The sequence below is a fragment of the Artemia sp. Qi Xiang Cuo genome, chromosome 9 (assembly GCF_049724085.1).
Source record: "Artemia sp. Qi Xiang Cuo chromosome 9, ASM4972408v1, whole genome shotgun sequence".
Classification (NCBI taxonomy): Eukaryota; Metazoa; Arthropoda; class Branchiopoda; order Anostraca; family Artemiidae; genus Artemia; species Artemia sp. Qi Xiang Cuo.
In genome coordinates, this window is record NC_142802.1 from 52,976,938 (window position 1) to 53,087,273 (window position 110,336).

A 110,336-nucleotide genomic window follows, 5' to 3' on the forward strand; every position below is an offset into this window, starting at 1 on the left:
TTGCCGCTCAGGAAAAATCTTTATTTTTGATTTTGGACATCATAATTCCAAAGCTATTAGACCCTTGAAACCTCACATCTAGACTGTTTACCCTCAGTTTTGGAATGCTTGCAGGCTCTCATGAAAGATTTGAAAAGCGTATACACGAGATTTCTACTGTTTGGTTTTACATGTCTGATTTTTAAAAGTTTTGTAAACCATCTAGTAGAAACAAAACGGATCTTGTTTGCAGGGTTGCCACACAATTTTTTTTTTTTTTTGTTCACACAAAAGTAAGGTAAACGGTTGCCATTCCGACAAGCTTTCTTGGTGTTTCAAAGTAAGTAGTTGAGCTTGGCGATTGAAGCTTTCAAAGATCTTTAGGACCTTAAATCTTATTCGCTTGACTCATTTACTTTCTTCAAAATGTCAAATTAAATTTATCCGGAAAGTCGTTTCTTACCCCGGATCACTGTTGTAGAAAATACCTTAAAGACATAAATAGCAAATATTCCACGAAAATATAATATTTATTCGCCCTTAAAAAGTATTTCAGTATTCAAATGCTCAAACGCTTCATATCAGTTATTGTCATCTTTGTTTCAAACGTACTTCGGATAAAGCATGCTTTTATATGGTTGACAATAAAAAATAAAATTTGATTATTAAACTATCTCAGGGTAATAGCGGTTGCTTCGAATTTGCTTTCACGTGCAGCAGCATTTAAAAGGTTTTGTCACTCAACAGATTTCTTTTCCAATGAAAATGTGCCCTCTTGTTTTGAAAAATATCTTCACTTATTTAGAAGATGGTGAAGTAGTGTTATACTCGTTGAAAAGGCCTTTCAGCGTGGAATATAAATGTAGGTTCCTCATCTTTGTGTTTCTATCATTGTAATAATCCAGCAACAGTTACATCAACTGTATGCAACATTAACAGTTGCATCACTGTCACGGACTTTTTCACCATTCCGACACAAGAGTCGCTGAAGAAGAAAAAAACATCTGAATTAGCAACAGAGAGTTCTAAGACAGCATCGCTATCATCCGTCAAACTAAGTTCATCAAGAAGGGGTCTGACCAGAAGAACATTGTCAGTAGTTCGCAAATTGGTATTTCGTTGTTGATCAATTCAATTTTCCCATCAAGGGTCACAGGTTTTTCCGACCTTTTAAGTCAAAGTATAAAAATATTTTAATATTTTTCAATCCCGTAGAAAATTTAATTTTCTAAGTATTTAATATCTTAATATTTTCTATCTCGCTCCCCTATTTTCTCTTCTTTTTGTTTCTTTTGGTACATGTTTTTAGTACGACCTTAATTTTTTTTTGCTGCATCTTTTCTTTCATCAGCATATTTTCTTTCATTAATTTTTTTTCTCTTGGTTTATTTTACCCTTTATAATATTTCTCTTAGAATTTAATATTTTCTTAATATTTTAATATTTTTCAATCCCGTAGAAAATTTAATTTTCTAAGTATTTAATATCTTAATATTTTCTATCTCGCTCCCCTATTTTCTCTTCTTTTTGTTTCTTTTGGTACATGTTTTTGGTACGACCTTAAGTTTTTTTTGCTGCTTCTTTTCTTTCATCAGTTTTTTTCTCTTGGTTTATTTTGCTCTTTACAATATTTCTCTTTAGTCGTTTTGATTGCTGTGTCTTGTGCGTGTATAAGTCTATCCCTGTCTTTTTCTTCCATATATTTTCTGGTCATATCGTTCTGTTTTTATTTCTATCATTTCGACTATTAGTACCTTTGGTAGAACAACCCATTGAACTTTACAAGAGGGGTTTTGTTAATTTTCTGATTTCTTGTTGTTTATGCGGAGTAGTGCATGTGGAGTAGTGTTATTGTTTATGTGGTCTAAGCCACGTCTGCTGCAGGACGGATGGAACTTTCAATTTCGTGTCAGCAACACGATGCTAAGTTTCATGAGCATACACATAGTTTATGCTCATGAAACTGTTTATGGTATATAGGATACATGGGATATGGGATTATGTTTATGGGATACAGTTTAAATCAGCAGTTTGTATCCCATAAACTGTTTAGTTTTCTAGGTATTATCTTAAGCAAAGATATTTGAAAAAGATTAAAAAAAGACTGAAAAACTATTTCAGGTTTCACTAAATAAATAAAAAATCCAGATAGTGATTCTCTGACAATCTAACTACTAAAAACCATTTGGTACGTTTTTTTCTTCTTTTTTACCACTTTGTTATACTGAATTTGAAGAAAATCCGTAAATCTGTAGATGGCTATCTTAAATTTTGATCGGATATCTTTGGGGAAAATGGGCGTGGAAGGGGGGGGCTAGGTGCCCTCCATTTTTTTGGTCATTTTAAAAGGACACTAGAACTTTAATTTCTGTTTGAATGAGTTCTCTCCCAATCTTCTAGGACTATGGGTTCGATATAATCACCCATGTGGAAAATAAAAATAAAACCTGCATCCGTGATCTTTCTTCTGATAAAAATATAAATTTCCACATTTTTCTAAATAGGAGCTAGAAACCTCTACATCAGGATTCTATGATATGCTAAATCTGATCGTGTAATTTCCGTCACGATCACTTTACTTTTTTGGAGTGTTTCCCCTTTTTTGAAAATCAGGAAAATTTTCTCAGGCTCGTAGCTTTTATTGGGTAACGTTAAACTTAATGATCTTTATTTATTTGGAATGAACATAAAAAAAAAATCTTTTTATGTATCTCTTGTTATCAGAATTCGTTATTTTTAGAGTTTCGGTTACTGTTGGACCCAGTCGCTCTTTACTTACAATTACATTTGGCTCTTGATAAATTTGGCTCTTGAAAAGAAATGAAAGAATTAAATAATTTCTAATAGTTCATTAGAACTGTATTAAAATTGAAAGTAATACTTATTGTTTGCTTATAAAATTGGGAATAATGTTTAATTCTATTGGATAAAATATAATCTAATAATATGTAATATTATCCACTACGTCTTAGTGGTTTCCTTCTGACTCCGATGTATGTTTTGCCAGTTTTGCTTAATCGCTCATGTAATGCGAGATTATTGAAATTCGGCCCTGAGCGTAATGAAGTTTGGCCATCCCTGCAGTGTATTGTTATAGAGTTTAATTGTCCATTCAAATGCATGGGGAAACCGATAAAAAAAACAGATCGGTACGGGAGGAAAAGTGTTCTAACGATAGGTGCAAATTTTTTTTTCAAGTACAGGGAAAATGCACTTGTACGTATCAAGTCTCTAGGTCAAGTATATTTCTTGCTGAGTATCTTCTTCTTTGTGTTAGTTTTGTACAAAACATTACTTATGTTGGATAAAAACTGATGATTCTGGATAAGAACCACCAAATCTCAAACATTAGCGCGGTCAACAGTTGACATACTTAACACTTTCAAAAATACTTGCTGGTTTTTACTCGACAACACGAAGATCCGATCGTTATCATAGGAAAAATAGAAAAAACTGCTAGCTCCAAAACCGATCGGTACAATGGGAAAAACCAATCAGTTTTCCCATGGTACCAATCGGTTTTTGAAAATTTCCCCATGCGTCTTAACGGGCTACAACTGAAGAAATCCGTCTCTTTTTCTTTTTTTGCTGCGAATAATACTGGTGCTATAAACAGTTTAACGGTTCAGTGAAAAATTAAAAACCATAGATAGACTTCAGATTTTACATAAAATATTAGATGGCGCTACAAAAGGTTTTCGATATCAGCTTTAAGTTTCCAGTCTTTTCAGCTGACCACATTCTCTGGACAATACTGGTGTGAATATTCTACTCAAAAGGCTAAATACAATATTTATTTTTTTGTATTTTTCTACTACAAAAAGCCTGCCCTTAGTTATCTTGATATTTAGATTCTCTCTTATGGATCAACACTTTGATATTTTATTTCTTTAATAAAATAAGCATCCAGGAGAGGTTATTTACCCAAAGCAGTCAAATTTAGTACAAGAAAGTGAAAAAAGTGTTAAAGTATCCCAGTAATGTTTTGCTTCACCACACCAACAGTTTTGAATTAAGTAAATGTTTCTTATTCTTCGCACTTAGGAATCACTTCTCGTACATATGCCGTATTTTGCCGTCATAAGGCGTACTCATGATTCGATCAATATTATTCCACCAATTAAACAAAAGTTCTCTTTTGACTAAAGAAAACCAAGGTGTGAATTTGATATCTCTGCTATCACAGTCCTTTTCAAAGTCTCTAAATTCAGCTTGAGATACATATTTTACATCTTTAACTTCATTAGGATTTGCCTTGATCTCAATATCTTTTTTAACAACGAAAAGATAAGCAAGCTCATGTTCGCCCCAAATGCTGTCACTTTTGGCTTCGTAAAGCATCCTTGTCATAAGATGAACATCTTCCGCCTTGAGTTGATCAGATCCGACTCCAAGCTCGGTTTCGATGCGCCGCAAAGCAGCACGTTTTACGCCAATTCCATTGTCGCTCATATCCATTTCATCTGGGATGTAAAGTGGGTGTGAACAGCACGTGTTTGTATAAGCAGCTAAACAAAGGAATTTGCTTAGGAGGTTTTAATGAAGAAATTGGGTACATATTTAATTTACTGTAACAACATGTATCAAACCCTCGTCAATCTATCACTACAAAAAACACAAAAAAAACATTTTCACCAATAAGAAAGAAAAAAGATTATTTAAATTATCCATTTTACGTTCGCAATTTTAAAGTTTTCTGTGCTAAAGAAATATAATACCTTCCATCACAATGAATGGCGAGCGGCCCTTGAAATAGAGAGTGGCCCTTGACAGGAGAAATCGAAACTTTAATAGAAGTTTCTAACAATAAAAACATTAAAATAATTTGCTTTTAAGCTCTTTCCAAATATTTAAAACATTATAAAACAGGGCCTAAATCCTATGAGCGAAAATTTTAAGATAGCCAATCGTCTAAGAACTATCGAAAATACACTTATGTAACCTCCAGGTTTCAGAGGCGAGACTTCAGTATGGTGACAAGGAAAGGGCTACATCCTGCAGCCTCTATCCCATTGGGATGGTTATCCTCATATATATCCCATCATATTCCTATAGGTATTCACATATATCTAAATAATCTCTTGTAATTTGCCCGTTTTTTAATGTTTTGACATCCCCTCCACCAAAAAAATAAATGATGATTTTCCACCCTAAGAAAAGTCTGCTAGTGTAGCTGACGAGACCCCGTGTGCATTTTTTATTATGTTCCGTATTAACATATACCTTATTCCTATACCCAAATAATATACAAATATATGCCAAATTTTTACATTATCCACAAACGTACTACCCTACCAGAACAAAGATAGGCTTAGGCCAAAGCGGATTGAGGTAATATGTTTGTCAAGAAACATATCTGCAATATATACTAAGTGAGCAATTATTACATTACAGGCCGTTTACGCAGTAATTACAAAGACTGCAACAGTGACCATTGTATTACGTACCAGCTATTATAGGGAAAAGATCAAAGAATTCTCGGACTAAATTTCCAAGCGTTATCATTTGGATCAAAATTAAGCATGGGCACTGTTTCTGTTTTCTGTTTCTGTTCTGTTTTTAAAGTACCTGTTTCTGTTCTGTTCTTACAAAAAACAGAAACAGAACAGAATTAGATGACCTGTTTTTTATTTACCTGTTCTGTTCTGTTTCTGTTTTTATAATAACTATTTTGTCCCGTTTCTGTTTTTTTCTAACTGTTTTTCTTGCATTCTTGATTTTACTTTATTGATTTGAGAATGAGATATTAAGAAATTTCGAACTTACAAATAGTGTTTCAAATCGTAATTTGAAATTTTGAAGAAGCATGGATACGCCCCATACAGTCTTTGGAATTGGAGCGTTAATATAAAGTAGAAGTAAGTAAAATGATGGCACTCAGTGTGTCTAACATATCAAACGTGCTGTTAGATTGTTTAAGCTAGGCAAAATTAGGGCTTAGGAGTCAGATGAGATTAGGTAGGCGTGTATATGGGAGAACGGTAAAGCTGCAGTTTTGTTCCACTAAAACAACTTATTTGTTAGTGTATATTATTCAGTCAATTGAGTAGAAAAGCTACACAGACACTGTCTAGGTGAAGTAGGAATAAAACAAATCACTAATTGGTAGGGCCTCTGTATCCTACATTATATGGGAAGTAATCTGCATCTTTGGCTAAGAAAAACTTCAATTCAGCGGTTTTTATGTAATTTATGGCGGTAGATAACAGTGACTTGCTATGATTACCATACTAGCCTATACATGATAAATACTAATTATTAATTGCAAATTTTCTTAAATGGTTATTCAGATTCTGGCCTAGCAGGCCAAAGTCTTATAAAATGCTGATACACTTTTCTCATTATGTAGAATAACAACTCTTCCGGTGAACATGGTAATTTTTGCCATACAGCACTTTACATTGAAAAAAATAGCATTAAGCTCTGTATTAATTCTTGTATCTGTTTTTTAAATACCTATTAATAGACGAGCAAATTCCCATAAAAATTAATATGATATAATATGAATTATTAACACTAAAAGCCCTATTCGGCCATGTTTAATACACAATATACTTCAAAAATAATAAATAAAAATAACCTTACAATACTGTATATTATTATATTGTGCTACAAATTGTTCGTGTTTTAGAAAACCGTAGTTAGGAGCTGTCGTTTTGCTTTTATTTGCCAACAGGTTTTCTTGGGTCATTGCGCAAATGAAACCACTCAAAGAAAATCTCGCCCCTTTCCCCCTAATTACGCTACTGAGGTGGAAGAGGTCAGATATTTGGCTGGGGGTGCAATTTTCAAAATGTGTAGGCTACTGGAAGGTGCTTCTAGTTTTGTGAAAAATCCTAAAATCAAACTTTGTTTTAAGACAAGCAGGATGTTATTTTGATGATGACTTGAATGTTTCAAGACATTTCTCTGGGTACCCTACGGAAAAAAGGAAGCAAAGAAAATATTAGGTGCAACTTCTGAAGAGTGTCTCTAAAGGCTTAGGGAGTCTCTGCCATAACATTCATATACTATCTTAAAAGGAAGCATACAATATTTTTCAAGAGGCATAAGCATTCTTATACAACTACTAACATCCTTTCAGCAATCCAAGTTTTAATCAGGAAGTTTTCAATGACGAATAAAATATTCCACGTTGTGACTGATTGTGGAAACAATATCACCAAAGCTAGTAGGATATGAGCCCTTTCCTTAAATTCATGTTTTTAACATTGTTTTTAGTTATCTGTTGTATGTTTTCTGGGATTCTGGTCTAATCGTAGCTTAGCAAATGACACCTCTGAAGAGGATTGCTTGGAATCGTTTGATGAAGTCGAAGATGTCGATCCAACTGTTGAAAACTATTCAGACGGTCTTTCTGTTCGTTGTTCTGAAAACTCCGAGAATGAAGATAAATTTACTGAAGAATGTGAATAAACTGATGCAGTGTCTAAAGAAGAGGGCGGTGAAAGTAATGGAGAAAAAGAGTGGGGATCTGGGAGTCTGTCAAAAAATGAGGTTGCATCACAGGCTATCCGATCCAAAGACACGTTACACTTGCTCAGACATTGATAGTCGAGGTTGTCACTACCACTTTTCCTTTGGGAATGGACCATGAAAACGTGCCTAAATAATCAAAAGTATGCCCATTCGTATTCTTAAAACAAAAGTTTGATAATGAAGCAAGTGTATGGGTTGGAGAAAGTATTTTCTGCCGCAAAGCGAAAGAAATTTTCAAAATAAGTTATCAAAAACTGCAAATGTTTTTATATTTGCATCCCTTTGAAAACTTTTAAGAGAAGAAAGAGAATGTTTAAGGAAAGAATTGTGTAGCAAAGGGTCTAAGTATCTTTGAAATTCAGAATTTGAGAAATTTCATTTTACTTATTTACTTAAGAATGAATTCGGTGTAGGGCCTAGAACGTTATTTTCTAGTGCAAAGCGCCGTAAAAATATGCGAAGTACTCTTAAACTATGAATGTTTCTTTTGATTTGTCTCTCACACAAATTGGCTAGGAAATAATTAATCTTAAACAGATGTTTTAAGCTGCGAGGCAACGAAAATTTTGACTTGGTGGTAAGAAGTGTCATTTTCCCGTGCATTTTTCTTCTTTCATACATTGTTTCCGATGGCTTCCAAACAACAGGATGGGGGAAGGGGAAAGCATAGTCTGGAGGAGGAGACTGTCCCCCGCCAAAGCAACTATGGACTCCGCTTAAACAAGGATGACTTTGAGCTGACGGTGCAATTTGACGACGAAAATTATTTTATTTTCAAAATGTATCAAATAATTAGTATGCATTTCCGGGAAATTCGAGGAGATTCTGTATAAACATAAAAGCCCATTTTTGGAAAAAGGGAACGGGAAAATGGAAGAAAATAACCATAAAAAAGGATGTCGATGTTGTGTGCATAGACAGTTTTTCGCCCCTTGATTGAAAAACTGTTCTTTTTGGCGGAAAATGCTGCAATAGTACTGATAATAAACCAAATCATTTACAAATTTTTTCTCCTTTAAGCTTTAGGTGTTCGAAAAACAGCTGTTTAAACAAATGTTTTTTGAACAAAAACAGCTGTTTTCTGTTTGTACCAAAAAACAGAACAGAAACAGGTCTTCTGTTTTTTTTTGTTGACCTGTTCTGTTTCTGTTCTGTCAAACAGTTCGTGGTAACGAACTGTAAGTAAGGAGTAACCCGGCTCAATGGTAACCAAAACTCTAAAAAACGGAATTTTGATACCAATAGATACATCAAAAGAATCAGATTTTAATTCTGATTTCAAACATATACTTTTCATCAAGTTTAATCTTACCTATCAAAAGTTACGCGCCTGAGAAAATTTGGATGATTTTCGAAAAAAGGGGGAAAGACCCCCTAAAAGTTATAAAACATTAATGAAAATCGCACCATCATATTCACCGTATCATAAGAACCCTGATGTAGAAATTTCAAGCTCCTATTTACGAAAATGTGGAATTTTGCATTTTTTGCCAGAAGAAAGACCACGGATGCGTGTTTATTTGTTTTTTTTTGTTTTTTTTTCTTTTCCCTAGAGGTGATCGTGTCGACCCAGTGGTCCTAGAATATCATGGGAGGGCTCATTCGAACGGAAATTAAAAGTTCTAGTGTCCTTTTTAAGTGACCAAAAAAATGGAGGGCAACTAGGCCCCCTCCTACGCTCATTATTTCCCAAAGTCACTCGATCAAAATTTTGAGATAGCCATTTTGTTCAGCATGGTCGAAAACATTATAACTATGTCTTTTAGGATGACTTAATCCCTCGAAGCCCCCAGGGGGAGGGCTGAAAGTTATGAACTTCACCCAATGTCTCAATTCACCCGGCTCAATGGTAACCGAAACTCTAGAAAACGGTATGTTGATACAACTAGATACATCGAAAGAATCGGATTTTAATGCTGATGTCAAATATATAAGTTTCATCAAAATTTAATCCAAAGTTACGTGCCTGAGAACATTTGGCTTACTTTCAAAGAAAGGGGGAAAGACCCCCTAAAAGTTATAGAACCTTAATGAAAATCACAACATCATATTCCGCGAATCAGAGAACCCTACTGTAGGAGCTCCTATCGTGAGGTTTCAATCTCTTATCTAAAAAAATGTGGAATTTTCCATTTTTTGCCAGAAGAAAGATCACGGGTGCGGGTTTATTTGTTTTTTTTCCCAAGGGCGATCGTATTGACCCAGTGGTTCTAGAATATAGTGGTAGGGCTCATTGGACTGGAAATTAAAAGTTCTAGTGCACTTTTCTAGTGACAAAAAAAATGGAGGGCAACTAGGTCCCCTCCCGCGCTCTTTTTTTTCCCAAAGTCACCTGATCAAAATTTAGAGATAGCCATTTTGTTCAGCATGTTCGAAAATATTATAAGTATGTCTTTTAGGATGACTTAATCCCCCGAAGTTCCCGGGAGGAGGGCTGAAAGCTATGAACTTTACCCAACGTTATCATATAGTATTGGTTATTGGGAAGTATACAGTACAGACGTTTTCAAGGGAGATTTTTCCTGGTAGTGGGGGGGGGGGTCGGGGGTTATGCGGGAGGATCTTTCCATGAAGGAAGTTTTCATGGGGGAATGGACATTGCTATGAAGGGGACGCCGGACTTCCCAGCATTATTTAAAAAAAAGATCAGAAATTAAATATAAAAAAACAAGTTTTTCAACTGCAACAGCAGCAACATCAAAACTTTAAACAAACAGAAAATAATACATATATGATTGGGTTCACCCCCTAGTCAATACCTCACTCTTTCAGCCAGAGATTTTTTAGTACTTTCATAAGAGCTATTTATTCTAATTAATGGCCTTTGTGATTAAGCGATTAGTTTTAAAGAATAGAAACAAAATTAGAACTTTCTCTTAAAGAGCAAGGTATTGACTAAGGGGCGAACCCCCTAATATACTTATTAAAAAAATATGAATATAGAAGTTCGTTACGTAATTTAATTCGTAAGTTACGTATATTTATTACTAATAAAAACGTTCGTAAATAAAATGAAACAAGTTTCGAGAAAGCCATTTAACCAAATAAAAGTAAATTAATATGAACATTTTGTTTCAATTATTCCTATACTGTGAGCCAGGGCTGTATCCAGGATTTTCATTCGGGGGGGGGGTTTACCCGATTTTTTCCCGTGGACTTTGTCTAACATCCTCGAGCAACATTACGTTAGCTCGAGACCGTTAGTCCGCCCCTTGCGAACGAGGACGCGTCCACTAGGCATACTTTCGTATATATAAGGGGCATTTTTTTTTTTTTTTTTTTTTTTTTTTTTTTAGTAACGCAAAAACAAGACAAAAAACTGTATTTACATACAGATAAATACTACTACTTTTTTTTGCGCAAAAAAAACTTTTTTTTTTTTTTTTTTAAAAGCTACTTTTTTTGTGCAAAAAGAAGCCAAATAGTAGGTTATAAGTAGTATATATACTTTTTAGTTTTTTTTTAGCTAAAACTAAGGGGGAGTATGGATAAAACGAAATCCAGAAGACGCTTTTTCTTCCCTGCGAAAATTTTGATGACCTTGTCAGGATAGATACCAACGTCTCTACTGACTGCAAGGAGGGCTAAGCCATTCAATCGTTCTTCTCCTGTTGAATTTCTCAGCCAGGTTTTGAGCCTTCTGAGCGTTGAGAAACTTCTTTCCGGAGTAGCAGTGCTAACAGGTAACGTCGCAAGAACAGCCAGAAGAAGAAAAACATTAGGAAAAAAGGTAGCGTCGCATGCCTGAAGCGAAGACACAGCACAAGTAGGCCTCACTGATACTGGAACATTCTCCCACTTGATGCGCCATAGCTCAATTTCTTGCTTCAGACAGTCTGGCTCGGGAAGAATATCGCCATACAATTCAATCAATGACTCCAGGTTTAATGCCTTCAGATCGACAGAAACAATTTTGGCAGGAGAAAGGATGCTGAGATTTGACAGCAGTTTCTGGTGAAGCACAAATCGTTGTTTCAAGTCGGAAGTTAAGTGGTCCAGGAAAGGAATAAAGAGCGAGGTTCTATAGTGGTTGAGAAGGTCTGTATCATGTGCATGCATACTCCGGCCACCTCTCGTCCTTGGACGAGTCATCTCCAGTCCTAAGTCACTGGCAAAACGCTGAGCTTCGTCGAAAATAGCCGTGAAAGCAGTAGCAGTATATCCTCGCATTTCATTTGTTTTTGAAAGGACAGTTTTCATGTGCCTGCATGCAGCTGCCAAATCACAGTCAACTGACTGAAGAGTCTTGCACAATGGAAGCGTAAGGCAGAAAAGCTCTTTGACCACATGGAGACACACACAACAAATTGCGACTGGTTCATGCTGTCCAACAACTGCGCCACTTTTGCCGTAGTTTTTGCCTGTCCGTTCTCTTCAAGAGCTTCCAGGGACCGCAGGAATGGTCGGTAAAGCTCAAGAAAACACACGACTGAATAGTGGCGCTCCACCCATCTTGTTTCGCGGAGTCCGGTTAAAGTATGTTTCCTCGAATCCAGTAGTATTTCGTTGATCTTCTCTTTTAAATTCTGTGTCCTGAGTGGGGAAGTATGGTAAAAACTGCAGACTTGTGACAATACACCGAAGAGATGCTTAAACGCCAGAATAGAGCATACAGAAGAGATGACCAAGTTGAGACTGTGCACACTACAATGGACGTAAAGCGCCTTCGGATACTTTTCACGTATAACAGCCTGGACACCCCTAAAATGCCCACTCATCGCTGCTGCACCGTCATATCCCTGACCAAGGAAGTACTCATGCAAGTTATCTTTGAAAGTGTAGCGGACGAAAAAAGACAGCAGCTCGGTATTCGAAGCGTCCACTGCTTCATCAGCAAGCACCAAAAAGCATGGAATTGTGTTTATTCTGTCGATAATAGACTGATAAAGAAGCTCCCCGGATGTAGTGATAAGACCAGTCAGGATGATGGGAGAAAGAAATATGATATTTCCAGTCGTAAAAAGAAGATGGTTCTTCAGAACGTCGGCACCGTGTCCTGGCCTCAGCCGCAGTAGTGCTCGGAAGTTGCCATAATTGTGAGAAGGTTCTGGATCCGAGACCGAAATGGGGCTGGAATCGTTGGTACCACGAAGGTTAAGTTGTTGCCGCCCACAAAATATCGCCGTATCAACAATTGGTCGCAACTTCTGGCAATTTTCTTGAACCTGCGCTTTCCTAGCCTTGTCTATTTGGTGCACGATATTGTCCTGCCTTTTCTCCGAGACAGAAATGAAGTTTTCAGCCGATACGATGCAGTTTCTATAAAACTGTGCTTTTTGGTTATCTGTGAAGCTCTCTATTGCATCTTTCCAGTTCTTGAATGGTTTGGTGACTAGATTCCCCAAGCGCTTGTGGCAGCCTTTGCCAGTTGTCTCTGACGAGAACCGAACGCAAAATCTGCAAAAAGCAGCGTCCTCAGGCGGAGAGTAGGACAACCAACTGAAACGAGCGAGTCAAGTTAACTGCAACTTCAGCTTCTGTTTTTCGGATACTGGAAAAATGTAGGAGACATCTGGAGTCCAAGGGCTCTTCAGCAAATGAAGTTTAGAATTTGAATAGAGACTGGATGATTTGTTGACAAAACGACTGATGTCATTTGCAAACAACGACAAAGACTGGGTTGGTGCAAGTGCGTGTTGCGTCGTGGTTGGTTCCAGTGTGCGTGATTCAGAAGCTTCAACAATGGCTCCAGTGCCCTTCAGATCCACAGGTGTAGATGAATGCTCCGCAGACGTCCCGCTAATGCCACTGTCAGAAACATCCCTGGTCCGCTTGGGCGCGAAAAACGACGTAATGTCACACTTCCTCTTCATGTTGAAAATCTCTCTTCTCTTAGCCAAGTCCGAAATTGAACTGAACTGAACTGACAATCTTGCACTCTCTTATACCATACCTCGAGCGCCCATTAATCCTAATTTACTATGCAAGGTCAGGTGAACATGGGGTTACCTAATTGCGTAAGCGGATCAGAGCGCATACTATTAACCCTAATTTACTACGCAAGGTCAGGTGAACATGGGCCTATCTAATTGCGTAGGCTGATCAGAGCGCATATTAATAACCCTAATTTACTATGCAAGGTCAGGTGAACATGGGGTTACCTACGGTTCCCTCATTGCGTAAGCTGATCAGAACCGTTAACTCACAAAATGCAATAGGATTTAGTGTGGGAGCATATTTTTTTTGGTAAGGTTTTGTCTTTACAGGTATTTTTTAGACTAATTTTCAACTCGGTCAAAAATTTTTGGGGGGGGGGGGGTTCAAACCGGGTAACCCCCCCCCCCCCCTGGATACGGCCCTGCTGTGATCCAAGATCAAAACCTGCATTTATTCAAAAACGTTCAAAAATTAAATAAAAAAAACAAGTTTTTTTAACTGAAAGTAAGGAGCGACATTAAAGCTTAAAACAAACAGAAATTATTCCGTATAATAAAGGGGCTGTCCCCTCCTCAACGCCTTGCTCTTTACGCTAAAGTTTGACTTTCTCACAACTCTATTTTTCAAACAATAAAAACTTTAGCGTAAAGAGCAAGGCGTTGAGGAGGGGACAGCCCCTTTAATATACGGAATAATTTCTGTTCGTTTTAAGCTTTAATGTCGCTCCTTACTTTCAGTTAAAAAAACTTGTTTTTTTTATTTAATTTCATTCAAGCCCTGTTTATTTTTTTCCTGTTTCTTCAGAAAAACAGAACAGTGCCCATGCTCAAAATATAGCATGATTTCAGTTTCTTTCAATTTTTAGCCTTGCCCTTTACGTTCACTTGCAGAAACTATTATTTATTTGACCATAAAATGTGACACAAATTTGTTCTTTGAAGCACATACGAATATATAAAACAGACGGGTTACCATCAGATGGCTAATTTGACAGTGTATATATACACAAATCTTTAAATTAGCCAACCGGCCAACCAACATTTTAAGCCTAAGAGTCCAGCTGGACATAAGGAAACATTAAGAAAACAATTCTTACTCCATAATATGCAGAATAATCCTAGTTAACACATTTTGCAGGGGCAGAGCCTTTGTCTTTACTTCTTTCCTTGTTTTTCTAAGAAATTCATGAATTTCTTAGAACCTATATATATTCACAGAATATATACCCCCACCCCCCTAATGGGCAAATTTATACCTAGAATTGCATCCTCAATCTAAATATAACATCCATTTGCATCACAAATGAACTTTACTCCCATATTAGCCATGTGGTGGATGTCCATTTTACCTTTTTCTTGTCTATTTTTTCGATAAAAGAGCGGAAAAAATTATTTTAATTAGTTTTTACTTTACCCAAAATGTTTTCTTTCGTAAAAAAAAAAAAAAAAAAAAACAATACAGACCGGAAGATATGATTCAAATAGGGTTGATTTTTATTCCATCTTTTCTTTACGTATCCCATCCCCCTAAAAAACTGAAATTTTTATTAAGAGAATCAGCAGAACATACAGAAAGGGGGGGGGGGTAGACTTTATGGGTAAGCAACAGAACTGAAACAAAATTATAAATATTAAGCAATTAACTTAAGTCCCATCCGTGCTTAAAGGTTGTTTTGGGGCCTCTTCATTCACCAGTCTCCAGTCCAGTATATTGACGAGAAACATTTCCCTTTAACCTAAATATTAAGGAACTCACAAATAAATTGATTAACATTTTCTGTTGGGCATGATTGCAGGTTCCATGGACCCTTGTATAGAGCCCATATACTGACAATTGATGGAAATTCTGGAAATCATCTTAAAAAAGTTATGTAGCTTCCAAAGAGCCAGACCCCATCCCTCACTACCGATGTGCCTGTTTTTCAGTGCCTTTCCTTAATTATATGGAATTGGGAACGTTTTTGCATTTTTGAGAAGGCTAACCAGGGATGGTGGAATCTAAATTCAAACACGTTAGTAATTTAACCAGACAGTGGCGGATCCAGGCGGACCATGGGCTCCCCCAAGATCTTTTCTGGCCCCGTCATTCCTTGTTTTTTTTCTGTTTTTCACTCGTTTTTAAAATAAACCCGTCAATTTGGTCAATTATTGGCGCCCTTGTCACATTACCCCCCCCCTCCCCAAGATTTTGATTATTGGCACCCTTGTCATACTGGAACCCCCAAGATTTTGCTTATTGGCACCCTTATCACATTGTCCCCCTCCAAAAAAAATGCTCTAGATCCAACCCTGTAACCAGATAAATCTTACCTGGAAATGTTATTTTAGTATCAGATCTCTGTTGCAGCAAAAACTCGCCCTTGGTGTTGAAAAGATAAATGCTGAAGGCTCTATGAAGTGGTAGACTTCCGTCAGCATGCACTAAATGACAGTAGCGTTTTGATGCTTTTCCTGTTACTTTATCTTCAGCGTCCACTAAGATTAAATTCTCATTGTGCATCAAAGATTCTTGAACCGGGTCATATCCTTTCCATAAACCTGCTGATGTCGCCAAACTTCTAGAGCTTAATGCAAAGATTGTCGAAAGAAGCTTTTGTACAACCTATAAGAAATATTATCGTTTGAAAATTCAATTTAATTCTTTATTATGGCAAAATTTCACTGATTACCTAATAGTTTATAATGTGCCTAAGTTATTGACCCTTCATTGATCCACCTCATATTATGATTTGGAATCAACAAAGTCCCCCCCCCCATAAAAATAATTAATTTTAGGAACTAGAAGTCAAAATCTTAAATTGAAAAAGATATAGAACTCAAATTTTTGATTTAAAATATATGCTATATTTACTAGGCATATACAGTGGGAGCTCGGGGTTGGCACCCCTTATATCACAGGGAAGGATTAGAGCCTGTTTCAGACTATAGATCCATTTTTATTATAATGTAAACAATCTTCGTCGTAGTAATGACTATATAGATATATTTTCCTTGGTCGGAGTCTCACCAAATTCTGGGGGCAAGACAGCATGCATTAGGAGTAGATAAAGACTTTTTTTACTGGATTAATATAATTGGTAATTAAACAATATTAGAAAAAAGAGAAACAAGGAATGCTAGAATCTGTCCAAGTCATGATCTCGATCAGGAAATATAACATTTCTACCAACATCAGAGGTGGTTTTAGGGGTACAGATGGGGGCGCTTACCCTGGGCACAGAAATTTTAGGGGCACAAAATTTCAATAAATAATCTAAGGGTTATAAACATTTTATAATTTGGAATTTTTTAAACAATGTAGAAGGCGCAGTTGGCAGCAAGTATAAGCAAATTGAATCTAACATTCTCATTTTCCCTATGTCTTCATCACAATTCCTTGAAAATAGAAGTAATTAGACCAAATTTGAGTAATTTTAAATAGAATTTTGAGCCGAAAGTAAGTAGACCAAATTAAAAAAAAAGAAGTAATCAATTGGGAAGAGGCAATTATTAATTTTGCAGAGGCTAAGGTAAAAAAAGTCAGATTTAAATAAATGGAAAAATGTTATTAATAATTTTAAACAAAATTTTGTTCAAATACGGCCTGAAAATTTTAGGGGTAAGGAATAATCAAGATTTTATCCCAGGCACAAGATAGGCCAGAATTTCCACTGACCAACAGAAAACAACTACAAAAATACATAAGCCGGTTGTTTGTGTAGAAAAATCGCTAAAAATTATAACCCAGAATAAGATTTTTTGCACCTTCTAAAAATGTTGCCTACTGACAACTCCGATTAGTTGTGCCTACATTACTTGTGATTTCCTTCGTGCACGAAAGAAGTCAGATGGCAACACCAGACTTATACCTTTGCAAAATCTAGGTTACACCCTACTGAGGTGGCAGAAAATCACGGTTTTTATACTCTGAAAAGTATTTCGACTTCCTATCGTCGTCGCTACTGTAGGGATCCTCTTGCTTAATTAGAGAACGTATTGTTACTGTCGTCAAATGAATTGGGATGGGTAACTGAATCGCTTTGACGCTACGTCAGTAGTCAAAGGTTTTTTTTCTGATTTCCTTCCATTTTTTGACACAAACAATCAGGTGCTGTGACAAGCAGATCAAGAATGATTGAATGTCTTTGGAAATATTGCTTTATGTATAGAGAGAGAGAGGAAAAAGTGTATTAGTTTGGACCAGATAGAAATGAAGATGAGAGTAGTTGCGACGTTAGCTTTAGTTTTTCTACTCTTCCATTTATGTGTTAGTGAATTTTGGTAATAACTGGCACTGCTAATTAACTTTATGTTTTACAATTATTATCTATTGGTGAAATCAAACTTGAAATTTTACATTAGTTTTTAACCAGAGAAGATTGGAAGGAGACGTCTAAACCTTCAAAGTCATTTCCTTGGCTACACCACCGTAATCATTCAACTTAAGAGAGTGCAAAATAAAATAATTGAAAAACCCGAATTCACTGATTAGACAAAAACAAAAACTATTTGAAAAATATATATTGCCTACCTAAAACGACGCCGTGCATCCCAGATGTGCGTACATTTTAATGAATTAAAAACTGCCTTTTTAAACCAGTGTCTGTTGAGTGGTACCTTTCCAGATGATTTAAAAAAAAAGCAGCCGTAACGCCAATACCTAAAGTTTCGAACCAAAAAAGGGGTGACTGACCTATGACCTATATCTTTAACCCCTATTGTATCTAAAGTTTTCGAACATTTTCTAAAGAAATGGTTACTAAAAGATTTCTGTGATAAAATAGCCCCTGTCAGTATGGATTTATCAAAGAATCTAGAACAGTACATTATCTCATCAAAATTGTGGAAGAAGCCCAGGAGCATCTAGAAAATAAAGATACATTTGTAAAAATATTGCAAGCAGACTTAGAAAAGGCTTACGACAAAACAAGCCATCCGGATATTTTTGAGTCAATGACAGATTTTAGAGTTTTTTAGTTCGGATAGTTTATAGTTTTTACACGGAAGGCAACAGTCTTTAACTGATGATGGGGTACAATCAGATTTCTTGAGCTGTTCTGTGGAATACCCCAAGGTACCAAAACGGGACCTGTTTTATTTTTAATACTGTGTAACAAAATTGCGACTTGGCATGGAAACAGAGCAAAGTTTGCAGATGATTTATCATTGCTGATACTTCAGAAGCTATCATCCATAATTTCTACGGACGGCATCATTCGCCGTTTGGAGGCTGACTGCGAAAAAAAACGGCTTTCATTTAATAGGTAAAAGTCAGTACTTACGAGAGTTTCGTATTTAAAAAAAAAGTTCGTAGTCAAAGTTACACAAATGTGCCAATTGTAAATAATATGACAATTTAAGGTGTGACTTTTAGCTCAAGAATGTCATGGATGGATCTTGTAAATAATAGTACTAAGAAGGCGAATATAGCGCTGCGTAATCTAGTTACAATTCGGCGATTCGATTTTAGTCATTCTTCACTGTTGAATCTTTATAAACTGTACATTCTGAGTATTTCAGAGTATGCTTGTCCTGTGTGGCATCAAGGGGCTAAGTAAAGAGCGAGAAATGACCTTGAGAATGCGCAGAAACGAGTTACCCGTGTGATATTAGGTCGGGAATTCACGAATTACGATGATAGCCTTAAAATCCTAGGTCTAAAAAGACTTGATGCCAGGCGATACCAGCTTACAACAGCCTTTGGACAGAAGCTTTTGGAGTGGAGCAATCATCAAGGCTTGCTCCCCGAGCCGGCACGAACAGGCTATAATACAAGGCACCAAAACAAACTGGAGCCTTGTAAGCCAGCGGTTACCGAGCGATAAAGTTTGTCTTTTCGACAATATTTTGTGTCTCATTTTAATAAGTAATTGACAAGGAAGTGTGAATAATTAAATTATATTTTGTGTCTCATTTAACTCATGTTATTTGACATAATAAATTCGTATCGTATCGTAAAGTAAAATGGGAAACGGGCCCATAGATCCCCTAAGAACGGGAATGATTATGATATTGCCTTACTCGTCATACTTTTCTATACTAAACATACCATACTTAGTAACTCTTGAAAAAATCCATCCGAGAAGGAGAAGAAGAAAGAAGCATTAGAAAAGGAATGATAGAAAGAACGTGTAAAGGAAAAGGGTGGCATTCAATGAAGCACTCAGCTGTTTGTGAACTTATGTTTTGAAGTATGGGGAATTTTTCAGTGTTTTGGTTTACGAAAGGATGTAAAAGATAGTCAGGCAGTGTTCAGAGTACACCAGGAAAGAGAAAACATGTTCAGTTATATACTGGTGCATAATATTTATGAATTGAATCCTTTTCAAAAATGAAGTCTCACTGCCGTAGATCAGACTCAGTGAAAGAATATTTAGTCACAACCCTGAACGTTTCAAAGTTTTATAAACTCTATCTAGAAGTCTGTAGTGATAAAGGAAGATTTCCAGTATTTATGAGAATTTATGGGAATATTTTCAACCAAAATTACAATCTGGGCTTCCAAGAGCTCGAGAAGGATTTAAGTGACACAAGAGAGGAGAAACGTGATGCCAAAAAGCATGGTATTGAGTTGCCAGAACCAAAAAAGAAGAGTATTAAACGAAATGATATTAGTAAAGCGGAGATAAGGGAGGAGAGAAAAAAAGCGATATGGCTAATAGTTCCGTATCAGTTCTATGCTTCGACCTTGAAAATGTATTAATTTAAGAAACAAAGTTTTTCTGAGCGAGGTAGAGAGCGAAGTTGAAACTTAAAACGAACAAAAATTAGTGTTTTACAGTCTATCATAGGCAGCGCAATCGCGCTGCCTAAGTACAGAACGATGTTGGAACAATGTATTATTTTTTTTCTTCCATACCAGGGCACTTCGGATCGAAGGAGTTGTCGTAGAAACTTCGAAAAGGGCTCATTCGATTGGAAATTGGAACGGCTAGTGACATTCCAATTCAAAAAAAAATTCTATATGATTTGGTTGGAGCAAAAAAAAATACAAAAAAACAAATTCTCCATAATAATGAATGGAAACTAAATAACGATCCTTGTCAATAACGAAAGTATAAGGGCCTAACTATTGATAAAATTCAATCAAAAAATCAGCTTTTTATAGTGATCCTAAATATGCATTTGTTTATTTGTAATTAGTGCAGTTATTAGTACAAAAGAAAGTTCGTATAATTATAGAAAACACAAGTAAAACAACTATATAAGAATGTTCGGTAAGAATGTGCCGTCAACTTTTGCTTGCATTTCAAGAGTGTCCATGAGCTGATATGTCAAGTCACTATCATCAGAAATGTTTCCCCTGAACGGAATGCTAAGAATTTCTGTATTTTCCCCTGAACGGATACGTTTTTTGTGTTTTATTATCATTTTTTCTGTTTCTAGGAGTGATTGTATTTATCTATTTTTCACTTTGAAAAAGATTTCATTTTTTACAGTTATGAAGTTTAAAGGTATCAAATATAGTGACTTTTGGCATTCAAAATTAAATTAAAAATATTGAATTAAAAATTTGTATTTGATTTTATTAATCTTAGTTTTGATGTTTTACTTTGAACAAACTACTTTGATAATGCGTTACTTTTTATAAACACTGAGTCTAGAGGAATTAAATAGTTTAATGTTTGATAATCAAATTCAAAACTGTCGATATTGTTAAAAAAAAATATTCGTCCAACGCCTCGGCATTGCTCAACAGAACTTAACGCTGCGAGTTTGTATCTTAGTTTCTGTAAGTAGGCTATTGTTTTCTGTATTTTTTGTAACTAGTTACTTTTTTATTTTTGAATACTTTTACTTTGATTGACATACTTCTTTTATTGCCTTTAGAAAATTGTTTGCCTCTAAGCTTTATTAAATGAAGAAAATAAAACAAGTTTTTTCAACTAAAAGTAAGGAGCAACATTAAAACTTAAAACGAACAGAAATTATTACGTAAATGAGGGCGATTGTCCCCCGCCTCAACACCTCGCTCTTCAAGCTACTGTTTTTGGCACTTTAAAAAAAGTTACTTATTGTTCTAATTAAACGACCCTGGTGTTTTAGGAATCGTTTTAAAGAATTGGGACAAAATTTAAACTTTAGTTCAAAGATAGAGATGTTGATTAGGGGGCAACCACCCTCATGTGCGTATTCTGTTTTAATTTTTAGTGTTGCTCCTGACTTTCAGTTGAATTTTTTTTTTCTGATCGTTACTTAATAACGCCAGGACACCTGGCTTCACCTCCACGGAAAATTCCCCTCCCCATAGAAATATCCCCTGGACAATTCAATCCTGGTGAAAATTTACATCGGACAATTACCCTTAACATCTCCACGCGTAAAATTAAATCGGTGCTGAGAAAGCAAGACATATAAATAAATTTCGCATATGAATTCTGGCAAATTCACCCGTCTTAAAATTTCTTCTTAAAATTTCACCCCCTGGAAACTATCCTCTCCATTGAAAATTCTTCAGGCAGAAAATTCTTCCTCCCCTCCCCACCTGGAAAATGTATGCATACTTCCAAATAAATAATAGAACAAAGGGCGATTTTATAACTTAGAAACTTTCCCCCAGGGACTGAAGGGGGTCATTTTATCTCCAAAAACATAGTTATTGGGCCTTTCAACTATGCTGAAGAAAAAAGCTATCTCAAAATTTTGATCAGACAATTGTGGGGAATAAGTGACGTGGGAGGGAGCCTAGTTGCCCTCCAATTTTTTTGGTAACTTAAAAAGGGCACAAGAACTTTTCATTTCCATGAAAATGAGTCCTATCCCGACGTTCTAGACCCAGTGGGTCGATACGATCACCCCTGGAAAAAAACAACAAAAAAACAAATTAACACGCATCCGTCATGTATCTTCTGGTAAAAATTACTAAATTCCACATTTTTGCAGATATGAGCTTGAAACATCTACAGTAGGGACATACGCTGAGTCTGATGGCGTTATTTTCATTAAAAAATATGACTTCAAGGGGGTTTTTCTAAAAGTAAGGAGCAACATTAAAACTTAAAACGAACATAAATTATTACGTAAATGAGGGCGATTGTCCCCCTCCTCAACACCTCGCTATTCAAGCTACAGTTTTTAGGCGACTTTAAAAAAAGTTACTGATTGTTCTAATTAAACGACCCTGGTGTCTTAGGAATCGTTTTAAAGAATTGGGACAAAATAAATACAATCACTCCTAGAAAAAAATGACAATAAAACACAAAAAACGTTCCGTTCAGGGGAAAAATACAGGAATTCTCAGCATTCCATCCAGGGGAACCATTTCTGATTATAGTGGCTTCATATATCAACTCATGGGTGCTCTTGCAGTGCAAGCAAAAGCTGGCATATTTTTTTACCGAAATTGCACCTTATTAAGTTGTTTTCCGTGTGTTTTCTAAAAGTAAGGAGCAACATTAAAACTTAAAACGAACAGAAATTATTCGTAAATGAGGGCGATTGTCCCCCTCCTCAACACCTCGCTCTTCAAGCTACTGTTTTTGGTACTTTAAAAAAAGTTACTTATTGTTCTAATTACACGACCCTGGTGTTTTAGGAATCGTTTGGTAAAGAATTGGGAAAAAATTTAAACTTTAGTTCAAAGATAGAGATGTTGATGAGGGGGCAACCACCCTCATGTGCGTATTCTGTTTTAATTTTTAGTGTTGCTCCTGACTTTCAGTTGAATTTTTTTTTCTGATCGTTATTTAAATAACGCCAGGATACCTGGCTTCACCTCCACGGAAAAATCCCCCTCCCCATAGAAATATCCCCTGGACAATTCAATCCTGGTGAAAATTTACATCGGACAATTACCCTTAACATCTCCACGCGTAAAATTAAATCGGTGCTGAGAAAGCAAGACATATAAATAAATTTCGCATATGAATTCTGGCAAATTCACCCAGTGTAAAATTTCTTCTTAAAATTTCACCCCCTGGAAACTATCCTCTCCATTGAAAATTCTTCAGGCAGAAAATTCTTCCTCCCCTCCCCACCTGGAAAATGTATGCATACTTCCAAATAAATAATAGAACAAAGGGTGATTTTATAACTTAGAAACTTTCCCCCAGGGGCTGAAGGGGGTCAGTTTATCTCCAAAAAAATAGTTATTGGGCCTTTCAACTATGCTGAAGAAAAAAGCTATCTCAAAATTTTGATCAGACAAGTGTGGGAAATAAGTGACGTGGGAGGGAGCCTAGTTGCCCTCCAATTTTTCGGTCACTTAAAAAGGGCACTAGAACTTTTCATTTCCATGAAAATAAGCCATATCCCGATGTTCTAGACCCACTGGGTCGATACGATCACCCCTGGAAAAAAACAACAAAAAAACAAATTAACACGCATCCGTCATGTATCTTCTGGTAAAAATTACTAAATTCCACATTTTTGCAGATATGAGCTTGAAACATTTTCATTAAAAAATATGACTTCAAGGGGGTCCCCCTTTATCCGAAAATCAGACAAATTTTCTCAGACTCGTAGCTTTTGATGGGTAAGACTAAACTTAATGAAACTTAATGTGTCGAAACACCTCCATCATATAAGTAATAATTCTGTTTGTTTTAAGTTTTAATGTTACTCCTTACTTTCAATTGAAAAAACTTGTTTTGTTTATTTAATGAACCTTAGAGACAATAATTTTTCTAAAGGTAATGGAAAAAGTATGTCAATTAAAGTAAAAGTAAATAAAAATGAAAAAAGTATGTAATTACAAAAAATACACAAAACAATAGCCTACTTACAAAAAATAAGATATAAACTCCATGCATTCAGTTCTGTTGAGCAATGCCGAAGCGTTGGACGGATATTTTTTAACAATATCGACAGTTTTGAACTTGGTTATCAAACACCAAAATATTTAATGCCTTTAGACTCAGTGTTTACAAAAGGTAACGCATTATCAAAGCAGTTTATTCAAAACAAAACATTGAAACTAAGATTAAGAAAATCAAATAAAAAATTTTGATCCAATATTTTTAATTTAATTTTGAATACAAGAAAACAATATATTTGACAACTTTGTACATCATAATTGTAAAAAAAAATTAAATCTTTTTCAAAATGACAACTAGATAAATACAATCACTCCTAGAAAAAAAATGATAATAAAACACAAAAAACGTTCCGTTCAGGGAAAAAATACAGGAATTCTCAGCATTCCGTCCAGGGGAACCATTTCTGATTATAGTGGCTTCATATATCAACTCATGGGTGCTCTTGCAGTGCAAGCAAAAGTTGGCATATTTTTACCGAAATTGCACCTTATTAAGTTGTTTTCCGTGTGTTTTCTATAATTATATTAACTTGCTTTTGTCTAATAACTGTACTAATTCCTAATAAACAAATACATGTTTAGGATCACCATAAAAAGCTGATTCTTTTATTGAATGATATCAAAAGTTAGGCTCTTATGCTTTCGTTATTGACAAGGATCCTTATTTACTTACCATTCATTACTACGAAGAATTTGATTTTTTTTGTTGCTCCGACCAAACCATATAGAAAAAAATATTTTTGGAAAACTGGGAAGGGGTCATTCCGTCACAAATTATAACTGAAATTTTTCTTATTAAAGGTCAAATTCTATTGGCAGGTAGCCAACATGGGGCAACGCAAATTTGTTCAATACTTTCCCCCTATTCTGCTCTCTTTTCTTTGGTTTCCTTATAATTAATTTATAGTTCCAAATTTCCAGGGGTTCATGGCCCCCCTCTGCCAGCACCCATGAATTAGTTTCACTGTAATTATACAAAAAAATTATTATAATGTCTGTAACTGTAGGAGGCCCTAGGATTCTGACTTCAAAAGTCGACTCTGCAAACCACGTTGAATTTAGTTATGTACAGGATTCATATTCAGCCAAATTAACACAAAATAGCACAAAATCCTTTTTACTACGACTCCCAGCCTTCCTAATAGAGTGGTTAGGTCGCTAGACTTAAAATCCTTTGTCCGTAAGGACGGGGGAGTCCTGGTGTCGCTGTTTATTTGGTTTGGGAGGGTGGTAAGTGGTGTGACCCTGTAAGCTCAGCCAGAGTTGACCTAGTTCTAAATGGGTATCTTGAGAAATCTGGGGGAGGTAAACAGAAAGGGTTTGTAAAAAAAGAGGATGGCTGGCCTCCAACCTGCCCCCCCCCCCTTACCATTGCACTTTCTAGGTGAAGGTCCATGAATCATTTTCGGCCAAATTAACACAAAATCCTGTTTACTACGACTCCCAGCCGTCCTAGCCGAGTGGTTAGGCTACTAGACTTGAAATCCTTTGTCCGTAAGGACAGGAGAGTCCTGGCGTCGCTGTTTATTTGGTTTGAGAGGGTGGTAAGTGGCGTGACTCTGTAAGTTCAGCCAGAGTTGACCTAGCTCTAAATGGGTACCTTGAGAAATCTGGGGGAGGTAAACAGAAATGGTGTGTGAAAACAGAGGATGGCTGGCCTCCAACCTGTCCCCTCACCATTGCACTTTCTAGGTGAAGGTCCATGAAACGGTGATCAGCACCAACGATAGGTACTGTAAAGGCCAATGCTCTGTTCTTTACCTTCTTTTTATCTTTTACTGGTTTGGAATCCATTCTGAAAATACTGTGTTTGAAAAAACTTAAATTCTAAAGGCAGGCTAAAGCTACAAATCCAAGCAGCCTGAATTTCTGAAGAATTATTTTTACGGACACTGATTGTTATGCTATTAGTGTAACATAATGATTTTTACTTACCATTTGAAGTGACATATTCCCTGATTAATGTGCTATTACGAACACTTGCACAAGAAAAATTTATATTTGCATACAAAGCAAATAGTGAAAAACCTGATCTTATCTGAGCCAAGGATTTGTAGGTTTCCCCGTCCTGAAATAAATAGATTTAATCAGATGTAATCTATGAAATTATGGTAATATTGTTATTACATTAAGCTAAAAAAAAGATAAAAAAAAAGGCTAAGCCTATTCCAACAAAAACTAAGCGAGTCGGAGTTATGATAACGATTTGACTGGAGTAGATGAACTACAGTCAAGGAAATTAGAGCAATGCATTTTGGGAACGGAGCGGATATGTTTCAAGAATAACTTTTGGGACATCTATGGGCCTTTCTGACGTGAGGTTCCAAGCGCCCGGTGCAATGGCCCCTTGAATCGTTTAGGTCTTCTTTGAGGAATGAATAACACCACTCCACCTGGTAATAAGGCAGATGAAATGATAGATCATTCTACCACTCCTCCTTTCATTACAAAGATCATATTAGGCGCAAAAACTAAAATAGCACATTAATGATTCAAGTTCTAACTTCCCATATAGTTTGGCTGGGATCTGACATCTTTTTCTAGAAGATGTGCTTATGGCAAGAATGTTGGGACTCCCTCTCAGCTTCCCCCTTCACTAGACATATTGAGCATGGGCACAATCATGAGGGGGGGGGGGGCAGAAGGGCCATGGTCCCCCCTGGAAATTTGGGACTATAAATTAATTATAAGGACACTAAAGGAAAGAGAGCAGAATAGGGAAAACCCAAGGAAAAAGGTTTATTGCCCCCTTGTTGGCGGCCTGCCAATAGGTTTTGACCCACAATAAGGAAAATACAAGTTTTAACTTGTGAATGAGTAACCCTTAACCAGTTTTCCACAAACATTTTTTCTATATGATTTGGCTGGAGCAAAAAAAAAATCAAGTTCTTCTAAGTAACGAATGGTAAGTAAATAACGATCCTTGTCAATAACGAAAGTATAAGAGTTCTAACTCTTGATATCAGTCAGTCAAAGAATCAGCTTTTTATGGTCATCCGAAATATTTATTTGTTCATTAGTAATTAATGCAGCTATTAGAACACAAGAAATTTCGTATAATTATAGAAACCACAAGGAAAACAACTTAATAAGGGGCAATTTCGGCAAGAACATGCCGTCAACTTTTGCTTGCATACCAAGAGTACCGATGAGCTAATAAATGAAGCAACTATAATCAGAAATGTTTATCCTGAACGGAACGCTGGGAATTTCTGTATTTTGCCCCTAAACGGATAGGTTGTTTTTATTCTATCATAATTTTTTTCCAAGAGTGATTGCACTTATCCAGTTGTCAATTTGAAAAAGACGAAATTTCTAACAATGATATAGCATGAAGGTGTCAAATATGGCCTTTGGTGTTCAAAATTAAATTAAAAATATTGAAGTAAGAATTTGTATTTATTTTCTTAATCTTAGTTTTAATGTTTCACTTTCAACAAACTACTTTGATAATGCGTTACTTATTATAAACACTGAGTCTAAAGGCATTAAATATTTGGGTGTTTGATAACCAAGTTCAAAACTGTCAATATCTTTAAAAAAAAAAACCGTCCAACGGTTTGGTATTGCTCAACAGAACTAAATGCTGGGAGTTTATATCTTAGTTTTTGTAAGTAGGCTTTGTTTTGTGTATTTTTTGTAATTACTTACTTTTTTCATTTTTATATACTTTTACTTTAATTGACATACTTTTTCATTGCCTTTAGAAAATTGTTTGTCTCTTAGCTTCATTAAATAAAAAAACAAGTTTTTCCTACTTAAAGTAAGGATCAACATTAAATTTTAAACGGAAAGAAATTATTACGTATACGACGGGGTTACCCCCCTCCTCAACACCTCACTCATCGCGCTACAGTTTTTGGCACTTTAAAAAAAGTTTCTTATTGTTCTAATTAAAAGACCCTTGTGTTTCACGAGTTATTTTTAAAGAATTGGGACAAAATAAACTTTAGCGTAAAGAGGTAGATGTTGAGGAGGGGACAACCCCCCTTATATAAGTGATAATTTCTGCTCGTTTTAAGTTTTAATATTGCTCCTTACTTCCAGTTAAAAAAAATCTTTTTTTTTACGATCGTTTTTTTTTAAATAGCGCCAGGATACCTGGCTCCACCTCCACGGAAAAATCCCCCTCCGCATAGAAATATCCTTTGGGCAATTCAATCCTGGCGAAAATTTGTCCCGGAAAATTACCCTTAACATCTCCACGCGTAAAATTGAATCGGTAAAGTGAAAGCAAGACATATAAAGAAATTTTGTATATGAATTCTGGCAAATTCTCCCAGTTTAGAATTTCCTCTGTAAATTTCACCCACCTGGAAACTATCCTCTCCATTGAAAATTCTCCCAGCAGAAAATTCGTCCTCCCCTCCCCACCCACAAAATGTAAGCATACTTCCGAATAAGAAATAAAACAATGGGCGATTTTTATAACTTAGAAACCTTCCCCCAGGGGCTGAAGGGGGTCATTTTATCTTAAAAAACATAGATTAGCTGTAAAAGCATATTAGCTGTATAGAGAAACATTCTAATTAATTCCTACCCCCTCCCCCTTTCTCTTTCAATGTTCATATGACGCCTCATGAAGAGCAAGCAGTTTGTCCCTTAAAATGTGCTTTTGTAGGAATCTACCCTATCCCGACCTAAACAATGACTCACTTCGCCCTCAATATAGCTGATACGTAATTACAGATCACCAAATGTAGGCTAATTTCGTTACAAATAAAGCGAATCAACTTGATTGAATCCAGCACTACCACCGTGTGGCATTACTTCTTTTGCCACTTGGAAGCCTAAAATACAGTTATTGATACTTTTAAATCAATTAGCTTCTCAGGATTTTAAATTGATTGCAAATTTGTCCTCTTCGGGGTAAAGTCGTAGTTTGATGCCCTAAACCACCTAAACTGTCACCCAACCACCATTGATATTTCGGCGTCTGCCCCCCCCCTGGAAAATTTTCTGCCGGTGCCCTGGATATTGAACGGGTAATGTACTCTGTAAAAGCACAAGTAAGGCTTTAGCTGTTATTTCTGACTGTTTTCAGGAGAGATTCAACTATTGTTTTTGGTAGATGCCCAGATAACCCAAAATACCCCCCCCCAATATAAGGTAAAAAAAGGGCCTAGAGCTCCAACAAGCAAAACTACAACGTCAGCCCGTACTTGCTATCCAGTTTAGTTGATTCTGAACAAGCCCTTTATGCAAATTTTCGAATGACAAGACTTCAGGGAGCTCGTCCCCCAAAAGAGGTAAGATCATGACCAGATCCAATAAAGAACAAAGGGTAAATCAGCTCTCCCCTCTCAGTTAGTTTTGTTGGCACTCTGTCAAACCAATATGGCAGATATTCCGATTACACAAATATAGAAGCTGGCGTCCCATTCTAGCACATGTGCAGATTACAAGAAACAAGAGGCCCTCCCCTGGTCCCCTTTTTGCTAAGTGGTTGGACCGGGCATGGGCTCCCAAACCCAAAACACAATTAGGGCATTATATCTTCATTCCTGTTGAGTTTCAACGACCATTTCTGAAAGATATATTGACGTCAACAAATCAGGGTCACCCTCCCCCCTTGAATCCAAGTAGTTTCCAGCATTGACCTTTCCAAAATCAATTCCAAGAACCCTATAACATATACATAATTTATATTTCAGGTCTCGACGAGATTTTTTCATGTTCTGATAGAGCCAAAAATTACAAGGTTTCAAAATTTTTTTTTTCTTGTTTATACTATTTTTGCGCTAGGATTAGATGATTCCTTTTTTTACTTTAAAATTATTCGCTATCTAGTGAATTTCAGAATAAGTTTTCTTCTCCCTTTCATGGTCTCTATACCGGGTAAAAAACTGTTACTACAGGACGGCTTGAACGTTGATCCTTCTTCTCCTGAATCTGTGATAAATTTGCCCAACTACTTCGAAGGTAAGACATTGAGACTATTGATGGTTCGATCATCACTTACGTTAAATGAAGCTAAAGCGAAACATGATTTTAAGTTTCTGATTTGTTAAATAGAGCATTGTAATAGAAACTTTGAAGGGCTAGTACATTTTTAACATTCAAAAGTGATTGGAGGAAAACTAACATCCCTCCTATGCCCACTATTTCCCTTAAAACGTCCAATAAAAATTTTGAGATAGCCATTTTGTTCAACGTAGTTAAAAAGTCCGGAAATTATGTCTTTGAGGATAACACTCCCCCCACAGCCCTCAGCGCAAAGGGTTGTAAGTTACGCCCTGGGGGCATATAAGGTTTTATAGAAAGCATTGTCGTAGAAACTTCGAAAAGGGCTCATTCGATTGGAAATTGAAAGCGCTAGTGCCCTATTTAATAGTCAAAAGTGATTGTAGGGCAACTATCGCCCCTCTCAAGCCTACCATTTCCCCAAACACATCCAATCAAAATTTTGAGATGGACATTTTGTTCAACATAGTTGAAAGTTCTGTAAATTAGGTCTTTGCCAGTGTTGTCATAGAAACTTCAAAAAGGACTCATTCAATTGGGAATTGAGAGGACCAGTACCCTCATTAATAGTCAAAAGCAATCGGAGGGCGAATACCCCCCCCCCATACCTATTATTTCCCTTTACTGAATTTGTACTTTACTGAAAAAATTCTTTTAAATGTTTTCACTTATAACTTTGAGAAAACAAAAATTAATTAAGATTTTAAGGAATAAATATCAGCATATGTATATTAAACTGACGATGCACATTGTTTTCAGTAAATTCATTTGGAATTTTTTCAGTAACGTACAAATTTTATTATGGCTTTTAGAAAGCATAGGGTTTAGAACCCTACTCAGACTAATTTCTGCTTGTTTTGAGTTTGACTTATTTTAATTGCTGTTTGTGTTGTGTTTCATTTATTTATTGATACTGATTTGTGGTAGTTGTATGCTTGGTAGATTATTTGATTCTATTTTGTTCATTTTTGATTTATTGGAGTTCTTTACTTTTTTTTGAAAAACTTATTTTATGCAAAGTTTGTTTTGATTAATATTCGGAAAGAGCATAACAAACCGCTTTGGGCGGTGTGCACACTTTATTTTTGGGTCGTTCATGTGGATTATTCAATATTTGCCAAATGGGTTTAGTTTAAATAAAGCAGGCTAGATATTAGTTTTACATCAGTCTTGCAAGCTAATGTTGAAGTGAATTAATTAATTAGGCTAGATATTAGTTTAACATTAGTTTTGCAAGCTTATATTGAAGAGAATCAATAGATTAGGCTAGAGATTAATTTTACATTAGTTTTGCAAGCTAATGTTGAAGTGAATTATTAAATTAGGCAAGATATTGGTTTTAAATTATTTTTGCAAGCTATTGTTGAAGTAAATCAATAAATTAGGCTAGATATTAGTTGGCCTCCCCCAGGCAATTCAGCGTGTCCCTGGGTGGCGATAGGGGAACGCCCTACAGATATGTAGGGTACCTCCACAGGAGGCACGGACCAAGGGGGGACCTTGTCCCTGGGGGTCCATAATAGAAACGGGGGCACCCTCGCCCGGGGTCATAAATACAAGTGGAGGAGGAAGAAGGCCGCTCAAATGTACACTCAAAAGGGCCCACTGGTTTGTCCACAAGTCCCAGGAGTTACAAGCCTTCTCCCAGTAATGGGTTAAATTACATGGTGATGCAGAACACCATCGCGGGAGGATCCTCTATAGGAGGACAACTGCGGCAGGGCGTAAGATCCAGGTCTATGGACAATGGCCTCTGCAAAGGGCTGTCTTGACCCTTTCGGGGTACCTTCAAGACTGGGGACCTTGCGGTCAACTCTATTCCTACTTGAGGAGTGGCGCCCATCGAGGAAATTATAGCCTAGTAAACGACAAAACATTCGCACGGGATTCTGACTAATTGATAATTTTCTGGGTTTGATATGTTTTAACGGGCGTCTTTGGGCTGAAAAACCTCCTAGCTAATTAATCTATTATGGCCTGCCTCCCCGTAGTAGCATAATTTTTGTAGGCATGAACATATAATGTGTCGGAGGTAATAGGTTTGAGATTGTCTGTGCAGGATTTCAACTCCTGTTTATAGAAGAGCATCACCAAGAGCTGAAAACCATGTTGTGACCAAGATGGGCCCAGGATTGCACAAAACCCCTATTCATTGAGGTCCCAGAGACTTCTTGCTGTCCAGTTCTAGGCCGGCTTAAGCACTTCGGTGTAGACTTGAGAAGATATGTGATCCCCGTCCTGCACTGGTATCGGGGATCATTGCTTTTCCTGAGGCGAAAATAACTTCAATGATTTAAAGAACATGAAAATTGGAACTTGGAATTTAACGACGTCAAAAAATGACTATCGTATCGACATTTTGACTGACGAATTCAGACGATTCGAACTGGATTTATTAGGAGTTTCAGAAATTCGTATCCCAGGGGGTAAGAAGTATGAAATTAGGCGATATAGAATTTGTTTACTCAGGCAGGAAGGATGGGGTACATAGACAGGGAGTAGGGCTCATGATGAATAAGGAAGCTGCCAAGTCTTGTCTTTGGCTGGGAAGGTATTAATAATAGAATACAAATTGCTCATTTTATGACTAAAAAGTTCAGGGTCTCAGTTATAGTAGTATATGCCCCAGTAGAACCGACTGACGGAGATACTAGTGACTCAGATGAATTTTGCTTACAGTTACAGGAACAAATAGACAGGGTTCCAGGTAGAAATATGATGTTTTATTAGTAGATTTTAATGCCCAGGTTGGTATAAATAGGGATAGATGGTATCCTAGCCTAGGTGAATTTGGTGTAGGAAAAGAAAATAGTAATGGATACAGACTTTTACAATTTTGTAGGTATAACAATCTAGTTATAACCAATACGGTGTTTGGTCATAAAATGGCTCATAAGATAACATGATATTCACGTGATGGTAAGACAGCAAACCTTATTGATTATGTTACTGTAAACCGAAGACTGGCCGGATCAATACAAGATGCTAGGGTATATAGGAGTGCCGTTATTGATGTTAAAAGTAAAGATCATCATCTAGTAGTGTCAAGGGTTAATTTAAAGCTGAAATATAGGAAGGGTAACTACCTCCCGGGAAGTTATGATGTTGGTAGACTCCAGGATAAGAATTTGAGAGACACTTTCCAGGAACAGTTGAATACTAAACTTGAGATTTTAGGTTGGAATAATTTTAGAAAATTAATTTGTGAAGTTGCTGAAGGTGTCTTAGGGAAGAAAGCTAGAACTGTAGCTAAGAATATTAGTGAAAAAGCTTTATATTTGATAGAAAGGAGAAAGGAATTGTACATAATTACCTTAGTGATAGATCATATGAAAACAAAAGGAATGTAAAGAAAGTGGAGAAAGCATTAAAATATAAACTAAGGAAGTGTGAAGTAGAGGCCATGGATAAAATTGCCGATGATCTGGAAGATACAGCTAGACGGCATAATAGTAAAATATTGTACTGGCATGTTAACAAATTGAGAGGGAGTAGTCAATCCGGACTTTGCCCAGTTAAAGATAGGAATGGGGCCGCAATTAGCAATAAGGAAAAAACTACACTAAAAATACACTAAAAAATACACTAAAGTGATTAGTGTTATGTACGAGAATAACTCTGCTGCGGTTAAGGTAGGAAATGAGGTTAGCAGCTGGTTTTGTATTAAATCAGGAGTTAAACAGGGTTGTGTTCTATCCCCCTTTATATGGATTATTTTGATGGACTTTGTCTTAAGGAGCACAGGAAAGGCAATGGGAGACCACGGAATCAAACGGGGAGGAAAAAGTCTCCTGAACTTAGATTATGCTGATGATTTAAGCATCCTAGAGGAAAGTGTGAGCAAAATGAATGACGTTTTAGAAGTTTTGTGAGTTCAGGGTGCTAGAATAGGGTTAAAAACTAATGTTAAGAAGACTACTTCACTAAGGCTAGGAATAAGTGAAGAAGAAAAGGTGAAGTTGGGTAATGAAAAGGTTGATCAGGTGGACAGTTTCACTTACCTTGGTAGTATTATTAGTAAAGATGGTGGGAGCAGTGAAGATATCAAAAGTAGAATAGCCAAGGCTCAGGGTGTTTTTTCACAGTTAAAAAAAGTTTTGAAGAATGGGAAGATAAGTCTGCAAACCTAGATTAGAATATTAGAAGCTACAGTGATGACAGTGGTCAAATATGGCTCTGAAGCATGGGCGCTCCGAAAAGTGGATGAAGATTTGCTAGATGTGCTAACTGACGGTATTTCAAACAATAGGCTATACGAAAAATGTGGTTCAATACCTCTCTCTAGGGCTATAATGAAAGAAAGGTTGAGGTGGCTAGGGCACGTTGTGCGGATGAAGGATGACAGATTGCCGTAGATTGTTCTTTTCAGCCAACCGTCTAGGGCTAAACGGAAAGCAGGTCGTCCTCGTCTGGGGTGGGAGGAAGTCATAAGGAAAGATTTAAAGCAAATTGGAAATCCTTGGGAGTGCGCAAAAAGGAAGGCATTGAATATATTGGGATGGAGGAGGAGCGTGCGTAGCTGTATTGGCCTCTGGCGGCTTGGTGCTGCGGTGAGTTGTTAGTAGTAGTAGTAGTAGTAGTAGTATTTGTTAAATATAGAAGCATGCCAAATGCTGAATGCTACGGCCTGAGGTTGAATTCACTTCACATTGTATATTATGTAGGCCATTCAGAATGCTTGAATTTGCAAGTGCTTCACTATCACGTGTAGTGTGCAACATGATTTGAAGATCTCCTTACTGTGAATGAGGCTCTTTGAGGGTTTTACAAACAAAAATTATTCAAATACAAACATAAGAATAAGCATGCCTAGCTCATGACCTCGCATTCGACAATATACAGTGGATAGACGGCCTAGAAAAATCAGCACATTCCATAATGCTTTTTGTAATACGACTACTCTCCACTCAGATTCTTATTTCCAGACATCTTGGTTAACTAAATCACAATGGAATGTGTTTAATTGACCTCTGCAATAGCTGTAACTTAACTGTTGTTGAATCGTGGTTCTGACACCACAATCCACACAAATATACATAACTTCACCAAATGGGACAACACGAGCTAGATTAATTAATCAGAATTGATCAGATCAATCAAATCAGATTGACCAGATTTGATCAGAAAGTGGTCTAGAAGATGTATGATCTTTTTTGTGGGCCCTATTCGTATCTTATAAACAACTAGCGATTGCTATTCTAAATAAAAACTAAAGACTGTCGACAAATGCAAAAAGACTCTGAAAAGTGATTGACGTTGAGAGGCTCCAGGAAAAAACAAAGAAAGCACATTGTTTTGCCCTTTCTAACAAGCCCAAGATGTGATGCAAAAACAAAGTAAACATCGGTTTCTAGAAACTCATGGAAGAAAGAAAAAACAAAACAAAAAAATATCCAACTGACTTGTTGTGACACGTTCCAGATTGGTTGATTCCTCACTGCTCAAACTTAACAATCTGAAATGAGAAGGAGCATTTTAAGTAATGCGATGGAATTATATTTCGAATTTATTGTTTAAAAAAAATTTAATTTGTCAATTTTCACAACTCGTAAGGTTGAGCTAACACACTAATTCTTTTCTTCCAACAAGGAGCACATATTTCGTTTCCATTTTACCTTGTATGCGTCAAAATCCACGATCTCAATATGATTTTTACATTGAGCTATAAAGTTCCTAAAGCCCTTGTATAATCTTACCGCACACACCACGAAATTTTGCTGATCGTATTTCATTTTTTTTTCTTAATTTTGTCGTAGTTGGCTTGCGAAGACAGATTTGTTGTTTCTTTTAGCATCAAGGAAGACTCAAACTGAAACTTAAAAGAAAAAATGTTGCATGATATAACACAATATTTATCAGGTTTGTTAAGAACCAAGCATAATGCATGGTGGTGAATAAAAAAATTGTTGTGTAGACAACAAGAAACGAAGAGCAATCGCAGAATAGAGGAAAAAATGGAGCTCATCAAGAACTTGACTCAAAATGGGATCCACTTTTATCAATAAATTAATCGTAAAACATACCCAAGGGATTCTTGCTCTTTAGTTAGTCTTGTATTTTAATTAATCTCTTTAAAACCTGTCATACAAAGAAGTAAAATGACAAAGTATAAACACAAGAAACAAAAACCACTAAATGCACAGAAAAGCGCTTTAATAAAATTCAGAGTCAGTAATAAGACCACGGATGGTTCCATTTCAACAATTGATTAAAGACAAACACTTAAAGTGCAACAAATAGCAACTGAATAAATAACTTGGTAAGTACAGAGGACCAAAGATGGTCAAGGCTCTTTAATCAAGTATTGTATTCAGAAACCTGGTCTTCAACTGAATAATAGGTTCAAAAATGCTGAATTTTCTAACAAGACAGGGATTACAGGTCCAAGGGAGGAAGTAAGGGAGGCATTCTGCTAAGCGGAAGAAACTTATTGAAGTGTTGAATCGTGAGAGTTTGTACAAATATTTTAAAACGATACTAAATATAAATGATGTGGTAGTGCAACAATGTTTCATAGTTTCAAAAGGAGAAAGCGTTCAAAACTTACTTATGACAAAGGATGCATAATATAGACCATCTTGATGTTCAATGTGAGTAAATAGGAATTACTGAGCATGTTTTATTGAGGAGCCAATGGCAAGATCAATGTATCAACTAGCTTGATTCTGCTGATTGAATTTATTTTTCTGGTGGAATTTGCTTCCAGCTGAAGAACCAACTTCAGGCAAATTTTAGCAACAAACTTAGATCAAACCATATCATACTATGATTGTACCGTTAAGAAAACCTCACTACTGCCCTGGATAGTGCAACTTGGCTTCAAAATATCCTCTGCATATAAAACTAGCAACAAATTAAGACCATCAAGGATAAAGGACGAAGGATAAGATAAGATAATATTTATTTTCAAAAGGCTATCACAAGCTCTAATAGAGCCGAATTCGCTTCATATGTCAAAAAAAAAAGAAAAAGCAAAATAAATAATACAGCAACAAAAGAAACACCAATCAAGCATAAAAACGGTCAATAAAAATTTAACGCAAAAAAAAAAAAATCCGAGTCAAAGAACTAAAATGAACTTTGTGCGGATAATGGAAAAAAAACAAACAAAAAGGGTGGGGGATAAAACAAAATCACAGGCAAGAAGAAAAACATTGCCGAATTCGTACTCAAATTCAAATACTGTAAAAAAAAAAAAAAAAAAAAAACCACTTAAAATCAGGCCAAATTAACTGTCAAAATTAAATATTTACAATTAAATAATGAAACACAGTTAAAGGTCAAAGGATTTGAAATTAAAGGTCGAAAATGAAATATAGCATAAATAAATATCACGAAAGGGCAAAATAAAAGTGACCAAAGATAAAGAGAAAAAAAGGACGCATGATTATTGTGAGCATATACCAACAACTAAAACAAGGGACAGAGGAGTTACTTTTGGTGCAGGATATACTTCAGGAATTATTTAGGCGCTCCAGAATAGAGGGGATAAAACTGTTCAGGAACCTTTCAGTACCGGTATGGATCGGTGAATACGTTGGAATTTCCAAGGAAGCTAAGCGGGGGAGTTGGGGTCAAATGGCGTCGCGTAAATCGGGAAAGATGTCCTCAGTACGAGGATTAGATATTGCGGATTTAGCAAAACGCAAACAAATTTGTTCTCTCCTTTCTTTGAACGTGGTGATACGTGCGGATTTAAGGAGAAAGTAGTTTAAAATTTTCTCTCTATGTACATGATTTTAAGCGAACGCTTTTAGACCGACTCAATTTTGTCGCTAAGTTCACTTGAAAGATTCGAATGCCAGACCGGACATGCATATTCTAATAGTGGCCTGATAAATGATAAATAAACACGGGGGAAAACCATCTTAGGGCAATTAAATTTGTTTAAACGTTTTAACGTAGATAATGAAACATTTGCTTGTTTAACGATATTTGAAACATGCATGTTCCACTTGATATTGTTTGAGATTGTGACACCAAGGAGTTTAACATGTTTCAAAAGCATTTCGGGTGGGATAGGGTTAAGGAAAGCGGAAATGGATTTCAAGAAATTTATCGTCATTATATTTGGTTTAGTGGAATATACTCTCATATTTAGGTTCGTAGCTATATCCGAAATATTGGTTAGTATTTCGAGGGGGTCACTTTTAATATTCCTGTGACATACTTCAAGGATCGACATGTCATCCACGTATTTCCACCTTTGGGGGAAATTCTTACCAATATCGTTAATCGTAACTAGAAATAAAAGTGGTCCCAATAAGGTCCCTTGAGGAATTCCACAATATATAGGGAGGGGGTTAGAGAAAATATTTTTTTTATTTTACAACTTGAGATCTATTTGAAAGAAACGATATACCAATATTTACTAACAGAGGATCAAGTTCAAAATTAACCAGTAGTGAACATATTAGGGTTCACTCAAACATTTGATTTATCAAGGTTACTTACGATGGTATGCATTAAGTGCACAAGATAATGGGCGGTGGAAGTTTTCCTTATGTTACCCAACTGCCGGGTGTCAATACGTGGGCAAATTTTAACTTTAAGTCAGTCATAGAAGAGACCTTTATAAAGTTTGGAAAAAAACTGAGGTGAGTGTAATAGGACGAATGTCGGCGGAAGTCAGACTGGTATATTTTTTGGGACAGGTGTTATAAAACCTTGTTTCCAGCAATTTGGAAATTTACCAAATTTTGTGATGTGGTTGAAAATATTTGATAAAGGCTCAGCAATCCTGAAGCCCTTGCTGATTCCAGGTGGGAATCAAAGGTCAAGCTAAGCTTGTATACCTCCATGGCAGTGATGGTAGCTACAGGCAATGAGGCTCGATCTTCCGTCCCTGGGCAGCAGAGGAAATCCGTCAGCGCACCTCAAAGCGGCGGAAGGGTGTAAACACCACTGAGCTCCACGCCGAGCAATTTGGTGGCCAACGCGCTCCGGGTGACCCGCAAGACTGGGGACCTTGCGGTCAACTCTATTCCCAAGAAACACCGATGGATCTGAGACCTAGAAGAAAAGTTGTAACGGCTACGGCGTCCCCGGCAAGCGATGCGGCCCCTGTATTGGCGCGGGTGTCGAGTAGTAAACAAGCCAACCATACTACGGCGTTCCCGGCAGGCGACGCGACTTCGAATATGGCGGCGAAGTCGAAAAATCCTTTTCATGCCATAAATCTAGGAAAACCCACTACAGTCATTAAACAGGCAAAATCTAGCATAAATGTGGGATGCTGGAATGTAAGATCCGTCAAACAAGAAGCCACGCAAGTTTTTCTTGTCCATGAGATGGAGAAGTACAACATAGACATACTTTGCATATTCGAGACCAGAATTTCAGGTTCTGGCTCCATAGTTATTACAGCTCCTGAAACGCTACATCAATTCCATTTATTCTACTCCGGAGTAGAGGATAATTCGGGACTCCACGGAGTTGGTTTCATCATGAACCAAAGAACCAGAAATGCTCTCCTAGAATGGGAACCAGTCTCCTGTAGACTTGCCAGAATCAGACTAAAAGGAAACCCCGCAAATGTGTCAATAATTTCTACCTATGCCCCCACCCGTGACGCTGCTGATACGACCAAGGATTATTTCTACGGCGAGCTACAGCAGCTGTCTTCTTCTGTTGCCGCACGTGATTACTTGAATGTTGCTGGAGACTTCAAAGCAAGAGTTGGTCCCTCTGACCAAACCACAAGACAAGTCCTGGGAAAATTTGGACAAGGTCACAGATGCAAGAATGGGCAAAGGTTGTTAAACTACGCCTTGATGAACCACGTTGTTGTCACCAATACCATATTTCAGCCTAAACCTAGCCACCTTTTAACTTGACATTCAAATGACGGTGTCACTAAGGCTCAAATAGACTTCATTCTCGTACACCAGCGCTGGAGAAGCTCCGTACAGGACTCTCGCTCTTACAACGGCGCGAACACAGGCTCGCAGTCTGGGTCTGACCACATGATTGTTGCTGCAAAAATTTTGCTACGTCTTGCAACTCGGAGGAAAAACAAACCCAAGGCCGGATTCGACATCGGTAAGCTCCAAGACAAAGAAGTTCGGTAGGCCCTCAATTTGGAACTGACTAACCGATTTGACGCCCTCAGTTCTGATTAAAACCCAACCCTCAGAAGAGATGGGAGACCTTTAAAACTGTGATGACAGCGACTGCTGATGAGATCCTAGGCCGCGAAAAAAACACACGACATCACTGGATTACCGCTAGGACCCTGTCAATAGTCGGTGAGCGAAGACAAAAGATGAGCGGCCCTAAAGAAGAAACAAAAGAGCTGCGCAGACAGGTAAAACGCTCTGTTCATCTGGACCGCCGCCAAATGTGGGAAGATGCTACCGTGTCAATAGAGAAAGCAACACGCTCACATGATACCCACAAGCTTTACCAGATCCTGAAAGAGTCCGCTGGTAAGAAGGCTGCTGTCTCAGAAATACTCAAAGACAGATCAGGAAAAAACATCAGTCGTCAGAAGGAGTATCTAGCAACGATCATTTTTAGATCCTCCTAAACCCAACCCCGTCATCTGTTACTGATTCTTTCCCACCTCCCATTTCTAAAGAAACCTGCGTTCTCGAGCAGGACTTACCGATCAGAGCCGAAATACTGAAAGCAATCCAGACCCTGAAGAACCACAAAGCCCCAGGTGAAGACGGCCTCCCCGGAAGTGTACAAACAATGCCCTGAGGTCACTGCTGAACAGCTCCATGGCATTCTCGAATAAGTGTGGAGGACCAATTCTTTCCCAAAAGATTGGAAGACATCAGTCATTCTCCCTTTCTATAAGAAAGGAGATAAAACCAAATGCAAAAATTACCGCGGAATAAGTCTTATAGACATTGCGGTCAAAATATTTGGGATCATACTCTTGAACCGCTTCAAAGGGGCAAGGGAGGAAAGAACCCGAGAAAATCAAGCCGGCTTTCGGCCAGGTAGAGGCTGTACTGATAATATCTTCGTTTTTCGCCTCATTATCCAGCAGTTTGAAAGGTACAATCTACCCCTGATCTTGATGTTCCTGGACTTCATTGCCGCCTTCGACTCTGTCACTCGCCAGAAACTTTGGAAGATCCTAGAGAATGACGGAATGCCGCTGAAGTTTGTTGAACTGATGAAGGCATACTATGACGCGTCAGTGAGCCAAGTTCGAGTCTATGGTGAAGAAACTGAAGAATTCCTTGTTGAGTTCGGAGTAAAACAAGGGTGTGTCCTCTCTCCGACTCTGTTCAATTATTGCGTCGATTGGGTGCTTGAAAACGCACTGTCGTCCTATCCAGTAGTTCAGATCGGACAGAATCTTTCACTGACTGACCTCGATTATCCGGATGATGTTGGCCTCCTGTCAGAACCCGTAGAAGCTCAAAACATGCTTGACAACGTGGTGGCCTGGGCAGACCTGATCGGCTTGAAAGTCAGCACAGAGAAAACGAAATTCATGGCTATTAACCACGACACAGAACCATTCACACTAACTGTCAATCAAGTTCAGTTGGAGAAAATCAACTGTTTTACATACTTAGGCTCCCAAATATGCATTGACGGATCCCCCGACACTGATATCCAACACAGAATACAGAAAGCGCAGACAGTCTTTGCCTCCCTTCGGAAACCCTAATGGAATCACCGCAAAGTCAGTGTCCGAACGAAAGTTCGAATCTACATGGCACTAGTCCGCACCGTTCTCCCTTACGGATGTGAAACATGGTCGGTAAAACTACAGCATGAGAATACCCTGAAGGTGTTTGAGCAGACTTGTCTGCGAAGAATTCTCAGAATACAGCTGCGTGACCGTATTTCTAGCGCGGATCTACGTCGAATGTGCAGTATTCAGGAGATGGTGCGCTCACTATTAAAGAACACCGTTTAGAGTGGTTAGGTCATGTATTAGGGAAGCCACCAGACTACTTGCCCCGCCAAATACTTCTACTCGAGCCTAATAGCTCCTGGAAGAGACGCCAAGGAGGAAAGAGTAAGAACTGGTGGAACCTGGCCAAATCAGACCTTGAACCTATCGGGGGATTAAGAAAATTCGGACACAGATGGTCAACTCAGTGGCTCGCTTTTGCAGAGCAGCTGGCAGAAGATTGCTCAACATGGTCCAAGAAGGTCTCCAAGATCATCGATGCCGGGCGAGGTGGAAACGCCTGATTCCCGCCACAAGTACAAGTAAGTAAGTGCTGGGATGTCCAGAGAGCAAGTACATGATTTTCTAAGCTTTAGGATTTTATTTACAACATCAGAGGGAAAAATGAAGGGGAAGGAGGTATTGGGAGCAATAGTTGGACTTTAGCCAGTAAAAGGGGGGAGACTTTGAAAGATGGAAGCAAGGTACAAGTTCAAATTGTTGGCAGTCTTATTAGGGGGTTCAGGGAGATGAAAATTAATTTCGGAAGGACTTTTTCCGCATATTTCTTTTATTTTTCTGTACCATTGCTTGGGCTTGTTAGAATATACATATTTAACTTTATTATTATGGTAATCAGAGGCTGCTTTTCTTATTTGTTTTTCTTTAGGAACTTCCTTAGACTATTAGCCTCAGTAATATGGCCTGCCTTGAAAACTTGTACTACAGAGCCTGCTAAATAAAAAGGCAAGAAAGGGAGGAGCGGACGGTTTGGATAATCGCTCATTTCATCCCTGTTTTGAAACTTATGAAATCCTTACAAAAAACTATACTTTTGCTGCAAATAATTATATGAAATTTAATTTACATAGGACAGTGACAATGCCGTGGAAAATGGAGAATAATTCCCGAATCATAATACAGTTACATAAAAAGCCAAGATATCTTGAGGACATGTGTTGTCTTTGATTTTTACGTCAAACTTGTACTACAGAGCCTGCCAAATGAAAAGGCAAGAAATTGTTCGAAAGTTTGTGTTAACACTAATTTGTTCTTAACTATTGCCCATTAATACTATGTCTTTGTACGTTTAGCCAAATTTACTTAAAAAAACAGGAAATGTGCTATTCCAAGCTTCCATCTAGTCTAATTTCCGAAACTTATGCCTTAAATCTGAACTAGTTGATCACAAACATCCTTGTTAAAAATTGAACATGGTTCAACTGTGGAAACTATGAATGAGATATATAATTGTCATTACAGTTATCCACATTTTTGAGTTTATTAATAATTATAAGCATAATACATTCTAGGGATGATTGGAATCGGTAAAATAGTGGCTATGAATTGGAGGCCTGTGCCACATCATAGTCACATCTATCAATAAAGAAAGCCAAATATCATGAATGACATGGCAATTTTCTTGATTTTAGCGTCACACTTGTATTTAAAAAGCACAAAATAAAAATTGCAAGAAATTAGTTTGAAGAGTTTACTCCAACAGTAATTTGTGTCCAATTGATATTTAGATTTTTTTATCGATAGATGGGACTACGATGTCGCAAGGGCATAAGTGTTCTTAACTTTTGCCAGATTCCTCTCCCAGATAGAAAAACCACTGTTCTAAGTTTCCATCTTTTCTAGTTTCAAAAAAGTATGCCTTAAGCGTTGCCTCTGATTGGTTAGTCAAGAAATTTATGCTTGAAAGTTGAACAAAATGTTCAGCTCGAGAAATTACGAACGGCGAATGTAATTGGCTCTGTAGTCGTGCATAATTTTGATTTTATCGACAAGCGTGACTATATTGTGGCATGGGCATAAGTTATAATGTGAAGGGGCCCTATGCATCTATCGATAGTACCTAGGAAAATAGTACTTTACAATAGATGGCAATAATAATATTCCATTTTGAGAATAAATACAAAAAGGCAGCAAATAGCCTAAATATCATACTCTTATGCTAAACTAGGCTAGCTTAAGGAGATGATCAAAGCGATTCTAGTATTTAACAATCATGGCAAGCCAAGGCTCTCAAAATTTTACCAATATTTTGTAAGTAAGCTGATTGACTATTATAGAGTTAGGCTATAGCCTAGCTTACATTTCCTAAATTTAAAAAAAAAAAATTGATAGCCTATGGCCTAAAATTTAGCAAATTTCTAGTGGGCCTTATAATTTAGCCAAGATGAAAGTAAAAAAGTCCTTTGATGCCTTTTTTATGTTCTTTCATAATTCAATAATTGGTTCTGGGGCTAATTGCATCCTGAGCCCACTAGAATTCTACTCAAATAACAGGAATTGTGTTTTCAGAACTAAAGCCAGAGAAAAAGAAACTGATAACTGAAAATGAAGGTGAAATGTTTTTTTGTCAAAATTTTAATAGGTAGGCTATATAATGTAAGCAAATTTCAGGACCATCTAAAGGGAGAAGGGGTGGAGGTAGGTACTTCAAAATACTTTCCCAGGACATACTATGGTAAATTTTACCATATCATATTATTGACTTACAAATAAAGTGAATATATTACTTGATGCCTTTTTTATGCTCTTTCAAAATATAAAATCATGTTTGTTGAAAATGAATTTTGGTAAAGTTCTATGAAATCATATTATTGAGTTAACAATAAAGTGAATACACCATTCAATGCCTTTTTTTATGCTGATTACAAATATAATAATCATTTCTATCAGAAAGGAATTTCAGCCCCCCTATATATACCTAACCAAACCCTGAATTGCCATATATAGGGGGGGGGGGCTGAAATTCATTTCCAATAAAAATGATTATTATATTTGTAATCAGCATTGTACATGTATATATATGTATATATATATATATATATATATATATATATATATATATATATATATATATATATATATATATATATATATATATATATATATATATATGTATATATATATATATATATATATATATATATATAATATATATATATATATATATATATATATATATATATATATATATATATATATATATATATATATATATTCAGGGTATATATTTGCACATTAGGGGGGGGGCAAATTTTATTTCTGATGTAAAGGGGAGGTAAGTTTAAACTTTACCCCACCCCTGTAATGTGCAAATACATACCCTGAATTGGTATATAGGGGTGGGGATAAAATTCATTTCCAACAAAAATGATTATTATACTTGGAAAGAGCATAAAAAAATGCATCAAGTGGTATATTCATAAGTCAATAATTTGATTTGGTAAAAATTTACCCATACTTCAGCCTGTAAACCCATCCCTGAAAGTTTCATTTTCCTAACCTACCCCATTTCCAAAATAGCCAAAAGTAGCTAAAGTAGAATGTTACCAGTGTCAGTGTTTAATTAGAAACACTAGCCTATTAATTTCCAAAGGAAATATATTTCCTCAACCTACTTGTACTTTAAGTCAGTTCCTGGTGAACTGGAAGTCACCAGATTAGGTCTAGGCTAGCCAAACTTATGTAATTGTGAAATTTTCTAAATAGCTCCAAAGCCAAGTTTATGGAGTAGGCTGTAGCAAGTGCTTGGTCTGAATTTATTGAACAGCCTAATTCCTTGGGCAAATCTGTCTCATAGCTAATGACATGCTTGTGAATTATATTTAGGTGTAGAACTTTGATGGATGTTTCACTTAAAATAGTGCAATGTTAAAGCAAGTCTACTCCATTATATTTATTTTTTAATATAGATGGCAGTAAAGTTTTACACAGAGTAGCCTATAACAATAAAATTATTAGCAGTAAAGCAGTTGTGCTACTTCTTAAAAACTAAGGAAATAAGGTAGGATACAATGATAATTATCATAGGGCTGTGTGTTCTTCTGTAGGTTGATCCTATTAAAATTAGGAAAAGTACTTTGTCTTCTCTTAATCTATCCATTCTTTATCAGAGCCTTGTTTTCAGGCTGAGCAGGTTCTATCAATGTTTGAAAAATGTAGAAAAAAAACATTCATACAACTTTTGGTGGTAAACCAGGAGATATATAGATTTTTGTTGGTATACAATTGGCCTACTTTAAAATTTCAGTCATTAATTTCCACACTTGTGGCTCATTTTTTAATCTGGATAACAATATATAATACATATCATTTAATTACATTCAAAAGCACATATTGAAACTTATTACCATCAAATAGGGTTACTTTGGACTAAAAGTATCTTTTTTTCTCCTTTATTTTGCAATAACTTTGTAAATGGTAGAATAACAATCTAGAAAACATTTTCATATGTATTTCTGACTCCTGAAGAGGGTCAGGGCTGCAGATTTTTCTGTCCCTTCCCAAGTGGCCATAATTTTTTTTTTTTTTTTTTTTTTTTTTTTTTTTTTTTTTTTTTTTTGCAAAATTGTGTTCAAAGTTACATACACTTCATCCAACTTCAAACAATGTTATTTTATTTTATGTATTATTCCTAATTTGTTCATAGTTGGTCACACTTTGGGTAAGTCTGAACAATCACTTATTTATAGTTTTTTTTTTTCTTAGATTCAATATAAAAAAGGTCACTTGTATTGAAAACAAAATAGAAAAAAAATATAGAAAATAAGCCTAAGATCCTGGCAGAAAAATTCAGGAAAACCAGAGGATATAACTTTTATTCTCTGCTAAATTTTTTGTATGACTAACTTCACAGTGCCCTGCAATTTGGAAGGGGCCGTGTCCTTTGTGAACAAGTGATATTTTTTTCTAACAACACTGACTGTTTTCTAACTGTTTCATAGAGTAATTACAATTGTGAATTTTAGTTTCAGCATTACAATATTACAAGGATACTTTTTTGTAAAAACTTCTCTTTTCTCACTAAATATATAGAAAATTGATGTCTGAAATAAGCTCTTAAAATTAAAATTGGGAATTTGTTACAGTCTATTTCATTTGCTGATGCAATATCTAAAGTATTTAAAAAATTACTGTATATTAGACTATTAAAACTAGAATGATTGTTAGAAATATTAATTCCTAGATTTTCCACTAATTTTTGATTTTGCACATGTATGATAATGAAAGAAAAATTGTTTAAAATGCAATTTGTTTTCAATAAAATGTAAATGATGCTCTGGTCTTTGGAGGGTTTAGGGAGCTTGCAGTCCTACGTTTTTTGTCTGATAATTTGTGTCAATTTTAAATTTGTCCTGATTGTTCATTTTAACTTGTGATTGTTTTAGGATTCACTTTAACTGTTGAAATATCTCTTCGTTTTAAGTAGGATTCATAGTATGAAATTATTTCTACTTATTTTAAGTTTAATATGGATCTTTATTTTTCTTTGAAAAGCTTATTTCCTTGAAAATACTTATTTGATTAATTTATGTCTTTTTAATTTACATAGTTTATTATTGGTTAACTGTAGGAATATATATAAAGTTTATTGAGTTTTTCTCCTTAAGCACAAAAATGTTGGGTTGTCAATCGTAACGTTTGATTAGCTGTAGATTTGTGTTTTAATCTTTTGGTAATATTTTTATCATAAAATTTATCATGTGCAGGGAGAGGGATCCTTATTTGAATCAATTAAAAATGTGCATAATCATGTTCTATTTTATCGTAACCAATAGTTTGTTTAAATAAATACATCTCAAGGGTATTTGTGAAAACTAGTTATGTTTTGTTTTATTAAAAATAAATGAAAAAAATTGGACATCATAAATCAATGCAACCAGATTTGTTTCTTCAATATTTTATCTCAATGGAGATGCCATTGGTCTTGTCTATATGTCCTGAAATTTTCATGTGGATGAGTGAAAATAAAGTCAATTATGGCAATAAGAATCAACTTAGCCGAATTTTTCTTTCAGAATTTGTTGTTCTGGTTAATGCTCTGTTGGTTCTGTTGGTTCACTTACCCTAAAAATTTCATGCTGATGAGATAAAATATTTCTAGCCCATTTTGTTGTATCAAGAATCAGTAGAATCCAATTTCTTTTCAAAAGATTCTCTCCACTTAAGATTGTTTTGACCTGTGTGCATGCACATCAAGTTCCAAGCCAATTGGAGACAAAAACAAATTGTTTAAAATCCAATTTGTTTTCAATAAAATGTAAATGATACTCTGGTCTTTAGAAGGTTTATGGAGGCTGCAGTCCTACGTTTTTTGTCTGATAATTTGTGTCAATTTTAAATTTGACCTGATTGTTCATTTTAACTTGTGATTGTTTTAGGATTCAAATTAGGGCTCTGTTCTTGGCATCACAAATTAATAGGCTTAAAACAAATTGATTTAAGGTTCTTTGTCTTCATTGAGGTCCTTTTGTTGCTGTCTACATTCCCTGTTAATTCAAACCAATTGGAGAAAACAAAATTTGTTGGCCCAGTTTTGGGGATTACATATCAATACAACCAAATTCCAAAATAATGTGCCTTCATTGAATTGTACCTGTCCCTGTCTTTATACATTGTAAGTTTCAAGTCTATCAGAAACAAAACAATTTAAGGCCCCATTCTTAGTTGTCACAAATCATAACAGCCAAAAGTAGTTTCAAATTTTTGTCTTTGTAAATTATCTTTGCTTTCTGTAAATAAAATTCTGTCTCAAGCACTTTCTGTTTTGCTTCTTTTTTTTAATTGTTAAGACTAATCTAGGAGTCAGGAATAAGTTCAGTTTTGAATATTTAACAAATTTAAATTGCTGCAGCTTGAACTTGTATTATTATAGTACTACTAGACAATTTTATACCTTTCTTTTAAGCAGAGCTAGACAAAGAATATTTCAAAAACAAGTAACATTTGACCATACATGCAATATACTAGGGCCGTTTTTCACTCGTCAATGCTAAGATCTTACATGTTTTGTCAGAAAACGCTTAAAAGTGAAATCTTTGAACAAAGATCTTACATTTTTGGTCGTTTTTGTGCAAACGTCTTTCATCATTCTGCTCTGATCAGCGGTCTGAGAACAATGATGAGTAGATCATCAAAGTTCTCTCACCATTGTTCTATATGGCAGAACAGTGGCAGTCTTCACACTTTTTGCTAACATCAGTGAGCTGTAGGATCTTAGAGAGTTAAAAAACGATAATCTTTGCAGAAAGATGTAAGATCTTAGATGTAAGATCTTAGTGCTAAAAAACGGGCCTAGGGGAGAACGGGGCGAAATTGGACAGGGGCAAACTTGGACGTTGAACCTGACATCTAGCCTATTGCTTCTATCGATCCACAAAAAATAGGGTAGATGGGGCTTATGTGTGTCTACATTGGCGGGAAGTTTGAAATCTAACGGAACTGTTGACACCAGGATAAGAGGTAAGAAAGTTTTTTGATGCTTAAAAAAAATCTGGGAGTTGCAACATCAGTTCGATTTGCGGTAACAAAAGGTGGTAGTTTTCCTGTGTTGTTGATGTTGTACAGTTGCTAGATACATCCTCTATCTATGCCCTGAGTTTGATTTGTCTATTCCGAGTACTTCTTTTTCAGGACGCCATTTTCTAAAATTGGTTTGATAGGGGTGAGATTGGACAGCAATTCGGGGGTGACTTTGGACACTGTCCAAGGTCGCTCCGTGTGTCCAGCTTCACCCCGTGCCAGTTTTGTTTATCATTTTAGAGAAGGTCTTTGCCTCTGTGGAGGCAATTTTTAGAGAATTTCTTATCTAATATTTGGAGTTTGATTGATGATGCTAGATGGCGTTGCTTGTGTGTAGATGTGTTTTTTTTTTGCACAATACAACGAGGTTAAGTTGGCTGTTTCATTAGCTTAATGAAAGGAGCAACATTAAGACTTAAAAAGAACAGAAATTATTCCGTATATCCCCTCCTCAACGCCTCACTCTTCACTACGCTAAAGTTTGACTCGTTCTCACAACTCTATTTTCTTAAACAAAAAAAATTTTATCGTAAAGAGCGAGGCGTTGAGGAGGGGACAACCCCTTTCATATACGGAATAAATTCTGTCCGTTTTAAGTTTTACTTACGCTCCTTACTTTCAGTTAAAAAAACTAGTCTTTTGTAATTTAATTTCAGGACGTTTTTGAATTAATGCAGCTTCAATTTTGGCTCATCGTACATGAATAATTCAAACAAAATTTATATATCAATTTTATTTATTTTTTGGCTAAATGGCTTTCTCGAAATTTTGTTCTGACGTAACTTATGAATTCACTCACGTAACAAACTATATTCGTATATTTTTATTACGTATTTTAGGAGGTTCACCCCCTAGTCAATACCTCACTCTACGCTAAAGTTCAAATTTTGTTCCAATGCTTTAAGAATGACCCCTTAATCACAAAAGCAGTTAATTAAAAAAAAAATTTTTTAATTTTTAATATAATTTTTTTTTAATTACATGATCAAACAACTCGTGGCAACGAACTGTAAGTAAGGAGGGACCCGGTTCATATCATTGCTTCTTAAAGCTATTTTCAGGTTATTTCCCATGCATTTACTGTTTGTTCTTTCTAGTTGGCCAATGGTTCGCAACTACATCAGGAAACACGATCTACCAGATGGCGAATCCATGGAGCAGGCAGTGAATGCAGTCTTAGAGCGTAGACTATCTATTAGAAATGCCGCAAAAACCTACGGACTGAAGAAATCAACCGTCGCCTATGCTCAGAAAAATCGACAAGGAGTTACTGAAGAACCTCGAGCGAATCCAGTTACACCCCCAGGTCGCCCAAGCCCATCGCCCAACCTGAAGAGAAAAACTGTTTTCTTTAACAAACAAGAAAAAGAGTTTGTAGAGTATCTCCTAAAATGTCAGCTGATGAATCACGGCCTCACTCCGAAAGAAGCGAGGAAACTTGCCTTTGAATGGGGCAAATTGATTGGCGTCGAAACGCCGGAGAGCTGGGTGCAAGACGACATAGCTGGGGTTGACTGGTTCTCAGGCTTTATGAAACGAAACCCAGAGCTATCTATTCGTAAGCCTGAAAATACCAGCCAGGCAAGGGCTGCTGGCTTCAATCAAGTGGTTGTGAATCTGTTCTTCGACAACCTGCAGAAACTCTATGAAAAATTCAAGTTCCCACCAAACCGTATCTGGAACTGTGATAAAACTGGGGTTCCTACTGAATTGCCAGCTCCAAAAGTAATCGCAAGGAAAGGATCGAAGCAAGTTTCCCAGACAGTGTCAGCAGAGAGAGGGGAAAATGTTACAATGCTTGGGTTTATTTCAGCCACTGGTCAAGCTCTTCCCCCCGTTTTTATATTCCCACAGGTGAAGGTGAACGACCGGCTTTTTCGAGAAGGCCCCACAGGATGTCTCGGGCTTTCTCACCCTAGTGGTTGGATGACTTCCATCAACTTTGTAGCTGCTATTGAGCACTTCATCAAGCTGGTGAAGCCATCGAGAGAAGACCCTCTGCTACTGCTACTTGACAACCACGATAGCCATGTTTTGGTGGAATTAGTGCGGCTGTGCAAAGACAATTGGGCCCACCTCCTGACCTTTCCTCCCCATTGTTCCCACCGCTTACAGCCATTGGACGTCTCTGTCTATAGACCATTCAAGTTTGCGATGAGTGAAGAACTGAACACCTGGTTGCAGATCCATCCAGGTCAACGAATTACGATTCACGAGACTGCCCAGCTCTGCAAAGAACCATTCCTTCGCAAGTTCAACCCGGAAAATATAACAGTTGGTTTCACGAAAGCTGGAATTTGGCCCTTCAACAGAAGTGTATTTTCTGAGGTAGACTTTCTACCTGCTGAGGTGACAAATCGTCCAGCCCCGGACGATTCATTACTCGATATGGAGCCAATACCCTCTCCCTCTCCTCCCCAAAGCGAGCTAGGAAAACAGACTCCTGAAGCAGTAAGACCCTTTCCAAGAGCAGATATGACAAAGCCCAGAAGGAATGCGAGAAAGCAAGGTCAAACTCGTATTCTTACCGATACACCTGAAAAAGATGCTTTAGAAGCCAAAGCACGAGCAAGAAAGGAAAAGCAGAGTAAAAAGCCTATGCCCAAGCAGGCCAAGCAGCCCACTGCCAAGAAAAGAAAGCAAATTGAATCTCCAGTGGAAAGTAGTGGTGATGACATTGAACTTGACGACAATTCATCTGACGATTCTCTGCACCTCCATGAGGCTGATAAGGATGACGTAGACAAGGACATTCAAGCCGGAGACTTTGTTCTTGTCAAGTTCGAGTATGGAAAGAAGAAAGCCCTTGTGTATTATGTTGGCAAAGTTCTTGATGTTGTAGAAAAGGAGTTTGCGAGGGTTAACTTTCTTCGGAAACAAGGGGACAAATTCATGTTTCCTCAGCTTCCCGATATTGCTGAGATAGACATTACTGACATAGAACTGAAGCTTCATGTCCCCTCTTCAGCTGGTGGAACCGGTCGTGCAGTTCAGGGGCTTGTCTTTGGTTGTGATCTTTTGATGTACGCTTTAAAATGACAATTCTAGTTGAAACCCGGATGCCCGTGCAATGTTCCTGGCTGATTTTTTTATGCAATTTTGAGTTTTCATATGATTTTGAGTGATTATGTATCATTTTACACGAATATTCTGTATTTGGATAAAGTTTAACTGCTTAAAACTGTCTTGTCCAAGGTTGCCCCATGCCTGTCCAATTTCACCCCATGAACAGGGCGAAACTGGACACTTGACAAGGTCCTACTCTCATGGTACTCACGCTTCAGGGTGATCTTTAAAAAATCTGAAAAAATTTTACCATTATTGGCCAGACGTTTACCTTTTTAACGACCCACACTAAGTTGTTTTATGTCAATCCAGTACCTAGTTATGCTTGGAAAACTAAAAAGTGTCCAAGTTCACCCCGTTCTCCCCTACTGTGTTAGGACTATAGGGGAGACATAGAAAAAATGTTACACCTATTTCCTGATGTCACAAATCAATACAACCACTGATTGCAAAATTTTTAATTCAGCTTGTTTAGGCCCTGTCTGCATATAACTTTAAAGTTTAAAGTCTGCATATAACTTTAAAGGTTTCTAAATCTGTATTTTGGAAAAACAAAAGTTCTTGGGCCCCTTTGTCTTCTTTTTTTTACATTACACTGTCCTTTGCCCCAGTTTCAAAGTGACCAAAGATAACAAGTTATTTTTGGTCTATTTCCAGGGCTTCCATCATCTTAACTGAAATAAAATGTCCTCTTTTGGCCAGTCGGCCAGAAACGGGTATAGGAGTCCTCACTTTGTAATGCCAATTCCTTTTCCTCCACCCCAAAAAGCATCAAAATGGTACTTATTCTCCTTTGTTTTATTGTGTGCTGTATTTTCCTGCTATGCGACGCCCACTGCTAGCTGTGTGCTAGTATACCAAAAATCAACATTGATGAATGATAGGTGATGATGAAAGCATATTGTCTTTTAGTTCAATACCTAGTGGTGGCTTGCATGATATACAAGCATGTCTTTTATGCAAAGTATATTTCTTCTTTAAGTTAAGATAAAACAGTGCCCTAAGGGAGGGGGACATGTGCAAACCTATGTACTCATGAATAATAATAATTTGTAACTTTACATTGGTCTCCAGTATTTTGCTGCTATTTCACAATGCAAAACACAAGGCTGTGCTAAGAAGGTGTGTCTACTGGCAATGTATGCCAACATGTGGGAGCATATTGCTGAAATTATGAAATATAACTTAATGTTTACTTAAGGTAAGACCTTTCTGGACAAATATTTCCATTCTATGGCACAGAGTGGCCAAGCATTGCTGAGGTGCCAATTTTTGTTGCTAAACATTAATACTGTATCTAAACATGTCCATTCCAATAAGGTATTAACCAATCTTCTACAACTATTGGTTTGATATGATCAGTCTCAGGAATAAATGAAAGTATCACATGTTCAAAAAATATAAATCCTGCTCCTTGGGACCCTGCCTCCTCGCCAGTACCTACTTAAAAATTGAGTTTTTGTGCATCTATGCTGGTACACATTGATCTTTTAATGAACATCACTTATTTTTACAGACGTTTTCTAATTATGCATTACGCTTAAGTACTTGTTTTGTTAAATAACCAAGATAAGCTCTGTAAAGCTTACTGCATTTCATATTAATAAATTAGGTTTGTAATAAAAATCTTTTTATGATATTCAAGGTATTTTTCAGTAAAATTGCTGATATATTCTAGTGCTTGCCAAAAGGGATATGAAAACAACTTTTATTATCCCAGATGGGGTGGGGGTTCTACCCCAAGAATTATGGCTGTGCTTATCTATCCTTACATGGAGTAATGTACATTTATTTTCTAATAATTTACTTGTTTTTTTTTCAGACAGAAGATATGCAACAGCAGATTATAAAAGAAACATTTCAATTGGTTTCTAAAAGAGATGATAATGTTTGCAATTTTTTAGAAGGTGGAAGGTAAATACTATTATCAACTTGAGCTTTTTTTTCTTTTTTGTAAAAATAATTACCCTATAAATTTTTCTCTACGTAAAACAAACCTTATTTAGGAAGATTAAGTACTCTTGTGCTCCCTTTTAGTAGTTTTAAAAGGACCCTAAGAAAGAGAGTAATAAAGAACCGAGTAGTCAAAATTGTAAAATAAATAAGTAGAAAAAGAATTGCTGAACTATATGCAATTAAACTTCTTTTTTTCTCTTTTTTTGCTAAGATCACAAAATATCAGTTCTAAATAGTTCTGGTGCAGGTCTAGCCAACTCAAATCATTCCAATAGCCTCTGTTTTATTAATTTTTTTGGCAGGTCACACGTAAAAAACATATGGTCAAGTGTTATTATTTTAATAGCACTTTAAATAATGTACTTAATAATTAATAATGTATTTAATAGTATAATATACTAAATAAATAACCAATATGTATTTATATTAATGATTCAAGATTTTATTTTTATAAGCAGTAATATAGAAAAAGCAACAAAAGTTAGATGAGGTTAGTTTATTTTTTAAAATAATTAAATCATTTCATGAAATTAAATGAAACATTTTATTTATGCATCATTTAGTTAAGTCCTTGGCTTGAGAACAATTTTCCCTTATGTCTTTAGGACTTTGGTGGTTGCAATTCTTGAAGCAGAAAAAAAACGTTTGAAATTCTAGGTTGCTGTAAAACTGTAGATTCAGTGCTGCATTTAATTCACACACATTGAAAAGTATATAATACAAACTGCAATGCTATCCAAGCTAATCAAAAGATATGCTATGTTTTTGGTCTCAATTTAATTTCTAGGTTTGAGTTAATGGAAGAAGTTAAATGTTTAATTTTCTGAAATTTCGTTTTCAAGAAGAAAGTTTTGCAGATATATATACTTCCAATGGTGCTTACTATTTTTTTTAAACAATCTTAAACAACGATCTTTTATGTCTTTGAAGCTCTGAGAAACATTGATCAAGTTTTTTTTGTGTAATTTGGCAGTATTTACCAAAAAGCTTCTTTGGTCGCCTTTTAAAGTGACAGTGTTAATTTGTAATTAATAACATTAATGCCATACAATGATAGGACCCTCATAAAACATTTTCTATCAGCTGGATCAAATGCCTCCTCATAATCTATAATGCTCAGGACTAACTCAGGTTTAAATGATTCTCACTTACAGCTTGTTCATGAATAACTTTACAACTGTGTCTTTTCACCTACCATAGCCAGTATCCCACCTGTTGATAAACAGAAAAGCAGGTCTTACTTAACCCATTTTACTATTACTATTAAAACGCATTGCAGTATTGTCTGCCTGAGCCCAACACCAGCTGCGCTCCTTCTCCATTCCAATCTATTCAAAGCATCAATGTTAACCCCCTCCCAAGAAGTTCCTTTTTTCTTTAAATCTTTCCTTACGACCTCTTCTCATTTCATTCAGGGATGACCTGCTTTTTGGCACTAGAGGGACGGCGGAAAAGAACCGTCTTTGGCGATCTTATCATCCTCATCTGCACAACCTGTGCTTGCCATGTCAATTGTTCTCCCATTATACCCTTGTGAATGGGATAGAACCATATTTTACATGCAGTTTGTTGTTTGATATATGTTCAGTTAAATGGGTACCCAAAATAATCCGTAGACAATTCCTCTGGAAAACAAATACTCCTCTGTCTTCATAAGTGCACAAGTTTCAGAACCATACTTGACAACTGTCATCAATGTTACTTCCAATATTCTAGTCTTGATTTGCAGACTTATCTTTTCTTTCAGCTGTTAAAAAATACCCTGGGCTAATCTACTTTTACAATCCATTTTAGTTTTATGAAAAATGTAATTTTTGTCATCAGAATTATAACTTATCTGTTAGAATAAGTTTCAGTCTACAAGCCAACTGTTACAGCTTTGGGGCAGGAGCAATCACCTGAAAAGTGGATGTCTAATACTTCATGTGATGCAAAGTTGCAGAGAAATTAGGTACCAAAGCTGCATTTGTTGAATTCCTTTAAAATGGGACGTGTGTAAACACTGTAATTCTATTTTTTTTTTTTTTTTTACAGATTTTAGGTGCCAAGAGGGGTAGGTCATCTTATATCTTATTCTCCCCCACCCTCTACATTTTTAATAGTTCTGGTCTTCTCCTATCCCTTTTGTTTCGTATTGGTTTTCTTATTCTGAAAAATTTGTGTTTCTTGCAGTCTAATTGGAGGATCAGATTATAAACTGATATATCGTCACTATGCAACCCTATATTTTGTTTTCTGTGTGGACTCGTCTGAATCAGAACTTGGAATCTTAGATCTCATACAGGTTTTCGTCGAAACACTGGATAGATGTTTTGAAAATGTTTGTGAATTGGATCTTATTTTTCATGTTGATAAGGTAAAGCTTTCTAATAATTTGAAAGGTTTCCGAAAAACATTTGGCCTTTTTTTGTCTGAATATTTCTTTCCTTTTTTTGTAACATGTTGTGATGTTATCGATGAAAAAATAACATAATTAAAGGTGACTTTGAAATTGCGTATTAAAAATGAAGTCTAACTCACTTTCGATGCTGAATGAATTTAAAACAATCTGTATAATTTCCTTTTTTTAATGTAAGTGGCGGTTTATATAATATATCATGCTGTTAACTTGATCGTACTCTGTATGAATATTTTGTTCATAACTTGTATGCATACCGCGTGGAATTATTTTTGCCATTTTTAGCTTTCAGCAAAAAGTGACATGAGTGATACCAGGGACAGGGTCAGATTTGCCACTTGCCAAAAAATAACCTGGCAAATCGCCGAAAAACTCTATGACGGTAGAGATGCTAAAGTTACATCTTAAATTTGCTTTTCTTCAAAATTGTCATGGCAGAAATCCTCGTTTATTTTTATGTTAGGATTTCAAATGCAACGTCTTTAGCTTTAAGCTTTAAATTTGATGTACAGACTAGAAACTCTAGAAAATACAACTAAGAAGTGAAAAATAGAAAGTGAAAAAGTTTTGTGCAAAAATAACTTGAAATTATAATGGGAACAAATTACAGGGGGAAAATAAATCACTAGAAGTAGGGATAAATTAAAATATGTTAGCTAACTCTAGACGTTGCCCTTTGTTGGTTAACAAGGGAATCCTGGAAATATCGGTAAAGAATTGTTTCGGTAATTCCCGGAAATCTTGGAAAAGAACCTTTTTTTTGCAAAAACAAATCATATATATTTCAGGAAATTATCTGGAACTCCGCTAACATTCTTGACACATGAAGCCGAGTGAGTTAGTCATAAATGCACATAAGATCTTGGATATAGCGTTCTTGTATTTGCCAACAAATGGTACATTTATTAGTATTTTTTTTCAACTTGCAGGGGTGAGGAGGTGAAAATCATCAGATCACACAATTGTGAATTATACAAAAGCTGTAATAAAATATCGAGAAAAAATAACGAATTTTCGGCGGCACCAGTGTATGTTTTTGCTTGAAGCCGTGTTTTTCAAAATAAGGATTTTTACAAACAACAGTTTATTTATTGGGACATGGGTCTAGAAAACCCTGGAAAGATTTATTTCTGTCTTTGCATCCTAATAGCTTAATTTTCTCTTAAACAAAAAAAAAGTTTAAAAAAATCTATTTGTTCGGTTCTTACTTTTTTTTTTTACCATATCTTTGGAATTTTTTTCTCCGCGTTAGTTAGTGAAATTACTTTCTTTCTAGTAAACTTTATTGCAGGGACTAGGGGTGGTTGTTTGGGTTTGGGTTTGGGTATAGTATTAAAAACGACCGGACATGAAATAAAAACAAGTATTTTTTCAAAAGAAAATAAAGAACGAGATTAAATCTCAAAACCAACAGAAATTACCCTGTATGTGATGATGCCTTTCGCCCCTTAATCCCCTGCTCCCTACGATAAAGTGTGGCTTTTCCCACTCATGCTTCAAGAACGAATTCCCTAATAGAAAGGCAATGTGGTGCAAAGTTGTTCTTTTATTTCAGAATACCTCGAGAATGGAAGGTTTTTTTTTACATCTCGTTCAAACAATAAAACTCTTAGTTTAACTGTTTTGAAAGACAGTTGGCACATAAAACACCTACAATTACCAGCTTATCTTGTCAATAATGATTCCAGTTAATTACAAGTTAAAATCTGTTGTAAAGAGTGGGGTTTGACTGGGGCAGCAGCCCTCACAAACAGCGTTCAATTTAAAATTTTAATGTTGGTCTTTATTTTCATTTAAAAAAAATTATTTCATTTTCATTAAAACTTATAGAAGCGTTTGATCCCTGAAAAGCGTGGCGAAGGACAGCAAAGATATATGCGCTAGATAATAGATATATTTAATAAAGATATAAATACTAGAAAAAAATTTAGTTCATAATTATGTATAAAGACATTAGAAATAAATCATCCTGGGATATAAACTTTTTGAAAATCAAGCTACTTATTGAATTATTTGGATAAGCTACTTATCCAAAGTATTGAATAAGTAATTTTAAGTTACTTATTCAATACCTTTGAAAAGTGTTTTTATCTCATCTATCTTTCTTTTCTTTAGATTCTGCCATTATTTTAGGTTCACTTTATCTTGAACGAGCTGGTTATGGGGGGTATGGTTCTTGAAACAAATATGACAGAAATTATGACGCGGATAGAAGATCAAGCCAAAGTGGAAAAACAGGAGGTAAGTTCTAATAATCGTTTCTTATTTCTAAGTTTTAATAATCGTTTCTGTATTAAATACTATTTTTCTTGGAGTAAAGATGTTAAAAAGAATATCATATAATAGGTCATTTGACCTTGACAAGATCACGACTATTGTCAGATTTTTTGTCTTGATGCAACCCCCCGTCGGCCATCTTTTTACAATTAAGAGCAATTGCGAAGGATTTAAAACACAATTTTTCGCTTCCTGGAAAATCATGAAATGAAAATTTATTTAAAAAAAAAAATATTTTTTTAAAAAATATATAAAAATAAAATTTATTTTATTTTTTATAAATGAAAATAGTTCGACTTGTCGTGTTTTTACTCCTCAGTCCTCATTAGCCTTTTGTCACCTGACTTAGCTTCAAAATGTGTATAACCATTAATGATTTTGAGGAAAAGAGAGACAAAGAGGAATTAATCCACTTAGCAACCCTGAAAACAAATAGGATTTTTTAACTAGTTTGCGTGTAACTCAACCCCTTTAACTCAATCCTTGTTCAACTAACTCAGTCAATGTGAAAAAAAAAACAAAAAAAACAAGAAACCAATGAAAAACACAAAAAAAGATGAATAAAATTCAATAAAAGCCAAAAAATTATAAGAATTAAAACCAAATACCTAACAACCATAGTTGTTCGCTAGTATCCGTCGATGGCAGTTCATAATTTTCTGGATTTTGTGCTAATTGCGGAAACTGGCGAATGACTCGCTGTATGGTTGTTGGGTATTTGGTTTTAATTCTTATAATTTTTTGGCTTTTATTGAATTGTATTTTTCTTTTAATTTTTTAGTTTTTTCATTGGTTTCTTGTTTGTTTTTTTTACATTGACTTTCCGCGTTTGTTTTGTTAGTTTTTTTCTTCAGCACTTTCCTTTAATATATTATTTCGTTTCGCGCTGAAGAAGAGACGCGGTTGTCCTCTCGAAATATTCGCTTCGTTTGTTTATTCAGTATTCTTGTTTGGCCCTAAAAACCCATTTTTGGACGTTTCCTTTTCTTACATTATGGCAGGTCAATGTGGCTTAAGGAATTATCTTAAATGCCCTGTGAAGCAGTTCTTATTGAACCCAGTATTATTGGGCAAAAGTGTCACCTCTTATTAGTTTCCTACACTCTTTGCTTCTTACCTTGAAAGGCCTTGATACTTCATTTTGCTTATTGGGATCCCAACTGAGTATCGCTGATTCAGTGAATTTTTCATCCCTGAAGGATATTAAATAAAAAAAGTTTTTTCAAGCGAAATTAAGGAGAAATATTAAAATTTAAAACGAACATAAATAAGCTTGTATATGAGGGGGCTGCCCCTTCCTCAACCCTCGCTCTTTACGCTAAAGTATTAAACCTCTTATAAAACACTTCTCATTGAAAATCAAGGGCCCTTGTGTTTGAGTATTCTTTCTTAATAAATCAGGAAAAAAGTCAAACTTTAGCGTAAAAAGCGAGGTTTGAGGGAAGGGGCCGCCCCTCTCATGTACAGAATAGTATCTGATGGTTTTGAATTTTTTATTTAATTTCTGACTATTTTTCATATAATGCAAGGAAATCTCCTTACCCCCCCCCCCTCCTACGTGTAACATTTCTCCTGGAAAATTCCTCTGTAAACTTTCCTCCACGATCCCACGGAAAATCCTCCCCGTGGAAAATCCCTCCCTCCCTGCAGAAAATTACACTGAAAAATTCCTGTATATTTCCCAATAACTAATACTATATATGAACAATATGTTAAAATTACTTAACTTGCAGTCTTTTCCCAAGGGACTATGGACGGTCGTGTCATCACCAAAAGCATAGTTATTGGACCTTTAGACTATGCTGCAATTTAATGGCTATCTTAAAATTTTGATCGGATGTCTCGGGGTAAATGGGCGCGGGAAGGGGGACTAGGTGCCCTCCAAACTTTTAGATCACTAAAAAAGGTACTGGAACTTTAAATTTTCGTTCGAATAAGCTACCTCCCGATCTTCCAGGACCATTAGTTCGACACGATCACCCCTGGGAAAAATAAAATAAAATCAAGAAATACGCATCCGTGATCTTTCTTCTGCCAAAAATACAAAATTCCACATTTTTGCAGATAGGAACTTGAAACCTCTACAGTATGATTCTCTGATATGCTAAATCTGCTATTGTGATTTTTCTATCTATTAGCTAAAATGATTCAAATATCCTTTGTTGTTTTTTTTTGTTGTTTTTTTAATTACGATTCCCGCTAAGAAGGACCCCAGGGCTACTCTCAAAATATCAGCTTATTTCTATGTCAATAGAACATGTTGTCTCTACTAAACTTGCTGTGTCTATACTAAACATGTGAATTTTATACTAAAGCTAAAGGCAGTATGTATCCGGTTATTGTCTATTCTTCAAATCTTTAATCTGCTGTATCTACTTCTTTTGTTTTCACACACCATAGAGAAGATGATTTGGCTTAAAAATCAGCAGCAAAAGAGAACGCTTTAACAATTCTCAGCTATATACATGACCCTAAGACTTTTTTAACCGGGGAAACATGCTCGCGGCAATGTGAGCTGCACTGTTTTTTTTTTTCTTCTGTTTTTGGGTGTCGCTACATTAGAATCATGAAAACTTTTTTGGCTCTTTTCATTGTGGTGACAACACTGCATTTTGCCCTCTTGCAACTAATATATAATTAGTCTTCTTCTGATTTTTTTTTCAGGCTGGATTGTCTGCGGCCCCTGCTCGTGCTGTATCGGCTGTCAAAAATATGAGTATTCCTCAACAAATTAAAGATATTCGGCTGCCAGACCTACCGCAAGCTATTAAAGATTTGAAATTTTAGGCAAAATACATTCCTGCCGTTTATTATTTTGTTTGGCGACATGATTTTTATATTTATTGGAGTTTTTGATTTTGTATATAAAACGCAAACAGAGCGTATGTTCTAAAGATCTGTGTTTGTATTTTCTTTCGTTAGTTTATATAAATTATTCAACTTATTTATATTTATTGACGGGAGAGACGGGAGAAGTCAGGATCGTTATGATGGGAAGCCATACCGCTTAAAAAGTAATAAGTTTTTGAAGAGCCTGTTTATTTAAACTCTTTCTTTGTACAAAAAATTTGAGAATGAAGTCCTGTTTATTATCAAGCTAACGATTTTCGTGTATTTTGTGTACTTGCTTACTTTCGGCGGGAACCAGACAAAGAACTGTCCTACCCGGCACCAATGAACTCTTGAATTACGTCCGATGACCACTTTGATCTGTCGGCTCAGCTTCCCTGGCGATCTTTATTTAACCTCTGTCCCATTTTCTACCTTGCCTCTGGAAGCCTCCTCGTGGTTTAAGATCCTCTTTGAATTTTGCCAAATATTTTTTCTTCTGTCCTCCTCAATGTCGTCTCCAGGATGATGCTGGCTCGCAGTTGAGGACGTCACGACATACCGTGCCTTTGGGGCGATGTAAGGTGTGGTCGAGGAGTCTGAGGTGACGTCTTTTGATGAAAAAGGATAGCTCCTCAACCTGGCCACATCGGCTTCTTACTTTGCTATTGAGAATTCTAGACCATCTGTTGATTCGAAGTCGAAAGCAACGGTGATCGAACACGTCCAAAGCTCTAGCTTCTTCAGCCTTGAACAGCCATGTCTTGCAGGCGTACAGTAGTACAGCTCGCACTGATGCTATGGAGACTCTGTGTATCTATTCTTTCACGTCAAGGCTAAAAGCCTTCGAGACATTTTTCTACTTGTTTGGGTCACTGGAATACTAAAAAGTGGTGACAGAATTATTTTTTGTGAAATTAAAAATAAGTCATCCTAGTAATTTTAACATAGTCTCAAGACTATAGCTGCTAGTTTAGTCTACAGGTATGAGTCCTGGGAAGGGGGGAAAGGGATTTTCCTAGTACGACGTATTAACAAACAATGTTGAAAACAGGCTTAGGATGCCTAGATTTCCAAGCTAGCTATCTTGCTGCTTCTGTATTTCAGTGAGAATACAAGTCACCAAGAGATTTTTCTGGTAGACAAGAATAAAGAAAAGACTGAAATTGCTAAAGAGCTAATGATATCAAAGGAGTCAAAGCCAATTAAGGATTTATCAGCGAATGCCATATTAATCAAGAGTGAAACAAAGGTTAACATTGAAAAACTGTCTGAAAAACTTAAGAATAGAGCTTACAGAAAAGACAACTCAGAAAAAAATTGCAAATTGGAAGGCAGTAAAAAAATTAGGACTGAGAAAGGTAAATACTACAATTTATTGGATTCTCAACTAGGAACTCTTCTACAAGGTAATGACGGTATCTTCTACTAGGACATTCATAGGTAAAGCCGCGGAATTTCTGTGACTTTTTTGTGGAAAATGACGTTTTCCCCAATTTCTTTTGAAAATGAACAATTGAATCAAGAAAAAAAATATATTGAAAAGATCTCACTGACAAGGCTTTTTTGGTAGAAGAAAAGTCTTTTCCTTTTTTAGTTCGACTACACTAGATAGTAGATGGTTCGTAAAACTAAATGTTTTTGTGTTTTTTAGACGATACACTCTTAGCAATTTTCAAATAATATTAGAACTGTTCAATAGCTCTAGTATGGTGTACAGGTATGACAAATTACGTGTATGCTATCATCTGCGCTTTACTGTGAGAACAGTCTGATTTTTTATTTGCTACAACACAGCATGAAAATAATAATACAGCCCAATTTAGGTGTAAGAATAAGTGTGGGGTACCCTTCCCCCTTACTCAATTCTTAAAGCCTTGATTGTAATTTGCGCGCTACTGTAAATGATGTGTTATTTTGAACAGTGTGGTTTTATTTGTCAAAACATCGACAACAACAAAAAATCAGTAGAATGATCTAGATTAGAGAATAAATAGTTCTTAGAAAACTAACATTTGCGAAATTCAATCTAATTTTCTTATTTTGAAATGACACTTTCTTTTGTCAAACCTCACCCTTTGGTTCTATTTCATTCAAACATATAGAAAATTAATGTCTAAATGAAAATTAATCTATTTAGTTTGTTGAAGTAATATTTCCTTTCGTTGTTGAATATATTTCTTTGAAGCAGAATTAAAAAAGTGGTTTTAAAAACATCTAACGAACATCTTAGTTTCATTTTAGCCCCTTTTTTCACGAAGCCAAAGATAAAAGAACTGGGGTCCGGCGTGCCCCCCTCCCCCCCTGAGTGGACAATCCGCCTTTAGTCGGTACCAGATCAAGTCCACTGGGGGTGATTACTCGTACTTCTTAGTCCCAGCCTCTTATCTCTGAATTTTCGCCATAGGGCAACTCTTCCACAGCTGCCTTAAATTTCCTATTTCCGAATTATTTTCTTTTACCTATATCTAACCCTGTTACGATGACTCCATTCCCAAAACACGAAAAAAGAACTATAAAAACTAAAAATACGAAAATAAATACTAAAGTATAGCATACACCATACATTCTGCCTATATTTTGTAATATAGGTAGAATATTCCAAAATTCGTTCTTGTCTCCATTATTAATTATTTGTCATACTTTCTCTTTGGCTGTTCAATCTTACAGGTTGGAGGAATTTTCAAAGTGGAGAGAGGATTTTCTGGGGATAATACACCTAGCACCAAAAGATGCAATTTTGCAAAAACGGCACAAAAGAGTATATTTGCGTATATATTTTTTCAATAGCCTATGTCCTGCCTACCAAAATGTACCTATGTTGAAATCAAAAATGGATTTCAAAATTTTCCTGGTTGAATTCAAATAAATCTGGATCTGTACTGGTTATCTGAAGTTAAATAATTAAAATTAAGCTTGTTTTCAATATCCTTTCGGCAACGCTGCACTTTCAATGACGCTAACAGTTTTTCGTCCCTTTTAATCTTGCTTAAGTACCAAAATTACCTAAACTCTTTGGTTCAGCGTACCATCTTTTGTCTAAGAAAATTGGAGACAATTTCACACGCAACATTAAGGCCTGAAAATGAATGTTTATGCCTATTTACAATCCCACAAATTTCTGAAGGAAAAAAAAACATTGCTTGTCGTGCTCTATCAGACTTTGAGTTGATATGTGTAGTTGACCTAACGCAAAAGATTCTTGGACAGGCAGAAATTTTAAATTATATTTTTCCTCATGTCTTCTTTCAAATTAAAAAAAAAACAAGTTTTTTTTTAACCGAAAGTAAGGAGAGACATTAAAACTTAAAACGAACAGAAATTATTCCGTATATAAAGGGGCGGTCCCCTCCTCAACGCCTCGCTCTTTACGCTAAAGTTTTTATTGTTTTAAAAGATAGAGTAGTGAGACAGAGTCAAACTTTAGTCTAAAGAGTGAGGCGTTGAGGAGGGGACCACCCCTTTCATATACGGAATAATTTCTGTTCGTTTTAAGTCTTAATGTCGCTCCTTACTTTTAGTTTAAAAAAAACTTGTTTTTTTTTCATTTAATTTCTGAACGTTTTCGAATTAATGCAGCTTTGATTTTGGCTCACCGTACATGAATAGTTAAAACGAAATTTTGTTCTGACGAAATTTCTCGAAATTTTGTTCTGACATAACTTACGAATTGACTTACGTAACGAACTTCTACATTCGTATGTTTATATTACGTATATTAGAGAGTTCGCCTCCCTAGTCAATACCACACTCTTTACGCTAAAGTTCGAATTTTGTTCAAATCACAAACCCCTGAATCACAAAGGCTGGTTAATTAGAATAGATAGCTTTTTTGAAAGTATTAAAAAAAAATTTAGCGTAAAGAGTGGGGTATTAAATTGGGGGCGAACTCCCTCATATACGTAATAATTTCTGTTCGTTTCAAGTTTTATTGTTGCTCCTTACTTTCAGTTGAAAAAACTTTTTTTATTTAATTTCCGATCGTTTTTTAAATAATGCTGGGAAATCAGGCACCCCCTTCATAGACATGTCCCTTCCCCAAAGAAAACATTCTCCATGGAAGTATCCTCCCCCGTAACTCCTCCGACCTCCCCCCCACCAGAAAAAAAATCCCTCCTGAAATCTTCTGTATACTTCCCATTAGTAGTATGTTACCTTATACTTTGCTCACAGGTATAGCAATTCCCATGTTATTTGCTCACAGGTATAGGACCATGCTATTTGCGTACGTCCATAGTACCATGTTATTTGCGGAGACATATAGGAATTTCAACGTTATTCTATAGAAGCTCTACACCTTTTCAAAGAGATTCAGAGCTCCCCCACATAATAGAATTTGAGGGTCGATAAAGTGAAATTATGTCACTATTCTAGTTTTTCTAAGCCAGTATTGCCTATAGCTTAATATATTCAAAATATTTTTTGATATCTCTAATAGTGTATGTGTCTTCCGTGTCAGAAAACCAGTGGTAAACCCGTATCAGAAAACCAGCATGTCTTGTTTAGCTGCCAATATATTCAATTATTTTTTGTATATATTCAAGTTTCAAATTAGAATTTTCTACAGTTTGAATAGTTCATTCAATCTACTAGTATCAATATTTTTGCAATCATTTACATAGATATGAAATATTCTAAGCGACTTCTGGTGAGTAAAATTTTCTCATTATTATAACAAAAAGAAATATATTTTTTTTGTCTCGTCATTAAGTTAAGGAAGAATTTCCTTTTACCTTCCTTTCTTACGCTTTTTTTTCATTGTGTTGTTAGCTATTTTAAAAAGCATTTCACTAAATATTAAAAACAGGGTCAGTCAATTTCGCTATAATAAAAAGAAATCCATTTTTTTTTGTCTCGTCATTAAGTTAGGGAATAATTTCCTTTACCGTGCTTACTTAAGCTTTTTTTTCACCGTGTTGTTTGCTCTTTTAAAAAGTATTTCGATAAATATTAAAAACAGGGTCGGTCATTTTCGCTATAATAAAAAGAAATCTATTTTTTTTTTGTCTCGTCATTAAGTTAGGGAAGAATTTCCTTTTACCTTCCTTACTTACGCTTTTTTTTCATTGTGTTGTTAGCTCTTTTAAAAAGCATTTCGCTAAATATTCAAAACAGGGTCAGTCGCTTTCGCTATAACAAAAATAAATCGATTTTTTTTGTCTCGTCATTAATTTTGGGAATAATTCACTTTACCTTCATTACTTACGCTTTTTTTTTCACTGTGTTTTTAGCTCTTTTAAAAAGCATTTATACAAATATTAAGAACAGGGTCAGTCAGTTTCGCTATATTAAAAAGAAATCTATTTTTTTGTCTCGTCATTAAGTTAGGGAATAATTTCCTTTTACCTTCCTTTCTTTATCTTTTTTTCACCTTGTTGTTAGCTCTTATAAAAAATATTTTACCAAATATTCAAAACAGCGTCAGTCAGTTTTGCTCTAATAAAAAGATCTATTTTTTTTTGTCTCGTCATTAAGTTAAGGAAGAATTTCATTTTACCTTCCTTAATTACGTTTTTTTTTCAATGTGTTGTTAGCTATTTTAAAAAGCATTTATCTAAATATTCAAAAAAGGGTCGGTCATTTTCAATATAATAAAAATAAATATATTTTTTTTTTGTCTCGTTATTAAGTTAGGTAAGAATTTCCTTTTACCTTCCTTACTTACGCTTTTTTTCACTGTGTTATTAGCTCTTTTAAAAAGCATTTCGCTAAATATTCAAAACAGGGTCGGTCAGTTTCGCTATAATAAAAAGAAATCTATTTTTCTTGTCTCGTTATTAAGTTAGGGAAGAATTTCCTTTTACCTTCCTTACTTATGCTTTTTTTTAACTGTGTTGTTAGCTCTTTTAAAAAGCATTTCGCTAAATATTCAAAACAGGGTCGGTCAGTTTTACTATAATAAAAATAAATCTATTTTTTTTTGTCTCGTCATTAAGTTAGGGAAGAATTTCCTTTTACCTTCCTTACTTACGCTTTTTTTTCATTGTGTTGTTATCTCTTTTAAAAAGCATTTCGCTAAATATTCAAAACAGGGTCGATCAGTTTCGCTATAATAAAAAAAAAATCTATTTTTGTCTCGTCATTAAGTTAGGGAAGAATTTCCTTTACCTTCCCTGCTTAAGCTTTTTTTTTAACTGTGTTGTTAGCTCTTTTAAAAAGCATTTCGCTAAATATTCAAAACAGGGTCAGTCAGTTTCGCTGTAATAAAAAAATTTTTTTTTGTCTCGTCATTAAGTGGCTTTTTCAAAATTGAGTTATGAATTAACTTACGAACTATGCCTGAACTGGGCACTTTAATTGTTACGAACTGGGCACTTTAATTGTTGATATGGAAGGAGAAAAAAGTTCTTCGTTTACAATGATTTATTTAGTCCAGGTTAACTGCTTGCGTCATTTTTTCAACTTTTGGGGGTTTGATAGTGTTATTGAGAGGGATTAGTACCTTCCCGTAAGCTAAATAGTTTGAAAACGGAAAAGGATTTTTATTTTAGAATTCGGTTGTTCAATCATCGCAGCAAAAACGTGCGAAATAGAACAAAGCCCGGGACAAAGCCGAAACAGGAGTAATCAAGCAAAGTGCCAGCTCTACACAAACTTCTATGCATCCTGGCAGGAAATTTAAGAGGGACTGGATGCTTTCATATAACGCGTCAGTCTCATCCAATCAAGATGGGGGGGGACACTCCTCTTCATGCTTTACCAGGGACTTCAGATGTACAAGTGCAGTAAGAATTTGTAAATGTATATAATTTTTTTTCTTTCCGTATTTTCAAAAATAAGGCAAATTTTCTCAAGCGCGTAACTTTTGATGAGTAAAACTTAAATTTGTTTCTAAACTATTCTATAATAATCCTATTTCATTTTCTTTCATTAGCATTAACCAAATTAGCAGTATATAAAAGAGTGGTTATAATACAGAAGTAGCAAATAGCTTATCATAATTTTCTATAGATTTATAAAACTTCACCTGTAATTTTTCTTTTAAGCAAGATATTTTCTAATGCAAAAATCGATTATTTCATTAAACAAACTCTATATAAAAAAATCACTATTTCACAATTGATGGTTGAACAAACGTTCTTAAACTTGGATGTGTTTTGCACTTAGCCTTGTGCGTGTTTAATCCTTTATCAAAATAAGCCATCGGGAAGGTTGAAAATTAATCCGACAGGTATAATTTGAATGTTAATCGCTTGTTACAAAGTTTCAAATAACCGGATGTTTTATCTTAGATGAAGAGAGATATTAACACAGGAAAAAGGATTCTTAATAATTTAAAATGTGACAACGCAGTGTTATCAAAAAACATTATTTGGACGAAACCGTTTTGAACATTTCGGCGAAACAGTTAAAGACATTTTAAAAGACGATTTTAGAATATGTTTTCGACAAGGATTTGAGGCTGAAACTCTAGGGTTGTTATAATACACAAGTTTTATTTGAACAGTGTTGTAAAATCCTCTACCTCAACTTGAAAGGGCTCCGATCCTCCTACCCCAAAGGAAGCTCCCGGTCCCCGAAGGTCCCCCCCGGGGCTCTAAAAAAGGACCATCCAGCTCTCATTCAGGTAAACATACAACTAAAATGAAAATGATTTTTTCAACTTTATGAAATAATGCTTATTTCACATAGAAAATAAAACCTTTTTTCCACAGATTAATGAAATAGCACTGTCGTTGGATGATGAAACAACTGAATTTACAGGACCATTACTATCACCGCCAATGGAGTTCAGAGACGAACCTACATTAGTTGTAGATAGTATGGAATGGCAAGGGGGTTTCCTCAACGATGTTTTTTTTTGGGGACATAGCTAGCCTAGACGATTTAACTTGTGATATAGATTTGTTTGAGGATCCGGACTGGGTAGATAGATTTATGCATGAACATTTAGGCGATGTTACTAGTGCAACTGAACCGGGTCCTCGTAAAGAAATTACGTCACAGAATAATACAGACTGGCTTAATCAATTGTCCCCTAACACCTTGGAATATTTACTTGGGGACCTCATTCCATCCCCAACCACTGCAGTTGAACAGACGGGGGGTATTGACAGTTCTATGTCACCCCCCACCATTTCTCTTAATGATACAGCAACAACAATGAAAATTGTTGGGTCAAATTTTTCTGGGGACATTTTTGATGACAACTTTACTATTAGTGAATTGAGTCCTGTAAAAATAGGCGCAGGACATGAAAATAGTGCTATGTTCTCGGAATTACGTGAATTTTATTTGTTAGAGTCTGCTCTAAGTCACTAATAAACATATAGGGTATATTTTAACCCTCCCGAGGAAAACGTGGTTGACGGGAGAATTATTTTAACTGACCCTATGAATGTACTCCATCGCTACATCGACATAATTCGACCAAAAGTTGAGATACAGATTCAGAACTGGAGGGGCCAAGGAGGAGTTAAAGCATCAGTGAATCAAAAAGTTTATTTACAAAAGGGGGCATCCAGGGATATTTTTTATTTTCATTTTTCAACTGTCAACCAGACTTTTTACCCAGGTATAAATGAATTTGAGGATAACTTTTTCAACTGGGTAAATAAATTAATTTCAATTTTGGACACGTTTAATGAGAGGGGAGTGGTTCCACCATTTTATACATTGAACGCATGGATCTGAATCTCAGTAGATTTAAAAAAAACTTTATTTTAAGGGGGGCGGGGGCTGCTCGACGAATAAAATGCCACCCAGATTTGTCGGCTACAGGAGGAGTTCACGGCTTCAAGTTTGAAAGGGGGTTGCAATGCTTTAAATATGCATTTTTAGCAGCAGCCCATAAAACATTAAAAAAAGAATCGTCAATGAAAAATCTCGACGGACTTGCTCGCAACGTTGGAAAAAATTTCCCTAAAGTAAATTTTTATTGTTTAGAACAAAAGTTTTTAATGTCCTTGAAAGAAATAACCTTGTATTAAAGAGCAAATGGAAATTTAGGGGTTAGGGGGGTTTTTCTTGAGTATGACACTAAATTTGTAGATAGGGGAAAAAACCAAATAAAAAGGGGGTTTTGTATTCAGTGAGAACACCGATGGTGGAAATTGTTAAAAATTGGGTTTGGGTTATTTACGAACCTCCCAAAGATGTAAATTCCTCTGGTATTTTTTTCCCTGTTACAGCAATAAGTCGATTCTTATCTCGGCGTTAAGAAAGGGGAACGTTTCTATTGCCCCATGTGCCTTTCCCCATTCACATCTGAGAGAAAATTCTCAGATCACATGAACCATTGCAAAATTCATGGGAATCAACGAATTGAAATGCCGGCAGAAGGCAAAGATACTTTACAATTTAAAAATTTTCAAAATTTCCTACTACAAGTTGATAAAATATCTTAAGATTGTGAAACAAGACTAGTTGAGGTATCAGACCCATCAAGGCCAAATATAGTCAAGGAACACAAACTAGTTGCGTGTTCCTACGCACACGTCCGTCGCGATTCCAACAATAAAATGCAGTTCGAAGAGTTTTTTTTTGCTATGGATGAGGAGGGCAGCATGGAAATGCTATTGGTATCTTTAATAAAAACGGAAAACAGCGCAATTTCACGATTACGACACACCAACGACCCAATGACATTGTCAGATAAAGAACAGCTGGTGTTAGAAAAGGGGTCGATTTGCTTGGTTTGTAGAGGTGTTTTTGCTCCAAAAGACGTGGTGTAGGATCACGACCACATTATTGATCCCAATTCAACGGGAAAAAGTAACTTTCGGGGGTGGGCTCACAATTCATGTAAGTTAAAAATTAAACAGCAGCTTTTTCTTCCGGTTTTTATACATAACTCTAACTACGATCTGAAGTATGTGCTACCAGCATTGGCGCATCTTCAAAGAAACGGAACAGTAGATGATACATGGGGGATAGACAGCTTTACCTATAAAATCATTCCTAAATCATCGGAAAAGCTAATTGTGTTCGAATTTATGTGGAAATTTGTTGAAGCCGACGTTGAGTACACGAATAAAATTCGCTTTTTAGATTCCTACCGTTTTTTCCCCAAATCATTGAGAGAATCCATTCAAGTGCAGAAAAACGATGACGGTTTTCCCCTTCTCAAGCAACAATTTCCAAATGATTTATATGATTTGTTGACGGTCAAGGGCATATATCCTTATGACTATTATTGTTCCATGTCGAGATTCGCCGAGGAAACTATTCCTCCGATTGAATCGTTTTACGATAGTCTTCATAATCGTTGGTGCACCCCCGATGAATACAGTTTTGCTAAAAAAAAGTTTGGGCAGAGGGAGGGTGTAAAAAGGGCTTTGACTACTACAAGCTGTATTTGTCGAGTGACGTGTTAACTCTGTTAGACATTATGTTTAAAAATACTGACAAAATCTATAAAGAACTCAGTCTTGATGTGGTTTAATATTTTTAATATCCTCATCTGGTGTTGGAACTCGTCATAAAAATAAGCGGGGAAACAATTGGGCTATTCACAGACATTCATCAGCACCTGTTCATTGAAAGATCAATGAGGGGTGGATTGGTTTTTCACGGGGATTTTATCTTGGAAACTGATCCAACAGGAGAGAAGACGGGGACAAAATCGGATGCAGTTTTCCTTGATATGAATTCTCTCTACCCCTCAGCCATGTCCCATTATGCGCTACCTTGCGGTGACTATAAATGACTCAATGACCCTCAAGCTCCCCATTTCCCCAACATTGACAGTGTTGAGAACAATGGGCTGGTTGGATGTTTTTTTGAAATTGCTCGGGAGATACCAGTCCAACTTCACGACTCAGTAAAGGTTTTTGTTTTCCCATGCATCATTAGATCTTTGACTAGGGAATGTTTGAGCCCTCGCAATAGGCGTTTAGTCGAAGTGGACGAATTGCATTGGTCACATTCAAAACAAAAACTTATTGCTGACCTTCTGACGAAAAAAAACATAGTTATACATCATGTAGCTTTAAAATGGATGTGCAACAACGGTTTCAACGTCAAAAAGGTTCACATAGCACTCCAGTTTAGTCAAAAACCCTATTTGAAAACGTTTGTTGACACTTTTGTCAACAAACGTTCTGCAGCGCAGACGAAAGCCGAAAAAGAAATTTATTAACTCATTTTGAATTCGGCTTTCGGCGAAATGTGTGAGGGCGTTCGCAATAGGAATCGTTGTGATATCTGAACTACCCCAAACATTGTGCTCGAATTATTGCCTATCCAAATTACACTTCCTCAACAATCAATTGCCCGGACATGGTACTATTGATTAGGAAAAAAAGACGCATTTTCATGAATAGAAGCACTGATGCCAGCAGTGCGATCTCAAATATATCTAAGAAGCTCATGATGGAATCCTACTACAATGTGGCTAGGGTACAGTGGCCGGAAAAGGGGCAAGTAGAGGTCTGCTACGGGGACACAGATTCTCTACTGTTAAAAGTAAAAACCCCAAATCTAATTGATGATTTGGCGCACGGTGAAATTATTAGCTCACGGATGGACTATACTATTTGGAGTGGGCATTGCCCACAGCTAGTGAAACGTCGGGCAACAAATCAGATTTTATTTTGTAAATCAGAAACGGGAAGTGACTTGATTTCCAGCGGTATGTTTGTGAGTCTAAAGGTCTACTTTATACAGCCACATGACGAGGAACTCAAGAAACATTGCAAAGGAGTGCCCACGCGCTGTGTAGATCAGAATTTCGACATGGACATTTATAGGAATTGTATTGTTGAAAATACCATTCCACGAGCCAAATTGCTGGCAATTGGTTCTTTCAAACACAGGAACTTTACTGTAAATGTAGAAAAAATTGCCATGAGTACCATCTCTGACAAGGTCTATGTTTGTCAAGACGGTGTGACTACCCTCCCCCTTGGTCACTATTTAACTTCAGACCGGGCCGAATGTGTTATCCATAGGGAAAGTCTCGGTTTGAATAAAGTCCTGTAAATTATTTCCTAAAATCTTTGGGGGGGGGGCCTCACGGCCCGGGGGGGCCGCCAGCGGGGGGGGGGCGCACCGCCACTATCAAAGTTATCTTTTTTTTACTTAGAGCAGATTTTTTTTTGTAAATGTTTCATTCAAAAAAAGTGATATTTTTTTTTCAAGTGCTTTAATCAAATGTTGTATTTTTTATATATAAATAAACAAAAAAAAAGTGAATTTATTTAATTGTTTTTTATCAGTCTGCCTATATAAATGTTGTATTTTTTTTATAAATGAATTGTAAAAAAGTTTATTTTTTGATGTTTAATGTGCTTTTTTTCAAGTTATTGTTGCTTTTTTTTATGCATAAAATAAAAGAAAATATGATTCTTTAATCGTCTTCTTCTTGAACAGAGTAGTAGAGAAATTATTTAGTCATTAGACAATTATGGTCTACAGTTAGTTGTCCAGGTGAACTGTTGAAGGGAACATGTATCAATTTAAAACACCATTCATATTGTCTCAGTGTTGTCCCTCTATGTCGGGCAAAACAAAACTCTTTAACTAAAATAATTAAAAATTGCGATAAAATGTTTGTGGAAAAGCCGAAAAAAATCTAATATTGTTACAGTGTTTGGCAGGAGTCATACGATAAAATAAAAGCAATTGCTGCTACCACCATGGGACTTGTGCAGATACACTTCATACAGGGATTTGATGTTTTCAGCCTTATTGAACCAAACTCTTCGCTGATCATTGACGATCTGGCTGAATCTATTGTACAATGATCCCAGCAAATGCTGCAATTGTTTACTTTTCACTCTCATTATGAACCGATTTCCGTTACTCTGGTTCTACACAATCTCTTTCATCAGAGCAAATGTATGCGAACACTTGCATTGAAATGCACCTACTATATCATCTACAGAGTTGTTCGTGATTCTAGCTCACTAAAAACCCTCAATAAATAAATCTATCCAGGTGCCCCCAAATTTCTGCTCTCAGCATACAATCAGGCAACTAATAAACCCTACGGCTATATCCTATTGAATCTTAATCAAAATACACCCGAGGATCTGCGTGTAGTCACAGATATTTTTGACAATGAAATTACAGTATATCTCCCTGTGAACACTAAAAAGACCTATTAGTCGCTATCATGACACTGAAGAAACTACATGAAAATAGACATTTGTTTTCAGTTCTAAGCACTTCAAAACCTCCGCTTAGGAAAGCAATACTCAAACATGGTATTGACAATGATTTCATTAATCTAATATCTGAACTTTGTTTAAATTTAACTGAGGATAATGTTCAACTGCCAGAAGTAGTTAAGCAACAGGCAAAGCAACATCGTTCCATTGTACGTACATTGGCCTCTAAAAAGAAAGGAAGAATTTTAAAAGGAAACGACTTCTTCAGGCGGGCGGTAGCTTTTTCACACTTTTAATGCCTATAGTCGCAGGACATGTAAACAGTTTTCATCAGAGAATTGCAAAACTCTATAAATTGATTCCAATTGAATTCGCTCTCTCACCCGTGGAAAACTTCGAGAACAAGCCGAGTAAATTCCTTGACAATGAAAATATTGAGGATGATAAAAAACTGCTTTTACTTCAAGATGCACTTCGCCGAGTGGACAAACACAAGTCCTATCGATCGAAGCCCACTTCTGCTGCAGTTGATCACCAAAGAGAATCATTTTCATAGGGTTCTGCTGCTGCTGCTGAAACACAATCGACGAATGTATAATCCGACAAGATAGTATTTGCATTCGGATCTAAGAGGACCCAAACATAGCTTGACAAAAGAACCCGGCTCCTAGTCTGTAACTTGAACAGTGGCCAGGGTCATGGTCAACTTTATAGTAATAAGACGGGGATTAAAATTCAATGTAAGAGTTATAATCTACTTTATTTAATATATAATATGGTTACAAATCGAAAAGTATTATTATCATTTGAAGTTCATCTATACAATTTTTTAAACACATTAAACTTCCCAAAAGGTCTTATTAGCAATAAACAAATTCTAAAAAACATAAATGAACATGCTTCATCATCATCAACAACATTGACACCATGAAAATATGAACTTGAAGAAGAAGAAGATTTTAAATCAATTTGGGAAAATACTAGCACACCACTGATAGCTAGACAAAAGCGAAGACGTATCAAGTCAACGTCACCATTACCTCCACCATCACCACCAACAGCCAGTATACAAAAGGGTAGTGGACGTTACACAACGTGTTTACGTTCAAAATGGTTGAAGTTCTGAAAGGTGCTTATGAAAATATTGGTGATGCGGGGAGTTTAAGTTCCCCACCACTATTTCCAAAGTCACTGGTGTTCACACTAAAAGTGTACAAGACTATCTACAAAATGAATCAAGTTACAATCTGCATAGAAATCATAGACTTCGTGCCAATCAATATCGAAAAACTAAAGCATTTTACCCATTGCATATAATGCAAGCAGATCTCCTGACTCTAGATGAGCTTCAAAGATGTCACAATACACCGTACAAGTACATTCTACTTGCAATCAGTGCTTTTAGTCGCTATGCATATGCGATTCCATTGCGATCAAAGAGAGGTGTTGAAGTTTCTCAGGCCATTGAAAGTATTCTCCAACAGGATTCATATAAAAAAATTCAAACGGATCGCGGTAGTGAATTTGTTAATCCCCATGTTGCAAAAGTACTAGAGAAATATAGTACACTGCTCTATCATAGTCACAGTCCTATAAAGGCTGCATTGGCCGAACGATTGATAAGAACTATTCGACTTTTAATTTCAAGATATTGTACATTGAAAAATACACCGGTTTTTATTCATGATCTAGATAAAATCATGTTGATTTATAATCAACGACCTCATCGATCATTGTCCAACTCTACGCCAACGCAAGTTCATCATTCTGATCAAGATACAATTGACACCTTTCTTAAACAATATTCCAATGAAACGATTGTCAAGAAAAAAATTCAATGTTGGTGATACTGTTCGAATTAATAGAACAACTAATGTTTTTGAAAAGGGGAATTACTTGTGGTCCAGCGAACTTTTTAAAGTGGCAAAATCCTAGACACTAAACCCATTACTTATCGCCTGCGTGATACCAAAGATGAAGAGATTCTCGGTGGCTTTTATGACTATGAATTGCAAAAAGTTAAAAATGCTAGTGAAATCTATCAAAATGAAAATATTTTAAAGACACGTACTCAAGCGGGTAAGAAAAAGCTACTTGTTCGGTGGCTAGGACACACCTCGGATTTTGATTCTTGGATCGGTGTTGAAGTTATTGACAATGCCCAATGATTTATATGTAACTTTCATGTCCAACGTGTCCAATCCTCTCTACAATGACTTTAATACGGAAAGTGATTTTTGGACGAAACTCTCCCCCGCCATCAAATTTGACGGTGCATATGAAATGGCTCTTGTGGACTGTATTCTGAAAAATACCTACGACATCCTGAGAAAGGATTGTGGGTATGATCTAAAATTTATACCATTTAATTGGACTATTAATGGATTGGGCTGTGAAAACTATGAATTTGCTGAAACACTTAAAGCTAGTGACCATCCTCATAAAGAATTGAAATATATTGAATATGATTATATGGGATATATGTCTCGAACAATCAATACAAAAATCTCGTATCGTAGGAATTGTAGATTCCATTTTAATTATTCATTGGAATATGATAGGATTTACATTAGCTCACCTCTTGACACTGAAATAATTATTCTCAATGATAATGTGAGAGATGTTCTTGGATTTAAATAGAATATGATAAATAGGAAAAATGTTGGCACCGTTTACGGTACGGATCAAGTTATTTTTGCTGATGATCCAACTGGTTTTGCCTCGGACTCTTGAATATTTCTCTAAGCATCCTTTGTGAAAATGTCGAAAGTTGGTAATTCAAATGTCCCCCTCCTAAGTGTTCTTGAACGAAAAACAACTCACGAACTTGTTCATCACTATAATATAAAGCATCTTCAGTATGTTCCAGTAAACACTTAGTTCTTGGAACTCGATCAGTTATGAATAAGAAGTGAATTGGGTGAGACCTCGTAAACAACACAAGGCTGAGACGTTATCGCATGTAATTTTCACACCAGTGTCAACGTCACTACACTCCTCTACACTGAAAGAAAGGAGCTGTTCATTGGTCCATTTCATGAGCTTTTAGAATCTTTATGATATGATCTGACGTCCAGTGGTTCACTGATCTAGGTGCTAATTGGATCATACTGCTCTGGCTGACTCTGTTCGCGGAATTTGGTTTGCTAGGATATTCTATTCTGCACCATCCCTTGCCAGATTTTATATTGTACCTGCTGCATCTAATTTTGCAGCCTCCACACTACAGGACTGGGGTTCGGGCAAGAATTTCAAGGAGAGTGTTAAGGAAAATATTAGATCTTCAGCAAGAGCCGTTGGTGAGCAACTAAAATCTCGACAAAATGGGGAGGGATTGAAAAGGATGCGTTAGAGTCATTCACTCATTCGTCTCCACCCAGGCAGGAAGTAAAGGACATCAACAAAGACTTTGAGGAATAAAACAAGGAAGACCAATAAGCAGAAGAAGAAAAAGAAAAAGCTTGTTAGATCAAAGAAGGATTTCTTCTCTTAAGATGACTTATCTCCCCCACAAGGAATCATATCAATCAATCAGTTCCTCATTGAATCTTTTCAATGCTGAAAATATTGATGTCAGTGTCAAGTATGGCTACTATGAACAATGTTACCCCCAACAACCCCTCTAAGAAAATATACACTTTCAAATATTTTCCAATGAAGACTATTTCATTGATTTGTCATCAACAATTATTGATTTAAATGTTGCGGTGCAGAAAAATTCAGATAATACAACTCCAAATGCTGGCGATGGTCTCTCCTATGAAAACTGTATTCTACACAACCTATTCAAACAGATTAATGTATTCATTAATGGTACTTTGGTGAGCACTAGCAATAATTTATCCAACTATGCAAGCTATATAAAATTTATGATTATGACGCCAAAGGTATACAAGGAGTTGAGAGGACAATCATTAGTCTATGAATATCGATCGGGCGTTGATACAGATGGTGAGGTGACTACTGCAGTGACCCAGGAGTTTTATATAGTTGGAAAATTAAACCATGAAATATTCAATATATTCCCAATGGTTACCCCCCAATGTCAAGATTGACATAAAGTTACAGATGGCCCCACCGAATTTCATTTTGAGAAAAACACTTCCTGCAGCACCCGATGCAAATGTCATTATCGCGTTGGCTATTCTCCACGTCCGAAAACAACAGGTTATGAGCTCTGTTGCACTGGCAGTGGAAAAGCTAAGAGCCAATGGTAAAAACATTAAACTCCTTTTCCCCCATACAATCACCAATCAACTTCACATTGCCACCGGCTCTCGTAGCTATAGCGATTCATCATTTATCAATGGAGAAATCCCATAAAAATTGGCTTTGGACTTTGTGAAGAGCGGTAGTGCTTTTTGATCCTGGACTGAATACTTCCATGATTTCAATTTTTTCGGTCTATTTAGCCTTGTGTGCAAAGTGAATTGTATTCCACTGTAAACTCCATCGTTTGACAAAAAAATTCTATAGAACTCTGTATGAGTTGACCATGCGATCCCTATATCATGACTCTCAACTATTTGAAAATTGAATAATCTATTCGATGTTTTCAAAAGATCATAGGGTTATTGTTTTGGACTTGTCGGGCACACAGGATATGAGTATAGTACGAACAGGGAATGTACGTTTAGAGTGTACATTTGCCGATGCTCTGACTGAGAGTATCACGCTAATATCACTGAGTCAATTTGAAACCTATTGGGAAACCACACCCGACGGCAGTGTTCTACTAGACCTAGCACCCTGAACACAAACCAAATAATCAATGTATTTAGTATGGATCCATACATGTCCCAGTACAAGTCCTATTGCATACCTTCGGACTTAATTGAAAAAATTCCAAGTGTTAACAATACCCTTATCATTTTTAATAGCAGTACATCGACTTTGAAGACCGGTCATTGGCTATGCATCTTTCAAACAGCGAAGAATATTGAATTTTTTGATCCTCTTGGCCTATCGTATAAATTCTACACTCCATACATCAGCAACTTTATTGAAAGCAGTCGGAAAACTATTATTCAAAATCAACGAAGAGTACAGGATTTAACGACTAAGACATGTGGCTTTCATGCACTACTCTTTTTCATGTTCAGGTGTCGTGGTTACACCTACAAGCAGTTTCTCAACATCTACGTTGACTTACCTCGATTGAACGACTTTCTAGTGGAGAATATAATTACAAGTGTATTTAATATTGATTTTAGTGCCCTAAGAATAAAATGTTCTAAAAATGTATCTGAAATTTTTTATTAAAAAAAAAAAAATTATATACATTATAGAACGACTTTTATAATATTTATATTTAATCAAAAAATAGTTATTTGTCTACAAAAACTATTGAAGGTAGTTTATATGAATTCAAAGAGTAATGATCCTGATGTACTGCAATGTCAGGGTCACATTTTATACAGTAGAGTGTGACTTCACTCTTGTCATATCTCTTTGTACAGTCAATGATACTATTCTCATTCATTCTATCGAATTCACATGTTTCACTTTGCTTATTTGAAGCAATTTCACTAACAGTCTCCTCAAGTGTCAAAATATATTCCATCACTGCCAAATAAAAAACATTGGGCTTATAATCATAACACCCATTGTCTTCACAACGATGACGTAGAAACCCTATTCCTTTGTTGTTCCAACAGCTGAATCGTTGACCCAGTTCCTCCTCCCAGAACAATCCAAAACCACGACGATACCAATCTCGTAGCAATAGACTAAAATCACGGTTAGGATTCTTTCCAATCATACCGGGATATGTATTCTCCCACTGATTACATTTATCATAGTGACAATTGGAGCATAGGTGACCTCTAGTATGAGAGTCACACATCTCTTCAAGACAGGAATTACAACCTTTAATTTGTACAGCATATCCTCTATGCAATTTACACAGGTTGCATAATCTACACTTTTCATCATACTCATCAATCAGTGTGCGATTCTCACATGATAACCAGCTACCGAGTGTTTACGTACATAACGGACATGTATGGAACATTTTGTCATGTGTTGACACTCTCACTGCCACAATGAAACTGAGCTAGCAACAACAAAAATTGTCTGAGAAAGAGAGAGAGAGAGAGAGAGAGAGAGCAAATCATGCTTGTGCACCATCTTTCTCATGAAAAAAGTCCTAAATTTTTAAACTAATATTTAAAAGCATATCCACAATATCATTTTGCCGTGTTGTGATCAATATATCAATAAATTGTGTAAATGCATGTGGACCACGACGTAGAAGCTTCATACAATAGTCTAATGATGGAGAATCAGTTTTCATTATATCGACAAGCATTCCCCGAGAAAATATCTTCCTTTGAATAGATAGCTCTAGAACATTGCCATCTAGAACCAAATGTTTTTCCATAAGAGCTAGATTCCCCATGATTCGCTCTTTCTCGAATCTATCCATTTTTTAGAGTCCTATCTCTCACAACCAACTTCAGACTAACCAGAATTTTTTCTACTCTAAAAAATATACCCTAGTCTACTATAGAAAGAAAAAAATACCATTGATTTAGAAACAATTTTAGTGAACATAATTACAATAATAATAATAATCACTGATGCATTTTGTTCTCATCAATATATTTCGATAGGACATCTAATGCTGACCGAAGTTTATTTATATGGAGAATATTCACTTTTCCAGCAAAACATAGCTGCTCCTCCTGTTTAAATTTGCTTAATGATATCACGTATCTTGCATACATAGTGTCCCATTCAAGACATAGTCTACAGCCAGTTGTTATTTCCACAGCCCCATTGGGTACTCGTATATTATTGCTGCTGTTGTCAGCTCCTTCATTAATCTCCAATAATTTAAATGCACCACTCATTTTTTCTCCACTAATATCTTCTCAAATAAACTATTCTCTTTGAATTCAAATCTCTTACTAATATGAATTGTGAAGAAAACCATTTCTATTATTCAAATCCAATCATGAATCAAGTTATGCTCATTCTCTTTGAAAGGTGCATATACCCTGTAGAAGTATTGCCTATATGCATGGGGATAATCACTCTCTTTGAAAAGGTGAAGAGCTTCTATAGAATAACGTTGAAATTCCTATATGTCTCCGCAAATAACATGGTCCTATGGCCGTAATCAAATAGCATGGTCCTATACCTGTGAGCAAATAACATGGGAATTGCTATACCTGTGAGCAAAGTATAAGGTAACATACTACTCCCATTAACCAATACTATATGTAAACAATGGGCAAAGTTCATAATTTGCAGCCTTTCCCCCGGGAACAGTGGGGCATTATATTATCCTCAAAGACATATTTATTAGATTTTCAACTGTGCTGAACAAAAGGGTTATCTAAAAATATTGATTGGGTGACTTCGGGAGAAAAAGGAGTGTGGGAAGGGGCCAAGTTGCCCTCCAATTTTTTTGGTCACTTAAAAAGGGCACTAGAACTTTTAATTTCCGTTCGAATGAGCCCTCTCACGATATTTTAGAACTAATGGATCAATACAATCACCCCTGGGAAAAAAAACACACACACACACACATCCGTAATCTTTCTTCTGGCAAAAAATACAAAGTTCCACATTTTTACAGATAGGAGCTTGAAACTTCTACAGTAGGGTTCATGACAGCCCATAAGCTGAATTCTGGAGCATAAGCTGGGGGGGGGGGCAAACCTAGTTTAATTGGCACGTTTAATGCTATTTAATAAAAATCTCAGAAGAAAAGTTTAAAAATTAGGCAACATCATTCAGCCCGGGGGGCGGGCACACACACACACACCCCTGCCCCCCCCCCCTTATGGGCGCCCATGGTAGGGTTCTTTGATATGCTGAATCTGGTGGTGTGATATTCATTGAAGTTCTATGACTTTTAGCGGTTGTTTCCCCTTTTTTTTCGAAAATAAGGCACATTTTCTCAGCCGTGTAACTTTAGATGGGTAAGATTAAACTTGATAAAACTTATATATTTGAAATCAGCATAAAAATTTGATTATTTTGATGTATCTATTGGTATAAAAACTCCGTTTTTTTAGAGTTTCGGTTACTATTGAGCCGGGTCGCTCCTTACTTTCAGTTCGTTACCACGAACTGTTTGATATTCCGTTGCCATTTGGATTTTTAGTCATTAGCTACAGTTTATCGCTTACTTTAAATTTTACAATAATTAAGAGTTATGTCTAACTAGAATTTTTTGGGGTATATTCGTAGAGCACCAAATCTTCTGTTGACTTTCCTGCCATTGATATTGTTTTCACTAAGTCATTGTTTGTAATTAATAAATTAATAATTAACTGAAAAAGTAAGAATAAATTAAAAAATAAAAAATCTTTAAATAATTACTAATTAAATTAATATAATAACAATAAAAAATTATTGATTGATTAATACAATAAAATTAAAAAATAAAAACAATCAAATAACAGTACTATATAAATTAAGATAATAAAAAATAAAGCATAAATTATTAATTAATCAACATGTAATTTTGTTGATAAATGTAAACATATATACTGAATATAGATACTGAAAAGTCCTATGATTATTTATTAATAACTAAGAAATGTGTTATGCTAAAAATACAAAATCTTGATACTGTTTTTATTTAGAATAAATACTTGAATAATCCCCAGAAATAAATAAGATTTGACTATAGTTATGCAATCATCTATTCGACACCGGGTTCAATCTGAAATAAAGGCGAAAATGAATTTTCTTCTCCTAACAAAATCGTCTCATTGATTTAGTGTTTTTGCCGCACATATTTCAAAGGAATGACCTTTAATGTTTCCTCTCTATTCTAAATTTCTTGTAGAATATATTCTATCTTAGACCAAAGAATACGGGTAACCTATAAAATACCCCATAGATAACTTATAAGTCACCCAAATTCTTTGCCTCAGACCCAAATGACTCCTGCTATTTTATTGCCTTATTCTTAATCTTTGTGCTGCCTTCCAATTTGTAATAAGTCCAAAATATTTTTTTTATGTCTCTTCTATAGCTTTCCTTGAACGTATTTGGTTTTGAATTTTCCATGTCACACTCAAATGAAACTGTCTCCGTTTATTTTTCTTTTTCTTTTCTATTACAGGCTTTGTGGCTCCATTGTAAGTGATGTAGTGCAGTTAGTTCTGGTAATTACCTCACTTTTTACTTTTGAGGTATTTCTTCTGTCTTCTCTTGAACGCCTCGAGAGACAGATTTTCCAGAATAACCTATGCTGGGAGGCCATTCCACATAGCAACAAAAGTCGTTTTCAACCATTCATAATTAATTGGTTTAAAACTTATAACTGGTTTTGGGTTCTTTGATGGTGTTTGCAATTTAGCCCTTTCAGCCTTTTCGTTACCCCCAATAAGTAGGAAAATGTTTTGGAGGATTTTATTCTCATTTCACTACAAAATAACTAGAAATTCGACAGACAAAATCCAGGTAGCACGCAGATACCATCGAATCTTTAGTTGAATATCCTGTTCGACACTGTTTGTCACTAAGTCAAAGCAGAAAATATACTCCCAACCCCAGGGGTGTCCCGAGGGGGGAGGTGCGGGCCATCCATCGAAAGATTTTGGCAAAAATTTTGCAAAATTGCCCGAAATTTAGCAAAATTCTTGATTTCTGCAGAAAATTCGGCAAAAATCAGGTAGCGATTCGGTAAAAATTTACGAAGATCGCCCCCCCAATAAAATGAGTCTCGGGACGCCCCTGCCCATTTATTCCTCTTAAAGTTCACATCTTTATATTACACTAGTAGCTTCAGAGCTATCGAAGTTCTATCGTTGTTTGAAAATAACTAAAACTGCATCGTTTTCTGTTTTACATAAAACAGTGGAATAGCTGCTAAGCGTAAATTTTATGTAAATTTTATTTTATATTTCTGCTTTGCTGCACTCGGTCTGAATATGAAGATGAATTTTACCGACAAGATCTTTTTGCAATATATTTCTTTCTTGTTTCAATCGTTCGTTTTCTAAGGCAGTGGCTCCTATTTTCGAGACTTTATTCTGAATTTCTTGTTGAACAAATTCTAGTTGGAACTACAATAACTTGGAATAATTTATTTTCCAAATCTTCATTTCTGTACTGCCTTCCAATTTGCAATAAGTTCGAATTCTTTTTTCTCTTAGATTTCTCTTTAGTTTTTCTCAGATACATTTTCAGTTTTGACTTTTTATTTTCGCTCTCGACTGGCACTTTCTTCGTTGATGTTTTGCTAAAAAGATGCATTCCTAGTTTTATGGATATCAAGATTTTTTGTTGCTGCAAAAACCAAGTATTTTGCAGGTGTTAAAGTCGCGTCTACATTCAATATTTTCTGGAAAATTAGTAATCAGGATAGCGAAGACCGCTCCTCCCGTTCCAGTTTCTCATTTCTGGGTACGGCACAAAAAGACGCAAATAAATGGGCTGGCGTGCCAACAAATAGGAAGTCAAGGTGGGTTATTCCGTTTTCTGGTAGCTTTATCAAGCAATAAATTTGAAAAAGAAGCCATGGGGTTTAACAAGACAGATAAAGACGTTTCTGAAAACTCCCGGTAAAGGTAAAACGAGCGGAGACTTTCTCTCTAATTTAAATTGGGAAGGACAAATTTGATAATTTACAGAAAATAGGAACCTAGTTTCAAACTCATCTGACCATAGCAGAGGAGTTATCGAGGTGAAATACTTTGTTCCCTAAGAGAAATGCTGCTGAGGTTAAAGTCTGGCTGCAGTATTTGAGGGACTGCTATTAAACTCAATCATAGACTTTTTCCAGAAATTCCACTTTCCCATTGTTATTATAGCCGTAACCGGTGGATGGAGGGGGGGTAGCCTTTCTCCTATGATGTTTCATTTATCACAGCTATAAGGTTCAGATAATGAAGATAATAGGGTTCACTTCCCGCTGCTGTGCCTCTGGACCTTTACTGTAATAATTTCATCATAATAACCTCATCACTGTTCTTCTAAAGGAATAATTCACAATTTTTTTTATATCTTCTTTAAAAATGCAATTATTTTTCCAATGATTTCTTAGTTTTCCTCATCTTATCACATCCGCTTAGTGCTTGGTATGGGTTTGGTTTTAATCATTTCCTAGTAAAAATGTCCATCACTTCCTTACCTTCTGTTTGAATTTCTCGACACTTCAACAGCAGATGCTCTTAACTTTCAGGCTCATTGCATTACGGACAGGTTTCTTCATCAACCCAAAACCATGCTTTATAACGTCCTACTGCTGCGTGATTTGATAAGAGTCTGAACATCGGTTTTACTTTTTGCCTTGTTAAATTCTTACAGATATTTCTTTCTTGCTTCCAGTTTGTTTTTCTAGTGATAAAAACGTTTCCTGGAGTATCTCTTCTTGATTCAAATCTTTGACATAAAATTATTAGATATTTCCAAATATCTAAACCTGATGAGTGGTAGCTAAATTGAATGCAGGTCTTCCTGTCTCTACAGCATATTCTGCCCTTCTGTCCGCTATTTCATTACCTCTTATTCACGTGTTCGCAGTAATCCATTGCAATATAATTTCTGTGTTCTCAATGACCTTATCAATTAAGTTGAAACGCTTTAATACTTTTCTTCTTCGATTGTTATATTTTCTTGAAGGATTTATTATTGCTCGTATTGCACTTTTGGAATCTGAGTAGATGATCACATTCTCTTCAGTTATACTTTCCTCAGCAGATTCATTGGCTTTGGTGATTACTCATATTTCAGCTTGAAATACACTGCAATATGGGTTGAACTTGAAATTCCTTGAAAACTTCTTTCGGGGCACCATAAAGCTGCCCCTACTTTTGTTCTCTTCTGATTTAGATCCATCAGTAAATATGACAAGATAACCTTCGTAATGTTGGTTTAAAAGAATCCTAAAACATATATCTGAATTTAAATGCACGTTCTGGGGGAATTCTATATTGTAAAGCATCTCATTTACCATCCTTGGTGGGGACTATCAGTTTTTCAACTCGTAGCATTTCGGATAATTTCACCTCAATTTCTATGTTTTTGCAAATTTCTATTGCAAATGCAAGACCATTTGCCTAGTTCCTTGCCAAAAAGAGAGGAACAATTGAATTGTGTGCTATCAAATATCTTTCTACTGGTAATTATAACCCCTAAATTTGCTAAATAGCCTATAACCTGGAGAAAGGTCTATTCATATCTGAAGTCACAATTTTCCAATATTTAATCTGTTTGCTCTTTTGAAAGCTATTCAGTTTTTAGGTAAATACCACATTTTACTCAAAAACAAAATTTTCGGGGGAGGGGGCTACACAAAAAAAAACTAAAAAACGCATAAAAAGTGTGTTTATATCCATTTTTGTTACGTTTTTACGAGTCAGACAAACATTTCGGAGGGGGAGGGTTCAAGACCCCCTAATCCCCCTGGTTACGGCCATAGGTTCCTGGTTCATTGTTCCTTGTTCTTTGCACTTGCATAGTTTTGGGTAGTCTGACGGCCAGGTTTGATAGTCTTAGACTTTACAGGGTGACTTTTTTCTAATGTCCAGATTTTTCTAATATATTTGATTGTTATTATCTTTCTCCTTCTGTTCAGATCAACCAATCCACTCTCTGACAGTAGAAACGATAAAGGGGTTATACGAGCTGAGCATATAGCTGAGCAATAATCCATTTTTGGTAATATACATCTACAAAAACATTGAAACAGAAAATCTGTAGATAGGCCACAAGACATATACGCATAACATTCCGTGATGTTGACCCTTTTCAGACATGCTGAATGAAGATTGATAATGCAGGAATTTCAGGTTACTTTGGTATCAATGACACATCCCACAGCTTTTGTTTTCTTGACATATTCTTTTGGATTTCCATTCAGTATTAGGTCTGGTAGGTTTTCTAGCCCTTTCCTGATAAATACTACTGCCCTTGTTTTATGGGCAAATAACTTCAGGTTGGTCTCCTTTGTCCATTCTTACAATCTCTTTATCACACAATTTGCATTCTGCGTCAAGTGATACATATCTTTCGGCATAACCCAAGGGTTGTCATGTGTAAAAATTGTACTACAGAAAATGTGACCAGGCTCAGATCGAATAGTTGAGGGACACTCTCTATATATTAAATATTTGAATAAAATACACCTGCATAGCTGGTTACGTACGTAAACTTGTACGTAGTGCAAAATATCTCTAATATATGACTATTCCGATTAAATTCAATAAATTCGACATGAACTTTTACGGGTATCAGTTTTGTATCTTCTAAAGTATATATTAATTATATGATAATAAACAAATTAATAAATCTTATTCAGCAATACAAATTTGCAGTAAATATATTTTTAATTGTTTGAATAATCCATACTTTATACATTATAGTTAGAAACAATTTGTTTTAAATTTCAAAATCTTTTTTTGTTCATTCTGAGGATAACACGGGGCCCTTTCAAATCCAGGGCCCTATAGGGCCAAATTGCTCCAATCACCCTTCATCCACCCCTGAATGTGACACTGTTTGACGTTTGACGGCTATAATTTTCTATGAATTTTATGGTCATTTTTGGCGGGAAGAATGCGATAATATAGATAGCGTTAAAGATATTTTGTATTTCAGTACGAGTATAATTGTTATTGCGAAAAAAAAAAAAAAATCTATTTAATTACAGTAAACTTGGAATATTAAAGCCGTATGATAAAATTTAACGAAAATTTTCTCTACAAGCTTTATAACAGTTGCACCAATTATAAGTTAGTGGGCAAGTCTAATATTCTTGGCAGACGTTCAACCATTTTGCAAATGGGAAACAACACTTTAAATTGAGAAAGTTATTTGAAATGGTGAATACTTGAATGCAAGAGTAGTTTGTCTTCAAAAAGGTATATAGTATCCTAATAATATCTAGGCCTATTTACAGCTTTTAATTGATCATTTGCTTGTAATTATACTAGCCTAGGTCTAACTTGTGTTGCCTTGTTTCTCCATTGAATTAGGCTAGGCCTAGCAGGACTATTGTCATTTTATTTTAGAGCCAATTGTCTTTTGGTGGCCTAGTTGTCTAGGGTAAAATTCTAGATGAGCTACTTTTTGCTATCTTGGAAAGTGGCTAGCCTAGGTTAGGAAAATAAAACTTTCAGGGATGGATCTACAGACTAAAGTATGGGTTGGCTAGCCTACTTGTATGTTAAAAAGAACACACTCAAGAACTATGTTGTGTAGGATCTAACAGAAACCAGTTTCTCTTCCTGGATTGTTTATGATTTGGGTAAATATTTACCAAATCATATTAGCCTATTGAGTTACAATTAAAGTGAATATACTACTCAATGCCTTTTTTATGCTCTTTACAAATATAATAATCATTTTGTTGGAAATGAATTTTAACCCCCACCCCTATATATACCAATTCAGGGTATATATTTACACATTAGGGGGGTGAGGAGAAATTCTAAACTTACCTCTCATTTACATCAGAAATAAAACTAGGTCCTCAAAGACATAATTTCCAGAACTTTCTACTATGTTGAACAAAATGGCTCTCTGAAAATTTTGATTGAATGTGTTTGGGGGAATGGTGGGTGTGAGAGTTAGTTACCATCCAATCACTTTTAACTATTAAAAAGGGCACTAGCCCTCTCAATTTCCAATTGAATGAGCCCCTTTTGAAGTTTTTACAACAACTTTATCATTAAAAACCTTATATGCCCCCAGGGCGTAACTTACAATCTTTGCCCTGGGGACTCTGGGGGTTTTGTCATCCTTAAATACATAATTTCCAGAACATTCAACTATGTTGAACAAAATGGCTATCTGTAAACTTTGATTGAATGTGTTTGGGGAAATGGTGGGCATGAGAGGGAGGTTAATTACTTTCCACTCACTTTCAACTATTAAAAAGGGCAGTTTCAATTTCCAATCAATGAGCCCCTTTTGAAATTTCTACAACAATTTTCTATATAAACCTTATAAGCCCCCAGGACATAACTTACAACCCTTGCACTGAGGACTCTGATGGGGTTATCTTCCTAAAAGACCTAATTTCCAGAACTTTCAACTATGTTAAACAAAATGGCTATCTCAAAATTTTGACTAGATGTGTTTGGGGAAATGGCGGGCGTAAGAGGGGGGTTAGTTGCCCTTCAATCCGTTTCGACTATTAAAAGGGCGATAGCCCTTTCAATTTCCAATTGAAGAGTCGTTTTGGATGATTTTACAGTATCTCCTTCTATAAGAACCTGACATGCTCCCAGGGCACAACTTTAAAATCTTGCCCTGAGGGTTTTTTTGGGGGGGATGGGTTGTCATCCTTAAACACCTAATTTCCAAAACTTTCAACTGCATTGAATAAAATGGCTATCTAAAAATTTTGATTGGATGGGTTTGGGGAAACCAGGGCGTGAGAGGGGGGTTAGGTGACCTCAAATTACTTTTGACTATTAACAAGGGCACTAGCCCTTTGAATTTCCAATTGAATGAGCCCTTTTTCAAGTTTCTACAACAAAGATTTCAATAAAATCTTATACGCCCCCAGGCCATAGCTTATAACCCTTGCCCTGAAGACTGTGGGGGGAGTGTCCTGCTCAAAAGCATAATTTCCTGAACTTTACAAAATGTCTATCTAAAAATTTTGATTGGATATGCTTGGGGTAATGGTGGGCATGGAAGGGGTGTTAGTTGCCTTCCAATCACTTTTGACTATTAAAAATGGCACAAGCCATTTCAATTTCCAATCAAATGAGCCCTTTTTGAAGTTTCTATGACAATGTGTTCTATGAAAACTTTATATGCCCCCAGGGCATAACTTACAACCCTTGCCCTGAGGGCTGGGGGGGAGTGTCCTTCTCAAAAACATAATTTCTATCTGGAAATCCACAACACTGAACAAAAAGGCTATCTAAAAATTTTGATTGGATGTGTTTGGGGAAAAAGTTGTTGAAAAAGGGGGGCTAGTTGCCCTCAAATCAATTTGGACTATTAAAAAGGGCACTAGACCTTTGAATTTACAATTAAATGAGCCCTTTTTAAGTTTCAAAACTTATATGCCCCCAAGGCATAACTTATAACCCTTGCCCTGACAACTGTGGGGGGAGTGTCCAGCTCAAAGGTATAATTTCCTGAATTTTGACTATTAAAAAGGGCACTAGCCCTTTGAATTTCAAATTGAATGAGCCTTTTTTGAAGTTTCTATGACAATGCCTTCTATAAAAACCTTATATGCCCCCAGGGCATAACTTAAAACCCTTGCCCTGAGGGCTGTGGGGGAGTTTCCTCCTCAAAAACATATTTTCTATCTGGAAATCAATTATGCTGAACAAAATGGCTATCTCAAAATTTTTATTGGATGTGTTTGGGGGAATGATGGGGGGGGGGACTTGTTGCCCCCCAATCACTTTCAACTATTAAAAAGGGTACTAGCCCTTCGAATTTCCAATCAAATGAGCCTGTTTTGAAGTTTATATGACAACGCCTTCTATAAAAACCTTATATGCCCCCCGGGCATAACTTAAAACCCTTGCCCTGAGGGTTGTGGGGGAGTGTCCTCTGCAAAACATATTTTTGATCTGGAAATCAACTATGCTGAACAAAATGGTTATCTCAAAATTTTGATTGGATGTGTTCTGGGGAATGATGGGCGTGGGGGGGGGGCTATTTGCCCTCCAATCAATTTTGACTATTAAAAACAGCACTAGAACTCCCAATTTCCAATCAAATGAGCCCCTTTTGAAGTTTCTATGACAACCACTTCCATAAGAAGTGCTCAGCTCTAAAGGAAAAAAATAAATAAATAGTACATTGTGCCAACATCATTCTTATATGCCCTCAGGGCATAACTTAAAACCCTTGCCCCGAGGGTTGTGGGGGAGTGTCCTCCTCAAAACATATTTTCTATCTGGAAATCAACTATACTGAACATAATGGCTATCTCAAAAATTTTGATTGGATGTGTTTGGGGAAATGATGGGCGTGGGGGGGGGGCTAGTTGCCCTCCAATCACTTTCGACTATTAAAAAGGGCACTAGCCCTTTGAATTTCCAATTGAATGAGCCTTTTGTGAAGTTTCTACAACAACACCTACTATAAAAACCTTATATTGCCCCAGGGCATAACTTAAAACCCTTGTCCTGAGGGTTGTGGGGGAGTGTTCTCCTCAAAAACATATTTTCTATCTGGAAATCAACTATGCTGAACAAAATGGCTATCTCAAAATTTTGATTGGATGTGTTTGGGGAAATGATGTGCATGGGGGGGGGGGGGCTAGTTGCCCTCCAATCACTTTTGACTATTAAAAAGGGCACTAGCCCTTTGAATTTCCAATCAAATGATCCTTTTTTGAAGTTTCTACAACAATGCCTTCTATAAAAACCTTATATGCCCCCAGGGCATACATTAAAACTTTCCTGAGGGTAGTGGAGGAGTGTCTTCCTCAAAAACATATTTTTTATCTGGAAATCAACTACGCTGAACAAAATGGCTATCTGAAAATTTTGATTGGATATGTTTGGGGGAATAATGGGCAGGGGGGGGCTAGTTGCCCTCCCATCACTTTCGACTATTAAAAAGGGCACTAGCCCTTTGAATTTCCAATCAAATGAGCCTTTTTTGAGTTTCTACAACAATGCCTTTAATATGAAGTGCCTGTCGGAGAAAAAAAAACACATTATAGCCACATCATTCTTTACTTAGGCAGCACTAGCGCACTGCCTATGATTTGTTCTGCATGGCCTACTTTCCATGGTAAAATTCTAGTTTAGTCACTTTTTGCTATCTTGGAAAGGGGTTAGGTTAGGAAATGAAACAGTAGGCCTACTTGTCTATTATATAAAACACATTTGAGAAATGAAGTTGGGTGACAATAAAATATGACAAAAATAGAATGCTTTATTAGCAAAATTCGGAAGGTAATTTGTGAATTATTAAATTGAGAGCTTTGGCATCAGCTGACCATCTCAAAGACAAAGAAAAGTTCATTATTAACATGATTCTTGACCTAGTTCATTTTGGTTCATTGTTAATATGATTCTTGAGGACACTGGTTAGTTTGCTCTGACTAGTGATAGAATAGGTAGTGTCTCATCATGGATGTTCAAATTAAGATTTGGGATTTGCCAAGGACCAAAGAGCAGGAAGAATCTTACTGCAACAGTGGGTGCTTGGTGGAGTGTGCTGAGAAACTGGTGAAAGATTTTTAGTGGACATCTCTGACCAAGGGTCAGAAACTTTACTCCAACAAATTAAGCTTAACATAGAGCCAGGATCAACAATCATTTCAGATTGTTGGAAGGGCTACAACACAACTGAGCTGTAAACAAGCAGGTTTCATTCATTTGAAATATGAACCACAACAATAATTTTGTTGCTGCAGAAACCAGTGCCTCTGCCCAAAAAGTAGAGAGAATATGGGATTCCACAAAGTAGAGAAACAAACAGCACCAAGGTACATCCCACCATCATTTACATTCATACTTAGTAGAGTACACATGGCAGGCAGCATTAAAGGCAGAAGGCCAAGTTCATTTTAACATGATTCTTGTAGACATTTCTGCATTCTGGGATATATTTCCAAGTTGTAGTTTTCACAATTTTGCTAATAAAGTATTCTATTTTCATTGTATTTTGTTTTTTTCATTAGGACTAACCAAACTTCACTTCTTGAGTGTGTTCTATATAATAGACAAGTATAATAGACAATAGACAATATAATAGATATAATAGAATAGACATGAAACTTTCAGGGATGGGTCTACAAACTATTGTATGTCCCAGGAAGGTATTTTGAAGTACCTACCACCACTCCTTCTCCCTCTAGAGGGCCCTGACCTTTGATCACCTTTAAAAATCTTTGTGTTATAAAAGTGAAACCTTGCAAAATAGATCATCTGCTTAAATAAAGTACACGAAAACTGTTTTCAGCTTCACGTTTTTGCTCAATCCTAATTTATAAGGTTTCAAAGATCCACAAATACATTTCCTAAATTTAGTCTAGAAATAACCCATTGATATGGCTTAAAATTCTACTCAAGCAACAGGAATTGCATTTTCAGAACTAGAACCAGAAAAAAAAGGTACTTCTATGTTAAATGCACTCTTTTGTATACTGCCATGGAAACCTGTCACCAAAAACCTGTTTTTGACAGGTTAATTCAACACACTGCTATAGGGTAATACAATGTAAAGTGTAGTTTTCATTGTGTATACAACATTTAAACTGTTGTTTTTTGGAGTTGGGGGGGGGGGAAGGGACCTAGGTTAGGTTCAAATAATATATGCTATGCTTTATTCCCCCCCCCCTAATCTGCAAATATGTAGCCCAAATTTGTTTCTAAAATATTAGGCTATATAGTCATCCTATTTTATTTCATTAGCATTAACCAAACTAGCACTATATAAAAGAGTGCGTTTAGCATAGGAGTACCAAAGAAACTGATAGCTGAAAATTAAAGTAAAATGTTGTTTTGTTAAAGTTTCAATAGGTCATAAGTTTAATGTTTTCAAGCTGTCAAGTAGGCAAATTTCTAAGAAATCAGAAGAGGGTGAACATGGGACCTTGGCAATACCTCCCCAGAGTATATTCATGACCCTGGATTAATTACTGAAAGTTTCATTTTCCTAACCTAACCCCTTTCCAAGATAGCAAAACGTAGGTAAACTAGAATTTTACCCTTTCTTTCCACATTTCTTTGTCATAGTTTCCATAATTTTGTTTCTAAAGTACTGCCTATATTATCATCATGTTTGGGTATATTTCACTAGGGTTAACTTAAATTCACTTATTGAGTGTGTTCTGTTTAGCAGCAAGTACCAAAGTATGTCATGGGAAGGTATTTTGAAGTACCTACCTCCACTGCTTCTTCCTTTAGAGGGCACTGACCTTTAAAAATCCTTGTTTTACAAAAGTGAAACCTTACAAAGTAGATCTTAAGTAGAAGATTACCAGAATCTTCCACCAGAACTTAACCAACTACAACAGTCATCACAAGGAGTGATTCAACAGGATCGAAAGTCCTTATTTCACTCCAAGCTGTGATTTAAGGTAATTTAAGGTAATTATGGTTAAATGAAGCACAAGGAAAGTATTTTCAGATTCATAACTTTGTTCAATCCCAATTTATGAGGTTTCAGAGATCTGCAAATACATTTCCTAAATTTAGTAAGACATAGGAATCAGATGATGACTAACATAGTAGCTTGGCAATATCTTCCTCAAGTATATTTTCGGCCCTATTTCACTAGCCTACTGAAAGCTTTATTTTCCTAACCACTTTCCAAGACAGCAAAAAATAGCTTGTCTAGAATTTTACTTTTATCTAGGCTAATTTATCCTATTTTATGACAGTGACATAGGCTAGCCTACCTAGGTGGCAAGGGACTGCACTTGGCTGCAGGTGCAAGATTTGTTGGGATGGCATTTAGATACTAGCCTATATAGGCCTGTACTATATATTTTGGGAAGAATAGGCTCATTTAGGCCATATTTCTAACCAATTGGGATGTGTAAGAATCCAAGATTACCCCTGGCTACTAAATAACTAGGCTAGGCTAGCAGTTTACTTTTTGTCACAACTCTTTAGGAACAAATCCAGAAACATAAGGGCTGTTTAATTAGAATAAGAAGCTTTTTAAAGCAGTGAAAAATATTAGCATAAAAAGTAGGGTATTAAGGACAGGGGAGCCCCTTTCATATACAGACAAATTTGTGTTTGTTTTAAATTTCCATGTTGCTGCTTACTTTTAGTTTAAAAGATTTTTTTTTATTTAGACTGATTTCCGATTATTGTTCAAATAATGCTGGAAAATCTATGATAGATTAGGTTATGTTAAATTTGGTTTTAAATATCAGAAATGGGTTAAAACCTAACTTAAGCTAACCTAAACTGACCTAACCTCATCTAACCAAACCTAACCTAAACTCCCATCATCAAACCTTGCATTAAATTGAAAAAACTGACTGGCCACAGTGACTAAATCCAAGAAAAAAAAGGGATTTTGGACATTCACCAGTGAATGTTGACATTAAGAAATTTTTAGACATTCACCATAACAAATTATATTGTATTATATTGTATATACAAATTATATTATATATTGTATAAAAGTTATGTATGTCAAGTATTACTTAGAGAAACGATTTGACCTTGAAAGAGGTTATGTTGAAAAATAGATCTATTGTAATAGAAAGATTAATAAATAATTACCAAATTCTACATATTTTTATATCATCATATTGACTTTGCAGCCAGTTTAACCTTAAATGTATATATGCAGTGTACCCTTAAATTAAGAGGGAACAAAATATTGACTTTACAGCCAGTTAGGCCATAATGCAATAGCCTATATGTAATGTAGGCCTACCCTTGACGATATTGGGAATATGAAAATGTAGACAATTTTACACTAGTAACCACAGTTTATATAATTATCCAGTATGATCTTTCCCTATCTCACCCATTATAAAAACCCGGACGCTCCCGTGCGAGTGCTCCAGAGAACGTTTTTGCAGATAGAAACATAGGCGGCATCAGATCTATTCACGGGTAGACAAGTCAGACTGTGATCTAATCGGAAACAAGTGGAAACCCGCTATTACGAATAATGCACTTTGTTGGAAACAATCGGAAACAGACTAACCCGCTAATGCAGAAAGAAGTGGGAGGAGCCTTTTGTTCGCACCGAGAACGAAGACCAGAAATGATCTGCGATAAGCTTACTGGATAATTATATGAACTGTGCTAGTAACTAATGCCTTGCTTTGGTTTTGTTTTTTTATTGTTAATTACATTTCTTAAAAAATGATAAACTCACCATAAATTACAAATAGAAATGGCTGGTAACAGTAGATGGTTGAACTTTCAAAACCATGGATAGATTAAAACTTGCAATATAATCTTATTGAACCTAGTTAGTACTGTAAAGCTATTTGTTGTTTTTTCAGAATCATGTGCTGTAAATAAACTACTAATAATAACTCAGGAACTACTTTATTGTGTTTTATTGTTATTAATGGTCATTGTGTAAACATCTAACTCTGGGTGACAATGATATTTCTAACCATCAAGTGTATTGAAAACCAATAATAGCTGCACTAGTCATGCACATGTTTTTAACCCATAAAGATGACTATACTCTAACAAATGATGGATGATATGCTTTGGCTTTGTTTCTTTGCTATATATTAACTGTATATACCTAGGGAACCAGCTATTGTAACTCATCAGTTTTTACTAGAAAGGGTATGGTAGTACCCCCTTAAACTTCCCTGACATAAGTCTAGCCAGAACACCAGAAAAGAGGTAGACTAATTTGCACAGTTTTTAATGCCTCATCTTTGGAAATTACCATCCTCTAACAACCTATTCTTGCTTGCACATCCCTTTCCATAGCAGAAATTGAACAGAATTTTTTTTTGTATCCTTAAGGGCATCAGAAACCAATAATAGGTACACCCACTAGAAAAGGTGCCAGCTCCTCATCACCAATGATGACTGGGGTATTTATTGACTTTTTAGCCAGTTGAAGCTTATCCATTTTAATTGTTGGAATCATTAGGGATTAAAACTTACAATATCATCTCTTAGATATAGAGCCTAAAAAGTACTGTGTATCTACCTCTAACTTTTCAGAATCATACTGTTGCAGCTACTCTTTACTTTAATCATTGCAAAACTATGTCATTGTGATGTATTTTTTATTTATATTTGATGTGTAACCACATGGAGACAAATTTCCTTACCTTCAAATGTGTCAGAAATAAAGGAAATGTAGACACATTATTTGTCTTAGCCAATAATACATATTAGGAACCAATCATAGGTACTCCAACCAGGAATATTTCCAAGCCTCTTATCAACCAAGATGACCACAGTTTATCAGCCAAATCTTACTTTCTAGTCTCTAAATTGCCTCAGCTTTTGGTCATTATGTACATCAAAACTGAAGTTGTTAACCCCTCAGAACCTTTTAAATGGTATATATCATGAGAGAATTCAAAACTTGCAATATAATCTAATTGAAGCTATTTGGTACTATAAAGCTATCTGTTGTTTTTTATAATCTTACTACCATAGATAAACACTGCAAAAATAAAAGAAAGGTGCACCGGCTGTAGAACCAGATAACCCCTACTCCCTGAAGATGACTGTTCTCAATTAAAAACTCTCTTACTTGTCTTTGAATTCGGTTTTCCCAATTCTTTTTAACAAACATAAACTGATTTGCAGAAGTTTCTGACCCCTTTAATCAAGAAGATGTCTTACTTGTACTTCCCTCTCTGTAGTGGACATGAAACCAAATTTTTCCTACCCTTAAATGCACCAGGAGCAAGTTGTAGGTACACCAACTAGCACCAAAGATGCCAACCCTTCATTGCAAAAGGGGTAAGAGCCAATTGTTATTTATAAATCCCTCCCTTGTCTTAAAATTTGAACTAGATGTGTACCACTACACTGAAGCTGTCAACCCCTTGAAAATTTAAAATTGCGTATCTAACCCCTTAGCCATGAAGGTGACCGGGCTCTGTCAATGTATTTTTTTTTGTACGTTCCTCTCCATAGTGGACATGAAACCGAATTTTTCATCAGCTGAATAATAGATACAATAATTGGCAAAAGATGCAAATCCCTCATCGCAAAGATGACGTAGGCATAGCAGCCGATTGTTGCTTACATGTTCCTTCCGTGACTTAAAATTTGAACCAGATTTCTTTTTTCCAATGTGTACCATAACACTTGAAGTTATCAACTCCCCAAGGTTTTTAAAATGGCGTATCTCATGAACGGATTTTCCTACGAAAAAAAATGGATCTTTTATGCTTTGATCTCAAGCCTATTTATTAGCCTTGACGCAAGAATTCATGTTTGGTTCAAAAGTATATTTTCTTGCAACAGACGAACTGTCTAACATCACTACTTAGAAAGAAGCATAGGGAAAGTGCCAATTTCTGTAGCGATTGTGCCAGGTAACTGTCGCACATCTTAAGCACTTTTTTATTTTAGTCCAACTTCGATTTGAAACTGGTGCCTGCCAGCTTGAATGGGAGCTTTCCAGTCGAAAGCAAAAACATGGCTCAATTATACGAAAGCTTAGGTGCCTAACTTCAGATGGTGCTTTTCAACATAGACTGTAGAACTCCACTTCATATTCATACATTGGCCTTATCACTAGCGAACAGCATTCTTTTTGGCCCCAGTTAAGAGTTATACGCAGCTTTCCAATAATATAATGTCATATTCATCAATTCGGTCTGTGGTGCACACTTACCGTAAAAACCGCGGAATTTAGATCCTTACCCGCCTTACCTCTTTCTAGCAATAAGCTGAGACCAGCAGACCAGGAGAAAAACGACAAGACCAAAGTATTGCTCTGCAACACAATTAGTGTAATATAAAATCTTAGTTACATGTGGCGCTCCAGGAGCTGGCACGTCATCTAATGGTCCAATTGGGACTATATATTTCAGGGATTCCCCTTAATAATATTTTTCTACAAGAGAGACTCTTAACCCTCTATTCTGGAAAAAAAACACGCAAAAAGTGGCACTTTTTGTTGCGAGATATAGCCTAAAAGTAAGGAATATATCCAAAATATCCTATATGTAGCATTTAATTTGCTTGTTGAATGGCTGTCAAGAAACATTTTTCTCAACAATCTAGTTTTGTTTATTAAGAAGTAACCAAGTCTTAGTTCATGTGGCACTGCCTTGTGTGACGCTTCATCTTTGCATCCAGTCGAGTTTGTATATATTTCAGTAGTTCTCCTTAATAATACATTTCTTAAGAGGGACTAGCCTGTTTTCAAGCCCATTCCAGAAAGGGCCTACAAAACTAGCACGTTACATTGCGATGTGGTATTCATGTCTAGCACTATCAGTGCCAGTTTACAGACAACATAGTGAAAATAACTTTATTTTTTATGGGATCCTTATTCGTCTTTCTACCACAACGATGGGATTTTCAATTTATTTTCCAGTTTCCTAATCCATTCTATTCCGGAAATTGTACCGAAAAGTGGCACTTTTCGATGTCATATAATACTCAAGACGATGCACTCTCAATGCCGATGTAGAAAAAGTACGTGACAATTAACATTCGCTTTCATATAATCCCTTATTCGTCACTCTGGAACCATCTGTTAATTCAACGACTCCGTGGAACAAAAACAAGAAGAAAAAAAGGAGACACATTAGTGCTATCCATGCAAAAATAGTTTTTCCCTTGTTTTTCAAGATGGTGGATTGTAAACATCTGATAAAGAGTTATCGAAAAGGATGTATTTATTTTATCTCAATTTAACGTCACGCTTATGCTCTTTTTCGAAATACTCAAAACAAGTTTTTATGACTACACGTTATTGTTCAGCTAAATCCAAATTAAAAAATTGAACAAATTATTTTTTCTTTGAAAACTTACCTTTTAAATTTAGTTTACTAAGAGTCGTGGTTCGTTAATTACTAGGCTGCGGCAGTAGCTGCAGCCATGAGAAAATTAAGTCTTTTATTTCAAAACTTGATTAGCTAAAAGTATCAGCTGACTGCCAGGTGCACTGGCCTCAATCCAAAAGAATTCAAGCTATGTAAGCATTTAATGATCGATGCCAATGTTGCCAATGACTTTTTCCAACTTAAAAGGACCAGATACTTTGGGACTGGCATATTCTAATTTGTTCTTGAATGACTTTTGTTCAGTTTTTTTGCCGAGTCCTTTTTCAGTAGTTGAACATTTATGTTTCACAGTTCTATATTAACTATATTAGGCTAATTGTTGACAGCTGATGTAAAAAAAAATATCTTGGTACTTCCGTATTAGCCAGTACATACTCGATAATTCAAGTTAGGTTGATCTGATGAAATATACCAAATATGATGAAAATATGATACTTTAGTTTATATAATTTGGTCTATATATTTGCACATTGGGGGGGGGGCTAACATACCCCCCCCCCCTAATGTGTAAACATATAGCCCAAATTATAGAAATCCAATTCATTCTTTCACCGTTATTTGTCTTTGTGGCTATGAAACCTGTTTTTTGAGATCTTACACTTAGCAAACTTCTCAAGTGTGTACTGGCTAATACGGAAGTACCTATTTCTTATTAAATAAAATAATGTGGATCTACCGGAGAAGAAAATAGGTATGCATAAGAATGTTTTGAGAAATCTGTACCATGCAAAACGGAAGGTACTTTTTATTCATAAGTAGCTACACTACTTACGAATTATATGTCGCATCAGGGGCGTCAATCGGGAAACAGGGAGGTAGACAATTGCCCCTTTGAAAAATATCTTTCTGGTATAGTACTTTATTTGGAAAATATGATTTTTGATAATTGAAATAAGATTTTTCAACCGTTTCCCCGCTATACTTGTAATTTAACCTTTTGAATAGCCTAGAACTGAAATCATGTTTTTTTTCTGAATAATTCGTTTCTCTGTATATGATGTTTACACCCAAGGATTGCAAGATATAGCTTATCAATTGTATAAATTTACTGTCTAATCATCTCTGATATCCCCTACCCTTACCGTTGTCAATTCCTTCCCTAACGGGCGGAATATTCATTGATATATACCTTGCCCTTCCCCCCAAGTTTCGAAAATATCGACATAAGAAAATTTGAAAACAAGTAAAATTTGGACTACAGGGCTCAGCAATACCACCGACGTTGCTCATTACCTTTGGCAGTTTCGCAAAACGCTTTATTTTAAGATAGAGGGAATTAGGACATAGAAAAAGTTGTAAAACTAGTCATTTTGGCCCTACAGCTAAATATCAAATCCTCTTGGCAACGCTGAGTATATTCTCCTGTCTGCGAAGTCCCACCTCTTTTATCCAACATAAGAGAAGTTCGATAGCTCTACTATTGAGATTGGGCATCCTCTAGTTAGTTTCTTTTTGTGTTGAAAATTTTTGAAGTTAAAACTACTTCATTTGAGGATGCAAATGATAAAAGTGAATGGTTTTGAAATAATTCAGTTAATGACTTACCGAATTTTAACTATTGCTTTCAAAAGGGGTTCAATTCACAAGATATCACAAGAATTTGTTCAAAGGTAAAGAATTTGTTTCACTCTCTTGTAGAACAGTAGCCATTTTAATCCTATTTTCTTATTGGTTTTGATAGTATTCTATGGGCGGAGCTTAAAGGAAATGCGCATAATGAAGGTCAGTGACTAAAAGTTGCATTCAGTGACAATTATATCTTAATTTCGCATCCTTAGATATATTTCCAATAATTTTTATATAGAAGCAAGGAATTTATTGTCAATTATTTTTAATTAAGTCATATAATTCATGTTGAGTCAAAATAGATAAAATTACTACGATAATTTCAGGGAAATCGTCTGTTTTCTTGGAGTTAGTAAGGGGAACTATCAAATAATTGTCGGGGCGCCAAGGTCTATTTAAGTCCATGTCAGGACATTTTTGGGTAAATTTTTTATTATTCATATTATTGACTTATGAATAAAGTAAACATACCACTTGATGCCTTTTTTTATGCTCTTTCCAAATATAATAATCACTTTTGTTGGAAATGAATTTTACATCCACCCCTATATATACCAATTCATTGTATATATTTGCACATTAGGGGGGTGGGGTTAAATTTTATTTCTGATGTAAATGAGAGATAAGTTTAAACTCCCTTCCACCCCCCTAATGTGCAAATATATAGGCTACCCTGAATTATATATAGGGGTGGGGGGTAAAATTCATTTCCGACAAAAATGATTACTGTATTTGGAAAGAGCATAAAAAGAAGGCATCGAGTGGTATGTTTACTTTATTCGTAAGTCAATAATATGAATAACGAAAAATTTACCCATTTTTTTATATAGGACGTTCGGAACAATCGGAGTAGCTACTTAGTAATATAAGAGGTTAAAAAAGAAGGTCTAGGCTACCTCTAGCTTACTATTTTTTTTTCATGTGAGAAGGGAACTAAACCTCGCTTTAAGAGCTTAACCTATTTTGATTTTAATCAAGGGATCTGAAACTAAACAATTTCGTGCCACCAGGTTAACAACCTTAGGAGCTACATCCGTGTCTCCTGCCGGGCCGTATCCATGGGGACGTTTTTGGGGGGTATATGCCCCTGTTCCTCAAATAGTTGAAAGCTACACTAATTACTGGAATAGAGGGGCAAAAAAAATAACGGAAGACTAAGGGTACTTGTGCATTATATGGTACACACAAAAGAAGTCAAGTTTGGTTAATGCTAATGAAATAAAATAGGATCAATATATATAATAGTTTAGAAAGAAATTTGGACTACATATTTGCAAATTAGGGGGGTGAGGGGTAAAGCATAGCATATATTAAATACGTAACGTAACCTAACGAAGGCACCTTCCCTCCCCCCTAAACCCCAAAAAACAACAGTTTAAATATTGTAAATGCAATAACAAATCACGATTTGCATTCCGTTTATTTCTTGCAAATACCCGTTTGACGGGTTTCCTGTCTGGTTTCTTTGTACACATGGACGCCCTTAAGCTGAGTTCGAGGGGGAGGGGGGCAAACCACGTCTAATTGGCACTTTTAATGATATATAATAGAAATCTCAGAATAAAAATATAAAAATAAGGCAGCATCATTCAGACAGGGGGGCGGGCGCCGCCGGCCCCCCCCCCTTATGGGCGCCCATTTTTGTATAGTGTATAGCAGTGTTTACCATATAATGCACAAATACCAGACTAAGTTTCGCTGGTGCCCCTCCAAATTTTAACTGTTTATCTAACTTGGTCTTTGGTCCTTTTCCCGTTCCTCTGATTTATGTAAAAACTTTGTACAGAACAGACATCAAAGTATGGAAAGAAAAACATAGATTTGGGTCATCTTCTGAAATACAGGACACATGAAAAAAAAGACCGCATTGAAATCTCAAAGCCAGTATTGATAAACAGGTTTCCGCTGCATAGTGAGATATTGCTCAGTCCGTGACAAAGGTTCAAGCTTTGGTTTTTGGGGTTTAGGGAGACTAAAAAGTAGCTAGGTTAGGCTACGTAGGCCTATTTAATATATGCTATGCTTTACCCCCACCCCCCTAATGTGCAAATATATAGCCCAAATTTGTTCATAAACTATTATATTTTCATCCTATTTTGTTTTATTTCTTTAGCATTAACCAAACTTCACTTCTCGCATGTGTCCTGCATTTCAGAAGAGTACCCCTTGGGTACTGTTCTAAAATCTGGGAAACACGCGAGAATGCCACTCGAGAAAAGCAAAGATCAGATAGATATTGCCCGGTAATTTCCTATCTGATGCTGTACAAACAAGGGGTTTCTCACTCCGGGAACTATGTTTAAACTTTAGTTTTTGGGGTTTAGAGGGAAAAAGGTACCTAGGTTAGGTTACGTATTTAATATATGCTATGCTTTACCCTCACCCCCCTAATGCGTAAATATATAGCCGAAATGTGCTTCTAAACTATTATATTTTTAACCTATTTTGTTTTATTTCATAAGTATTAACCAAACTTCACTTCTCGTGTGTTTCCCAGATTTTAGAACAGTACCGATCCTTGGAGTTGGATTGTGAGTTCTTTTTGACAAAAGTTGGAAAATTTCACTTTTGTAAATGGTTTGGGTACTGGTGCATTATGCGGGCACCGCGAAGAAGTCAAGTTTGGTTAATGCCAATGAAATAAAATAAAATAGGATGAATATATAATAGTTTAGAAACAAATTTGGGCTATATATTTGCACACTAGAGGGGAGGAGGGGGGATAGGTATCTTTCCCCCCCTAAACCTCAAAAAACAATTGTTTAAATATTGTAACTCATTGAGAAACAACGCTTTGCAATCATTTATCTATAGCGGTCTCTTGCAAATAGCCCATTTGACGGGTTTCGTGACTGGTTTTCTTGATACAGTTTATAGCGGTGGGCCCGCATAATGCACCAGTACCATGGCTTCTTTAGAAATGGTAAAATATTGGCTTTTCTTTTTTTGCCAGGATTTTTAACCCTTTGTCTAAATTGGGTTATGTTCTTCAATAAAAACAAAAAACTTTCACTTGACTGTCGTTATTTAGCTAATGATAGGATCGGAAACTCCGTTAACCTTTTGCTGTCTCAGAATTGTTAAGATTTTGTCTGGAGCCCAAGTATCAATATTATTTATAGTCAAGACTTTTCTTGTTCCCAGTTTTGTAAATTTTATTAGGTAAAATTCTACTTTAGCTACTTTTGACTATCTTGGAAAGGGGTTAGGCTAGGAAAATAAAAACTTTCAGGGATGGGTCTACAGGCTAAGGTATGTCCCGGGAAGGCATGTTGAAGTACCTACCTCCACTCCTTCTCCCTCTTGAGGGTCCTGAAATGTGCCTGCATGACAGGTCTATACCTATGGAAATTTTGACAAAACTGTATTATATCTTAATTTTCAGTCATCATTTTCTTTTTCTCTAGGTTTAGTCCTGAAAAGTTAATTCCTGTTATTTGAGTAGAATTTTAAGCCATATTAATTTTTTTTTTCAAATTTAGGAAAAGTATTTGCATGTCTTTAAAACCTTATAAAATGGGATTGAGCAAAGTGTTGAAGCTAAAAACAATTGTGTTGTACTTCATTTAAGCAGAAGATCTATTTTGCAAGTTTCGCTTTTATAACACACATTTTAAAGGTCATCAAAGGTCAAGACCCTCTAGAGGGAGAAGGAGTGGAGGTACATACTCCAAAACACCTTCCCAGGACATACTTTAGCCTGTAGACCCATCCCTGACAGTTTCATTTTCCTAGCCTAACCCCTTTCCAAGATAGCCAAAAGTTGGTAAAGTAGAATTTTACCTTTTATTTTTATTTATCTGGTGACGAAAGATAATTTCTCAAACTTATTTGTAACTTACGTAGTTGTTGGGAAATAAATAATTTTCTTCTTTGTATCAATTCCCTCCACTGTAGATTTTGAAAAATGTTTTTTTGGTGGTTCCATTGACAAATCCTTTTTATTGTATTTCCATTAGGAAATTGTGGTGGATTAATTATTCTCCAGATTCCACTAACCTTAGGGGCGCCCCTTCCCTCCCAAAAGAATTTTTAATATTAGCACATTTAAGTAGGTTAATTTATAGGTAACCAACTTTAGAGTTTATACTTCCTTGCATGCAGTACATTTAATTGCGTAAATGACAGCACTAACATATGAATCTGATTATAACTCTTAATTTAAATTCGATTTCATTTTTTGGACATAAGACTAAACCAAGAACTTGGCTTGCTTTTCAATACTTGATCTGACGCATGCGTATAATAGCCGTCCTCCCATTTCCACCCACTAGCCGGGAGCTACGAGGACGGCACCGCTCAGGTTCTTGGCGTTTGCCTCGTTCATAGTTTCAAGTTTTTCTTGGATTCAATGTGTTGAAAAATGGTGAATTGAGAGAGATGTATATATTTGCATAGTTTTGTTTTAAAACAAGGTTAGTTTCGTTACATTTTCCATATTATTAAACTAAGAGTGTAGTCTATTACAAATAGCCAATTGTATGCTAGGCTGTACATTTAGCTTGGCCTAGCCTATATTTTTTTCTTTTTCCTGGCCTTGTTGTAATGAAATATAGGCTAAGGCTGCTTATAGGATAGAGATCAGTTTTTGTTGGAAATGAATTTTAGCCCCACCCCTATATATACCAATTCAGGGTATATATTTGCACATTAGAAGGGTGAGAGGAAAGTTTAAACTTACCTCTCATTTACATCAGAAGTAAAATTTACCCCCACACCTGTAATGTGCGAATATATACCCTGAATTGTATAAATAGGGGTGGGGGTAAAATTCATTTCTGACAAAAATGATTATTAGGGTAAAAAACCAGTATCCAATTGAGCAAAAGTATGTAAAACTAAAACCCTCACATCTTGTTACCAAAGAGGAATTGAGAAGGATTGGGTATATTAATGAATAGCAAAAAGTCTAAGCTATCAATGAATAGCAAAAAGTCATCAATATGGTTATTATTCAGATTATTTAAGATCAGAGACTTGAAATTCTTAGTTTATTGACTTACCTACAAGGAACTCTTTTTGGAAATATCAATTATCCTATTTTGATTCACACATTCGATTATTGTTCCATTTTTATTCACGTATTGATAGAAAGAAGATTTTCCCTTGATCCTAGAAATGTAAGTTTTGTAGCTTGGAATCCATTAAGTAAATCACAAACATTTAAATAGGCTATAATTTTTATTTCCAATTGCATTTTAAAACAGAGAAACCATTCTTAATTAATTCTGACAGATTATTGGTAATAATCTTACCAAGAAGATAGGGTTCTCGTAACTGCCCTCAGATTGCTTCATGTTGTAGTAAAAAGGGGTGGTCCAAAAACCCATTGCTATTTTTCCGAAATGCCAAAGAAAAGTGGTCTTTCCCAAAAAGAGGTCTTTTACCCTATATTTGTAAAGAGCATAAAAAAAGGCATCGAGGGGTATATTCACTTTATTTGTAACTCAATAATATTATTTGGTAAATTTTTACCAGATAGCCTAGCAGTAGCCTATCATTAAATTCTTTGTATTGTTTTTTTTTACAAATATCATGGTGGTAAAATTCTACTTTAGCTACTTTTGGCTATCTTGGAAAGGGGTTAGGCTAGGAAAATGAAACTTTCAGGGATGGGTCTACATACTAAAGTATGTCTGGGGAAGGTATTTTGAAGTACATACCTCAACTCCTTCTCCCTCTAGAGGGTCCTGACCTTTGATGGCCTTTAAAAATATCTGCGTTATAAAAGTGAAACCTAGCAAAATAGATCTTCTGCTTAAATGAAGTACAATAAAATTGCTTTTAGCTTAACAACTTTGCTCAATTGCAATTTATGTGGTTTTAAAGATATGCAAATACACTTCTAAATTTTGAAAAAAAACAGTGATTTGGCTTAAAATTCTATTCCAATATCAGGAATTGCTTTTTCAGAACTAAAACCAGAGAAAAAGACTGATAACTGAAAAATAAGGTAAAACGTTGTTATGTCAAAGTTTCAATAGGTATTATAGACCTGTTTGTCAGAATTTCAATAGGGATGGACCTGTCATGTAGGCACATTTCAGGACCCTCTAGAGGGAGAAAAAGTGGAGATAGGTACTTCAAAATACCTTCCCAGGACATACTTTGGCAAAGTTCTACCAAATCATATTGTTGAGTTAGAACTAAAGTGAATACACCATTCGATGCCTTTTTTTATGCTGATTACGAATATAATAATCATTTCTATCGGAAATGAATTACAGCCCCCCCCCTATATATGCCAATTCAGGGTTTGGTTAGGTATATATAGGGAGGGGGGGGGCTGAAATTCATTTCTGATAGAAATGCTTATTATATTCGTAATCAGCATAAAAAAGGCATCGAATGGTGTATTCACTTTAGTCCTAACTCAATAATATGATTTGGTAGAACTTTACCCATACTTTAGCCTGTAGATTCATCTCCGAAAGTTTTATTTTCCTAACTTTACCCCTTTCCAAGATAGCCAAAAGTAGCTAAAGTACAATTTTGCCATATAACCTTCATTTGCATCACAAATGAACTTTACCCCCACCCCTAAATTTATCCACATTAGGGTATATATTTGCATAACGTCTGGGATGCTGCCAATTGGAATCATCACCAGCAACATCACAGGATTTACGTTAGTTGCTGGAGAATGCAATTTAAGGTAATCATGGGGGTTTTCCTAGTCTAGGTCTTGTCTATTACCTCGGAAGAAGCCATGAACAAGAGTCTTGGCTTTCCTCTCAGTTAATTGAATTCCCTCCCCCTCCTAATGTCTCAATATGGTAATACGATTTTGCTTTTTTTTTTTTGCTTACACTGTTCATTTTTGCTTAGAACTAGTCTTAATCAACAGTTTGCTCACATCATATTGCAAATTTGAAAAAAAAAATGGTTGGCCTACTTGTGTCTTCTAGCCACTACGCTTAAGTTCTGGCGAGAAGGGAAGTTTGGTTAATGCCAATGAAATAAAACAAAACATGCTGAAAATATAATACTTTATCAACAAAATTACGCAAACTACAACAAAGAATTATGGAACTGGGCTACCCAGACTGCATTATATTAAATATGTAACCTAAACTAACCTAACCAAAATACCAACAAAATATTTAATTAAAATATTGCTACATGTAGTTTCCCACCAAGCCAAAGCTAATATTGTCTGGTATAAAGACCATGAAAACTGGTTATTATCTCATGTTTGTAATACAAGATCTTGAGTGTGGTGGCTATATGACGAAAGTGCAAAAAAAAAAAAAACAATACCAAAGTTAGTGTTTAGTCTCGGGCCTTATACAGGCATTAGTGTGTCTGTGTGTGTGTGTGTGTGTGTGTGGGGGGGGGGGGGTAATAAAGCTGAAAGCAAATATTAAAAAATTAAACAGATTTTCTCTGATAAGAATAAAATCCAAATTTTGTTATTTTTCTGCTATATTACAAAAGGGATCTTGCACTACGGTTGTATCTTCATTAAAATGAAGCTCATGATATTTGGTTTTGTTCTTATATATAAAAAGTGACCTGAAAGTCCAAGCTAGACTCTAAGAAGGTATTTTAAAGCCCCCCTCTCCTCCCCATAGGATTCTGATTTTTCACGAAATTGGGAAATTTTTTAAAGTCTGATAAGGTGAACGTTGGAAATATATATATATATAGTGGTAGGTAGCCTACTACGGTTTTTCTTCTTTTTTTTGGCGTGAGGGGAATTTTTAAAACAGACAATCACTAAGTAAACCACCATAATTCTTATAACTTGTTGGGCAGGGGGGGTGGAGGGGCTGATCCCCGTATTTTCCTGAGCGCCAATTTATTGCTTGCCTTTGGTTATCTTGTTTTAGAAATAACTTATTAAAAATGGAATTTGGAATAACAAGCCACATCTGCTATATAATAATGACATGCCATAGTTTTGCTATATTCCTTGATAACTTCTACTAATTTGGGGGTTGTATGCACTTAGGATCATTTCCCATTGTGTATTTCTTTTTTTTTTGTTAAAGTGAGAAAAACTGTTCTGAGTATTCTAATCTAGAAAGTGTTACGTTACTAAAAATAAAAATATTTTCACATTTTCATGGTTTTGTGTTAGATGTAGCAGGCATGTATGGTTCTTGTGCATGTTGTATTGATTGTGAGTATCTGGAAACAGTTAAATGTCTTTTATCAACTCGTATCATTCTGAATGTAGATGTTCTGCTTTTTTCATGTAATCAAATTGAAAAAAAAAACTTTTAAGAAAAGTAAAGGGTTAATTGGAAACTTGATAGAACAAACATTAGCTTATATAAGATTTTAGACCTAAAATGTAGTGAAATTACTATGAATTAGGAAATGCAACGTGAAAGCAAAAGAACTAAAACGAACCATGAACACAAACTTGAAACTCAGGAATTACCACAAAAAAGAATAGTCGTGCTACCCTTCAAAACCCTTTTGCGTCATTTGTGTTTGTAATGCTTATCCTCTTATACAGGGTCGAATCTCCAGCATTTTTATTAGGGGAGGGACAAGGGCGGTCCATATTCGGATAGTCAAGGGGCATGGGATATATATATATATATATATATATATATATATATATATATATATATATATATATAT

The 110,336-nt window shown here is 35.8% G+C and overlaps 2 protein-coding genes across 5 annotated transcripts; one reads left to right on the forward strand and one right to left on the reverse strand.

Moving 5' to 3' along the window:
* Positions 1 to 3,838: 3,838 nt before the first annotated feature.
* Positions 3,839 to 101,813, reverse strand: Idi (Isopentenyl-diphosphate delta isomerase). 4 transcript variants are annotated; one of them, XM_089094710.1, is made up of 5 exons: positions 101,721 to 101,802; positions 35,436 to 35,488; positions 26,005 to 26,137; positions 15,645 to 15,936; positions 3,839 to 4,487 (listed from the first exon to the last, which is right to left on the reverse strand). In XM_089094710.1, the coding sequence occupies exons 3-5, from the start codon at positions 26,017 to 26,019 to the stop codon at positions 4,027 to 4,029; spliced, it is 768 nt and encodes a 255-aa protein (XP_088950836.1). In that variant the 5' UTR covers positions 26,020 to 26,137; positions 35,436 to 35,488; positions 101,721 to 101,802; the 3' UTR covers positions 3,839 to 4,026. The 4 variants fall into 4 exon arrangements, with proteins under 4 accessions (XP_088950836.1, XP_088950835.1, XP_088950837.1 ...); XM_089094709.1 differs by lacking the exon at positions 101,721 to 101,802 and adding an exon at positions 45,310 to 45,555; XM_089094711.1 differs by lacking the exon at positions 35,436 to 35,488 and having other exon boundaries at positions 101,721 to 101,813.
* Positions 43,785 to 61,791, forward strand: or (AP-3 complex subunit sigma-2 or). The gene is made up of 5 exons (XM_089094713.1): positions 43,785 to 43,945; positions 54,102 to 54,193; positions 56,408 to 56,591; positions 58,767 to 58,874; positions 61,575 to 61,791. Exons 1-5 carry the CDS (start codon positions 43,877 to 43,879, stop codon positions 61,695 to 61,697), a joined length of 576 nt encoding a protein of 191 aa, XP_088950839.1. The 5' UTR covers positions 43,785 to 43,876; the 3' UTR covers positions 61,698 to 61,791.
* Positions 101,814 to 110,336: the final 8,523 nt, after the last annotated feature.

Excerpts from the sequence above, each read along its gene's own strand:
- Idi (XM_089094711.1), bottom strand. Across the intron at positions 4,488-15,644 it reads TACTAAAATAACATTTCCAG|CTGCTTATACAAACACGTGC; the intron begins GTAAGATTTATC and ends TCCTTTGTTTAG.
- or (XM_089094713.1), top strand. The coding sequence starts at position 43,877 with ATGATCAAAGCGATTCTAGTATTTAACAATCATGGCAAGCCAAGGCTC. Across the intron at positions 54,194-56,407 it reads AATTTTTTAGAAGGTGGAAG|TCTAATTGGAGGATCAGATT; the intron begins GTAAATACTATT and ends TGTTTCTTGCAG. Across the intron at positions 58,875-61,574 it reads CCAAAGTGGAAAAACAGGAG|GCTGGATTGTCTGCGGCCCC; the intron begins GTAAGTTCTAAT and ends TTTTTTTTTCAG.